The following is a 109,441-nucleotide window of genomic DNA, read 5'->3' on the forward strand; positions in this document are numbered from 1 at the left end:
GGGGAAGTCTGGGCACAGAGGCAGGCAGGCATGGTGGGAGGGCGGTGGGAAGAGACAAGGGGAGAAAGACACGTGAAGATGGAGGCAGAGATGGGGGGACAGACCTGCAAGCCAAGGAACCACAGAAGCTGGAGGGACACCTAGGACAGATCCCTCTGCAGAACCTGCAGGGGCGCTTTGGCCCAGCCGTCAACTCGATCTCACACCTTAGCCTCCTGAATAGGGAGATGATGCACTTCTGTTGTATAATCCCCCTGGTTGTGGTGCTGTGTTACCCGAGTTGGTAAACAGCTGAGCCCACTTTCAAGCTGAATCTCTTTGCACCTAAAGCTGGGGCTCTCCCCACCGCACACCTTGCTGCCCAGCGTGGCAGGCAAGAAGGAAATGCGACTCTGGATTCCATTCTTTTTTTTTAATTTAATTTTTTATTGAAGTGTGGTTGATTTACAATGTTAGTTTCAGGTATAGAGCAAACTTGTTCAGTTATACATATGTATATACATATACATATATATATATTTCAGATTATTTTCCATTATGTCATTACAAGAAATTGAATATAGTTCCCTGTGCTATATAGTAGGTCCTTATTGTTTATCTATTTTATATAAAGTAATGTGAATCTGTTAATCCCAAACTCCTAATTTATCCCTCCCCTGCTCATTCTTCTTTGGTAACCATAGTTTATTTTCTCTGTCCGTGAGTCTATTTTTGGTTTGTAAATAAAATTCAAATTTTTTAAAGACTCCACATGTAACTAATATCAAATGACATTTGTCTTTGTCTGTCTGACTTACTGCACTTTATGTGATCATCTCTAGGTCCATCCATGTTGCTGCAAATGGCAGAATTTCATTCTTTTTATGGCTGAGTAGTATTCCATTGTATAAATATACCACAACTTCTTTATCCAGTCATCTGTCAATGGACATTTAGGTTGCTTCCATGTCTTGGCTATTGTAAATAATGCTGCAATGAACATTGGGGTAAATATGTCTTTTTGAATTAGAGTGTTCTCTGGGTATATGCTCAGGAGTGGGATTGCTGGATCACATGGTAAGTTTATTTTTAGTTTTTTAAGGAACCTCCATACTGTTTTCCATAATGGCTGTACCAAATTTACATTCCCACCAACAGTGTAGGAGGGGGCCGTTTTCTCCATACCCTCTCCAGCATTTTTTTTTTTTGTAGACTTTTGAATGATGGCCATTCTGACTCATGTGAGGAGACACCTCACTGAAGTTTTGATTTGCATTTGTCTAATTAGTAATATTGAGCATCTTTCCCATGCTTGTTGGCCATCTGGATGTCTTCTTTGGAGAAATGTCTGTTTAGGTCTTCTGCCCATTTTTGATTGGGTTGTTTGTTTTTGATATTGAGCTGTATGAGCTACTTGTATGCATTCCATTCTTGAACTCTGTATTCGGATGTGGGTTTAGCAAACGGAAAGCCTTGAATGACAGCTGGCGGAGCCCATCCTTACTGAACACAAAGTGTCTCTGACAAGAAAGGCTGCTCTGGAAGATGGAATAGCCTTAACCACAAGGAGGCACCTGTGCCATTACCCAGAGTGCTGTTCACACGTGATGAGTCTGCTGATGTATCATCATTATTAAATCACACAGGTGACGACCTGAGTGATCCGACCCCACACCGAGAAGACTTGGTAAATCGATGGTTCAGGTCACGAGGCTCTTGGTAGAAAAAGCTGTCACTGAGTCTGGGAATGATTATCTTAATCCCCGCCTTCTCTTGCACGTGCCTGTTTTGTTGCTGTGACATCAACCTCCAGTGCAGCCAGACACCTCCAAAGGGCCCACCTCTGTGCTAGTGAGACCCCCTAGCCGACCACTCAAGGCACGTTGTGGAGGGAGGGTTGCGTGTGAGCTTGTGGGAATCAGTCACCGGGGTGGAGTGTTGGAGAGGGTCATCAAGAAGATGTGACCGCTCGTTTGACCCGAGAGCTGGACCCGGGCCACTGGAGGTCCTTCACCCCATCCCCTGTCCTCTGCTTGCCCTCTCTGCTCCCAGAAACTGCCCAGGATGCAGCCCTGAGACAGTGACATGGTGTTGAGACCATCTGGACTGAACAGTGTACATGACTGAACCCAGCTAAGGCTGCTATATAAACTTTTTTTTTAATATATAAACTTTTAAGATTCTGGAGGGTGGGGCAGAGATCTGCTCATCTCGCGGTGCCCAAGACAAGCCACGTAAGTAAGTCCCCTGCTTATTACACCTGCCACCTGCCAATCTGCAGTCTTTTGCCTCTGTCTTCTGATGTCACCCAGCAAGCTCCCGAGGAGGTTTGCAGTGAAGAATATCTCACTGTGATTTTGACAAGGGTCTAGATAGGATCTGTTCTTTATGGCTTTTTTCCCCTCAGGCAGAAGGTCCAGTCACATAATGTTATTCAACTATCGCGTCCTGTCTGTCTCCTTTAATCTAGCTCCAATATTCTTAGATGCTTTCCCTCTAAAGGCCAACATTTACTGGCAAAGGCACTTTAAGAAAATAGTACAATACTCTTCAAGTAGCATCTCAAAGGCTCACCACCACCTACCTGGACAGCATCACAGGTCTTCCTGACGAGGTGGTGCCTCACTCCTTCCTTTGGCACAAAGCAGACCTCTCTTTAATTTCATGCTTCAGCCAGGGGGAAAAAATGAACATTTTACGTTTCCCTTTACAGTTTTTTGGGTGCACTGAAAGCTCTGAGTAACATGAACAAGCAAGCAGGAGGCGTCTGACTGACAACTTTGCACAGAGAGGCTCTGGTTGCTTGGATGATTTGGTTGCATCAAACGGGACTTAGAGCAGCGGTCAGAACCCCTTAGTCCTCACAGCTCCCCAGGGAAGGGCCAATTTGGCAGCTATGAGCCCCTCTCTTCTTGGTCCCCATCCTCAGCACACTGTGGGAAGCCGATCTGCTCACCTGTGATTCTATTTTAGGGGCACTCGGAGGGGGCGGGGGCTTGCGTAGGCACTGACTTGGGTCTCCGAGGCCAGTCACAGGCCCCAGGGGCAGCTTCTCTCAGCTCCCAGCCGTCCGGGATTTGAAAAGAAGTATCTGTGTGAGCAACCATACTCATCTTGTGAATGGTGTAAAATCCTTCAACTGGTGACAGATTCAGATGCTCAAAAATAGGCAGCCACATCACTGTCCTCACACTGCCATGCAGAGCCGAACGCCCACTGGGATGATGGGTCAGAGCTGCAGAACATTCCAGGCGGAAGAGCACTTGTGACGATTCCAGTCAGAGCGACCTGTCACCGTTCACTTCCTCCCACCTCCATCCTTTCCCAAGAAGGAAGGATGCTCTGCCTTCCTCTGGTTCCTCCGCCTGCTCCTTCATCTCTGCAGGGTGACTTCAAGCCTGTTGGAGGCAAAGGGCGGAGGCAAGGAGGGGGTCCTTCCTCTCCGGAGTCAGAGTCTTACCTTGACTGCAGTCCACATTCCTCAACACAATCCTCTCTTGGCTCCTACGAGAATTATCTACTCATCCACCTAAATGTGATTTGTCTGTCCTGTTCCCTGGCCTGTTTTCATGTGTTCCTTCCACCTGGAACTCCTTCTGTCCATCAAGGTCCCAGCCTGTCCGCAAGCGCAAACTCAAATTCCTCCCCCTCCCTGGAGCCTCCTCTGACCTCTCACCCCTCCACCGTGGGCACTGAGCGCGTAGTAGGTACTTGATCGCTACTTGCTGAGTGAGTGACTAAATGAGGAAAGGAGCAAACTGTTCATTCATTGTCTCTGTTGTTCTTAGTGACACGGGTTAGAGTCAGAACATTATGGCACAAGTGGGCTTGGGGGACACCCAGTCCGCAGGACAGCTGATGGTCATCAGAGGTCAGACTAAGTTAATTTGAATTTTACGTGATCTTCTCGTGTTTGCACTGGGAGGCTGGGTGCAGAGACGGGCTGCACGACGTCACCTGGCCCTGCTGCTCCTGTTTTACGCAGACAAGGACGTGATCTTGTTGATGCCGAGTTTGTGCAGGAACCAGAAGTCTGATGTTTGTAAATATTCCTTTAAAGAGAAGCATTGAGGGTACAGATTGTTTGTATAAGTTCTTCCTGAAGAGTGTTGAGAGCCCAAGTGTCATGTGATTGTGGCCAAGGCAAAACCAAGCCGAGGCCTGGTGGGCCCCAGCTCCCTGGCTCCAGCTCAGCCTGTGCTATCACCTTGTAGAGAAGGCCTGGCTTCCCTGCCACCTCCCCGCCTTGTCTCCCCCCACTCCCTCCCTTTCACGCAGCTCCAGGTCCTCCTTGCTGTTCTGGGCAATTGACAGACAGTCTCCCACATCAGGGCCTTTGCTGTAGCTGTTCCCTTGGCCTGAACACTCTTCCCGGTTAAATTTCACCGTCTCAGTGAGGCCCACCCTGATCACTCTACTCACCAGAATAAACTCTCTCCCCTCCTGGCACTGCTCTGGGGTCATGGACCTGCCGCCCACGTGGGCCATCTCTAGAAGCAAAAGGAGTTTCCCGTTGGTAACTGCCCTTGGCTTTGGTGTAGCTTTCTGGAGCCTTCACACATTTTTCATGGGTGCTACCTCATTCAGCCATCAAAGGAGCCCTGTGAATCAGGCAGAGTGAAGCAGTTCTTTCCACTTCTAGGAGGAAACTGAGGCTCAGAATGATTATGTGCTTTGCCCACATACCTAGGATGTGGTAGCAGGGACCAGAGCCTTCTTTTAATCACCACCCTCACGCTCTCTCTCCACTTCGCCACGCTGCCTTGTGCAAATGGTGAGAGCTTAGTGCCATCAGCGTTCTGTCATCAGCACTAAGTTGGCTTATCTGGGGACATGACTTGATGATGATAGGAAACTCTTGTAGCATCTGCTGTACTAAAATGTAGCAGGTTTACATGCATGCTTGTATGTTGTATGGGACTAGGCACGGTTCTAAGTAATCTTTGTGTGTATTCATATTACCAGCTCTTTCAAGTTCAGCTCCAACAAGGGCTCTCCTGACCCATGTCACTTGTGCCACTAGAACAAGACCAAAATCGGTTCAGAAGCAAAGGAAAGCTTTTTTCTTTGATTAAAGATTGGACAGGTGCAAGCCTGCGCGCTAAAAAGCATGTTCCCGGACAGCCTGGGGGCGGGGCTGCTCTTCAGGGAGCGCAGCAGGGAGGGCGGGGTTCTCGCGGGGCGGGCGCGCAGGCGCAGCTGGGCGGCTCACGCTCCGGGCCCAGTGCCCGGCGGGGCGTCTCCGCTCACGGCCGGGCGCCATCTTGGGTTGTGTCGCCCGAGCGTCTCTGCACACGGCCCTGAGCTGAGGTGTGGACGATGCCATTTTGTACCAGGAACTCTGGTCCGAACGGCCCAGTGCGAGGCCTTCGCCCGCGGCCCACTGTGAGCCAGCAAAACTATACTAAACACAAAAGAAAAGGAAAGAAAAAAAGATTAGACTTTATTTTATGACCCAGATTCTGGTTTCACTCCCTGGGGACTGCTGGTGGACTTTGCCGAGGATGTAGCACCTCACGCCCTCGCGAGGTAAGTTCTGGTATCATCACCCCCGCTTGACAGAAGGGAAGACTGAGGCACAGAGAAGTTAGGCAGCCGCCCGAGTTTGCCTGGCTGCTCAGAGGCAGACTCAGGTTTCAAGCCTCGGCCTCCCGGCTGCGGACTCTAGTGTCCCAGCCATCAGGCCACCCGCCCCTCGTGACAGCCGGGTCGGAAACGCGGTCGGGATGCGCAGGCTGGGAGGGTGGCTGCCCGCCGCCCCTCTGCGTGTTGTGGGGAGAGAGCTCTGGGGGCCTCGGGGAAGCAGCAGGGCCTGTGTCCAGACTCAGGCCTGGATGGGCCTCTGGGAGCTGCTGGCCCTCCCGCCAATCAGGGCTCCTGGGCCCCTCCCTCCAGGGTGGCCTAGTGTCCCCACCACGACGGGCACTGGGTCAGCAGCAGTGAGGTGGGCTCCCCGAGCTTCCTGCTTCCTCTCGCTCCCTGGCCAACTGGTCCTGGGCTGAGGACAGACTCCCGATGCTGCTGAGAGGCTCAGCCGACGAGGGCGGTGTTTCAGGCTGATTTCCTCGAGGTTTAGAACAGGCTGAGTGCATCTTGACATTCTGCCTGCACCTCCATTTGTGTGTCAGGGACGGGCGGTGTGTTGAAGAGGTTTCATCAAGCTCGCAGGAACAGTTGCCCGTGGTTCTCTGGTTGTCCTCTGTACAGATTTGCATTCAGCAGAGGGGACAGGTCTCTGTGTGGCTGGGGCAGGGCTCTTGAGAGGAGAGTGGGGGCCTGGGGTGTGAGAAGCAGCTTGGATTTTGAGTTAAATAGGCACATTCCGAGCCCTGCATCTTCACCAGCCATTGGCCCCGGTCAACAGAAATAACAGTAGCATTCACGGGCCACTCGTTATGGGGATGGTGAGCATGTCTAAGCTGCTGGGGATGTGGTGTTGAACACAACCCAGATTACCGCCTCACTCCGACCCAGCGCAGCCCCCCACGGAGAGGGCTTCCTCTGTGCAGCATCTCCAGAGTCTTATTTTGGCTTTTAGATGCATTCAAAGGTATGTTCATTGAGACTGAGAACTCAAGGTGTATGGCCTGGGATCCTGGGGCACCTGGATGCACCTCTGGAAGCTCGGGGAGAGATCTGGGAGTGGATGCATTTGTCAAGATAAAGTGTGCAGTGGGAGGACAAGAGGGAGGACAACCAAGGATGGAATCAGGGTCTGGATAGAGCCATGAGAATCGGGGTAAGTGAAGAAGAGCAGTCCATGGCAGGGCCAAGGAGGGACATCAGAGATGCAGGCAGAGCCAGAGGAGCAGCTGTCCTGGAAGTCAAGGATGGCTAGAGTGACAGGCAGACGATGTGTCAGCAGCAGCACCCGTCAGCTGTAGTTCAGCCACCCTTTAGCAGCATTTGTTTCTGCTTTGCTAGGACACTTAATTCCTCCTCCCAATTCTTTTGAAACCAATTTCCCTTAGATGCAAAGTGGAAGGTAAAGCTCTCTCCCAGCTCTGACACTCTAGCCTCCAGGACCTACTCCCTAAGCCAGCCCTCTTTCACCAGTTCTCTGTATATCCTTCCAGAGGTGTTATCTCCAGTTAGTTTTCTTTGAAAAACAGAATTGTCAACGTATGCACCAGTTCACCTGCCTGATGCAGTCAAATTCAAGTCCCCACAAATACCAAAACAAAACCCAAATTCAGGTGTTTGTGATTTTTGCATCATTCTTCACATACTGTTTTAAATATTCACTTACGAGTTTTATATTATTTTCAATGTTGAGTAGGGTTGGTAGTTTGGAACAGTATATTCCTTCTCTCCGCTGGGCACTGCCACCAGGTTCCTGTTCTTGTTCTCGGGGACCAGCCTGGTTCAGAGTCCATTTGCAGAGTGAGGGGATTGACGCCTGTGAGAACCCACGAACAGTTGGGGTAATAGCTGAGCCTCTTCCTCATATCCACAAGGATCATTAGTTTGGATTCCTGTTCCAGGAAAGCATCCTTTATCTGATGGCAACTTTCAACATTAAACAAAGTATAAGCACACGGACATTTGAATAGGTATGACCACCCTCCAAGGATGCAGGACGCAGTTTTGCTGACCTCACATGCTGGCATTGCTGGGTTCTGCCGTTTCCACTGCAGGGACACCTCCTGGGTCTGCAAGGTGGCTTCGGGGTCTCACTCTCCCTCCCTCGCTGGGGCTGCACAGACGTTTCTACATGGACAGCTAGAGCCAATGTACCTGACATACCAGAGTTTTCAAGTTTTATTTTTTGGAATAGATACATGGTTCATATGGTTCAGAAGCTTTAAAAACTATACAAAGGCATAAAGTGAACATCTTCACTTCATTCCGTCTCCGTCCACCCAGTTCACACCTCCCTCCTCCTCTCCCCATGGCACCCAAAGGTGACTAACCCCTTGGACTGCTTTCCAGTTACTTCAAATGTGTTTCATCCAGACAATAGAGTCTTTTCCCCCCTGGAATATAGAGTCATTTGACAATATCAAGTGGTTTATCAAGAAAAAAGCACCTGTTGAGGCTAAATTTGGACTTTGAATTCAAACCAAAGATCTTCTTGTAAACCCTGTAAGCAGTATTGTTTGTACATAGAATTGTGGTCTTCTTTTTACTCTGTTGGGAAAGCAGTTCCAAAATGCTCAAGTGTTAGCAATGTTCAAACAGGCTTTTGAACAGACTAAATTCACCCAAGGAATAGTCATACCTCGACTCAGTCCCTTGAGGACTTTGACCCCAGAGACAATCTCCCCATTGGAGGCCAAGGGGCACTTAGTGGTCCACGTTAGGGTTCAGTAAAGGGCAGAATGAAATGTGTATGAGCTCCCAGCTGCTTTGAGTCAGGGCATCACTGTTCCAGTACAAAGCGACAAGGCACATGGTGATGTGAAGGATCAGTGGATAAAACACCTTCCTTAGCTCCAGATCAATGCCTGTGGCAAGAGCACCTCAAGTAATTTAATTTTGGCTATTTAGTTTCACAAAGGAAGAATTTCAGAGGTGCTAACAATGACTGGGAAAAAGCAGCAAGCTGTGTAACAGCAAGTATCACAAAATGTACCACAAACACAGCTGAAAAGGAAGTGTAATTAGTGCTAAGGCCTCTTCCTTGCTGAGTAACATCTGGTTTCAGTGAAGGCTGGGGACGGCAGCAGGGCTGAAGGGGCAGTACAAACAGCTGGCTGACACCGAGGCCACCAGCACAGCACAGAAGCAGGAACCGCAAAGCGTGCGTGGGTGTGCACGTGTGGGGTGTATGTGTGTGTGCGTGTGTGTGAGTGCGTGTGTGCGCGTGCGTGTGAGCATGTGCGTGCTCTCTTGCCTCCTCGTCTCCCACCACCTCCCATTAGGGACGGCAGTAATATCGACAGAGCCCGACGTGAAGGCTGCTGAGCGGAGCCCTACACAGGCTGACCCGGGAGAGGGTCTTGTCTGTCATGTTAGTTTCTGTGAAAGCCTCTCTCTCCTTTTTGTCCCAAGATAAAAAGGATTGGAGGTGGCTCTTTCCTCAGCTCTCAGGCAGTATCTATGTACAGACAGGTCGTTTACAACATACTCCTCTCAGTTTGCATGAAGTAGTAGTGGGAGCAGGTTGGGGTGCCCTTCACAAAAGGAGACCACACTTACCACATAAACCCCACTGAAAAGGTTTGTGGAGAGAACGCATGTACAGAGAAGTCAGTGAGAATGAAGGCCCACGCATGGAAATCATGAGGGATGGGAAATATTTGTCCTTTTTCAGCCCTGCAAGCCGGGGTGGGCAGGCAATAGTCAGAAGCAGGGGGACCCTGGCAACTGGGGGGCTCTGTGCTGCCAGTGCCCTGAGCATTATCTGGATGGTTTGACCACTCCAAGTGAGGAAAGCAGTTGTCTGTATGTTTTCACTGAGATCTGGAGAAAAAGCTATTTGAAATTTTCACCACTGGCAGTTTCTAGAAATTCTCAGTTTGGACTCACAGGCCCCAACACCAGACATTCTCATTCATCCGAAGTGTTTTGTAGCGAGCACCCCAGTTGTTTCCCCTGCAGACATTCTCCAGAACACACCTGGAGGAATGTGGCTGCAGGAGCGCAGAGCTGATCAGAATGGGGCTGAGCCAGGGAGGTTCTACTCTGCGGCCCTCTTCTTGGTTCCGGTCACTCGCCGGCTAGCTTATGTGGGGATTAGACTTATCTGGGCTGAAATTCCCACTCTGCCACTTACTCTGCAGCCTTGATCAGGGAACCCAGCCTCTCCATCCTCAGTTCATGTGGTTAGTGTGAGGAGTGAGATGGCTCACAGAGCGCACGGCGAGGCAGCTGGCATGTCGTGGATGCCCGAGAAGTTTGCATTATTATGGCTGTTGAAATCATCTGTGTAATGACTCCTGTTTGTCTTCATATCTATTGTTTACACTCTCACATGTGTTCTGACAAAAGTTTTGTTACTTGGCTGTCATTTAGGGCTTCATCAGATGTCTAGGATAGGGCATTGATAAATGCTGGTGAATCCCTTCCAAGGATCTCACTTGGCACCAGTTCTGCGCCTTGCTGGGCAAAGTCTTGTTGAGGCTGTGCCAGTGTTATTTTTCGAAATATTTTACCTGTTGCTCCTCCTTGCCTTGTACAGCTGTGGGCTGACCCAGAATGATATAGGACAGTGGTCTGAGGCCCAGTAGGCTGGGCAGCCAGACACGAAAGCTGGTTAGAGAGGGAAGTGGCCCAAGTTCACGCTGGACTCAACAAGCCAACATTCGAGATGAAACAGAGGTAGGGAGCAGGAGTGGGTCTGGAACGGGCATTGTCAGGTACGACAGGTGAGAACAGGACAGGTAGGCCAGTGGGAGCCAGAGTACTCCGCAGACCAGGGGCTAACACTCGAGGGGAGATGGCCCCAGCCAGGGCTGAAGAAGTCCCCAGGGTCCGAAGGGTTGGGAGGTGTGAGCTTGAGAAGAAGCGAGAGGTTCCAGCACCTAGAAGAGTCCCAGTAAAGGAGGATTCATCTCTAAATGACAGAAACCGTTAGAAACGCTTGGGCTGGGACCCAAGGAGAAAAAAGGGGAATACCTACCTGGTGAATGACCTGCCGAGGGAGAGCAGGTGCTTCCGGAAAGCCACCGTTTGGTGCCGTGTACATGCAACAATTATAAGATACTGGGGGAGACACATTCCGCCCAACCCACAGTGTGCACAGCAGAGTAGGTGAGCTGCAGTCACTGGCTGGATGTGTGAGAGGATACATGGGAAACCTCTGCACTTTTTGCTCAATTTTTCTGTAAACCTAAAACTGTTCAAAAACATAAAGTCTATTTATTAAAAAAATAAAAATAAAAATCCAGAGTAGGCTCCCTTGGGCTGGGATTGGCTGCAGCTCCACTGCTATCCAAGGCCCGGGAACCTGTCTTCCTGCCGCTCTAGCTGGTGTGTAGCTCTCACCCCAAGGTGCCCGTCGTGGTCGGCGTGGCTTCTGGAGCACCAGGGGGCTGGTCCCAGGCAGCAGGGAGGGGCAGCCCAGCTTGCTTAGATGAGCCTTTCCAGGGTCTGTCCCTTGCTTGTCTGTCTCCTCAGTCACATGACCACACAGAGCTGCAAGGGCAGCTGGGAAATGGAGTCTTCTCCCTGGGTGTCTTGGCACCCCTGGTGACACTGCAGTCCTGTCACTAAGGAGAAGTGCAGCGGGTACTGGGGGACAACAAGCTGTCTCTGCTTCAGAAAGGCACAGCCATTCTTGAGAGCCTTTTTTAAAAAACCTGGAGTTTCTCAGCAACCCTGCTTTGGGACACTGTGGGGTCTTCCCCCAGCCTGAAGGGGTTCCAGGAGGAATTTGTGGCTGACAGGAGGAGCGTGGTGACGGCTGGACTGGGCAGGGCTGAGAAGGAATACTGTCCATACCTTCCCCTTTCCCGTGAAGCCTTGCTGGGCTGCCTGCTGACAGCACATTTTCTACCGTCCTGTTGGAGGGAGGAGGGAGAAGGTCCAGACTGTGACTCCAGAAATAATAGGAATGAGGTGCTGAAGCCCTGGGCCTCCTCTCTTCCGGGAGGGCAGGCGGGGTCTGGGAGCTGGGACAGCAGGAAACGGCCCTGTTTCTGTGCAGTGGGGCAAACGCACAAACTCTCAGTTCCTGAAGTCAGGCTGGGTGCCCTCCCTGCGACACGAATGAATCACAAGCCCTCGCAGCAGAGTGGGAGCAGTGCTGACGAATTTCTTTCTGACAACACCCGTGTGATCTTCCGGGTGCGTCAGGTGCCCTGCTAATTGCTTTAAATGACAGCACGGTGCCGGAGGGCAGAGCAGCAGGTGAGGCTGTGACAAGGGAAGAGGGGCTGTGGAAGTCGTCCCTGGAGACACTGGGGCAGAGCAAACCATGATGTGGGTGACCCACCCTCCCGCCACCTGTTAATGGGATAACCACCCCCCTACCCTGTACCACCCACTGACAGCTGTCCTTGTGTCCGTGTTGGCCTCTGTCTTCTCTGTCACAACCCCCTCTACTGACCAGACCCCAGGAACAGGAGCCCAGGTAATTAAGGTCGAATATCTTTTTCTCTGTGTATACAAAGAAAAGACTGTTTTACAACTCCTATACAACTGCTTAAACATATAGTTAACAGGCTAGGGCCAGAGCCTCCTAGAAGACGGTTTCAGCCCCACAGCCCAGGATTTGAAAACCAAAGGAGAAGAGAGGAAATTGGTGATCTGGGCCACTTTGTATTTACTAGTAGATATTTTGTGTTTATGTATCAGATGAGAGAAAGAAGTTTAAGGTAGTTTGGTAGAGAAGTGTCCATTATAAAAAGTCACTGTTTCAAAGTGTTTCTTTTTCTTCATTCACAACACACGCAAGTATTTGGTGTGGCAGGCTCTGTGTTGCTTTTGCCAACAAGAGTGGGGAGATAAAAGGGAGTCGCTGGGCTGGGGTCATCTGATCACTAGTGACCTGTCCTCAATGGTTACTGCTGAGACAGTCATCACCATGGATGGTCTGGCTTGCCAGGCCTCTGGAGCTGCAGGCCAGGCTGGAGAATGTCACCTTCCCCAAGACAGCCTGGCATTTCCCATCCAGGGTGCAGCCACCTCCCCGAGGCTCAGTCTGCAGCCCCACCTGCCTCCTTCCTTCTTCCAGACAGAGAGACTCTGGCTCTACTCCAAGGATGAAGGAAAGCCCGATTCTCATCACATCCCAAATTCTCCAAAAGATCTTTTGTGCACCCCAAATCCTCTCCCCACTATAAAGCTACAACATGTATGCATCTGATTATGGCATCTATCTATGGAATCTTCTAGCAGCCTTTAAGGGTTTGGGCTTTTGCAATACTAAGCCAAGAGACTTGGGTGTGGAGGTGTCTCTGCCTTCTGTCCTTTGCATCCTTCATGGGGCAGATGTTGTTGGTTGGCTACCAAACGCCCATTTCAAGCTCCTTCTTACAGGGCTAATAAGGGCGCTGCTGCAACAACACAAAATGGGATGCCACAAACGTGATTTTAGGTCATACGTGCATTTCCAGGCGTTTTGGCTGCAGTGTGACCAGTAAGTCAGGGTGTTAACCAGAACTCGGACAAGCTTTGGCCACTGGGAGACCATAGGTGAGTCAGAAAGACACGTTCTCTTCATTCATCAGGAGAAAACCAGGTCCAGGCAAAGAAAATACGGTTTATAGTTGGAATTTATGATCAAAGTATTTGTGAGTTTTTCATTATAATTAGCTCTAAATTTGTAAAAAACTTTAAAGGGCGTGTCAACAGCACTGATGCTTGGCAGGTTGACTACAAGATTATAATTGTTCTAAAAAATGATTTTGGATAGAAAGGATGCTCCTCTTTTGTCTCTTGGTTAATGATGCTTCCTGAAGCTCATCAGGCCATCGGGCAGGGGCAACACATTAGCTGCTGTTTACCTGGCCTTCGTTAGCATTTGTTTCAGGGTCAGCTTAGGGAAAGGCTGGGGAAGGGAGTAGCAGACTCGAAGCTCCAGTGTATACATTGGTGGCTGGTGTTAGGCCCCCTTCCTGCATTCTTTCTCTGTAACCTCAGATAGTCCTGTTTGGACTTATGGGCCTGGGCCTGGTCCCCGAGTGCTGTTTGTCTTTCCGGAGGTGACAAAGACAGACACACACAGGTGACAATGGGATGAGTCTCAAAGAGGCACAAGTGGCATGCTGCCTGAAGTATTTAAAGCACTCTTTGTTGTTTTGGGAACACTTTAAAACATCCTGCAGAGAGAAGAAAAAAAGACAAAACAGAAAGAAATTCAGAAATGAATGAGAACTGAATTGCAAAATCACATAGCAGTTTGAGCTGTCAGATCCGCCACTTCACCCAAGATCTTCCTTAATGAAATGATTTCCTTTATCACTCCACATTGTCATTTTTATCATTCATTGTTCCTCTTAAACACAGGCTGGGCAGGAAGTTCTGTCCTTTACCATTTATTACTCATGAAAAGCTGCATTTTATTAGTGTCTTTTTGGAGATTTATGTGAGGATAACATTCGTTTAGGGTGATTCTCCAAGTCAGTCTTGCTTTAAGGATTCTGTCCATCTTGGATGATTTAAACAAATGAAATTTTACAGGTTCATATATTTAAACAGCTTTTTGATTGACTTTATTTTTAGAGCAGTTATAGATTCACAGGAAAGTTGAGCAGGAATTACAGAGAGTTTCCCACATACTTCCTGCCCCTAGCACACATGCCTCCCCAGGTTCATGTCTTGCCCTGAACCCTACATTTGTTACAATTGATGCACCTACACTTACGTGTCATTATTATCACCCAAAGTCTGTGGTTCACATTACGGTTCACTCTTGGTGTACATCCTGTGGGTATTAACAAAAGTATAATGACATGTATCCACCATTATAGTATCATACAGAATAGTTTCTCTGCTTTAAAAATCCTCTCTGCTCTGCCTGCTTGTCCCTCACTCCCTCCTAACCCCTGGCAACCACTGATCTTTTTACTGTCTCTATAGTTTTGCCTTTTCCTTGAGCATCATGTGGTTGGAATCATATAGTATGTAGGCTTTTAGATTGACTTCTTTCACTTGGCAATATGCATTTAAGGTTCCTCCATGTCTTTTCATCGCTTGATAGAACATTTCTTTTTACTGCTGAATAAATGTCTGAATGTACTGTAGTTTATTTATCTATTCACCTACTGAAGGGCATCTTGGTTGCTTTCAAGTTTTGACAATTATGAATAAAGCTGCCATAAGCATCTGTGTGCAGGTTTTTGTGTGGATGAAGTTTTCAGCTCCTTTGGGTAAGTACCTCAGAGTAAAATCGCTGAATCATTCAGTAGAGTATGTTTAGTTTTATAGAAAATCTCCAAACTGTCTTCCAAAGTGGCTGTACCATTTTGTTTTCCTATCAGTGGTGAATGAGAGTCCCTGCTGCTCTGCATCCTCACCAGCATTTGTGTTATCAGTGTTCTGATTTTGCCATTCTAGTAGGGTGCAGTGTAGCTCCTTGTTTTAATTTGCAACATCCCTTATGATGTTGATCATCTTTTCATATGTCTATTTGCCATCTGTATATCTCCTTTGGTGAGGTGCCCTTTCAGATCTTCTGCTTATTTTAAATTCAGATTTTTTTTTTGTTTTCTTATCATTGAGTTTTAAGAGTTCTTTATATACTTCAGATATCAGTTCTTTATTAGACATGTGTTTTGCAATTACTTTCTTCAGGATTATGGCTCATCTTACTCTCTTGACGATGCCTTTCACAGAGCAAAAGTTTTAAATTTTAGTGAAGTTTAATTTATCAATTTTTTCTGTCATGGATCATGCCTTTGTTGTTGTATCTGTAAGTCATTGTCAAACCCAAGGTCATCTAGATTTTCTCCTCTGCTGTCTTCTAGGATTTTCATGATCTTGCATGTTACATTCAGGTGTATGACCCATTGTGAGTTAATTTTTGAGAAGGGTATAAGGTCTGGGTTTAGATCCCTCTCTCTTTTTTTATGTTTTTGAATGTGGATGTCCGGTTGTTTCAGCATCATTTGTTGAAAAGACTTTCTTTTCTCCGTTGAATTACCTTTGCTCCTTTTCCAAGGTCAGTTGACTGTATTTGTGTGAGTCTATTTATGGGCTCTGCATTCTGCTCCATTGATCTATTTCTCTGTCCTTTCACCAGTAGCACACTATTTTGATTACTGTGGCTTTATAGTAAGTCTTAAAGCTGGGTAGTGTCGGTCCTCCAATTTTGTTTTTCCCCTTAAGCATTGTGTTGGATATTCCAGGTCGTATGCCTCTCCATATAAACTATACAATTGGTTTTTTTTTTTTATTGAAGTACTGTCAATTACAATGTGTCAGTCTCTGGTATATAGCACAATGTTCCAGTCATGCATATACATACATATATTCATTTTCATATACAATTCGTTTTTTGATATCCACAAAATCACCTCGCATTTTGATTGAGATTGCATTGAATGTAATAAATATACATTTTTGTTGGGTCTTTACCTAGCGGTGAAATTTCTGATTGTAGAGTAAACATATGTTAAGCTTTAATTCAGTTTATGTTCAGTTTTCCAAAATGGTTTTGCAAATTTACACCCCCATCAGCAGTATGTGGGAGTTTGAGTTGCTCTGTATCTTTGCAATGTTTAGTGTTTCTCCTTTCAGCTGTTTAGCTGGTAGGTGTACAATGGTGTCACGTTATCATTTTAGTCTGCATTTCCTGGTGACTAATGGAGTTCTTTACTTTTCAGTTGTTTACTGGCCATTTGTATATCCTTTTATCAAGTTTCTGTTTAAGTCTTTTGTTCATTATTTCTACTGAGTATTCTTTTTCTTGTCAGTTTGAAGGAGTTTTATTTTTTCTTTTCAAAATGTGAGTCCTTTGTTGAGCATGTATTGCAAATGCTTTTTCCAATATATATGTTCTGATTTTGTTCTGCTAATAATGTCTTTTGATGAACAGAATTCTTCATTTTAATATTGTCCAACTTATTTTTCTCTTTTATTATCAAAGTTTTTGTGTCCTGTTTAAGAAGTCTTTGCCTCCTTCAAAAAATCAACATTCAGAACAAAATTCAGTCATCAGAATGGGACTGTGTGTGATGGTGAATTTCTTTACAAATCCATCACTCCATAAATATTTATTTCCTAGTATATTTATATAATGGAATACTATATAGATGTTTAAATGAACAAAAGCTGCATATATTAACAAGAATGTATCTCAAAAACATAATGCTGAATGAAAAAAGTCATAGAAGTCAGATTCCAGTCATCTAAGGTAGAATAATAGGCAAAATTAAATGACATATTGTACAGAAACTCAAACAATCATGGTAGACCCTTCAAGAAAAAGAAGGGTATTACTGATCAGAAAGTCAGGTGTGTGGGTGCCTCTGGGAGGGAGCAGAGGCCTGTGATCGGGGAGCGCATGCCAGGGCTCCTGGGGCACTGGGGGCGCTCTGTCTCCTAAGCTGGATGGTGGAAACACAGGTGATTATCTCACTGCTCTTACGTCTGTGCATATGCCGTCCATGCACTCTTCTGAATGTAGGATATAATCACACAAAAACATAAGCATTTTTTTTTTTTACTAAGAAAACCAAAGATGAGCATTTAGATTGAAGGGACACACCAAGTCTTAAGCAGAATAGATACAAATGTGTCCTCACACAGACATAAGCAGAGCAGAACAGCAGGACAACAACAGCCTAGAGAAAATCTTCAAAGCCACTAGAGAGACAGGCACCTACGAAGCAATGATGCTCTGATGGATAGCAGACTTAGCAGTAACAGACGTCAGCAGCTGCCTGAATGACATCTCCAAACTGCTGAGAACGATACTACTGGAATTCCTTACCCACAAATTATACCCAAGATTTAGAGTGCGAGGAAACATTTTTAGACACAGAGACCAAGAGAGCTTACCTCTCAGAAAAACATCACTAGAAGAGCAACTAAAGGATACTTTTCTGTGGAAGAAAATAGCCCAGAAGGAATGAGTTGGAGACAAAAAGTGAGGAACGGTATGAAGAAACTAGTCAGTACATTGGAAAACCCAAAGTTAGCATTATCTATAAAACACAGAAGAGCTAATTCAAGGGATTTTGATGAGAAGTTGGAATTGAATAACAGACACCATTAGCATGACTGGTAGTGTTTCACAGGAAAGGATTCCAAGACTCTCGTTTTGTTCTCTGGGAAGAGTAGTGTATTAACTTCAGACTTCTGTTAAGTACACGTGGTTAGAAGTTTTAAGGTAACCTTTAATATAACAGAAATGTATAATTTTCAAACTAAAAGAAGAAACTTAGAGAGTAAAGAAAATGTCAGCCCAATAGCAGGTAAGAAATGAGCAAAAAGAAGCATAAAGAATGCATGATAAATAAAATTTATATGGAACCATCAAAGACCTAGAATTGCTAAAGCATTACTGAAGAGAAAGAAAGAGGCTGGAGGAATAACTCTCCCAGACTTCAGACAATACTATAGAGCTACAGTCATCAAGACAGCATGGTATTGGTACCAAAACAGACATATGGACCAATGGAACAGAATAGAGAACCCAGAAATGAACCCACAAACCTTTGGTCAACTAATCTTTGACAAAGGAGGCAAGAATATACAATGGAATAAAGACAGTCTCTTCAGCAAATGGTGTTGGGAAAACTGGACAGCAGCATGTAAAACAATGAAGCTAGAAAACACCCTTACACCATATACAAAAATCAACTCAAAATGGATTAAAGACTTAAACATAAGACAAGATACAATAAACCTCCTAGAGGAAAACATAGGCAAAACATTATCTGACATACATTTCAAAAATTTTCTCCTAGAAGAAATAAAAGCAATTATAAACAAATGGGACCTAATGAAACTTACAAGCTTCTGCAGAGCAAAGGAAACCAGAAATAAAACAAGAAGAAAACCTACGGAATGGGAGAAAATTTTTGCAAGTGAAACCGACAAAGGTTTGATCTCCAAAATATATAAGCAGCTCATACGACTCAATAAGAAAAATATAAACAACTCAATCCAAAAATGGGCAGAAGACCTAAACAAGCAACTCTCCAAGGAAGACATACAAATGATCAAAAAGCACATGAAAAAATGCTCAATATCACTAATTATCAGAGAAATGCAAATCAAAACTACAGTGAGGTATCACCTCACACCAGTCAGAATGGCCGTCATTCAAAAATCCACAAATGACAAATGCTGGAGAGGCTGTAGAGAAAGGGGAACCCTCCTACACTGCTGGTGGGAATGCAGTTTGGTGCAGCCACTATGGAAAACAGTGTGGAGATTCCTCAAAAGACTAGGAATAGACTTACCATATGACCCAGGAATCCCACTCCTGGGCTTGTATCCAGAAGGAAATCTACTTCAGGATGACACCTGCACTCCAATGTTCATAGCAGCACTATTTACAATAGCCAAAACATGGAAACAGCCTAAAATGTCCATCAATAGGTGACTGGATAAAGAAGAGGTGGTATATTTATACAATGGAATACTACTCAGCCATAAAAACCGACAACATAATGCCATTTGCAGCAACATGGATGCTCCTAGAGAATGTCATTCTAAGTGAAGTAAGCCAGAAAGAGAAAGAAAAATACCATATGAGATCGCTCATATGTGGAATCTAAAGACTCATGGGCAGAGAATACAGACTTGTGGTTACCAGGGGGGTAGAGGGTGGGAAGGGATAGATTGGGATTTCAAAATTGTAGAATAGATAAACAAGATTACACTGTATAGCCCAGGGAAATATACACAAAATGTTATGATAAATCACAGAGAAAAAAATGTGACAATGAGTGTGTATATGTCCATGAATGACTGAAAAATTGTGCTGAACACTGGAATTTGACACAACATTGTAAAATGATTATAAATCAATAAAAGATGTTAAAAAAAAAGAATGCATGATAAATAGAAAACTAAGAATTATCTGAGAGAAATAAGTGCCCCTCATGAGCCATTAGAATAAAAGCAGGTAGTTAAACCATATATTAAATTATATACTAATGAGCAGATTAACAAAATAATACTAATGAGAAATTAACAAAATCTGGCTCTGTGCCATTTTCAAAGAAGAAAGTGTTTCAGGAGAATAGGGCCTGAGAGGATGGTCATGTCCCAGGTCTTGGGCAAGTTGCTGGGACTCACTGCCAAATGAGGGTCCTTGACTTCACGCAGGGGAGAATTCAAGAGCAGGACGTGTAAAGTGAAAATGAGTTTATCTGGAGCGACACATTCCATAGACAGAATGCGGTCTGTCTCAGAAGGGAGAGCGGCCCCCAGGTGCCGAGGTGGTTAGTTTTTATGGGCTGGGTAATTTCATATGCTAACAAGTGAGAGGATTATTCCAACTGTCTTGGGGAAGGGGCAGGGATCTCCAGGAATGGGGCCACCACCCACCTTCTGGCCTTTTATGGTCAGTCTCGAACTGTCACAGCACCTGTGGGAGTGCCATTTAGCCGCTGGTGTGTTACAATGAGCATGCACTGAGACTCAGGGTGCACCAGAAGTCGAATCTCCCGCCATCTTGGGCCTGGCTGGTTCTAACCAGTATTTGTCCTTTCCTCTATGGCTGTGTCATTCGCTTAATGGTTGTGCCCTGCCTCCTTCTGTCCTGTCTCAAAGGTCAGAAGTGAGGGGAGAGAAAAAGACGTTCAGGCAAAACTGATAACAGAAAGTGGACACAGCAGGAGTTGCTTTGAGGTAGAAACACCCCAGGCCGATGGCTTTGGGAGGGGAGTGCTAGGGGAGGCCTAATGAGGAAGTGATATGATTTGAGGTGGAATGACAAGGGTGAGTGGCCATGTTCCTTTATGCAGAACATTCCAAGAGTCCTAAGGGAGGAAGAAACGTAACGTGTTTGAGGACAGAAAGGTCAGGGAGCTGCTGAAAGAACCAGAGCCGAAGGGGTCTTGGAAGATGTTTGCGTTTTATTTTTAGTGCCATGAGGATCGATTGGAGAGTTTCTAGTAGGCAAGTTACACAATGTGTCTTTCCAAAAGTCCTTCTGTGTGCAGATTGTGTTCTAGAAAGTTACTGAGAAGCAAGAGGGAAACAGGAAAGCCACTTGGTGGCCAGTACAGTTATTCAAGAGAGAAAAGAGTATATATGGCTTGATCCAGAGGGGGCTGGTGGACGTATGGAGACATGGGCAGGTTGGAAATATGTTTTGACAGTTGAGTCAACAGGGGTTGATTGGTTGGGTACAGAGTCCACAACAGAGAGGAATTAAGTCCAACTCTTAGCTCAGGGCTCGAACAACTGGGTTGATATCGGTGTTACTGATTCACTGAGATGGGGAAGATGAAGGGGCTGAAGACTGGATAGGTGGGTAGAGGTTGCAAATCAACAGTTCTGTGTAGGTTTGAGATGACTTAAGCGATGAAAGCAGAATTATCAAGTAGGCAGCTAGATGTCTTGGTGTGAAGGTTAGTGCAGGGTGTGAACTAGAGATAAACATTTGAGAGTTGTCAGGATATGGACTGGACTGGATAAACTCACCTAAGCATTGGGTGTAGATAGAGAAAGGTCTAGGGTGGAGCCTTGAGGTTAAGGTTACTAGATTTAGCAAAAAGAAATAGAGGATGCCAGTTAAATTTGAATTTCAGATAAACAGTAAATACTTCTTAAAGGGTAAGTATATTCCCTGCACAATTTGGGACGTACTTATGATAAAAGATCATTTGTTGTTTATCTGAGATTCAGATTTAACTGGAAGCCCTGTAACTTATTTGGTGAGGTACTCCTGTGTTTAGATGGCAAGTAGGGAAGGATGAGGAGCAAAGAGAATGTTCCATTCAGTGTGGCTGTGTAACCTGTTTCCATAACACAACCATTTATTATGCTCACGGGTCCTGTGGGTCAGGAGTTGGGACAGGGGATAGTGGGCATGGCCTGCCTCTGTCCGCAATGTCTGGGGCCTCAACTGAAAGACTCAAAGGCTGGGGGCTGGTTGCCTGAAGGCGCCCAGGTCTGGTGGTTGATGCTGGCTGTTGACAAACATTTTGGCTAGGACCATCTGCTGGAAACTGTACGTGTGGCTTCTCTTTGTAGCCTGAGATTCTTGCCAATGTGATGGCTGAGTTCCACGAGTGAGAGAGAAAACAAGAGAGAGACAGACAGACAGACTTCATCACTCCAATCTCCTGATCCCAGGTGACCTAATCCATTCAGCAAGAAAGCTCCGAAGGGGAGACTCTTCCATGCCTTGCCCTGTGTGCTGGACTGTAGGAGGGACAGGGAGAAAGTGGTCACTCTCTTGTCAGGTGTTTACAGAGCAGGCCCTGTACAGGGCACCGCGGCTGTCAGGGTGCTTAGCCGTGACCTCTGTCCTCAAAGCTCTTACAATGTGGACGGATATATGAGGTAGAAACAGACATGCTGGGAGAATCAGAGCAGGGTATCCCAGTCAAACCCAATCCCAGCTTTTTATGAGGATGCAAAAAATGCAAGCTATTTAAATAATCTAGTGGGTGGCTAAAGATCAGACAGGGTGAAACAGGACAAGAGCAGGTGGAATCTGGGAGAGGGAGCAATTGCCATGGGTTGGATTAGCTTGGAAAGACTTGTTGCAAGACAAACAGTTTGATCTAGGAGAATTTGAACAGAGACCACTTCCCTTAGCAAAAGTAACATCGTGGACATCACCGTGTTAAACACGGAGGACTCGAGGAACCACATCAGTTCAGTTGAAATTTTAAAAGAACTCACACCTTCAAGTGCCTCTCTTTCCATTCGACTTGGAGCAAATACTGAAAGCTCCTTACCCTATGTTTTTTTCTAGCCTCTCCTCTCTAATGAAAAAACTCCAGGAGTGAATTTATTTTTTTGTTTTAGTCTCACTGAAGTATTTATTTAAATGATAACATAACCATTCACTTCCATTTTCCCAACAACATTGTGGTCGGTAGGATTGTGGGAGGACCCCTGTTTTCCCAGGTCACAGGTATTACACAGAAGCCTTCCTGGCGGTCTGCTTTCTTTCCCCTTCTGGAGGAGCAAGAGGAGGAGGGGGCTCCTTGATATAAAAGGCTTCTCACCAAGAAGCCAGAATTTCTGAAGACTGACTCCGAATCATAGAAGCCATTGTCACACAAATGGCATTCACCATTTTTCACATTTTCATTATTAAAAATTTCAAAAGTACACAATCATTGAAAGACTAGTACAGTGAATATCGATGAACTCCCTCTACCAAATTCAACCATTGATAACTTTTTGCTATATTTGATTTACCTTTCTCCACTTTCATACATATCTTTTGGCATAGAAATTAATTAACAGACATCATGATGCTTCTTTCCTAGTATTTCAGCAATCATCTTCTAATAGTAAGAACATTGTCCTACATAACCATAAGGAAAATTTTAAAATCCCCAATATGGCCTGGTATCCAGTCCGGGTTTAATTTCCCCTTGTCATCCCCAAAGTGTCTTTCTTGGTTGTTTATTTTTTTTCAAGCGCAGACTTAACCAAGTTTCTCTCGTTATATCTGGTTATAATGGCTCTTTAGTCTATTTAAATATGGACCAGTTGGCTCACACTTTTGTGTGAGAGTGATACTTCGGGTTTTTTTTTAGTCAATTGTAATGAGGTATAATTTAAATATAATAAGATGGAGTCATTTCACGTGTACTGTTCATATGTTTTGACAAAAGCATAACCAACACCCAAATCAAGGTGCAGATTTTTATCACCAGGAAAATCTCCTTTGTGCCCTTCCATTGCCCCTTTGCTCCTGGTCCCAGGCAACCATTGATCTGCTTTCCATTATCATATTGATTTTCTGAAGAGACGAGGCCAGTTTGTCTTGTAGAATGTCCCATGTGTCTGATTGTTTCCTTGTAGTGTCGTTACCTTGATGCTCTAGCTATTGAATTTCCTGTGCACTGAAGTTAGGTCTAAAGGCTTTGCTAAATGCAGGTTAAACAGATCTGGAGAAAACACGCCATCAGTGATGCTGAGTGCTGCCTGCTGCACCATGTCAGGAGGCCCACCGGGTGTGTCACTGTTAGGGACGCCAAGTCTGCTCCCGTGGTTGAGCTGTTGACCACCAGGACTCTTCTTAGTAAAAGTAAATTGTTTCTTTGAAATTAGCAAATCATCTGTGGGGTGATACCTTGGTAATGACCAAACATTCTAACTCCCCACAATGTATGCCCTTTGGCTGTAGCACTCATTGATGCTTCTTGCCTGAATCTGTTACTTTGTAGGGAGTTGCAAAATGACGATTTCCTAATACTGTCCCTTCTTCTCCCTCTGTTATCTGGTGTCCTTTGGTAAAGAAGACCTTTCTTTTGTGAACTTGGGACGAATTGCAGCTCCTAAAAGGGCAGAGTTAATGCTGATTTCTTTACTCTTAATTACAGTTAGGGAAAATTCGAGCATCAAAAAAGAAAGAAAACAAACTGTAATTGAATGTAAAATACGGAACAAATACGGTTCTTATTTAATTTTACCTTTGGATGTGTGATAAAGCGTTAAAGACGGCTTAAGGCAGAGCATTGAGGATTGTACTGGCAACTCTTGTCAGGCTGCCTGCTATTTAAACCTTCCCTTGACGTGTAGTTAAACCTGCTGGCTGGCATAGTCACTGCATTTCCCTCTTAAGTGATGCAGGCTGATAGAGGGGAGGGATGTGGACTTTGGAATCAAGCACATTTGGGCTGAATCCTGGCTCTGCCACTTACTTGCTGGGTGCCTTTAGGAAAACATTTGACCTCTCTGAGCCTTACTGCTTTCACCCCAACCATGAATAAAGTATCAAATGAACGATGAAAGCACAAAATATGTGTACTGCATGATGCAAATCCAGGCAAGAGTTGACATGAACAGATGTCCGTGTGGCAGGGTGAGGGGTCACCAGCTGGTGCAGATGGGCTCTGAAAACGTCACCTGAACAGGACACATTCCAAAGGGAATCGTAGTTTTCCCTCAATTTTAGTGTCTGGGTGAAAAATGTGCAGTTTTTATGCTGTTACAGAGGAAATACAACCGACTTGTGTACCACGGTCCACATAGACGATTTAATGTTGTTTTCCTCTAGAATACCAGGGTTTAACACCATTGTTTTTCCTATGTTTGGAATTGTAAGCTCATAATATATACATGCTCCTAAATAATGTAAAAGGCAGATACTGTTCCAAATAATTCGGGAGTGTTTTGAGTTTTAAAATACATAACATCATCATTTTAGAGGTTCAGCAAGTGATATGATTTCTCAGAATCTGTTGTGATGCCATGGCCCGATGGGATTAAAAATCAAAAAAGCAGCAGCACCCTAAGAAGTTCTGAAAATGGAGCAACACTGCAAGCATCACGTACCCATTAAAGAAAGACACAAGATAGATTCAGAGTGTTATGTAGATTATACAGGTTGAGAATCATTGCGGTAAAGGAAAGATAAAGCCTCCGGAAGTCCATCAGCTAAGGAGGAGGAACAATTTCCAGCCCCTAGGAGTGATACTACTACTATGTGAACATTGCGGAAGTGAAATAATTGAAGTTTCTGTTCTCTTTTATATACAAGCATGCTTACTTATGCATGTATGTATGTATATAGTATGTGTGTATGTATGTGTGCACATGTATATTACAGAAGTGATATGCTCGTCTTGTAATAGATCCAGTGACACAGAAGCCATGAGAGAAGACATACCTTTCCCTTCCTCCCCACTCCTCACGCTGGCTCCCTAGCAGTGGGCTCCCCCCGGCTCCTTTCTGCGCATTTGGAACACTTTTCCATACACAAGTACCTCTATTCCTACAAGAGTGAGGTCTAGTTATAAAAGAATTTAACAGTTTTGATGGCTACACTTTTAAGTGACTATTCAGTGTTCTTGGCTGTTTGGTGTAGATTATTCTCTGGCTTACTTAGCCTCTCCCTATATGGACATCCTTTTTTAGTTATTTTTGTTTTAATTGTAAAAAAAAGTCTTCAAGCAGTAACACAACAACGCAAATAGTTAAACAAGCAAAATTATAGTGATGACTCAGAATCACGTTCAGATTTAGTGAAGAACTTAGTCATTGATGTCTTGTGAAAATCAGAAACCTTTGTTTTTTTAGATCTGGAACCATTTCTGACTTAATTAAATGCTCATGTTTTAGGGCAAAAAAAAAAAAAGGAGAAATACTGTTCCGGAAAATAAATATGGTTTCTACTGAAAACTACGAAGGGAACAGGAGGGTGAGCATTTCTGAGTGGGAGGAAAAGAATTAACAACAGCTCAGATCGAAGAGAAAGGAACCAGGATGGGCACAGGGGCGAGCGGACACCCCCTCACTACGTTTCTGGTTCCTTCCTTATTTTATTTTGAGAGGAGGCTGGTTACGCATGTGTACATCACTTAGGGTGACTAAGCTGAAGGCAGCGTGGAAGGCAACAATTGTCTCTCCTCTGTCACTGGCATTATGAGCAAGTGATGCTGAAAGGGGAATCCAATCAGGAGACACAATTTCGTGAAATCGGCACTGCTATTGTGGCAAGTGCCGCCTGCTTCTGAGAACTCCCAGCTGGTGGTGAACAAGCAGGTAGATTTTCTAGGATGGAATGCAATCGTATCAGCCTTCAATTAGATGTTCGTTCTATCTGAAATATAAATCACACCGTGCCCTGGCACTGCACCGGCCAGCTGGTGGAAGGCACTGATTGGTTTAGAGCCTGATGAAAACGCTGAGTTACCCTGGAGGTAACAGCAGATGCTGCGGTTCAGGAGGCCCTGAGAGATGCTCCCTGATGCCGGAGACTGGCACTTTGCCTGACCCTAGCCAGTCAGAGTTGAGACTATAGTTTACCGGGCTTACTATGCTGGATGTGCTTGTTTAGAAATGTAGCTGCTTGGGATTTAGTCATGGATTTTTTTCCCCTGAGAAACAGATGAGAGAAAAGGAAACAGTCTGCATTCCTAGTCAGGCAGTTCGATTTCCCCAGAATTCTTCTCTTCTGGTAAATAATTGTATCATGACATTTGGGGAGATGTGTCTAGGAATACACCCAACAAACATCAAATGCTAATCCTCAGGGAGTCAGGAGTTCCCGAGGCTTCTGCCTGGGCGCTGCCCTCCGTCCAGAGCTACTCACACAGAAGGCCGTGGCCAAAGGCTGCAGAGAAGCTCAGCTAGAAAAATGTGGATGTGAGCATTAAGAGGTCATGCCAAGCCCCCATTTCAGGCAAGTTCTAAGCTTCATCTTTTTTGGAGGGGGGAGGTAATTAGGTATGTATGTATGTATGTATGTATGTATGTATGTATGTAATTTTTAGAGGAGGTGCTAGGGATGGAACCCAGGACCTCATGCATGCTGAGCACAGTTTCCTGTGGGGGTGGGGAGGTGCCCCATCTGCTGAAGCCCACAGGCCAGCTTTTGGAGGTCACTGAACCTCTGCTTGCATTCTTGGACTCTGAAGGAGCTCTGAGGTCACACTGGATAGTTACTGGCTGCAAATGTCTCAGAAAATCGGGTAAATGGGGGTCAGTTTAAGGGCTTCTCATGATTTCTGTCTTGAGAACTTCCCCTCATTTCAAAGTATTTAAGGCCATCTGATTGGCCCTGGATTTTCTAGAGTGACCTTTGGATTGGGAGGGATCTCAGTCCCCAAAATCGTAAAGGTCATTCAGTGCTCACTCTGGTTTTCAATTCTGAGACTCCCTCCCCGAAACACACACACACACACACACACACACACACACCACCTCCACATTCTCAAATTTTCATAGTCTTCCCAATACCAGTGCAGAGCCTTGACTTCTGGTGAGCACCAGAGCTCTCACCATTGTCTGCAGGGCCACTCCTTGGCCATAAGCAACAGAGGACACCATCACTATTGGTGTCCTGGCTGGAGGAGGGAAGTCCATCTTGAAGACCCTTGTACTGATCGTTAAGAATGTTGTGTGTCTTTAAAATACTGTGAATTTTCTTTGGTGCCCAGTTCCTACCATATTTATTTAACATTATATTAGGATACAATAACATAGAGGAAAGAGGATAACCTGGGTTTGAATCCTTGCTCTGCCATTTGCAAGCTAGCTAACCTTGGACATGTAACCTAATTTCCCTGGAGCCTCATCTTTTTAATCTGTAAAATGGGAATAGTATCTTCTCAAAGGGTTATGGTGAAGGTAAGCTAGCATGTGTTGCGCACCTGGTTTTTGTCTGGAGTGTGGCGGGTGCTTAGTGAATGATGGTGTGGACACAGCGGGTGCTTAGTGAATGGTGGTGTGGACACTGTGGACTCACAGTGTTCGGTGAGTGTCTCCATCAGGCTTCACTTCTCCCAATGGGATGCACTGCATGCGTTCTTAACTTGCCATTGGATGGGTGTGGGGGTTCCCCGGCTTGTCCAGGAGCCAAGCCAACACTCCTCTGAATATCTGACACCTGAGCTCACACTGCCTAGCACCTGAGGCACCAAAATTTTTTATCCCCTCTTGAGAAAGGCTGCTGTCATGTTCTCTCCCATGCTGTTGGAACTCAAGCCTTCTGCTGGAGCCCAGCCCTATGGGTGCATCTGTCCTTGGGCCCCTTGCCCATCAGCCTTTCTTCCAAGGGGGCAGAGAGAACAGACCCATGCAGTCTGACCCCTTCTTCTGCCTGTGACCCCAGCATACCCCAGCTCTCTGCCTGTGACCCCAGCACGCTCCAGCTCTCTGCCTGTGACCCCAGCACACCCCAGCTCTCTGCCTGTGACCCCAGCTGAGGGGTCACCGGGCTTGCTAGGTTTTGCCCAGGGCAGGTGGGGTGGACTATGAGTAGTTGTAGCATTATTAGTAATAGTAGTGGCATCTGATTACTTCTGAGGATATGTAAACTGTAATTGCATCTCTTCATGTGGAATTGATGTACGCCTTTAAAGGTGACCTGAAAGTGAATTTTGGAGTGTCACACCTTATTTTTCCATTAACTTTCATTATTAAATAGGAATATGTTCCTTTAGGGGGAAAAAAAGGATTTAAATAAAATTCCATGAAGACATATATCAAATACATAAATTACTAAAGTATATGTATAAAATCCTAATAAGGATACTGAAAATCAGTCAAAAACATAAACAAAAGCTTTTGAGTGTTACTTTTGTGTTTAACACAATTGCCTTCCTGCAAAAGGAGCGGCAGTGACAGCCCCACTGCTGAGAACATTCTGCACAGGAGGTCAGCTCTCATGAACTCTTCTAAAACCATGTAGCAGCATGAAGTGCTGTTATGCCCCTTCTGCTGCTCACATCCTGTGTCCTAGAACCTTGAGAATCTAATCTGTGACATAATACTTTTGGTTTTCTTAAAGCTTTGGGTTTGATTGACTCTGAAAGGAGAAACAAGACTAAAGATGTAATCAGGAACACTATCAGTCAGCATAGGCTAGGTTATGCTGGGACAACAAAGATCTCCAACAAAAGCTTAACTCTTGCTCTTACCATGCGTCCACGTACATGGAACCAGCTTCCTAATCTGTGAAGGGAAAAGAATCCTTTGCCAAACAAATAAAATCTGAGGAAGGGCATCACCAAAAAGACCCTCAATAAAGAAAATTCAGAAGGATTTACTTCATCTTCAAAATGTGTCACTCCAATCTCCATCATTACACTGCCTTCTCCTTGATTACAGCTCCCTCTTATTTTGTGGACCAAAACAAAGCTGGCATAGCTAGAGCAGACAAAATAGACATCAGGGCAAAAATCATTCCTAGAGATGAAGAGGTAGCCTGATTATTTTACTATCAAAATTGGTGAAATACTTAATGTACCAGGAAGACATCATAATTTGTAACATGTATGCCCATCATAGAGCTTGTCTATGACCACTAGGAACACCTGAACTTAAACATTGGGTGCAGCCAGGCATTTTCATTTAAAAGTCAAGAACGTACAACCTGGAGGGAGTGAGCCCCTTGTGCATGGTGGGCTCCGTCAGGCTCGGCTGAGTTGAAGACGCTGTCAGTAAACAGCATTTCCAGGCCACTGCTCTGCGTGGAGGGCCCTTCCCTGCCTTGTCCAAATGGCTAATGCCTCGTGCAAGCCTTGCTCCCTCGTCAGAGCTTCTGGGCTTCTGTGGCGGGGTGGGGTGGGGGGCTGGACCTCATAGCCCTGCCTCTTGTCCCTGGACTTAACCTTCTGTGGTCACCTGTGTAGGTGAATTCACTGAGGCCACTGGCTATTTTCTTGTAGGTCCCCTTTTTCCCTGACTTGCCCAAGGAGCCCTGTGTCACAGTGCATGGACCTGGGTGACAGTGCGTGAGATGAGTCCCCGGGCCAGGAGAGGGTTGTCATGCCGGGCTGAGCCTCACAAGTGAAGCCTCTCCTTCAGGCGTAGGCCTATATCAGGTCGGCCCCTTGGGGTTGAGTCTAGGGTGTGGGTGCCCCAGCCCATCTGGAGGATGCGTCTTCTCGCTTCCTTCCTCTCCTCCATCCTCCTGCCAGGTGGTCTGTCCCCGTCCCCACTCCGAAGGAGGGGATGCTGTCACCAAGAACCATTTCCACACCCTTTCAGTGGCCTTCTGTGCCCCGGCAGGTGGTAGGTACCAGCACAAGAGCCCAAGCAAGACCAGAGGGTGCAAGGACCCCATCTCCTGCAGACAGGCCCTCTGGGGTTCAGCCCTGTCTCCTGGCCAGTGGGAGGTCGGGTTCCCTGTTGCTGCTGGTTCTGGTCACCTCATTGTTCTGTGCTTGGTTTCTTTCCTTTTTATTGAAGTATAGTTGGTTTACAGTGTTGTGTTAAATTCTCATGTACAGCATAGTGATTCATTTATACACACACATATATATTCCTTTTCATATTCTTTTTCATCATGTTCCTACAAGATATTGAATATAGCTCCCTGTGCTATACAGTATGAACTTGTTGTATGTCTATTTTATATATAATAGCATCTGCAAATCTCAAACTCCCTATTATCCCTCCCTACCCCTCTTCCCGACTGGTAACCCTAAGTTTGTTTTCTATGTCTGTCTCTGTTTTGTAAATTCACATGTCCCCTCTTTTTTTTTAAGATTCTACATATAAGTGATGTCATGTGTTATTTTTGTTTCTCTTTCTGACTGGCTTCACTTAGTATGACAATCTCCAAGTCCACCCATGTTGCTGCAAATGGTATTACTTTAATCTTTTTATGGCTGAGTAGTATTCCATTGTCTAAATATACCACAACTTCTTTATCCAGTCATCTGTTGATGGACATTTAGGTTGTTTCCATGTCTTGGTTATTGTAAATAATGCTGCTATGAACACTGGGGTGCATGTATCTTTTTGAATTAGAGTTTCCTCTAGATTCATGTCCAGAAGTGGGATTGGTAGATCTATTTTCAATTTCTTAGCTCTTCCACCCGCTGTGTTGAATTCCTGCTCTAAATCATGGGGAGGGCATTCTGTTTTCACGGTTGGACACTAAATGTTACCCCTAGAGATTTCTACCCGCTCAGGTATCCAGCAAGAGCCCACATCTCTGCTTTCCCTCCTCCAACACGTTCCTTGGATCCCTTCCTACTGCATCTCCATGCTCCCCAACCCACTGCTGGACACCTGAGTGAGAAATCCCTGTAATTTGGCAGAGAAGTAATAATTCTAGCTTCCACCAGTCTGTAAGGAGGCCCCTGAGAGCAGGACAGTATCCCTGGGACCCAGCTCAGGGCAGACACAGAGGAGAGCTCAGGAAACTCCTGTTGCACCTGGGTGGTCTCTCTTCCCCCCATGGCACCCTCACCCCTGGGTGGGTGTTGTCTAAACTCCACTGACACCAGGATGGTTTCCACTCAGGTTGTTTGAGCACAGAATCTCAAAACATCGTGAGAACACCTGTTAGTAAAGGAATCCACTTTTGGCAATGCTGTTCACAGAGCAATGTAGGTTCTGCAGGTAAGTGAAGTGTTTCTGACCCAAGACCAACATAAAAGCAACTGCATTTTGGTATAACAGCAACCAACAGAAGATGACACAGAAATATGCAAAACTGGCGGGAAAATAACTAAGTACTTACCAGACTTCTATGGTCTTATTGAGCATGAAGGAAGACCCAGAGGAACAGATGTAGACAAGGTACATGGACTAAAGACTCAGTGTTTTAAAGACATCCACCTTCCCTTGATTAATCTAGAAAGTCAATACAATCTCAGTTAAAAAGCCAACTAGATTTCTCCTTTGGGACTCTAGAATCAGGTTCTAGAATGTATATAGAAACATGAAAGTCCACGAAGAGTCAGGAGAGGCGGAGGATGGACGGGGTAGGGGCTGCGCGGGCCCCTCGAGGGACAGGGCACCGTCCTCTCTCTGCACCTGGTGGCGGTGACTCTGGTGTTTACTTTCTCACCTGTCGATGATGCATTTCACATTAAAAAAAAAAGATAAAAAATTAAAGCAGTAACAGAGATGGTTGTCTGGAAAGGGGCCAGACTGAAGAGTGTGACCAGTGAGGAGGCTACTCTGGGATCCAGGCAGGAAGCGATGAGGGTCTGAACCGAGTGGCCAGGAAAATGGAGAGGGAAGGACAGCCTCACAGAGCCCCGAGGTGAGGACCCTGGGGTGCTAGGCCCCAGGGTGTGGGCAGCGTCTAGAACACCCAGTGACTCCCAGATTTCTGGCTGGGAGACTGGATGGTCCGTGGTGAGCAGGGCGGCAGGGCGGCAGGGAGTGAGTCTGCAGGGATGACACATCCCGTTTAGGGCAAGTCAGATTCAAGGTACTGTGGGAACATCGAGGGGATTGTGTCCGATACAAGGGCTGTAGCCCAGCAGAGCCAGTAGACATCTCCCTTTGAAAATGGCCAGCTGCTGAAGACGGCAGTTATTTCCTCTTTCTATGGGACAGGAGGGGCCAGAAACCCCCCACATGCTGGTAATTTTGCAGAGTGAGCCACCGGACCGCCCTTCTCCCGTGGTTTATCTTTCTTCACCAAAGCACAGAGTTTAATGATTTTTCAGGCTCCTTTTCCCTCACTTATAACGTGGAAGTGCTCAGTGTGGCACTTAAGAAGCTCATTTCCCACATAAACCTTATTAGAAATCATTCCTTCACTCTCAAACGACCGTGCAAGGACCTCAGCTTCCCGTCGCGCCCAGTGGAGGGAGGGGCATTGAAAGCTGCAAGGAAACAGGAAAGACCAACGGACTGAAGGAATCCTAGCTACGATTCCAGGCCCTAGGACCTGGTTCCCAGCGCGAAGCGAGGGTCTGCCTGCTCTGTGAGCACATGTCTCTGTGGGCAGCGATGTCTGGGAGGGGGACTACGGGCCCGTTAAGAAAGAGGTGACTTTCCATCTCCTGTGTAGTCAGGTGCCCTGTGTGTGAACCAACAGCCCAGGCAGGCGGAGTGACTTACTAACGTGACGTGGCTGGAGGGACGGCTGGGGCTGGGGCTGGGGGCAGAGGAGCCCAGGGTCCGCAGTGTGAGCAGCCACTCAGCCTGTACTTTCGTGACCCTGGGGGTGACTGTCTCCTTAGATTTTGCACCCGAGGCACTTCTCTTGCCTTGACTAGCCCTGGCCCCAGGATCACAGACATCTCAAAGCCCCATTCAGTGTTCTTCCTGCTCTACCACCCTTTGTGGGATCCTCCTTCACGAATCAGCTCAAAATCCCTCCTCCATGAAGCTGCCCACTAGTCACCAGGTGCCCCAGGGCCCCCTTCTCCCTGAAACTCTGCTCATACTTGTCCTAGAGTATTGATCGTGTTAAGCTGTGTCCATTCCTGAGAGGGGACGCGCCCCTGCCCTCTCATCCGGGAGTGCTCCAGGCCATGCTGGGCACCCAGGTGCCAAGCAAGGAGGCACAGGAAGCACCACCGTTGCTGAAGGTGTCCCCTGAGCAGAGGCGGAACTGTTGGAAGTCCTCGTCCTCACTCCTTTGCTTCACAGCTCGTCTCTATTGACTTAGAGGATTCGACTGTTAACTGGACCTTTATTAATTACATGCCCAGTGATTACCAGTCTCAAGCTTTGTTAAAATAGCCCCACCGCAGCAACCCCTAGGTGGAGGCATGTAACCAGGTCCCCCCTCTCTGCAGCCTGCCTCGGCAGGCCCCCGTCAGACCGCTTTCTGTTGGGTGGTCTTCCTGGTACCTGCCAGCGGAATCTCCATACTGTTTTCCATAATGGCTGCACCCAACTACATTCCCACCAACAGTGTAGGAGGGCTCCCTTTTCTCTACACCCTCTCCAGCATTTATCGTTCATGGCTTTTTGAATGATGGACATTCTGACTGGTGTGAGGTCATACCTCACTGTAGTTTTGATTTGCATTTCTGATAATTAGCCATATTGAGCACTTTTTTTCATGCGTCTGTTGGCCATCTGTATGTCTTCTTTGGAGAATTGCTTGTTTAGGTCTTCTGTCCATTTTTGGATTGAGTTTTTGTTGTTGTTGTTGTTGTTGTTGTTGTTAAGTTGTATGAACTGGTTATACATTCCGGAAATTAAACCTTTGTCAGTGGCATCATTTACAAATTTTCTCCCATTCTGTAGGTTGTCGTTTTGTTTTGCTTATGGTTTCCTTTGCTGTGCAAAAGCTTGTAAGTTTAATTAGGTCTCATTTGTTAATTTTGCTTTTATTTCTACTGCCTGGGTAGACTGCCCTAGGAGAAGATTGATAAGATTTATGTCAGAGAATGTTTTGCCTATGTTTTCTTCTAGGAGGTTTATCATGTCTTGTCTTATATTTAAGTCTTTAAGCCACTTTGAGTTTATTTTTGTGTATGGTGGGAGGGAGTGTTCTAACTTCATTGATTTACATGCAGCTGTCCAGTTTTCCCAACGTCACTTGCTAAAGAGACTGTCTTTTCTCCATTGTATATTCTTGCCTCCTTTGTTGAAGATTAATTGAGCATAAGTCTGTGGGTTTATTTCTGGGCTCTCTATTTTGTTTCATTGATCCATGTCTGTTTTTGTGCCAGTACCACACTGTTCCGATGACTGTAGCTCTGTAGTGTTGTCCGAAGTCTGGAAGGGCTATTCCTCCAGCTTCATTCTTTTTCTTCAGTAATGCTTTGGCGATTCTTGGTATTTTGTGACTTTTAGCACTTTTTAATGGATTATTCATTCTAGTTCTGTGGAAAATGTCCTGGGTAATTTGATAGGGACCTCATTAAATCTGTTGATTGCCTTGGGCAGTATGGCCATTTTAACAATATTGATTCTTCTAATCCAAGAGCATGGGATATCTTTCCATTTCTTTAATTCATCTTTAATTTCCTTAATCAGTGTTTTGTAGTTCTCCATGTATAAGTCTTTCACCTCCTTGGTCAGATTTATTCCTAAGTATTTTATTGTTTTGGATGCAATTTTAAAAGGGATTGTTTCTTTACTTTCTTTTCCTAGCAGGTAAAGATTTGACAGTCAATACAAGTCAAAGGTAGAGCCCAGGAGGGTGGAAGGCATCTGGCTCAGCATCCGAGGCTGGGTTTGGGCTGTGTTGCTGTTGGAGAGGCACTTCTGGGAGGCACTTCTGCTCACTAGTGCCAGGGGGAAGTGGGGACTTGGGGGCAAGGCAGGAGTGGGCACTGAGGCTACCGCCAACCAATTATTCAGGGGCCATTTGCTCCTTTTCTGAATTCTCCAGACCAGCTTCTTTCTCCTGCACCCTCATCTCCGTCCCACATTTCATGGGTCCAGTGAGCCCCTCTGCATCACCTGCCTGCCTGGCAAGTTGGGAGCTGCCTTCTAGGGAAGCAGTTCTAACCTTGACTTTGCCTGTTGATCAAGTCACTTAACTTGGCAGCCTGTGAATGTATGTGAAGCCAAAGTGTGAACTATCAACAATCAATACGAGGGATTATTGTTTTTATTGATTTGAACTTTTTACAGCTCCACTTAACACCAGATGTACTGTAAGTGGATCATAAATATCAAACATAAAAACGATAATGATGCAGTATCATGCTTATGAAGGAACCTTGCTTGGTGCACCTGCTGCCCTTCTGTCATAAGGAGGTGGCCACACTTAGGAGCACTCCGTCAGGGTTCACCTACATTGAAGATTCTGGAAAAGAAAGCTCAGTCATTTCTGGCAGCTTTGCTGCTTCCAGTTCTCATCCAGGGAAAAGCTACTCGCGCAGCAATTATTTTCAAGATGCAGAAAAGAGGAAGGAAATGAATATTTAGGAGGAATTGAAGAGATGCAAATTTCCCTTTGCTCAGAGCTGATGGATCAAGATGCCTCTTTTCATACCATTTAATTTGCTGTACCGTCGAGTGAATAAAGTAAGGAGAGGGTGCTGTAGGACAGGAAAACAGAGAGAGGCGAACAAGAGGGATAAGAGGAAAAGAAAAAAATCCTTCCTGCTACAGAAAAGGCAAGTTATTGCTATTCTATCAGAAAAATAAAACTGCAAGAAATTACCATGAGCGAGGGCGGATTCCAAATCCTTTATGGGACCCTGGAGGCCACAAGGCAGGTGTGCCCATCTGCCTCCCAGGCCTCTGTCCTGTGGCTCCCCCGCCCCCCCCCCCCGCCCCCGCCCCCCTCCCCCGGCTCTCCTAAGTGGACTGTAGAACTGTGAGCAAAGACCACAGCCTAACCAGACAGCCCTTTACCTTTGGCTACAAGCCCATTACGTGAAAATGGGTCCCTTGCCTCTTTGCTGACTTGCTCTGGGTCAGGCCCCACTCCGGGCACTCTGTGTGGGTGTCAGGCTCCCCTGGTGGAGCCTACACAGGGCTTGCCCAGGGGAGGGCTGCCGGCTTGCCCGCGGGACGCATGGAGGCCGTGCACGCGTCTCCTTGTGGGGGTCTTTGCCGAGGGGGCTCCCTGGAGGCAAGAGAGCTGCTGCTCCAGTTTGTGACAAGGCAACGAGCCTCTGGGAAGTCCTCCCTGATTCAGGGCGTGCCCAGAACCCTCAGACAGAGCGCCCTGTGCCCCTTATCGATGTACTTACCACGCTGGGTTACAGCTGCCCCCATGAGCCTGTGGGCCACACGAGGCCAGGCACTGCTGTTATGTTGTTCACCCTTCCTGCCCAGTGCAGAGCACGAGGGCGAGCAGGAGGTACCGAAGGCACACCAGTCAGACAAGTGAATGAATGGCTAGGGCAGGGACAGGAGCAGGGCATTCTTAAGAACTGCGAGGCCTGTCACCTGCCATCCTCCTGTCCACCTTGCACTTGGCCTTGTAGAAGAGGGCACATGCAGTAGCCAGTGGGAGCGGGAGGGCGTGCCCCACCATCTAGAGGATGGCTCCACAGATGCCCTGGGCACCAGCGACCTGAGCAGCCGCAGGAGATGGCAGTGTCCTCGATGGCGCAGGGTGTTTGGGTTTCTAACACGGCTCAGTGCTGCGGGTCCTTTGGGACTTGGAGCAAAAGCACCAGTGGTCTCATCTTCCCATCCTACCAAACAGGCCAAGGCACGAGGATATGGAGGTCCAGCCAGGCACGGCCAGAGCTGACTGGAAGAGAACTGGGTGGAGAGGGAAGGTCCGCATGACCGGCCTCGGAGTGCCAAGGGTTACTGTTTTGGGGGGTCTTAAAGACGAGGTCTAGTTGGCATGACCTGAAGAAACCCAGGAGCAATATAATTACCTCTGATTTGTCAAACCAGCCCAGCAGGCCAGTTCTCTTGATCACTTGTGCTTTGCTGCTGGTGAGGAAAGAGGCCAGGAGGTGGGTTGCTTACGTGAGGTCACAAGGCTGGTGCCCGCCCGGCTGCCTCACTCGGGAGGCTGGTGCACCTGCCGGGTTCTGCTTGACCTCAAGGCCCTGAAAATCGGGTGTCAGGGAGACATGGAAATCAGAAGAGCTGGCCTGGGAGGTGCTCAGACCTGCTGAAGGAGGCATCCTAGGAAAGGAGCTCCAGCCCTGTTGCGGGGGGATGTGTTCCAACCAAGCGGACACGGCCGGCTTGTCCTGGCACTGCATCCTTCAGGCAGAGTCCAGGGTAGAGGACAGAACTCTGCTGCCAGGAAGGCAAGAGAGGCCGTGGATCTCACATGCCGAGGATGGTGTGTGCCGGGCTCTGGTGATGGGACTAGGGAAAAGAAGGAAGAACTTCGGTAATGAGCACATAGCTTCAGGGATCAGACCCAAAGGCAGTAAAATAGATGCTCTAGTGAGTTGTCAGGGGGCAAAGAGGCAAAAACTCAGCTTAGGGTATGCTGCCAAGTGGAGCAAAGCCAAAGCAGTTGGGTTACTGAGCATTACCTACTTCAAAGGGAGCCGTAACACTTGGTGGAAAAAACATCTGGAAGGTAGACACAAGCTGACTTACTGACTGTAGAAATTACAGTCTTTCCAGGGAGGGCCCCAGTCAGGGGCCGTACCTTCAGTGTGATGCGTTCAGCAAACATTTACCGAGCGCCTGGGCTTTGTGTGTTCCTCGGGCACTGGAGCCGGTGGCGGGCTGCCTTGGACCCGAGCACCACATGGCCGGTGGACATCCAGTCTCGTCTTCATGTTGTTCTGCCTGAAACCCCCGAAAAGGTCACTGGGGTTTAGAAAGACAGGCGTCTCCTGCGGGAAGACGTGGATTCGGGAGGCGCCACTGAACCTTTTAAGGACACTGTCACAGAGCGGTCCCTCTTGCCCCCGCAGAGCCCCAGGAGAACGGAGGGAGGCTGGAATCACCGCAGGAGAGTCCCAAACACCATGACTCATGTTTGACAATAGTCAGAGAAACCACTTGGCAGATCTGCTGAGAACTTCATTGTGTCCCACTTAAGAGCCTGTGTTCTGGGTTGATGGTAACATAGTTATTTAGTCGTCTCTCTGCAGCATCCAGAACAGCCTCATCCCAGCAATGGACTGAGCTTTCAGAGGCAATTCGGAGGGAGATGATTCAGAGGGAGACTCGAACAGCGCCCGTGTGGAGTGCTTTGTGCACAGTCTCTGTGTCAGTGTGAACTGACTTAGTCCGACAGATGACAATGCTGAGGCTCAGACAGGTTAAGTGACTTGCCCCAGGTGACACAGCCAATGCCTAGCAGAGCTGAAAGGTAAGGCTTGACCACTCCACTCTCTGGCCTCGCCCAAACAAGGAGGCTTCCAAGCTGGATAACCGGGGAAACAGCCGTGGATTTGTGTGTGTGAGGCCACGCCCAGTTCTGGAACTTTCTCCTTTTTGGCATTTTACTTCTTCCCAGAGAAGGAAATGACACAGATGCCGACCGCAATTTCCAGGGCTCAAGGAGCGTCCACTGGACAAAACGTAGGTACCAGCAGATGTAGGCTGGTGTCACTGACAGAGAACGTTCAGGGTGTGACAAGCCAGTAAGACAGATTCAAAAGCGACACTGTCACCTTGACCATGATGGTGGTTTCATGGGCGTATGCATATCTGGAAACTCATGAAGTTGTATCCCTTACATGTGTCCCATTTTTGGAATCAATTATATGTCACTAAAGCTCTCGAAACATTAAAAAAATTGACACAATGTCTAAATGATGATTTATATAAGAAGCACAGTTGATACAAGGTACCAACGGCGATTTATATTTGTCTCCTAAAAAGTAATCTCTAGTGCAGAGGCAGAAAACTCACGTGGCCTGTGGCCCTGGCGGGTGGCGCAAAAGTGACACAAAAGAGCTGGCTTAATCAGGGTGACCTGCAGCTCCGTGTCCTGCTGGGAGAGCGGCCCTTGCAGACGGCCACAGTCACGGGGGTGGGGGGCTAGAGGGGTTAGACGTTCTGCTCACTCACCGCTGCAGCGTTCCTGCCAACAAGACCCCTCTCCCCAAAGAAGGGCTCCGACACGGCTGGGAGGAAGGTCAGACAGGAAAGAGAAGTGCCTTTGATGGCCTCCACTTCTTTCCCTGACATCCTGTATCACTCCACTCAGGCCAGTCACCATGACATTGATTGATTCATTCACTCACCCAGACTGTCGCTGGTCATCACTCATCATTTGTTCGGCACTCACAGTCTGCTGGATGTCACCTGAGCTGAACTATAGGTTATAAAAATGAATAAAGCACAACTCCTGTCTTCCAGTTGTTAGCTGTCTAGCAAGGAGATAGGCCTGTTAAATACGTGCTGTTCTGTGATTTGCGCTTGGAGAGGCCGTGCCTGGGAGCTGGGCTGGGGCTTTCCAGAGCTTCCTAAGGGTGGAGGGGGTGTCCCCAGGTGGAGAGGGTGGATCAGGCTGGAAGGGACATCTCTGTCGGAGAGAGCAGCGCAGACAAGAAATCACAAGCAATTGGCTCATCCAGTAGTCCTTCCAGCTACCCCGGCTCCAGTCTCCAGCCACTGCTGATCAATCCTGAATCCATCACTGGACTGTTTTTCTGAAAGGCCGGTTTTCACCATGTCAGTCCCCTGCTCCAACCCTTTCATGGCTTAGGACAAAAACCCCAGTGTCTTTTATTTTTAATTGCTGTATGGTTGGTTTACAATATGGTGTTAGATTCAGGTGTACAGCAAAGTGATTCAGTTATACATTTATTTTTTCATATTGTTTTCATTATAGGTTATCCCAAGACATTGAATATAGTTCCTTGTGTTACACAGTAAGTGCTTGTGGTTTAGCTGTTTCATGTGCGGTCATTTGTATCTGTTAGTCTCAGACTTCTAGTTTATCCCTTTCCCCTTTGGTCACCACACGTCTGTATCCTGTCTGAGAGTCTGTTTCCGAAACCCAGTGTCTTGACTGGTGCCTGAGGCCCTCCGCCCGCCGTCAGAGGCCCGCCCACTGCTGGGCAGATGTCCCGCCCCTGGTGCCCAGGCAGCCTCTCCTTTAACCAGTGCAGGCCTCCGAAATCTGCAGCCCGGGTGGGAAACGCAAAGCCTCAGAGGCCACAGACCCCTGAAGGGTGGGAGGTGGCGGAGCAACGAACACAGGAGTGAGGACAGCAGGCCGTCGGCCGTCAGCATTTCCACCGCAGGTCTCCTGCCCGCCGTGCTGGGTGAGCCTTGCAGGGCTGTGTGGGAGGCTGTCCAGGCTTAGTCCTGCTTCCTCGCCCTTGTCCGGCTGGGCCTCCCTCTTGCACAACCCCCTCTCCTGCCCGCCACCTGCCCTTCCCTCAGCTCACAACCTCCCGTGAGGCTCCCTGAAATCCTCCAGGAAACAAACGCTGTCCTCCTGCCGCACCAAACATGTTTGTCCAAAACCAGGCTCGCTTTCCTTCTCCAAACCAGCCCATCCTCACTTCCCGTCTCTGGGGATGGCTCGGCTGGTCCTCCAGTCTCAGATCTAAATCGTGCCTTCTCCTGTCTCACTGTCTCCCTCAAACCTAAACACACAGAGCATAGAACTGTGGACAGTTGTAGTTGGAAGGCTCTTTGGGCATCATCTCCTCTGCTGCCCCCACACCCAGGAATCTCCTTCCTAATAGCTCTGATCAATGGTCTTCCAGATTCTTTTCCATTCTTCTCTTACTGCTCAAAAATTCTTATTGATGAACTAAAAACCTGCCCCCCCCAGACCCCTCCCGTTCCTCCCACTTTAGCCACAGGGAACGGGTCTTACACTTCTTCTAAATCCATTTGCCGCTGTCTTCTTCACCTTCCTCAGCTTAAACATCCCTTAAGTATTTTTTAGGTGACATTCCCATGATGTCACCGAGTTGATTACCTCTTTTAACTTGTTATGGTCCTTCCTAAATCTAAAGCCAATTCAGTTCTACTCAAAACAAACAAACAAACAAAACCCACAACCCACACAAAACACCCCATTCCTTAAGTCTGCAAAGAGAGAAGCAGCATGCCATAATAACTGTGAGCATGAATTCTGGAGTAAAGCTGCCTGTGGTCAAATCCTGCCTCCACCGCTTCCTGGGGGTACAACTGCCCTTCCGTCCTCTCATCCAAGACCATGGATGGCAAGCGCTCACCACGCAGGGCAGTCAGGAGGCGCAGATGAGCCGGCACGTGGCCAAGTGCTGAGGGCAGTGCGCGTGCCCAGCAAACGTTCAGCAGGTGTTTGCTCTTGTTCTTGTTCAACAATATGTCATATGAAAGGCTGATGATTACCGAAACTGAGTGATAGATGGTATGTGGGTTTGTTAGATTGCTTTTTAAGACTTTGTGTATGTTTGAAATTTTCTACCTTAAAATTAAATTTTAAATGTAACATCATATACACACAATAGAATATTATTCATTCTTTAAAAAAGGAGGAAATTCTGACACCTGCTACAACATGGATAAACCCTGAGGACATGATGCTTAGTGACAAAAAGACCAATACTGCGTGATTCCACTCAAGTGAGGCGCCCGGAGTAGTCAGATCCACAGAGACAGGACTTATGGTGGTTGCCAGGGGCTGGGGGTGGCAGGGGTGTGGGGAACTGTTGTTTCAAGGGGACAGAGTTTCAGTTTTGCAAGATGAAAAGAATTCTGGAGATGGATGGTGGTGATGGTTACATAACAATGTGAATGTACTTTTTTTTTTTAAACTTTTTTTATTGAGTTACAGTCGTTTTACAATGCTGTGCCAAATTCCAGGGTAGAGTGCAATTTTTCAGTTATACATGAACATACGTATATTCATTGTCACATTTTTTTTGCTGTGAGCTACCACAAGATCTTGTATATATTTCCCTGTGCTATATAGTGTAATCTTATCTATTCTACATATGCTTGTCAGTATCTACAAATTTTGAAAGCCCAGTCTATCCCTTCCCACCCCTCAATGTGAACGTACTTTAATGCCACCAAGCTGCACATTTAAAATTGGTTGGTTAAGATGGTAAATTTTGTATTATGTGTATTTTACCACAATTAAATTTTTAATTAATAAGTTTAACAAAATTAATGTATTAATTAGATGAGTGTACCTAATTAGTATCTGAGGACACAAAAATAAACAAGGCAGTTCCTGTCATTAGTAAGCTCTCAGTAACAGCGGGGAGACATCCATGTAAACGAGTGGTTTCAGTGCAGCAGTGGGGGTGGGCGGCAGGGACACACCCAAGCCCTGGGGAGGCCTTGCAGAGGGTGGGTTAGCACCAGTGTGGGTGTGCGTGCGGGACGGGGTAAGCGCCCTGGCTCTGTGGCCAGCTTGCCCCCCTGGGAGGGGGGGTGCTGGCTGTTTTAACAGCGCCCTCCCTTGTATTCGTCTAGGAAGCCCCGTTTGTCCTTGGCTTCACAGGGAGTCAGTTTCCTGGCTTTGCAGTCAGAGTCTGGGCTCAAACCTGTGGCTGGGGAGACTGACTGAACCTCTCTGAGCCTCAGATTCCCTGCCTGCATCGGGGCCACAACGCCTCCCCCACGGAGGCGCGGCCGCCCTGGCAGAGCCCGGCCCGCGCTGCGCCTGCTGAGGACTCAGACGACCCCTGCTGCTCCTCTGTCCCCTGAGTGATCCCCCCAGACAACTGTCCTTCCATCACGGAGCTTGCGCCCAGACCTCACACCGCAGACGAGCGCGCTCCCACCAGCCTTTCGGTAGGAACTTCAGGGCCGAGGCTACCAATCCCATTTGTCCCCTCCTCCCAGCAGGGACGCACTGGCTGAGTGACCGGTGTGCTGGGGCAGTGACACCTTGGGACACAAGACAGGGGAGGGGATGAGAAAGGGTTCACGTTGCAGGGTGGGAAAGCAGCAGCAAGCCTGTGCCACCGCGTGAGGTGGAAGTGTTTCCGGGGGGCCTTCCCCTCGGGGAGGAGACCGGCCCAGGCTCCCCATTCTGAGGCCACAGCGCCCCCTGGTGGCGCCTCAGCGCACGGTCATCAGTCTTGCCGCTGTCTGTCATTGTCCCCTGACTCTCAGGAATCTGCCGGTGATTTCAAAACTAAGCACAAAATCTGACTCCCCCTACAGTAAACCAGTGCCACCGGGGAAGTCACACTCACTCCTGTTCTAATGAGACTTTTGTCTTGGGCAAAGAGTTCTTTTCTGAAGGGGACCATTTCAACGACATAAACCGGACACCCCTCGTTCTCCTCTGTACTGCAGGCAAGTGCCCGTTTCTCTAGGGTAAAAAAGTCACCTTTCGGGATGATGCCTGCACAGGTAGCCTCTGCTCCTGACGCATCTCCGACCTCCTCTTGCGCCCCCGCGGCTCCCTCAGCTTCCTGCCACAGGTCTGTGCTCCTGCCACCCCCCCTCCCTGGGAGTGGTCCTTCCTGGCCGGCTCCCCAGTGTCGTTCTGAGCCACCCCCAAGTGCCACCAATCTAAGAGGACCCTTCACACTTCACCCTGGACAATAACGCCATCATCCCGTGTCATCTCCCTGATGACGTCAGGAAGGGTCTTTGTCCCTCTATATTGTCTATCCCTCTCCCACACATTTCACATTTGCGTTACTGGTCTGGTTCTCCGCTTTACCGGCAGCATAGGAGGCCTGGGCCATAGACACACTCCGTAACTCTTTGTTGAATGAATCCACTGATTTATCTCTCAAACCCGGGCTCCTCTGCCAGCTCTGCGGCCCACCCTGGCCTGTTCCAGGGCAAGGACCAGGGAGCAAGGGGAACAGAAAAGGTGCTGTGCTTTTCTTTCAACCGTGATTTTGCAGGGAGCAGTGGGCCCACTGAATGTGTGGACTGGCCTGTCTCCAAAGGGCTCACTGACTCAGTGAGCAGGTCGCCTGGACCAGTGAGGCTGGGTCTCAGCTCTGCCGGGAAGAGACTCACATCCCTTTTCAATAACCTTTTCCAACTGTATCAGCCATTACTGGGCCTTTCTGGTCTCTAACACAGAGCTGTGTATGTGGTGGGGGGGTGCACTTGCCCCCACTCCCATGCCCTCTGTGCAAGGTGAGGGGAGGAAGAGTATTTTGATGTGGTCACTTTGTAGGATATTTTTGCTGCTCAGGAGAATAGAAGTGGCCCAAGGAGGGTGGAGGGGCAGCAGAGAAAAGCCCCCCTGTTATGCTCAGACAGTTCTCATATAGAACTTTCAAATGAGGGGTAAAGGGGTTATTTAACTTCTGAGCACTGGTGTTGAGTAACCACAACTACCAGCAGATGTCACTGTCCCACCAGATGTGAAGTGCTGAGGCCAACTGGTAAACCTGGGTGGGGGCAGGTGATAGGAAGAGGCTGGTCCTAGTGCTGGGGGGAGTGGTGGCCTCTGTGGGCTCGTTCGTACCTTGGTTTGCTGTGGGAAGTGAGCACACATCTGGTCTGCTAACTTCCTGAGACTCCGGTGTCTTCTTTTAGTTAGTTTAATTAGCTTATTTATCTTGGGGGATGAGTTTTGTCATTTATTTCCTTTGCAACTCAGTACCACTCTGTGTGGTGATCAGCATTGAAGCTGCTGGACTTGGACTTGAGAGCCACTGGGTTTGGGACTTTCCTGCCCTTTGCTGCCTGCCGATCTGCCCTGGAGCCCTTAGGTCAGACTCTGCCCTGCCCTCCACCCCACCCCTCCTCACTCCCTGACTTTTGAAGCAGATTTAGGGTAGGACACCAGGGTAGTGGTCACTGTCAAGCTCCCATGTCACCAGGTCCCAACTGTTTTGCTGGCATAGCGCCCACTCCTGTAGCTGAAATAACCCCCAAGATTCCCCGAGGCCAGGGTATAAACAGCTGGTGCTGGGGACGGGCAGGCACGGAGGGGCATCTGGCCGGGCCCTGGAAGCCCAGGGAGCTCTTCCTGATGGGTCACTTCTCTGCTCCTTGGGAAGAGCTGCCATGAACCTCAACAGGAGGGTCTGGTCCCTCCCAGAGCCTGTAAACAGGAGGCACCTCTGCTGCGAGGCGGGGAGCAGGCCCAGTTAGAGAGGCTTCAAAGTCTTCATTAGGTTTCTCTCTGTTTTAGACTCTATCCTGTTGGTGGGAAGAGGAAGGAGAGGCTTGAGAGGCCCCCGGTCTCGTGGTCAGCAGCCATCTGTGCTGCCCTGCTGACCTGACCGCCTCCCTGGTCCTCACCTGCTGTGACGCAGCAGTGACAGCTGGGTGACAGGCAGACGTGGATCTTCTCTTATCTCTTCATTGTCCCCAAATGTGACGTGTCAACGCGAGTCAGCTCGATAATCGTGCAGCTCCCGCCCCACCCCCACTACGTCGGCTTCAGTGATGGGTTAAGCCTGTTCCGCTTATTCTTTGCACTTGTAGGGCGTTCTTAGCTCTTCTCTGACTGCATTATCGCCTGCGTGTTTGGGGCTGAGGATAATCTAAAGTCTCCATGGCAACAGACACGGCAGAGGGGCCAGAGTTAGGATGTCGTAGACAGACGGGTATGAGCTCGTTTATTCATTCGGCTGACGTCCACTGAGGGCCGAGAAACACCCGGCACCGTGCCGCCTGAACGTCACCTGTGCCACTCACCCCGCGGCAGCCCCGGTCTCACCTATAACCGCGCAGAGATGACACCTCTGGGCGCCAGGAGGATAGGAAGGAATGCTGTTCGGGGCTGGTCCGCAGGACTCAATAATGGTTTCCTTTCTTCCTTTGGGCCAAACACAAGGGAGGCCATTTCAGAGGATAATTTGATCCATGAAACCTCAATTTGTTAGTCAAATGCGCCCTGTGGAGACATGGCCACTCTCCTATCATTGTGTAAAAAGCAAGGCCTCTGACCCTGTTCCCTATCTTTAAAAAGTTTACTTTACCTGGGCAAACACCAGGTATCAAAGAAACAAATAAGAGCAACACAAAAGTTCAGTTATTCCAGGGGGAGCTAATTAGACTGACCGTCGTCAAATGGCGTCGGGACTGTCAAGCTGTAGGGTAACGCGGTGAGAGCAGCCTAGGGTTAGGGCCCAAAAGGCCTGGGCCTGACCCCAGCCAGGGTCACGGCTTCCCTAGCTGAAGCATGTGACTTTGGACTTAACCTCTCTGTCTTGGGCCAAACGTCCCTTTATCTGAAGTAGGAGGGGTGAGGTGCTGGGTGGTCCGGGAGCCGTGCCTCACTCCTCCCTCTCTCCGGCCTCCTTCCCACATCCCCGGAGCCCCCACCGTGTCAGGGCTGGACACGGGGGGAAGTGTCGGCAGAGGGCCGCCCTCCCCCTGCCAGGGCGCTTGTTTCTGTTCTAAATGTACAAGGTGAGGCTCCCAAATGACATAGGTGTTCCAGGAGCTCCAGCTAAGAATAGTCGTTGGTGCTTTTCTTGTAGCTCTCCCTGTGATTATAGAACGGTGGACGAGGAGGAGAGAGATTTAGCTCGCCAGAAAGGGCTTCATAGGGGAGACGAATCATCACAGACTCGGTCCCAAAGCTCAGATTCTCAGAACTCAGCAGGCTGCCGTAGCCGGGAGGGGCAGTCAGCACCACCTAGGGACATTCAGTCCGGATTACTGATGATCTTGTCATCTGCTTTGTGGTACTAAATGACGTTTTAAAAGTTTTGCCTCATGTAACTTCTTAGTCTTACACCATAAGACACAACATCGCTCAATGCCCTGAGTTTAAATTTAGACAAAAGCCTTCCTCTTTTTTAAAAAAAAAATATGGTAAACACATAACACAAAGTTTACTGTTTGAATGACTTTTAGGTGCACAGCTCACTGTCATGCAACCAACACCACCGTCATCTCCAGAACTTTTTCATCTTCCCCAATTGAAAATCTGTCTCCACTGGACTCTAACTCCCCAGCCCCTGCACCATTCTACTCTCTGTCTCTATGAACTTGACTCCTACAGGTACCTCCTGTAAGTAGAATCACACAGTATTTGTCTGTGACAACAGCTTTATTCTTTCTGCTGCGGGTGGGAAGGAAGGTGCAGGTTCACCTCAGACAAAACTCGTCTTGGGGAAGGAATAACTCATTGTGAGGTTGCCGGCACCTACGCTGTCCTGGCAGCATAATCCCAAAGACAGTCTCAGTGGGGACGGGCTGTGTTGCCATGGCGATTCTGCCCCGGGTCCCCAGCAATCCCCAAAAGGAAAGGATTAGGGGTAACTTTGGAGCCAGTCAACCCTCTCGTTGGTCACTGGTCTCTAGAGGGGAGCTTGCAAATCCTCAAACCCACCACCCCCCCTCTGAGCCTTGAAGGTGAACTTCTCCCTGTGCCTGGAGGGTACCACCTGGGTCAGGTGTGTCTTCCTCACTAGAGCCTTTTCCTGCATCGGGGGCCCATCCTATGAGCTTTCATGCTGCCCCAGCTTTATGCCTATGGAATTCCTTATTATAATTAATTGTCCCTTTGCCGGTCACTCTCCCCCCTCCCCCCACTATCTTTGAGCAGGGACTCCATCTTCACTGCTGTGTCCCCTGAGCCTGTCAAGAGCAGATGTGGTGCTGGGTCCTCTAAGAGCAGAATCTGAGAGGTGCAAATTACTGATTGAGGGCTGCTCGGGGTCGGGGTCAGGGGGAGGTGTGATAATAAACAGGGAGCTGAAGGACGTCAGGCAGGGGCTAAGCAAAAATGTGGCTTCAGTTGAAGTCTAGCCTCAGCCAGGTCCCCGGAGCGTTCTGGAACATAGACAGCACCACAAAGCCGTCCCATCGGGCATACGGGGCCAGACTTTTGCACCTACAAGAGTCAGTCAGTAGGTGTTAACCCTCCAGGCATTTCCAGGGGATGTGTCCTTCCAAGCTGCGGCAGCTCTCTGGAGGAGGTGGAGCCGTGTCAGCAGCCAACACTGTCACCCGAGGCACGAGTCGGGCACACAGCACAGTGATTTGTGGAATGAATTCTTGCTGAGATTATCAATGACTCATTGGAATTAATGCCGTCTAGCGAACATTCCCCATGTGCCAGGCACTGTGCTCTGCCTGTTACCTGTGCGATCTCAGTCTGTCTCTAAGCAGCCCTATGAGGCAGGTGCTGATTGCACAAGTGAAGGGACGGACGTCCCGCAAAGGGGGGCATTGCATCCAGGACGCACAGAGGCGGGTGGCAGTGTGGAGGCGCCCCTCGCCGGGTGCCAGGTGATGCGCATGCGTAACGTGTGCAACGCTCGGGACTAGACAATGTGCGTTGCGATCTCTCTGTCTCTTTAAACAACGCTTACGCCGAGTGGGAAGTACCGTGTTATTTCCTTTCACCAGCTTGCTCTTCTGAAATTTGGGCCTGTGCTGAGCTGCAGGGGTGTTAAGCTGTGAGGAACATTCAAACAACAAACCTGCAAGTCCCGCCTGCTCCCGGGTAGCTTTCCCCTCCCCTTGTCAACCCTCTCGGTGAATTGGAAAGGTGTCCACGGCTTCGGGTTGATTTCTTTTTCAGTCCTAGTCCTTAACCTGGGAGCTCGGGTGGAGGGGAGAGACCCCGCCTTCCTGGCGGGCTCCCCCGGTGGGAACGCCGTGTCCCCAGCCCTCGCCGCCCTGCCTGTCCCAGGTCCCGAGCCACGGCCGTGTTTGTCCAAATTAGAGTCCGTTTACTCTGCAAACCACGCTCACGCTTCCGCCGACACTGAGCAGCTGCTGCCCGTGTTTGCACGGTGTGGTCAGCAAGCAGACAGCTGCCCCCGGACAAGCCCCAGGAGGGAGCAGCCGGCACGCACCGCCGCTTCGGCTCAGCATTGCACAATAGCACCCAAGAAATAAAGCGTTCGTGCAAAGTGTGAAGACCCCTGAGCAACCCACCACGGGGCGGCCTCCGAGCCTTCGCTCCGGCACAGCCCTTCTTTCTGGGTAGGAGGAGGCTGGGCTGGCGGTTTCCGAGGCAGCCTCCGCAGCAAGTCCGCCTGGGTTTGTACCCTGGTTCCCCCGACAGTGGTTTAAGTTCTCTGCGGCTCAGTTTCCTCCCCTGCAACATGGCACTGAGAACGCTGTTGGGGGTTGGGGCGGTTATAGAAGCTAATGATATGATATGTGGAACAGAGACCCACACACAGTGCGTCTCAGTACAAATATTAGCGTTTACCTGTCTTTCTGCTAAAAGTGCACGGAGTGGGGAGGTTTTGGTGGCGGCAGTGGTGTGTTGTTTCCAGCGTTAAGGATCCTTCCAGACAGGAATTTGGCAGTGCGGCATGCTTGTCAGTACTTGACACACAGAGCAGCGTTCAGGTGGAACCAGTAAAGATGACAGCTGGATGGATGCCCAGAGTTCTGGTTCTGGCCCCACTCCCCTTGCATGATCCCTGATAAGCATCTGACACTGCCCTCTTCCATCCACCCCACCCCCCATCCCTGGGACCCTTCTGGACTCTCCTCTGAGTAGACTCTCTGTGGGGATGTGAGCTTCCTGGCCCACAGGATACTGTATAGGCATATATCCCACTATTCTTACACTGTGTAGCTCTTTGAGGTTTACAAGGTGTTTCTTTACACATTTATTTGTTCCATCTTGAAAGAACCAGTCAGATATTTAATGCTGTACTGAGTCTCCTTGGGCCCTCCAAGGTCAGTTTCCAGTGATCTTGCCTTTGACCAGCAGGCAAGACCTTCTCCAGCCACGGAGCTTTAAATCAGCGGCAGGATAACATGGGATTCACTGAACAAGGTGCACAGGAATGGGGGTCTCCTCCAGCTGCAGTGCCGGTGAGCTGCACCCCGCAGGCTCCTCCTGAGTCAGACCCATCCCGTCTCTCCCTGGCCTGGCGGGGCTTCACTGAGCTGCCACCCTCCCCTCCTCTGTGAGGGTGGCCCTGCAAAGTCCTGACCTGCCAATGAGGGCCAGGCAAGTGAGGGGACGTTGGAAAATCCCAGGTGATCCTTCTTTGGAAAGGAGTGGAAGACGAGGGTCTGTCAGTGAGCAACAGGACTGTCATCACCCCCCAACAAGCCTGGCCATAGACGTTCTGGTGCCTAGCTTTGTCATTTCCTGGCAAAGGTGAAGAGAGTGTTCGTTTCTACCTGCCTTTCCTGATTCGGTCAGCTCTCCATCCAGCGAGCAAACACATGCCAGCCTCTCGGGCAGCAATTAAGGTGTTCTCCCCAGCCCCCAACCCAGACCCGCTCTGGTGAAGTCAGCATCTGTCATGAGCCTTGCCTTTATTTGGCAGCTTCCAGTCAGTAGGTATTTATAGACACAGCCGATCTTTCCAGGTGTTATTATGCTCATACGCTGCAGAAAAAATAGTTCAGCCCCACCCTCTTCTCTATTTCTCTTTGGTTCAAGAATCAGCTGGTTCTTGTCCTGATTTCCCTGCAGGTTTTCTGCATTCCTGTAATGACCAGGAGGGGGCACTGTGTAACCGCACAGCATCTTCCCCGCGGCTTCGTGCGCTGGCTTCCCCAGATCTTTTCCATCTACCTGCAGAAAGCCAGGCTCTTCCGACTCTAACCTACTCCTTACCTGGACCAGAACACCTGGGTGAAACTGCTGTGTGACAACACCATTTTCACAAGGTCAGAGCAGTCCATTTAGCAGTATCCTTTCTGATTGAAATGATGGATGTCGCGTTCTTTGATGAAATGACAATTTATTGATTTGGGATGAATCACAAGATGGCACTGATACCTACTCTTTAAACTCCTGCTTTTCCTCAATTAATTTGAAAATTGGTCTGTTTTCCCCAAACAAGTTCAGAACATAAAGCTTTAATTGCATGTGTGCGTTTAGGTACTGTTAAGAATTGGGGTGGGGGGAAGTATTGTGTAAAAACAAAACATCTCATACTTTTTTTTTTTAAACCCAGATTTACTGAAGAAAAACAGAAAACAATATTTAGCTGTTTTGTGTCTGGTTTTCACATTCGCCTAACATGGAATAGGAGGGATTCTGGTATCAGTAACAGTAATATTTTGGCACCACCAACAAAACCAAAAAGCTCAAAAAAAAAAGTCATGCCATCAAAAATAACTGATGCAGCCAGTGATGTACAAAACAAACATTAGCAGACATGATACAGAGCTCGGTATGTGCTCGGCTTTGCAGACTATGAACTGCCCAAGCAGGGCCAGGAGCAGGGAGTGGCAACTGAGACAGCAGCACTTGCTAAGATGAAGGACAGCCCTGAAGTATCAGCTCTCCGCTGTTCCCAGACAGTGTTTTGTCGGAATCCACCGTGGGCCTTGGCTGCCCCTGAGAGCCCCTACCTTTCCTCCCCACCAGGGGGCTCCACTCCTCTTTTCTGCTCCATGCTCTTTTCTGGACCTCTTCCCTTCCTTTTACCTGTAGATTCCCCCATCTTCACCAATTATCCTGGCACAAAAGGGTTTCCTTCCTGCTCCCCACCCAGGCTATGATCTGATCATTAAGGCTTTGGGAATAGGAAGGGATAAATTGGGAGTTCAAGATTTGCGGATACTACTATATATAAAATAGATAAACAACAAGGTCCTACTGTATAGCACAGGGAACTATATTCAGTATCTTGTAGTAATTTACAGTTGAAAAGAATATGAAAATGAATATATGTGTGTTCCTATATGACTGAAGAATTGTGCTGTACACCAGAAATTGACACAACATTGTAAACTGATTATACTTCAAAAAAGTATTAAAAAAAATTCCCCTATGCAAAAAAAAAAAAAAAAGGCTTTGGGGAGCAACAGAGGGAGTAAACTAGAGCCCACGAACCCCACTCTACTGAAATCATTTCTGTATCAGTCGCCCCAGTGAGTGGAAGGTGTATGATTTGTTTGTGTGCCCCAATGCCCAGTGCAATGGGGTAAATTGGAGGCATTCAGCAAATTTTGTGAACCTCAGCTTAACTGGGATCTCCAAAAAATGTGGTCAAGTTTGTATGGAAATAACACATCAAGAATCCATTGCTGATAGATTTGGATAATTTAAAAATCACAAAAGAAGGGGCCCAGCCATCAAGTTTGACAGAACTCTTTTGCATTTGTTTTTATTTTATAGCTCCCCTTTCCCTTTATAGCACAAAGGAGTACTTGGCAAAAAAAATTGTGCTTCTCTTAAAAATATTTAAATCTATTTTTTTCATTTTATGTATTTTACTTAATATATGTTTATCTTATATATTAACTCATTCAATGTTCTTACTAACTCCATAAATTATACATTATTGGCCCCATTTTCAGCAAAGGAAACTGAATTTCATGTAAATAATAAGTGGCACTGAAAACCATGAGCTACAGAGTGAATATTTAAATTTAGAAAAAGAAATCACAAAATTTTAAAAGCTGACAAGTATCATAAACACTTCAAAATCTAGGAAAATACATAATGCTATGTAATATACATTTATAAGACTTTTTCCTTAATTAAAACATTGTAAGACATACATAAGCTAAATTTACTATTTTAACCATTTTTAAGTGTACGGTTCTGTAACATTGAGCACCTTCACATTGTTGTGCAACCATCACCACCATCCATCCCAAGAACTTTTTTTTTAATTGAAGTATAGTCAGTTATAATGTATCAATTTCTGGTGTACAGCACTTGTCCCAGTCATGCATATATATACATATATTCATTTTCATATTCTTTTTCATTAAAGATTATTACAAGATTTCAGTTTCTTAGTTCCTTGTGCTATACAGAAGAAATTTGTTTTTGATCTTTTTTTTTTTAACCTTCCCCATCTGAAACTCTGTCCCTGTTAAACACGAACTCCCCTTTCCCCCTCCTCTTACTCTCTGGCAACTGTCATTCTACTTTGTGTCTCTGTGAATGTGATTATTCTAGGTACCTAATAGACGTGGAATCATACAATATTTGTCTCTTTGTGACTGTCTTATTTTGATTAGCACAAGGCCTTTAAGGTTCATCAATGCTGTAGCAGGTGTCAAAATGTCCTTCCTTCTTAAGGCTGAGTCATATTCCATTGTATGATGGTTCAGCTGTTCATCCATCGATGGACGTTTGGGTTGCTTCCACCTTTTGGCTATTGTGAACAATGCTGCTATGAACTTGGGTGTAGAAATATCTGTTCCCAGCCCTGCTTTCAGTTCTTTTAGGTATGTACCCAAAAGTGTAATTGCTGGATTACATGGTAATTATGTGGTTAATTTTTTTAAGAATTGCCATACCATTCTCCACAGTGGCTGCACCATTTTACATTCCCACCAACAATGCACAAGGTTTCCAGGTTTCCCACATCCTCATCAACACTTGCTTTTTTAGTTTTTTGATAATAGCCATCCTAATGGATGTGAGGTGGTTCCTTCTTTTTTTGACTTCATACTTTCTCATCTCTTCTTCATATGTCAGTGATTTTGTATCATTTTTATAAAAAGACAATTCAGTCTTTTTTCTAGTAGGGATTCATTAAGTATGTGACTTCATACACACATGGTCACTGTGCAGAATACTCTTATAGACTAGTGTCCTACGAACACAGAAGTCCTGACATAACACTTGATTTTCATAAAAAATAAAAATACACATGATGTGTTCAACTGAAGTCTGCATTGTTGAGTATACTCCTCAGAGGGGAGAACTTCTGTTTGGCTCAGTGTCATTGAGAACCAACTTCTTCTCCATTGAAAACCGTACTTGGCTGGTGATTGGAAGAACATTTCACCTCTGTGCCCAGATGCTGGGAGCATCAGTGCAGTGAGAAGTGAGCACTTCCCTACAGCTGTTCTTCCAACCAGGACAGGGGGTGGGACTGGGAAGCACCTACGTACATCTTGTCAAACCCAGTTAAATGTACGCCTGCTCAGCTTCTCCTGAGCAGGACCCACAAAACAGCTGTTTCTATCCCCATGCACCCCAACACGGGGCAACGGGAGTGGTCCGTCTTTTTCCTGCTGACCTGGGGGAGTCCTTCATCACCACAGACACAAGCCCTTTACGTGTGCCGTGCTCACAGCGTGGTTTCTACTCTTTGCTGGCTTGCCTTTTCACTTTCTTAATTGTGTTTTTGATGAACTGAAGTTCTTAATATAGTTCCACTTGTCTGTTTCCTTTACGGTTTATGATTTTGGTGTGCTGTGTAAGAAAAGTTTTCCTAGCTCAAGGTCAAGAAGATATTTTCCTGTTTCCTTCTAGAAACTGTTTTATCTTTCACATTTAGATCATCAAGCCATCTGGAACTGATGTATGGTGTGGGATGGGGGTCAGGACATATATATATATATATAATATTATATTATATATTAAATATATGTTACATATACATAATATATAACCTAGATATAAAACCAGTTGTCTTAACACCAGTTATTGAGATGACCATCCCCTCCACTCCTCTGCGCTGGAACTTTTGATATAAATCCAGTGTCTGTATATGTGGGTTTATTTCTGGACTCTTTATTCTGTTCCATTGGCTGTTTTTCTATCTTTGCATCAATATCACATTACCTTAATTACTATATATTTATAATAAGTCTTGATATCTGATACTGTAGAAGCTACAATTTTGTCCTTTGCTATTCTTGGACCCCAATATTTCTCCATGAATTTTGGAAGTAGATTGCCAATTTCTAAGACAAAATGAACTGCTGGTATTCTAATTTGGATTTTACTGATCAGTAAATCAGTTTGGGGAGTAAGCCACTTTCAGAAGAGGAATCTGTGTCCTAGATCTCTCTGCTGAAAAGACAAGACAAACATACTCATTTGAGCAATCATCAGTATCACATGAGCAACAGGTTTGCAAACTGAAAGGCAAATCGCTACAGAAATGCTGAATTTTTTTTTTAATAAAATGAGAAGGAACATGTATAAGGATTGGGGCACAATCTTCCCACAGCAGGGGTTGGAGCAACTCTGGGATCTGGTCTCCACAGCTCCTTTTTCCTTTGAGGTCAGAAGCTGGAGCTCAGGAGCAGGGGAGAGGGACAGGGGTTCCCCAGCCTGCACTCCCTCTGTGCCCCCAGCGCTCAGCCTGCTTCCTTGTGCTGGCCGTCTACATGTTTGTCTTCTGTCTTTGTAGCCCAGAAACTGAGGATGGGCTCCTGTGACGATTTATTGTTCAAACACACCTGCTGAGCATCAGGTCCAGTAGCTCTGCCTTTCACGTGTTTGGAACAGGATGTCACGCCTGGAGAGGGGTGGCCAGGCACCACCGATGGGGAAAGGACTTTTCCCACATGACGGCCCCTCTCCTGTCCCCCAGAGCATGTGCTGAGTTGAGCTAAGGCTGTTGGTATGAATTTGTGTGACCAGGGCAGGAATTGGAGGAAATCATTTCTTCTTTCTCTCGGGCAGCCTGTTTAGGAAACACTCTCCCCACTCAGCCCTATTCACTTCCTTCAAAGGCTTTCATTAGAATCCCTTGAAGGACTACCTTCTGCCAAAGAGGACTCACAGGCTGAGACAAAAGCAGGCCATGTGACACTGTGGCCTTCCCTTGTCATGGGCCGTTCTCTTCCCTTCCGTGTGGGGCCCTGGAGGCCACCCCATCTGCACAGCAGGCCACCCAAGAGGCCACAGTACCCCCCCAATGAGGGCTGCACGAGCCCCAGGGGACCTGGGCATCCCGGTGTTCGCAGGCCCTGCAGGAGGCCCAGGAGCGGGAATGAGCACCACCTGGGGAAGCAGTGAGCCGGTTACAGACCAGAGGATGCCGGCTTGGAGCCCGCGCTCTGCACCCAGTGGGCCCTGCCTGGGGAGCGCGCCGGGGTGGGCGGCCAGCCTGGACGTGCCCACGACGGGCCCGGGGAATGGTGCGGGGTCCTGCCTCCCTCAGGGGCAGCAGCTGAGCCGGCGGAGTGTGGGGTTGGCCGGGATGGCACAGGCAGGCACAGAACCCCCGCTCGGCGGGGGTGAACCCGGCTGCCTGCCGGGCAGGTGGGCCCCCGGGGACATAGGCAGAGGCCCCCCACTCCCAGGAGGGCAGGGGCCGGCTGAAGCCTGAGCTCAGGATGGGATTGTCAGATTCCTGGTGGTTTTACCCCCACCTCCTGCCAGAGCACCGCCCTCGCTGAGGGGATCCAGATGCAGCGTCGCAGCTGCCGGGTACCTGGCGGTGGGGGCCGGGGAGGAAGGAAGACAGGGAGAGAAAATGGGACAAAGAGGGGCCACCATAAAACCAGCAGCATGTCTGTAATCACCAGGGCCTTTGTTTAGAGCTGGTTTAAACAAGTTGTGATCCTTTGGAAGGGAAGGCCATAAACTGAAGCGAAAATAAAAGTGTTTACAGCGAGGGAGGGCGTGGGTGGGGGTGGGAGTAGGGGGTGCGGCCCGGCTGGGCTCCGAGTGGCTTCCTCCGGGTGCTGGCCGGGTCCACACATCACAGGACCAGCACAGATGGAGGGAAGGCGGTGGGGGGGAGGGGTGCGGGCGCCCCTCCCCCACTCACGCTCAGTGAGAGGGGGACCATCCTACATTCCAGGCTGGGGGAGAGAAGAGGGCAGGGTGCCAGGCCTTTGTGACATCTAGGGAGTCACCGCCGGAGGCCGGGAGATCTTAGAGTCAGCTTTTCCACTCCTCTACAAATTCCTCTGTAATGGACTTGAGGGGGTCACACTAATAAGAGGGTTGGAGGGCAGTTCTTTCTTCAAGAAACGCCTCTTAGGCCCAACTTAGCCTGGAAAGGTGTCAGGAGGCAAGTTTCACCCGAGGGAGCAGCATTCCTCAGGGCAGCTCCATGCCCCTGGGGGTAGTGAGGTACAGCCAGCGTGGTTCCGCCTGACTGGCCAGGGGACCGCAGCCCTGAGACGTTCATGGGGATACCCGGTCACTCAACACATTTCACGGGCACCTTCCACAGGCCAGGCAGCCAGGACAGGGGCTTGCAGGCAACTGTGTGTGTGTGTGTGTGTGTGTGTGTGTATGTATATATATACACTCCTGCTTTTTAAAAGGTTAATTCTCCCCAAGAATGCATGTATCCATGTGATGGGATCCTTTTGGGGAATGTCAGTACCCCAGAAAGCTAAGGGGATTCTTGGAAGTGTACTGTGCTTGTGTCACAGGGCACCATTTGTTGTTTATGTACAGAAGGAAAGGCTGCTAGACTTTTTTTTTTTTTGTGCCAAAAGTCACACTGAGGTCACACTGATACCAATAAGGAAAATGAGTAATTAGAGGCACCTGAAAGATGCATCAGGCTTTTTTCCTTTAAAGTTTTGTTGTGGCTTTGGCTGGTGACCTTTCTGGAAGTGGGTCCTCCAAATGCAACACTGGGAGAGAGACCTCTCAGATAGGGACCTGAGGATGCGGCCACCAGGAGATCCAGAAGGCCATCAGCTCTCCTGTTCAGGAGGTCTAAGGAGAAGCGAGTCTTTGGGGATCGTGTGCCCTCGGTCCCGAAAAACCAGTGCTTTGTGTGGGGAGAATACAGGGCAGGGAAAGGGTGTAGGCTTTGCAATTAGACAGTTGTTTTGAATCCCATCTTCTCAGCTTAGTAACTGGACAAATGACAACATCTCCAGGCTTCCGTTTTCTCATCTGTAAAATGAGGATGATAGTAACCCCCCTGCCCCCAGAGGCTTGGTGTGAGGATTACGTGAGATGACGTCGGTGAGCCCCTGGCATTGCTTCGCCTTCCCTCCCTCCCTCGCTCCCCCCAGTGAAGCGAAACTTAGTACCACCCCCCAAAATTCTGAAAAATGAGAAATTATGAAAACAAAGTCTAAAAAAAAAAAGGATGAGCCCTTCCTGTTTGTTTAGGAAACACTTCAAATCCCCTCATCAATGGCGTGCAGTTTCACTGTCCACATATCCTGGACGAAACTGCTTTAGGAGTTTTATTCGGTTCATTCATGTAGAAGCTACCCTGTGCTGGATGCTGGACTAGGCAGCGGAGATGCAGAAGTGAATGACACGGTCCTTAGCCTCGAGACAACACTGAAGCTGACAATTTCAAAGGCATGAAGGACCTGGGGGAAATAGAGAAGGGCCCTGCTTTGCCTGGCTTGGGGGTGGAGGTGGGGAGAACATGGTTAGGTAAATCTGGAGAAAGTGATGCTTTCTATAGAAAAGAAATCTCTAAAATTTCAAGATATGTCAACCAACTATCGAGAAAAGGAATTGAGACATAATTAGTGGTAGACTCGATAGGGCTTATTTCAGTAAGAATTATTTCAATAAGTTCTCTTAACTATTCATGGAGTGTCTATTTGCAAAACTGCACAGATATGAAGGGGCAAGACTGGAGGCTGGATTCAGTGAGGGAGGCAATGAGGAACTGTGGCCGGTCACAGGAACAGCAAAGGGTCAGCAGCACCAGTTCTGGAACAAATAGCCAAGTTCACGTACTGGTTTGGCCACTTTCTGGCTGTGTGATCTTGGGATGTTATGTGACCTCCCTGTGCCTTAGTTTACTCATTCATAAAACAGTCCCTAACTGGCAGGTTCCTGGTGAGGCTGATGAGTGCCTGGCACTCTGGGTGAGTAACCGGGTTCAGTTGTGGAAGTGCTGGGGGCTAACAGCACTAAGGGGCCAGAGGTAGGAAGGTGCCGGGAGTCCACAGACTTAAAATTCAGTCTAAATTACATGACATGCCAAGTGCTGGCTTCACATCCACTTCTAAGCCATGTGTGGTTGGTAACTGTATCTGCCGGCTCAGCTGGGCAGCTGTGACAAAGTAGTGCAGACCGGGTGACAGTTCTGGAGGCCGGAAGGCTGAGATTAAGATGTCGGTAGGAATCTCATGCTGAGGTTCTTGGAGTAAGGACTTCAGCATATGAATCTGGGGGGACGCAATTCAATGTCACCTTCAAGTCTTAAAGCTCCTCAGGGCAGCTTTTCTGAAAATGTGGAACATGCATGTCCCAGCTGCAGTCACACCAGCAGCCTTAGAAAAAGGAAAAAGGGAAAAAGAAAGAAAAGGGAGAGAAGACAAAAGGAAAAAGAGACAGGATTGGCACTCCTTGGTCTGTTATCCCAGGATAAGCGTGCAGAGATGCTGGCTCGGGGCAGCCTTTATCAGATCAGCCTGAGCAGGGGAAAGGGCGTTTCTTTTCATTTTGGGTTTTCGATGAAACATTCTAGGAGACAGATAGATATGAAAAAAGGTAACAGAGCAAAGACTACAGCCCCTCGGATTTCTGAAAGACACCTGAGCATCTGGCCCAGGGCAGGCGGAACTGTGGGAATGGGCACAGGATGGTGTCCTCACAGTGGGAAAGGGGGTGCGAATATAGGAGATGTGGCAGGGCCACAGAAAGCCCCAGATGCTGGGGGGGAGGGGTGGAGAAGTGGGGAGAGGAATGGAGGGGGTGGGAAGCACAGCTGGGGGCAGGGGGAGAAAGTTCAGTTTCTAGCAGATAAAAGCGGAAACTGAATTTTTGACATCTTTTATTAAGTCAAATTTGACCTCCTTTGCCTCAGCTGTAACCTGCTTCTGGTATCTAAGTAATGCATCTTGAGCTGAGATTGTCATCCAGGTATGTAAGATCTGTTATCTCCTGACTGGGAGACATTGGGTGGGTTTCCTGTTCTCGCATGGCTCTCCTGGTACTGACAGAGCTTGGTCACCTCGGCCCGGCGTTTACTCGCTGTGCACGGGCCAGGCTCCGCGCGGGGCCCCACCACTGAGCTCGGCGAGGAGCCACTCCAGAGAGAAGCACAGAGACCACCCTATGGTTCTGTCTAAGTGCCTCTTCACCAGAGAACCATTCTTGCCATCTGCCTTGAGAGTCTTAAGTAGGAGGGCAGGCTGAGTCTTCACTGAACACTCTAGAATATTCCTCAACACAGAGAACAGGGTAAGGACCCCCGTCCACGCCCCTAGCTTTCTCATGGCCGAGCTTGTTTCACCTTCTCTGACGCCACCCCTCCCAGCTTATTCGGAAGCACATCCCAGATCACTCATCATCTGTAGGCATTTTAATAAATATTTATAAAGGATAAAGACTTAAGAAAACCCACAATAATATCACACCTGAAAAATGAACAGTCGTGTCCTCAACATCATTCAAATATCCAGTCAATGTCCACATTTCTTTGATTGTCTAATAATTTTTTTGGCAGTTTGCTCGTTTGATTTGGGATCTGTATAAGATGTAAGGCCCGTGCATTGGGATATATGTCCCTTGAGAATCTTTTAATCTATAGCTCCCCCCATCACCCCACAAGAAATGGAGCTGTTTCCCGTTCAGAGTCTCCTACAGGCTGAGTTTTGCTTATTTCCGTCTTGTGCTGACCTTTAACGTGCTCTTCTGTCTCTAGTATTTCCAGATCTAGAGGTTTGGTTGGGGAAGGTGTGCGTGTAACAGAGCTTGAAGGCTCTGAGCATTTCCATTAGCAAGTATGTAGTGTTTTTTGCTCTTTGTGTAATGTTCTGACTGTTGATGATCATTGTCTAGATTTATTAATTTATTTGGAATCACAAAATGGTGATATTCTGCCATTCCTTCTCCATTTACCAGCTGGAAAACCTCCCTCATTAGTTCTTTCATTGCCCTCAGGTCCTGATCATACAGGAAAAGAGGGACAAATGTTTGGTTCTTTCCCCGGATTTAGCAGTTCAAAAGTGAATAAAGATTTAGTTTCTTAACGTCACCCAAAGGTAGTCAAATGACTTGTTACTGTTTTGGTGGGCTTTTGAATCACTGTGAAGTCAGAGGCTTGAACATGTCTGACCTTTTCCGAATCACTGCATTTCCATCCTTATGGAAAGTGTTCAAACTGTCCTGTCTCTGACCAAGGAGAGCCTCTACAAGCTTGGTTCTGTCCTCCGATGCTGCCTGTTGGCCTTCGACAGTTTCCCAGGTTACTGGGATAGGAAAATGTACATTTTCTGACCCAGACCTGCAAGGGGCCACTTTGCCATGGATTCCTGATTGTTTTTAGTGGGAAGTGCTCTGTAGAGGTCACAGTCTGAGTGCTGGGAGTGCTCATTACCACTAGGTGGGTCATTGTGTCGAGGCTTTTTCTGTGGACAGAGCTGGGAAATCATGCATTCTCTATCAAAGATTAAATTAATCATAAGATGATCCTCTGATTCAAACCCAAAATTACAGGGATTTTACTTAGCTTTGTCAGTCTTTTATCTCCTCTGGCCACAGTGAACAGTTCCAAAGACACCAGAGAAATTACTCATTTGATTTGTCTTCCGTGATCTAGACACCAGTCTCAGAATAGCAATACTAACACGACCATCTACAGCATGCTTACTGAAAGCCACAGAAGGTCTTGTTTCCAGTTCTTCTTGTCCTTCGGGTATATCCCACTGAGAACATGCACTGCGGTCATGTGCTTTAAAGTCACTTGCAACACGTCCAGCCTGTGGGGCACACACGTTGGTCCATTTGTTTCCTTTTACTGTCGGTTCTTAGGAATTACATTTTGATTTGATTCTGTGTTGTAGAATTCCATAAAACATTTTGTGGCTCCGAAGTGAATTCTATAGAATGTGGTGTATGAAAAAATATCTACCTTTATCCCTGCCTCCTTTATCTTATCCTCTCTCTCCCTCCCTCTGTTAGGAAGCATTTAAAAATTATGGTTATTCTTCCATTTTTAAATGCTTATATGTATTTTTATAAGAGCTGTATTGAGATATGATTCACATACCATAAAATCCAGGCTTTCAAAATGGGTGTGTCTTCTTTTTAGATAAGCAGCAGTATACAGTAAGCATTTTTTTCTACCTTGCTTTTTGTACTGAAATATACCCTATATTTTATACATATATATGTGTGTGTGTGTGTGTGTGTGTGTGTGTGTGTGTGTGTCCTCCCATAGTGTGAAAACGTCTTCCTCATTCATTTGCATGGCTGGTAGCTTAACATTACTACATTTTATTCAGTCAGTCCCTTCCTGGTGGGCATTTGGGTTCTTTTCAGATTTTTGTTATTACAGGCAGTGCATGTATTTTTACATACCTTGGCCAGTGCACTTTTGGGGGATCCCTCCCTAGAAGGGAAATTGCTGGGTGAAAGGATAAATGCACAGATAACTTTTCTAGACACCGCCCAGGTCCCCTCCCGCCATAAACATAAGAGAGGCATTTCCTCTCAGCCCCCCGCCTTGCTAAGGTTGTATATTGTCAAACTACTGCACGTTTGCCAACCTGCCTTTAGAGAAACTGTCTCAGCATGATTTCACTCTGGGTTTCTCCCCACAGGAGTGAGGTAGAGAACTTTGTCACGACCGAGGGCCACCTACAGTTCTTGTGAACTGTGTTTGAATTTCTCATCCATTTTTCCATAGGTTTGTTGGCCTTTAAAACCCTCCGCGATAAGAGCGTAAATGTTCTTCCTGGTTTGTCTTGTGTCTCCCTACTTTGTAACAGGGCTCTGTGCCCTGGGAAGAACATGTCCCTGCTGTTCTTTCACATAAGCACATTTATCAACTTCTTGCTTCTATTTTGAAGCATAGGGAACTTTTACCCATTTCTGGTTTATGGGTTTGAGCTGTCTCCTTTATGGTTTACTAAGTTCTCATAAGTAAGTGGGTCTGTTTCTGGACTTTCTTTTCTGGTCTGTCTGTCTGGCTATCTGTTCTCGGGCCAAAATTAAACTGTTTTATTGTAGGAACTCTATAATACCCTCTCACGTGTGGTAAGGCTATCTTTTCTTTTCTCAATTTTTGTTCTTTCCCAAGATTTTCCTAGTTCTTAATTGTGCACAAACTGTATTTTTAAAATTTTAAGGAGGATCTATACAATTACAATACAAAGATGTCACTTAGATCCTCATTCCAACAAAATTATTTTAATTTAGTTTAATTTAATTTAGTTTAGTTTTGTTTAGGTTCATAAATTGGAAGACTTTTCTGCTTTTTTTGAAGTTGAAGTATAGTTGATTTATAATATTGTGTTATTTTCTGGTGTACAGCAAAGTGACTCAGCTATACATATGTATTCTTTTTACATCATTTTCCATTATAGTTTATTATGAGATATTGCCTATAGTTCCCTGCGTTCACAGTAGGACCTTGTTGTCTGTCTATTTTATATAGTTGTGTGTATCTGTTAATCCCAAACTCCTAATTTGTCCACCGCCTTTCCCCCCTTGGTAACTATAAGTTAGAGTTTTCTATGTCTGTGAGTCTGCTTCTGTTTTGTAAATGAGTTCATTTGTATCATATTTTAGATCCCACATGTAAGTGATATCATATGGTATTTGACTTTCTCTGTCTGACTTACTTCACTTATATGGTAATCTCTAGGACAAAAAATTATTTTAAAAAAGGTTTGTATCAAAACCAATGCAATACTCATACTACATATCTGATACAATTCAGGAATGATTGCTAATGCGTATGTGTGCGTTTGATATAATGGTATTGAGGTTTTTTATTTTTTAGTCCTCATCCTTTAGAGAGATACAGTGAAGTATTGCAGATTAAATCATAATTTATATTTGCTTCCAAGTAGTCCTGGCAGTGGCTGGAGGAGGTGTAGAGGACCATCAATGGATAATTACTGAAGCTGGGGTGATGGGTACTTGAGGTTCATTTCACCATTCTATTTTAGATATGTTTTAAATTTCCCATAATAAAAAGCTTAAAAAAAGAGAAAGGGGGTTCAAGTTCTAAAGGTTTTTGAAACGTGGAGCAATATGAAACTTAAAAAAAAGGTTTAAGCAAAGAGTGGGTGCTTTGCATAAGGAAATTTGCAGTGAGAAGGTGGTACTGCAGAGGACGGAAGTGGGGAGGAAATGTTTGCTGTGGTTACGGAGGACTGGCTTGGCCCAGGACCAGGAGCATGTGCTAATCATTTTCTCCATTAAACATTTACCTGTAACTGAACTAGATCCTTTTCTGGGACTTAAAGTTTCAATATAGATAGGTGTGCCCTGATTTACACACCAGATGAGTTCCTGAAAAGTTGGGTTTAAATTTGATACTTTGTAACTGGTAGCCAAGCATGTTGCTTGGAGTTTGCTTCCAAGGGTCCTTGAAATTCTTTAGTGTTTCAAAAGGACAAAATAAAAAAGATGTCATCAAGTCACTTTAATGGAACTCCTTTTATTTTTAAGCAGTGTATTTTTTAGAAATAAAACAAACACACACCCACTATAGATTGCAGACCATAGACCCTCTCCTTTGCTCCTTCCACACTTCAGCACTTACAAGGTGAATTTTGTTCAGGGTTTAAAACTAGCACTCAGTCCTGCAGCTTGACTCCCTCTGTTGATCAAAGATCCAAAAACTGCTCCCAAAAGTTAGCACTTTTGCAGTTCTTTTCTAAAACTTAAGAGATTATATGAGAAAAAAATACAGATGGAATTGGGTTGTTGGGGTGAGGGAGGAAGGAAACAAATATATACCCCTCATGCCTTTAAAAATCAGCTCTGGCTACATAATTACCTGTTAAACATGAATAGAAATAACTCCTTGGAAAAACAGTTCTGCACGGGCTGAAGGTAAAGATATACAGACATAGGTGCTGCAACCCAGGGATCAAGCCCCTGAAATGTCCTTCGGAGAAATGAGTGCACATGTGCACCTGGACGAGAGTACAAAAGAATGTGCCAGCAAGATTGGACATGACAGTCAAACACTGGAAGCAATGCAAGTGTGTAAGTGTGTAGCAGCAGCTAGACAGGTAAGTACCGAGTTGAGCACTGATGGACTGGAGAGTCACACAGCAACGATGGAGAATTATCCATGGCTGCATTCAGTAACACAGATGAACATGACAGAGGAATATGGCAAAAAGACAGACAAGAATCCATACATATTATATATAAACTGTCGGATGCATACAGAAATGTTAAAATAAAGAAAACAACATAGGAATAGTTACAAATGTAAGTGTGTTAAACTCTGCAGTCAGCAGAATTGGATCATCACAGAAGACAGGATGGTAGTTATCTCCTAGAAATAGACCTACCCAAATATACTCAACTAATTTTTTGTTAAAGGCATAAGAATAATTCAATGGAGAAAGCATAGCCTTTTCAAAATGTGGTGCTGGACAATCCCACTACTGGGCATATACCTGGAGAAAATGCCCATTTGAAAAGACACCTGCACCCCAGTGTTCATAGCAGCACCATTTACAACAGCCAAGACATGGAAACAACCTAAATGTCCATCAACAGATGACTGGATAAAGAAGATATGTTACATACAAATACAATGGAGTACTACTCAGCTGTAAAGAAGAATAAAATAATGTTATTTGCTGCAACATGGATGGATCTAGAGATTATCACACTAAATGAAATAAGCCAGACAGAGAAAGACAAATATCATATATCACTTACATGTGGAATCTAAACAAATGACACAAATGAACTTATTTACAAAACAGAAACAGACTCACAGACATAGAAAACAAACTTATGGTTACCAAAGGGGAAGGGGGAGATAAATTAGGAGTTTAGGATTAGCAGATACACACAACTATATATAAAATAAACAACAAAGTCCTATTGTATAGCACAGGGAACTACAGTCAATAGCTTAATAATCTATAATAAAAATATGAAAAAGAATATATTTATATTTATATTTATATTTATATAACTGAATCACTATGCTGTGCACCGGAAACTAACACAACATTTTAAATGCACTATACTTCAATTAAAAAAAAATAGTACTGGAGCAATTACATGTGAATAGGCAAAAAAAAGTGACCTTGACTTGACTCTCAGACCTTATACAAAAACTAACTTCAAATGGATAAAGGACTTAAATGTAAAATGGAAAACTATAAAACTTTTAGAAAAAACATGGGAGAAAATCTTCAGGACAGAGCACTGGCAGAGTTCTTAGACTTGACACCAACAGCGTGATCCACAAGAGAAAAAATGGATAAATTTGCCTTCAAAATTTAAAACTTTTGCTCATTGAAAGACCCTGTGAAGAGGATGAAAGAACAAGCTACAGAGTGGGAGAAAAGATTTACAAACCATACATCCAACAAAAGACTGCTATCCAAAAACATATTAAAAAAACTCCCAAAACTTAACAGTTTAAAAAAATGAGCAAAGAATCTAATTGAAACATGGGCAAAAGACATTTCACTGAAGAAGGTATACAGATGGGAAATAAGCCCCTGAAAATGTGTTCCACATCATTAGCTATCAGGGAAACGCAAATTAAAACCGCAATGAGCTCACACTCTGCGCTGGCCAGGGCAGCAACAGTAAAAGCAGGGCCGGCACAGGCGCTGATGAAGTTGCAGGGTGACTGGGTCACGCATGCACTGCCAGTAGGAACCCTGCAGTGGTACCGTCACTCTGGAAACACAAACGGACCCCACCACTCAGCCACCTCACTCCCGGTCGCTTATCCCAGAGCAGCAGAGACTTGGCGCTCACACAAAGACCTGCACGGCAGTGTTGACGTGCAATAGCCCCAAACTGCAGTCGGCTTAGATGTCCTTCAGGGAGTGAAGACTGAAACCAGCTGGGGCCCAGTCCCACGGTGAGACCCCCTCAGCAGTGAAATGGGGCGAACTGTGGACACACAGCTCCACGGGGTGGATCACCAGACAGTCATCGTCTTGGGCGAATGACTTACCTCGCCTCTCTGCAGTTTCCCTGGCCTCACTGGACTTCTACATTTTGTCATTCTTTGCACATCATGCGGCTTCAGTCACAGGCTAATTTAAGGCTTTGGCCTTTAGAGGGCTTCATCCCTCCTGTCGTCCAAATGTCCAGGTTAGCCCACCGTCTTCAGAATTAAGGTTTAGAGCAATGAGCACTGTTTACGAAGAAATGTTTTCATGTCTTTCTAGTGGAGCATTCTGAAACGCTTTGATCTTGGAACCTCCGTACATTCCTGAAAGTAACTGAGGACCCCGGAGAGCTTTTGTTTACCTGGGTTGTGTCTACCCATGTTTACTGGATTTGAAATAAGCACCCAGGAATTTTAAAATATTTTATTAATTCATTAAAAAACAACAGTCATACATCCTTTATGTGTTGACATAAATATTTTATTAAAAATAATTGTATTTGCCAAAACAACAAAACAGTGAAAAGGGTATCATTGCTTTCCAGTTTTGCACGTCTCTCTAGTGTCTGGCTGTCTAGTTTGCAAATCCCTCTAACAGCTGGGTTCCCGTGTCTGCTTCAGTCTATTGTAACCTGTCGGTTGGGGTGATGCCTATAAGAAAGCCCAGCCTCCCACAGATATGAAGTTAAAAAAGGGAGAAACTTGGGGGCCCCTGGTAGTGTCTCAAGCCCCCCAGGGAGCCTTTGAGAATTACTGATCTAGTAGATTTCCTCAGGTTTGATTTAAGTTCTTTCCTCAAAGTTGCAGAAGACACACAGAGTTTGACTTTTTGTTCAAGTCTTTGGAGGACTTTGTCCTTTTAGACAATTTAGGGACTAGTAAGCTGAAAATAGGATAATGACAGAAAACAGCGTCTCCAGAAGGATTTGAGGGGGAGGAGGTCCGTTTTTTCTTAAAGAGTCCTCTGAAGACAAGGTCTCAGTGAGCTCCTGAAGGCCAGCTTTGGGGGGTACTGACCAAAGCTCCTGGCCCCACCCCAGCGCCCAGGATGCCCAGGTGACCCAGTCCTGGGAAAACGGGGTGTTTTCAGCAGCCCTGGACAAGCAGCGTTTCTCTTAGCTTTGCTTTTAACGAGATTAGTCTTGCTTTTCCCCTCCTCTTTATTTCACTGTCTGCGGGCCACCTCCTGGCTCTCGTGGTAATGTGATTAGCTGGCCTGTGGCCCACACGGAGGCCACTGTCACAAAGATCTCTGCTTACTTGAGTGCACCTCTTTCCTGAAAGCAGTACTTCGTGTTTATAATCACAGGGGTATTGTGAACTCTCGGATTCCAATAGAATGGGATATTTACGGCACCCTCCTGCCTCCCCCACGCCCATAAAAGTTGATTCAGGGAGACAGAGAAGGAATGGACAAAAGACAGATGTGTTTCCTTCTCCAGATGCTGAGGGGCTTCAGTTGTTCTGCATATGTAATGACTTTTTACGGCTCCCTGCAAATGCCTCTTTTGACTTTTAAAAAGGAGCCAAAGTCAAATATAGGTAGTTTTAGCAATCTGACCGGCTGCCCCAGCTGGCTAGAAACCCTCTGTCAGAGGATATACAAGGAGCGCATATCCCCTTCCTGACTAACGGAAGTAACTCTGATTTCTTCGTATTTATACGTAAGACTGTCCACGTACGTGCAAGAAGCGATCGCGTCTTATTTGGACAACAAATGTCTTTCATAAACAGTCATGGTTCAGTAATTGTTTTAAAGACAATTTCTGTAATTACAACAAAGAAGAAAATGAAATGAATGGAGAATGTGGACCCTCATATAACTTTTTTTTACGAGTATTTTATCGCTGTATTTCTGATTTTGTACAGCACTTGACCATTTACAAAACTTTTTGATGCACAGTCGGCTCATTTGATCTTTACAACCACATTGTCTTAAAGAAACTTCGTTTTTTAAAAGCAAATTAATAAAGTGGATAATCTCTGAATGACAAGATGGGTTTTAGTGATTCTGATACTTCAGGTTAAGCTGCACGGGAAGACGACCAGGGCTGGAGACTTTTTCTTTCTGGGGTGCTGTATTTTTGTTGGCTTTTTGCCGTGCTCCTCTCGTGGTAAAGACGGTCTGCTCAGAGTTGAACTCGCTTGATATGATCCCTGCACACCAGGTCATCAATGTGCACTTCCGGGACGAGAACTGGGGGCTTCACAGACCTTCCCCCACTGTCATTTCTCCTTCAAAGCCTGGAGCTGAGAAACAAATCCATGACTGATAGAAAAAAACGGCAAAAGAGAGCAGAGCCCACGTGGAGACGCTTCCCACGCCGAGGCATCATTCTCCTGCCTACAAGACCCAGTGCAAGTATCTTCTCATCTGTGGAAGGCCTTGGCCCCCTCCATCCAAAAATACTCTTTTCTGGGCTCTTGCCTCAGTGGGGCGTGCTCAGGGGTCTGTGGTAGGCATTTAACAACCAGATCTTTGGCGGCAGAACGAGCCAGATTTGTGGTGGTGTGATGCCTGTGGTGTAAACACTCGTGCTCTGGCTGACTTCAGGCCACCACTGTGAGGTCACTGCACCTGGCATTGGGAAGAGACGCATCTGGTGCCCCGGCTCCAGCACAGCTCTGCACAAACTTCTGTTCTTCTGCTCAGTCATGTGCCAGATACTCACACGTTCCTCTCTCCAGGGAAATCACCAGTGTGCTGAAAGCAAAGAGGGTGTCCTATAGGGTTTTACATCATCTGCAGTGCCCGGCACAGTGTTCCCCAACAGAAAGTCCCACACACGTTGTCACCAAATTGCATCTTACTATGTTTACCATTACTGTTGTTATTGTTAGTTAATACATATGGAATTTAAACTGACTCTTATAAGAGCTTCACTTTTTTTATCTAATTTGCTGCTGATGAAAATAAGAATGTGTGAGAGACTATGGAGAACAGTATAGTGGTTCCTCAAAAAGTTAAAAATGGATTAACACTATTGAAACATATACTTAGAAATTGTTAAGAGGATCAATTTTATGTTTTGTGGGATTCTTTTTTTAGCCACAATTTAAAAATTTTTAAATGTAGAATTACCATATGATCCAGCAATCCTGCTGCCAAGCATGCATGCTCAGAACGGAAAACAGGCTGAACAGATCCCATGTCCACAGCAGCGCTACTCAGAGTCGCCAAAAGGTGGAAGCAACCCAAATGTCCATTGACAGATGAGTGGATAAACAGAATGTGGTATACATACAACGGAATATTTATTATTTAGCCTTCAAAAGGGAACTCTGAGGACAACATGGGTGAACCCTGAGGACATTACGATAAATGAAATAAGCCAGTTACAAAAGAACAAGTATTGTACGATTCCACCTACGTGAGGTCTCTAAAGGGAGCCAGATCCGTAGAGACAGAAGGTAGACTGGGGGCTGCCAGGCACAGGAGGCAGGGGAGTGGGGAGTTACTGTTTATCGAAGATGAGGTTTTAGTTTTGCAAGATGAAAAGAGCTCTGGAGATGGATGGTGGAGATGGTTGCACAGCAAGCTGAAAATACTTACTTCCACTGACCTACACAGCCTAAAATAATTAGGATGGTAAACTATAGTATTTGTATTGACCACAATTTTTTTAATTTAAAGAATATATTAGAATAAATATTTTTGTTCAAAGTGTTGCTATCAGAATTATACTCATTCAGCATCTGGAAGCCAGTGGGGGATCTCCCCTCCTCTTGCTCTTCCCCCTCCTCGGAGCAGGACTTCCTCCCTGTCCCTCTCCATTCCTTATCACGTATGTGTGCGCACAGTCATCTGCAGGGAACACTCAGTCTTTCGAGCATGGACATCTTCGTCTAACCTACAAGGATCAGTGTCACCTCCCTGCAAAAACACCTCTCTCATCGCTTTCCTCATCAAGTTCTCTTATCAAGGAGTTAGGGGAAGCCAAAAAGCAGCCTGAAATAAAATCTTAGAGTCCCAGGACAGCAGTCTGAGGATGGGGGCTCAACAGTGAGAAGAGGGTGGGAAGGACCACATTTCTTTCAGACCAGCCGCCTGTGAAGGTTCTCAGAAGAGTGTTTGGAGGCCCCTTTGAGGTTCCGCAGAAAGTGAGCGGGCAGTTCAGTGAACTGGGAGCCTGGACCCTGGGGGTATCATTTCCACTCAACCACAGAACTGTTTAACTTTAGATGAATCATTTCCCTTACATTCATCCAACATGTTAAAAAACAAAATACAAAAACCTTCCATATTCTAATTATCTATAAACTGAAATGACACATTTCCTTATAGTTTTTTGGTAAAGTTCAGATATATGAGGTTGTGCTTTTTAAAAACACAGACATAGGCTCACATGTGGAGAGTGTGAGAGCCCTAAATGTATATTGTAAACACATCAGTAGGAAGCGTTATTTTTCTTCGGAACTTAGACTGGTGATCTCATGGCTGATACAAGGCTCCAGGCATTTTACTGCACTGACCCAAGTACGTAAAACACGTCTTGCCGTCGTTAGCATCAAAAGTGTTTATTTATCAAATGTTCATTAAATTTCTGGTTTTGCTATGTGTTGGTCCCTGTAGTCTGGGTGATTATTTGTTATTGAAAATGGTGACAAGAAGTCATAATCCTCTGTAGCTAAACCTACTGCTAACGTCCAAGGAAATGTTCTCATCTCCTGGTCCTACAGGTGATGTCTCGTCTGACATCTTCCAAATTTCTGGATTGGGCAGAAGTTATAGAAATTTCCTGTTTCAAGTTTTTTCTTCTCCGTTTTTGTTAATTTAGGCTGTCATGTCCATAATACATAGTTTTATCCTCAGAAGAGAAATCTGGCCAAAATATAGATGGAAATATTTCAATATTTCAATTTCCTCCTCTGCAGGATCCCAGCTCATTTCAGCAAAAGGGTGAGAGATGGAGAAAATGTTTTTGTCTTGTTATATGTTTAAATGAATGGACCCTTTACACATAATACACTTTTTCAGTTTAACCTGCAGTATTAACATTAAGACCAGTTGTCATTTAGAATTAGATACTATAAAAAAAACTTCAAAAATTCCACACTTGACCAATCAAAGGACGAATGCAGCTATTCACACAGGGCGAAAAAGATTTTTCATCCTTGACTAAGAACTGAAAGATGTATAAATCATACATGCACATCCTCGGATATGTCCTTTGATATTGGAATTTGAGTGTTACGACCTGCCTGTAATTAAAGTTTTTGGTTAAGTTTTGAAGGGAGAGAAAATGAAACATTTTAAAAGTCAACACCTTGCTTCTCAAGACGTAACCCGGGGCGGATTTCTGTAGCTTCGCTGGGCTTTTGGTCACTGGCACCTGCCTCCTAATTCTCCCCCTGCTTCTAGCGTTTCCTCTTTATGGCGGGGGCTGTGCTTCCGGCAGGGCCGCCAGTGCCGGCCTGCGGGGTTCCTCCCCTGCGGACAGGCTGTGCGGCCACAGCTCGGTCCCGGGACGGTGCTGAAGGACGGGGCTGGCACCAAAGCAGGTGGGCCCGGCTTAGATAACGGCCAAGTTGGAAGCTGAGGGGAGTCAGAATTATAAGGTGATGGGAAACAGTGACTGTGTCTGAAGATTAACTGGCCTTTCTTAAATCCCAGCTACCTTCACCACCGCCCACCCAGTGGAATGCCTGGCCAGCTGGCATGGTACAGGCTTCCACGGAAACTTCCAAGTCAGTTATTAAACACTGCCATTATTAGTAATAAATTACGTAAAAAAACGAAGGTGGTAACAGTCAAAGATGACCACTTACTCTTTGTTTCTACTGCTGTCTGTTTCTTGAGGTCACCTGGGTTATTGCTGCAGCACGGTGGACAGGTGCACAGCCTACAGAAGCACGAGCCACCAGGCGTCTCTTGCCAACCCCACGGCCAGTGACGTCATGTCAGTCAGTAGAAAGGCCTTGGTGGGAGTGTGTGCACCACAGGAATCTGCAAAATGCTTGATTTGTTGTTCAGTCAGTCGAGGCTTGATGATAATCAGGGCTTGATTTATTGTTTTGTTGATTGTCTAGACTTAAAGTGATGGAGAAGATACTAACACTGCTGATTAAACTGAAGAGCCATCTTGTGTGCATAGCTGTTCAATGGTGAAGAGCTGAAAACTCAAAACTCATCCTTCCAGTGTATGAAAATATTACCTGTGGTAGCAAGGCGCTCCCACACATCGCTGACAAATACCTGGAGCTTTGATGTCGCCTTTGTTGTTGTACCTACCTGCACACCCTGGTGCCGGGTCATTCCAGGCGTCTAGAACGTTCAGACAACAGCCCACTTTGACAAGTTAAAACCCTCATGGCCTGCCTACCTCCATCGGTTTCCACAGAGAAAAAGAGCTCCTCAAATCCATTCGGCAGAATTATGCTCACTCTTGATGTCACAGCAGGGGCGCGGGTGGCTCACATCCGAACCCCAGTGCAGTGATGTGCTAACGTGGAGTGACCAGGAAAGTATGCTAACATACACCTCCGTACTGCAGGGCTAGTCAAACAACCCACAACAAACTAAATGGATGGTAACCAAGCTAAACCAATAGTCAGTTATAATTTAGAAGCAAGAAGAGCAGCAATCTGTAAAGCATGACCAGCTCCAGACAGCGCTGATAACAAGGTGTCCCTCCCCCAAACTGCAGGAATCCCAGCTATGCGGCGTGCGCCCCCCCCCCAGCCAAGACTCGCTCACAGCCAGCCCTCTGTGGGCGGGGCCTGAGTGGAGCCCTCAGTGCGTCCAGTCCTGTGCTAATGTTAGTTTGTGAATAATACATTGTGCTAACTCCTAATGACTCACTTGTTAGGTCACAAATAATTAGGATGAGTCATCTATTAAAGTGAACGTGTCTGGAACTGCCAGTCATTCACACACGAGAAAGCGGGGCAGGACCTGAACTTTGCCTCACTTCCCTGCTCCACTCAGGTGGGCTGTGAGTCACAGAAGTCCCCATCGCACACGTTCTGGGGCATTTTTGGACCCTGGACATCTCATACGTAAATGCTCTCTCCACCAAATCGGACTCAGACTTGGAGTCCTCTTTCTCAGTAAGGTCCGTGCTGGTACCTCCTGACAGTAAGAGTGGCATCTCTGCGGATGCATCAAATCCTTCTGGTCATCACAGCATCTCTGGGGTCAAGTCAGTCACAACGTGTCTGCAGGCCGCACCAGGCTGCACGCTCCCTGAACTGGTCACTGCAAAGGCCCAGCTGTACCCCAGGCGAGGGGGCTTGGACAGACAGCCCTCTGACATCCAAGTGAGGGCCGAATGGCTGGTTATCTCTGCTTGGGAAATTCTGGGTCTGTTTCGTGCTGTGCTTTAAAGAGCTTATCTTTCTGTTTATTTGTTTCTCCTGATCGAAACAGCTTTGGCCCTCTGACAAGCCAGCACCCGGAACTGACCCAGCAGCCGGACCTCCTCAGCCTCCACTTAGAGTTGCTCTGGGGGTTAAAGGTTACACTGTTGGAGAAAGGTAGTAAACCATTAATGATGGGTGAAGTTCTTTCTCTCTGGCCCCACCGGTTAACTGGGCGATCCTGTTTGCTCTATGAAGGGACTGTATTTGCTAAGGGTGATTGAAATCGGCAGCACAAATGACCTCCCTGATTTCCTGCTGCCTCTGGGCCACCGTGTCAGGTGAGCACTGCCAGGCATGCTCAGGCTGCTGGAAACTGCCTTGTCCTGACCAAGGGCCACTCTTAATCAAATCTCCCCACTGGGCACCTGTGCCTGTTTTGTGAGACCCGGTGGCTCAGACACTGGAGCACCTTAGGGCCCCGCGGGTTCCCAGAGCATATACCTCACCTGCACACGTGCGTCAGCGTCCCCCTGGTGCACGAGGGATCAGAAGCTGAGGAGTCTGACTGACTCTCATCGTTGAATACTCTGATTTTACTCCTGCCTCTGGCCCCCAGGTTCCTAGGTGACCTTTGACCATGCTTTGGATTTGATGTCTAGAATGTGATGTGCTTCTGTGTTCACTGCATCCTCCCGTGCTTAGAGCATGCCTGGCACTAAAAGCACTCAGGAAGATCCGTTAATGAATCCCATTGCCGATTTTATATATAGTCAGTTTATAATGTTTATCAATTTTTGATGTACAGCATACTGTTTCAGTCATCCATATACATACATACATATAATCCTTTTCATATTTTTTCATTATAGGTGACCATACGATATTGAATATAGTTCCCTGTGCTATACAGTATAAACTTGTTTTTTATCTGTTTTATATATAATAGTATCTGCAAGTCTCAAACTCCCAATTTATCCCTTTCCGCCCCTTCCCCCCATAGCCATAAGTTTGTTTTCTATGTCTGTGAGTCTGTTTCTGTTTTGTAAATAAGTTCATTTGTTTCTTTTTTTTAAGGTTCCACATATAAGTAAACTTGTATGATTTTTGTCTTTGTCTGACTTACTTCTCTTAGTAGGATAATCTCCAGGTCCATCCATGTTGCATTATTTCATTCTTTTTATGGCTGAGTAGTATTCCATGATATAAATATACCACATCTTCTTTATCCAGTCACCCGTCAATGGACATTTAGGTTGCTTCCACGTCTTGCTATTATAAATAGTGCTGCTGTGAACATTGGGGTGCAAGTATATTTTAGAGTTAGAGTTCCCTCTGGATATATGCCCAGGAGTGGGATTGCTGGATCATAGGCTAAGTCTATTTTTAGTTTTCTGAGGAATCTCCATACTGTTTTCCATAGTGGCTGCACCAAACTGCATTCCCACCAGCAGTGTAGGGGGTTCCCTTTTCTCCACAGCCTCTCCAGCATTTATCGTTTGTGGACTCTTTAATGCTACTTACTCTTCCACTTGCTGTCCATTGACTGCTAGCACCTACCATCTCCTTGGGGAGACGTGGCTGTTACGTGGCACAGGAGAGTCAATGAATTGACAACAGGGTGAGACCAGCAAAGCCGGGAGCTAACCCTGGGCCCAGCCCACAGGCCTTGGCAGGAAGTCAGCCAGCTCAGAGGCCCCCGTGGGCCAAGGGCTGAGGCCGGGCAGGCGCCTCCACGTCTGCTGGGCAAAGATCAGTTTGCCCCGGGTAGGGGCTGGCCGAGTGCGGAGGAGCAGGAAACGCAGTCCGAGTTGCCCTACGGGCATGGGGAAAACAACCGATTTAAAAAATAGAACATAATTGCGCCTTGGCTGACTTCAGGAGCATGGCCAAAGCTATCTGTAACAGGTTATCCCCGATCTGGGCTTAGCCATGTTCCCTGGTGCCTGGAAAGGTCCACCCCATCGCGAGTCTCTAACAGTTCCACGGTCCTTGGTCTGAAGGCTGGGCTTTCATGAACATAGCCCAGAAGGCCTCCTCTCCCAGCGCTGGACAGGCTGCGGAGAAGGAGTCCAAACCCGCGGAGGCATCTGGAAGATCCACACTCTCTTGGTGGTGGCAGGAAACCCGCATTATTCATCACATCCTATTTTTTTTTATCTTTTTTAGCTTTTATTTCAGTAGGCTTGTACTTTTTTTTTTTTTAAATGGAGGTACTGGTGATTGAACCCAGAACCTCGGGCATGTTAGGCAGGCCCTTTACCACTGAGCTATTATTACCCTCCCCACCACATTCTTTAAAAAAGTCTCCTGTAATGAGTATTCAAGAAGGAGTATTCAAGATGGGAGCACCTCTGAGCTCAGGTCTGCTTATCTGAGGGCTGAAATTTGTAGGCAGAAAACCCGCATGCACCAGCAGTCACAGCGATGCGGGGCGGCCAGGCTGTTTGCACGAGCCGGGTAGACGTCTGCAGGTGACTCGGGAGCTTGGAGGAGCAGACGGCCGGTGTTCAGGCGGAGGCCGCGCTCCGACGGTCTTTTCCCGGTGCCCTGGGGCTGTGCTCCGTGGATCTCGAGATCTCAGCATGTGCTGGTGTCTGCGCTGTGACCGATGCCCCCAGGAGGGCAGTGTGCATCCTTGATGTCCACAAGTGGACGCTTTATGTCTCCCATCGTCTCTGATGAATTAAGCCGACTGTGTGGCTGCCCGGCTTTGGACCGCTTTGGAGACCAATCTCATGTCTTCTTATTTTTCACAATAGAAAAAGCCAACCCACATCATTGAGACAAATAATAAATCCTTGGGCATCTGATTACCCAACGTGGCTGTTTCCTTTGATCAAATCACAAACTGATGACCAAACTTGGATCTGATTATGTGCCTATAAAGATAACCAAGGACCAGCGTGGGTAACTGTCAGTCAAAGTCTCTTCAGACAACAGCGAGCGTTACAGCACGCCAGTAACATTTTTATCAGGTAGTTAAGTTAATTACCTGTGGTAAATGTGTTAGCGGGAAAAGGGTGGATTGCTGTAAACATTTGCCGACCACTTTAAAACGCTGCCCGACTGAAGGGGAGGAATCAAGGATATAGGAGGATGCAGATGTCTTGACACCTCCCGGTGTCATATAAAATCTGAGTTTTATGCTGATACCTGTATGTCTTTTTCCCACCACAAGATGGCTCTGTAGGGTTTCTTCTCAGATGAAATACGGCTCCAAGGCAAACCTGGGTTTGTAAAGCAGCAGCAAGCCCTGGGCAACGTCAGTTTTTTTAAAGAACCTTCATACTGTTTTCCACAGTAGCTGCAACAATTTGCATTCCCACCACCAGTGCACAAGGGTTCCCTTTTCTCCACATCCTTGCCAACGTTTGTTATTTGTAGACTTTTTGATGTTAGCCATTCTGACCGGTGTGAGGTGATACCTCATTGTGGTTTTGATTTGCATTTCTCTAATAATTAGTGATCCGTCAATTCCACTCCTGGATATATTTCAAAAAAGCCCCAAAACACTATTTTGAAAAGGTACATGCACCCCAGTGTTCACAGCAGCACTACTTACAATAGCCAAGACATGGAAGCCACTCAAGTGAAGTGCCCATCAACAGATGAATGGATAAAGATGTAGTGTATATATATACATACACAATGGAATACTACTCAGCCAAAAAAACCCTGAAATACCTGCCATTGCAGCAAAGTGGATGGACCTAGAGAATATTATGCTTAATGAAATGTTAGACAGAGAAAGACAAATACTGTATGATATCACTTATATATGGAGTCTAAAAAATAAACTAGTGAATGTAACAAAAAAGAAATGGGGGGAGAGTAGAGCTCAGTGATACAATGTGTGCTTAGAGCACACAAGGTCATGGGTTCAATCCCCAGTCCCTCCATTAAATAAATAAATAACAAAACAGAAACAGACCCACAGAAATAGAGGACAAACTAGTGGTTACCAGGGGCAAGAAAGAGACAGGGGATTAAGAGGTACAAACTACTATGTATAAAAGAAACAAACTGTCAGGATACACTGTGCAGCACGAGGAGTATAGCCAGCATTTCATAATACTTACAAATAGAGCATGATCTTTAAAAACTGTGAATCACTACATTATACACCTGAAGCTTGCATGATATGGCAAATCAATTATGTCTTAAAAATAAATAAATAAGTAAACGTGGGCAAGTGTTCACCAGAGAACCAAGGACAGAAGCCAGAGCACAGGATAGAATGAGAGACAGATAAAAATTGATAAATAAAAAACATACATGCTGAAAAAAGAAGAGAGCAAATAAGAAAACCTTAAACGTGATAGCAGAAACTGCAAGGACATAAAAATAGTATAGAATATTTTAAAAACTCAATAGAAAATTTAGAAGATAAAACTGGGGAAGTCTCCTGGAAAATAGAGCAAAAAGAAAAGAAAAATAGGAATGAGCAGACGAGAACATTAGAGGATTAAGGGCAGCATTTAAGAAGTAATTTGAGAAAATCTCCAAGGATGCGGGACATGGGTTTCCAGATTACAAGCGCCTGTTCTGTGCCCAGCCCAGTGGTGAAAATAGGTCGCACCAGACAGGGCACTGTCTCCCTGTGAGGTGTCAGAACCTGGAGGAGGAGGAAGGGATCCTCCAAGTTTCTAGTTTCTGCAGCAGGTCCTGGGAGCAGCAGGTCCACACTGGAACGGGTCAGAGTGTGCTGGGAGAAACTTCTCCAAGAAGGTAAAGCTGACAGGATGCCTGGCGTGTTGGAGCACTTTGGGTGGGGATTTAGATGACTGAGGGGAGGACAGGTTGAATTAGAAGTCAAAAAAGCAGGTCAACAAACAAAAAACAGTTTTTAACTCTGGGTATATTAAAAATTTTGCAAGAAGGAAAAAGAAATCTCAGTTTACTGCATGGACCGGCTGCTGATAGCACTGACATAATCATATTAATAAAAACACTGAAGACTGGTCTAACTAAATCTGCGGCGTAATCCCAGCAGGATAACACGGTGATTGAGAGCACAGACCCTGAGGCCAGACTGCCTCGCAGTCATAATAATCTGCTTTTGAGCTTTGTGGGGGGGCTTCTCCGGTCCCTTGAACTCAATTTCCTTCTCTGTAAAATGGGGATCATAACACCTGTTGCATAGGGTTTGGGGGAGCAGTGAGTGAATTAACACGTGTGAAATGCTTGGAACAATGCCTGGCACCTGGTAAGTGCTGTGTACTTAGTAGTTTTGCCTAGTAGTTTTGCCGTTTCATAGCCGTTTCGGAGAACGGGGAAATGGGTGTGTGTGGACAGTCTTCATGTTCCTTATGGGAAAGTCAACAGAAAAGGCCTAAAACTGAAAAATCAGGAAGTAGCACTATGAAAATGTTATTTAGAGACGTAAAGGAACATATCAAAAACAAAGGGAAAAAAGGCTGAGATGAATGTAAAATCGTTGCTTCTGGAGGACAAGAAACTGGAGAGAGTCCGGGCCGGGGTGGTGGCGGCAGAGATACGGTGTTTGCTTTGAATCTTGCTTCACCAGAGCAGACCTGAAACAGCATCTGTGGGCAGGATTTATGAAGGAAGTGCTCGGAGGGGAATGACAGGAGACAAGGGACAGGGACAAGGAGGGACAGGCAGGGCCCAGGCTCACTGGGGCTGGGGTAGGGAGGGGGCCCTGCAGCCCCAGGGCGGGCCCTGGAGAGTGCCGGGTGCTGGCGCCCAGAAGGCTGGTGATAGGCCTCAGAAATGTAAAACCGTCTGGGTGGTGGCCTTTAAATTGCTAAAGGTCCTAAAAATCTAGCTCAGAACTCTCCCGTTGGCATCTCCGGCCAGACTCTCCAAGACTCGCACAGCAGGGACTCGCAGTAAGCCCAGCCTTGTCCTGAGGCTGGGGGGGGGGGGGGTGCTTCACACCTGCCTTCCTGGAATATTTGCTATTTTTTTTCCAGTCACCCAAATAACTTTGTGTGTACTTTCAGGCATGAAGTGAAGGACCATTTCCAGGGCCAGGTTCTTTCCTGAACCTTTGAAACCCGTGGGCGCAGACAGCCCCTCCTTCCTTCCTCATGGGCCTTGCTGCTGGGTGGCTGCCAGCTCAGGAAATGCATGCTCATTATTTATGGTCCCCTCCCTCCCTCATGCAGTTTAAATAAGAACAATAGTGCTTAATACATCTTAGTACAATTTTAGTACAAATTTGAATACAATTACAATATTCAAACAGCACTTTTTAAAATGCAAATACATTAAAGATTATTGTTTGAAATACCTTTGAAAGAGAAACCAGTCCTTTCATTTTCTCCCAAATTTACACTTTCATTTATTGCTCAATAGAAGCTTAATAGTGTATGTGATGCCATGATTAAAACACATTAAGTTTTGGGGGGGTGGGTAGAGCTCAGTGGTGGAGGGAGTGCCCAGCATTGGTTCAATCCCCAGTACCTCCATCAAAAAAACAAAAAACAAAAACCAAAACCCACATAAAACATTTCTTTACCAATCTTACTGTAAACAAAGGGTGATCTCACTCTGTTTCTACTGAACGGTACTGGCCTCTCATTCTGTTCACTAAAACGGCACTGGCCCGGGTGACTTTGAGATGCCAGCTTGAGGCTCTGGGGTGCACCCCCAAACAACTAGCCCCAACCCATTACACGCAGGTCCCAACTGTTACCACCGTGGGCCACCAGTGACAGCATCACAAATGTGAAGTGTCTGTGGGAGGCGAGGAAGTCAGCTGCTCTCTGTGGACAAGATTTGTTGTCACGAACTGTCTCATGGAAGAACACACTCCCTTCTGGGGACACTGCCACCTCTTCCCACTCTTTGGGAGGCTGGAGGAGCCACTGAGCTGGAGACAAGCCCCCTGGAACAGTCACTGACCCCAGGACTTCAAATCATGACCACAGAAAACAACTAAAAGTTCTAAAATTCCAACCAAGATGCCGGCAGCTAAGTGTTACTTTCGAAACCCCTTTTCTACTCACCCTCTGAAGCAGGAATCCATACCCTGGGTCCTCACTCCATGAAATCGCGGGCAGTGTTAGTCTGCTGAGCTGTGTGCGCGGGTTTTCTGGGGAGAGGACTCTGGGCATGGCCCCCCAGTTTAATGATGGGCTTGGGTGACAAAGGGAGAGGCTTTCGTGTGCAGTGGAGTATATATTTTTTCTACATTTGGTAGAGGAAATACTCATATAAACCCATTTCTTTGGCCCTGTTTCCTTTAGGTAAAAGAATGACAGAAGGCCTGGAAAAGAGAAAAGTGGAACAGAACCATCTCATTCTGCTCTAGCCGCTAACAGATGGAAGTATTTTTTCCTTTTCATAAAGGGGCAGGGACCTACTCAGGAGACACAGCCGCTGTTCCTACCTGTGCTCAAGTTCCTGCTTTTAGAAAATGAATACTTGAGACCAGCTGTTTCTCTGCTCCACAGGTAAGTGAATATAAACAGAGGTCTTTTCAAGATTCTGGGGCAGGTTGGCATCACGGACACGTGAACAGTGCTTTCCAGGATACGTTCTGAAACATGGCCCAGGACGTCCCAGGAGCCAGGAGACCATTCCCTTCCCGTCCTCTCTCCACACAGCCCTCCGTTGACGAGAGGTGGCTCCTATTGCTGAAGCTGGCCCTGGAGACCAGCAAGAAGAGATTGGACCAGGTGGACCCCAATGCTTTCATCTTTTCCTTTTGTCTTGCACTGCTGGTCAAAGCAATGTGGAGGCTGGGAATCCCGGAACACAGATTTTGGAGTAAGACAGACCCACTAGCCTGCGAGCTCCCCAGGGAGAAAACCTGCTTAACGGTTAAAACCTACCCCTCAGGGCTGGAGGCCACCAGCTCCCCCATCCTCTCTTGGAGGCTGATTTGAAAAGACGTTTCCACAGTATCGTCTTTCTGCTCTGGAGGGAACCCTACAGACACTGCGTGTTGCCCAACTTGGGCCTTTACGATTTAGGGCTTCCAGGTGCAGCACCTGCATTTTGCTGGCTGGCTTCGTTTGTCCATCCCTTCTCCCTCATTAATTCACCTGGTAATATGGCAGCTTTTAGAAGGGGCTGTGTAACAGGCCCTGTTTGGCGGGTATAGCACCTGGGTTACAGAATTTCCCTTTTCTGAAGTGTGAGCTATTTTTTAAAGGGCATGTCAGACTTCTGATGCTCCATTTTTTTTTCAGGGGGGTGATTAGGTTTATTTAATTAATTTATTTTAATAGAAGTACTGGGGATGGAACCCAGGGCCTTGTGCATGCTAAGCACGTGCTCTACCACTGAGCTACACCCTCCCCACCAGAATTTCCCTTTTCTAATCTCTGACCCCAAAGAAAGACTCAGTAAGAGAGAAAAAAGAGAAGAAAGGCCATCACCTGCATGTAGCTGGGATGGAGAGGGCTGGCATTTGTGAAGGTCGGGTGGGCTGCTGGTCCCTGTTCAGGTACACCTGGGAGTCCAAGGAAGGTGACAGTCACGACCCCACCATGGAGGAAATAAAAGCACGAGATCTCGAGAGAACCAGCCTGGAGCACTGGCCCCGGACAGGGCTCTGTGCGCACGGATGTGCTCACCTGTCTCCACAACGGGGCTGCTCAAGCCTCTGCAACCTCGCTTTCTACGGAGATTTAATGAATATTTTTGAGTGAACAGATGTCATAGAGAATATTTTAAAAGCTGTGGCGGCCCTGCTCTGCGCTATGAGGTAAGCAGCACAAATAATTCTCCTCAAGAAGGATACAAGGCTCACTCTAAAAGGCGGCTGATGAATAAACACTTCCACTTTTTAGGAGAGGGACAACTCAGCAGGACTGCAGGGAGCCTTCAGGTAGGGGACAAGAAGGGGTCACTGAGGGTGGGAGCCTCAGGGACGAGTGAGCGGGCGTGTGGCCGTGAGACAGCTCACTGATGCACAGCTACCCCGGGGCTCCCTCGGCTGTGAGTAAGGAGAGTGAGGTCTGCTTCACAATCGGGAGGGGGATTAAGTGAGATGATTATTTAAAATACTTAGTATGGAAATTGGCCCCAAACTGACCTAAAATTATTGAGAAGAAAAATGGGGCGGTGTTTCAAAATTCATAGACTACAGGGAACTTATGAAGCATGAGAGAAGTATTTTTAGAACAATCATTGACATGTTAGAAAGCAAAGATTAAGACTTTTGTTGAAGCCCAAAGTTAACGCTTCCTATGAAATGCTCTCCTGACCAATCAACATTGGACCAAGGGAAGTGCCATAAAAACTTCCCCTGTGGTTCCTGCTGCTTCATGGCAGTGTTGGGAAATCGACTGGTTCAGTCAAGAAGCATTTGTTGGCACCCACCGTGTGCCAGGCTCTGTGCTGGGTGCGGGGGATACACCGTGAACCAAATACATGAACCTGCCCTACAGAGCTTGCACACAGCCGGGGCAGACTAACTGAAGAACCAGGGCCAGGTCCGTGAAGTGCTGTGAGGAGGGGAGGCCAGGGTACCAGAAGGTGTGGAGTGGGCCACCTGGCCAGCTCTTTAGAGGAACTGGACCCCTAAGCTTCCACCTGATGGATGAGTTGGCATTTGCTGGCTTTGAGGGAAAGCAGAGAGCAGGAAGGAGAGAGTAATACAAACTGAGGAGGGCGACGAGCTGTGAGAACTGGGCAGGTGCGAGGAATGAAGGAAGCTCAGCGTGCCGGATGGTGAGAACCCAGGCCAGGCGGGGGGACAGCAAGGAGCTGGGGATTTATCCTAAAGGGTATGGTCCAGCACAGCCAAGCTAGGACCACTGTCCTGGCAGACCAAACAAGGCACCAGGAAGGACATCAGCCCTGAAACACACCCTTTTTTTTTGAATATTTGAATGTCTTTTTCTTAATTTTTTTTGAGGGGGCAGGGGTCAGAGAGGTAATTAGATTTAATTTATTTTTAGAGGAGGCACTGGGGATTGAACCGAGGACCTTGTGCATGCTAAACATGTGCTCTACCACTGAGCTACACCCTCGCCCCACACCTTTAATTTAAAACTCTGTTCCTTCTTTTATAGGCGTGTGGTAGAAAGACGTTTGGATTTGGCCCCAGTTGCCACTAAACTACTTGAGTATGACTTCGAGCAACTCTTCCCAACCTGCTTGGCCTCCTCTGTGAAATAGAGGAGACCCTGCCCTGCCTTCGGTAAGGACCCCTTAACAGTTGTGTGGAGAAAGGATGCGAGAGGGCCATCCTGGCTGCAGAATGCACCTGGAGGCCAGGTGAGATGGTGGCCGACTGCACGGAGGTGGTGGCTGTGGATTCCACCCCGAGGGTAAACCAGGAAGCCCTCCATACATGAGGGAGGACTCCTGTCAGCTCTGCCAGGGGCGTCTCTGGGGGCTCGGTGAAAAAAAGCGAGGGGAGGAAATTGTCACACACAAGAATCTTGCACAGGCTGTGGGTGGAAACTGTGCACTCCAGCACCTGACCCTGTGGGTAATCACGGAGCAATTAGGCCTCATGTACTAGATGGAATCCGGCTGCTCTGGGGTCTGATGGATTTGAAATGGGTGGAGTGATTACTCTCAGGCCCCTGGCAGGGCAATTATAGCCGCAGGAAAATGCGATGATCAGGCAGAAGGGAGAGGAGGGCTAATTGGAGAAGCCAGGCTTGAACTGTGTGGGGAGCAGAAGCCACGGAGGGAGGTGGTCCTGGGTCTCAGCACCATCCTCTGATGGTTCCAGGGGGAGATGTAGGGAGTGGAGAACAGATGCTGTGAGACTGTGCTGGCAGAGGACAGCTGGGAGCAAGGACAAAGGTACAGGTGACGCCTGGGGGACCTCTCCTGATTGGGCAGTTAGATGATCGGTGATTCCCCGAGGCTCCCTGAAAGATGGGGGAGGTGGGCTGGAATCTGTCTTGCTCAATCCTACCTTGGCTGCCCTTGGGCTGACCTTGGCCGAAGTACTAGTGCTCATCCATTCACTTCTGTTTGAGCCAAAATTTGAGAACCTAGTGACAGGAACAGTTTACAGATGGATAGCGCTTCACGGTTAGCAAAGGTGATTTACGTGTATTCTCTTGTTAATCTTCACAATTTGTGAGGCAGGTATTATTGTCCTCGATTGGCTGACAAAGAAACCGAGGTTAGAGAGGTCAGTTAACTTGCCAAATTCCCATGTGATGCAAGTCAGCCTGCTACTGAATATGATCCAGTATCTGCCCTCATGGAGATTAAATCAGGATCGGGGAAATAGGAAATTAAATGACCGAGGTCAAAGTTGAAAATAACCCAACACACTGGAGGACTGTCTACTCAGTGCTACAGAACAAAAGGGCTACCGAAGTTTACAGGCAGAAAAGATGGGTGGAGGCTGCAGTCATCAGGAAGGCTTCTTATCTAGAGGGATCAGGACTTGATCTGAGCCGAGAATCATGCCCTGGGTAGGAAAGGGCCTGGTGGGGGCCTGAGCCCAGGGACCCCATTTCCCACCTGAGTGCTGTTACCTAAATTGCAGGAATAATAGCTGAGAGGAATAAAAGTGCTTTGCAAATACCTGTCTTGCAAACTTAAACCTTTCTAGTCTCGGTCATTTTAGGGAAAGACTAGAGGTAGGAGAGTGTAAAAGGAGGAAAACTGCTGAGAGGCTGTTCCAGGCATCTAGGCGCAGGGCAAAGAAAAGCTGGAGAGAGGGTGGGGGGGACCGAAGGGACAGCACAACAGTGGTCCAGGCCAGGGATGGGCAGAGGAACCGGGAGGCTCAGGGTCTGATTTCCCTGGTGCGGGTGGGGGTCCAGGTGTCATCCCTTTCAAAAGCTCCTGCTGAGTCTAATGTGCTGACAGATGAGAACCATAGTTCCATGTTTTCATGAGTGGGAGACAGAATCAAAGGGACATTGACAAGAAAGAGGGAGGCGGAAAGGTGGAGGGAGGGAAGTGTAGGTGGATGGAGATGGTGAGATTGTTTAACTTGCAAATAATGTTGAGTTGGAGGTGACCGTCTGATGTTAAAGTGAAAAAAAAAACCACTCCTTGTTTAGAAATGTGGGACATTGGAAAACAAGGGTAAACTGCAGAGAAGATAGAGGTGGACAATGGATCAGTTCATAGAGAAGAAAGAGAAAGAAGGAAAAAAGCACAGCCTGATTCAGCTGCCTTACGTGCAGAGCTGTCAGGAGAACTGGGAGTCGGTGTTAAAAGTACATGGCTCAGGGGGCAGCATGTTATTTCTTAAAGGTGAGAAAAGAGATTCAAAGAACGTTATCCAAAGTCCTAGTTAGGAAATACAGAGTTAGACTCCAAGGTCAGGGGACCGAGGTTAAAGTCAGTCCCCTCCCACTGCAATACATGATATCAGAGGGCTGAGCACGAAAACATGGGTACAGAGAAGAACAATTGTTTAAGGAGATGGGAAGTCAGGAAGGCAGGAGGAGAGCCATGGGGGCTCAGCAGGGGTCAGGAGGCCAAGAGAAGGGAGTCTGGTGAAGGGATTTACGACGCACCCTCGCTATGTCCAGGGTGCAGTGGCACAGGTAGGAGACAGCCAGAACCACACGAGGGAAACCACTGAAGACATTCTGAGCCGCGGGAGGGATGTGTGTGGGCCTGTCCTCTGGAGAGGGGCAAAGGAGAAAAGCAACAGGTGGATGCATGTCCCAGACACCCTCTCCCAGTCTTTGTGACACCCAAAGAGACAGGCTATTAGCCTCATGGAAGCCCTGGCTTGTTTTCAAAACTGCACTTCTTTACAGGGACTGCTCATCGCTTTCAGACAAAGGCTTGCCTAACAATTCAGAGTGATGCAGGATGTGAAAAATACACACCTGGCAGAACATCAGATCATCCATCCTTTCACTGTCATCCTCTCCCAAGGATGTCCTTTAAACGTGTGGTCCCCGTAAGCCAAGATACCTGTACCATTTAGGCCTCTGAACAGTGCTTGTCAAATTCCAAAGTGCGTCAAGTCACCTGCAGACCTCTGATTCAAGTAGGTCTGAGCTTCTGATTTCTAATGCTGATGCTGATCCACAGACCACACTTTGAGCAGCCAAGACCCCAAACTTGTCTGCACATTGGAATCACCTGGGGAGTTTCCACACTTTGGATTCCTGTTTCCTACCGCCAGAAATTGTGATTTAACTGGTCCAGGATGTGTTCTGGGCTTGGAATTTTTAAAAGATCTCCATGTGATTCTAACCAAGATTAGGATGCACTGCCCTGGGGCTTACAGAGGAAGGCTGTAGAGAGCGTGCAGGAAATGAATCTATGAAGAAGACAAACCCAGAATGCAGTTAAGAATAGGACAGTTTAAATCATGCAAGGTTGGTACTTTGATGAGGGTACTGGCGGACGGGAACGCTTTTAAGCGGTGCCCCAGGATCCCTAGAGCCTGTGGGTGGAGGGAGCCTTTTGCTGGGGGAGGAGGAAGCCTAACCACCCACTTCTTGCATACGCTCCTCCCCCAGGACGGGTGGGGCGGTGGATGGCGAAGTGCTTCCTGGAGCATGCGCAATTGCGGTGCCGCAGGGGCTTCCCAGAGCGTGCGCAAACTCGGTTCGCAAGGGGCCTCCCGGAGCATGCGCGAACGCGGCGCCGGCGCTCCAGCCCCGCCCCGCCCCGCCGGCGCGCTCCCGGAACTGCAGCTGGGTCGCGCGTAGGGCCTCTCAGGAGCCGTCCGCGCAGGTTCGCGGCACGTGGCTCAGCACGTGGCTCAGCACGTGGCGGAGTGCCTGACTCCTGGAGCCCTGGAGCCGCCGGCCTTGGTCGCCGAGGCGGTGTCGTCTCTGACCATCGCCGACGCGTTCGTCGCGGCCGGCGAGAGCCCCGCCCCACCTCCCCGTGCGCCCCCTCAGAGGTTCATCTGCTCCTTCCCCGACTGCAGCGCCAATTACAACAAGGCCTGGAAGCTAGACGCGCACCTGTGCAAGCACACGGGGGAGGTAACGGAGTCGCAGGCGTGGCCGCGGAGGGCGTGGCTTCCAGGCCCAAGGATGCGTGACTGGTGCCCCGAGGTGGGCTCTGCCTCGGTCCCGCGCGTGGCTGCGCAGGGTCGCAGGCGTGGCGCTGCAGGAAGCTTTCAGCTTTGGCGCCTTGGAGGGCAGAAGCGAACCAGCCCTGCCTTAGGTTAGGGCTGGGCCGAGGAGGTAGCCAAGAAGTTCTAGGGCCGAGATATCCTCGCCGTGGGCTCAGGACAACCCTCTCCCCTTCCTTGATCTTTACTGGTGGCCAGTCACCACACCTCCTCATAATCTGTAAATATGTGCACGGTTGGAATACCCCACTCCCCATCCCCAACCTGTTTTAAAAGGCCCCGCCTCCTGGGACCAGAAAGGAAGACAGCTTCTAAGCACTGCGCTTGCAAGCAGCACGTGTTCTTTCGTAGATCAGTACGATTCCAGGCCGGAAAGAGCAGCGACCCCAACAGGCATGGCTTCTGCGGTCACAGACCTTATGCTTTAAGCAGGACAGACAAAGGAATAAGTAGGACTGAGACACAGGGAAGAGAGGGCTGCTGGAGGGTGGTCAGGAAAGGCCTCTTTCTTGGCCTGAAAGAGAAAGAAAGGTTCTAGCCATGCAGACATTGAGGGGAAAACAGAACTACCAAGGAGCCGTGGTCCTGGGGGTGGATGTGGGCCAGCGTGACCAGGTTGGGGTTCCATTCCAGAGGAGGCCTGAGGAGCAGGCCTGCAGGGTCCTTTGTCAGCCAGGGTACAGATGGGTTTAGAGCTTGGATTTTATTTTGAGGGCAGTAGGAAGCATTTGAAAGGTGACAGATGAGGAAATGGAGGCTCTTGGAGGCCTAGGAATCTGCCCAATTTCCTGGTTTTTGGAAGAGTCTGGCTTCTCCCTGCGTCCACTTAAGGCCCTTAACCAGGGACCTGCAGCCCCTGCCTTTGCTCCTGGCACCCATGTGACTCACAAGCCACACCTTCATGTGTCCTCATGCTCCCGGGTCTCCCACCCTCTGCAGCTCTTGAAGGCTGACCATTCCGTCCTTGGGACCTTCTCCAACTCCTTTCCTCTTCTTCACTGACCCTTTCCACTGGCTCCTCTTCTACTCTCGATTTTATATACCCCACCTGGCTCTCTCTTGGCATCTTACCTTGTGACTGGCTTCACTCTTGACATGTGTTACTCTCTGCCTCCCTGTCCCCCCCCCCAATTCTGGGCTCTCTTACCAATGTGTCCAAATTAGAGCTTACCTTTCTTTTTACACTCATGTGCTGTGTTTAGGATATTGGTACTACCAGCTTCTTTCATTCAAGCTGGACAACTTGGAGTCACAAATCTCACAGATTAATTTGACAGATATTCCTACTCCCCGTGGGCTGCGCAGAGTTCTGTGGGTCTGCCCCAGTAATCCCGCTCTTCTCTTCCTGTCTCTTGCTCTGCCACTGGTACTGTCCGGTGAGGCCTCGGTGCCTCCTTCCTGGACTGTCATGGGACATGTTTTCCATAGTTAAACATGCAGAACTGGTTCTATGGGGGATGTGTTTTGGCTTTCCCTCTAGGTTCAGAATGGAGCCCCGTCCTCCCAACTGTTGGGTCCCCAGTGGTGGTTGCACTTGGGGTTGTGAGCTGTTTGCTGTGTCCTGGCACCTGGGAGCTGCTTTGGGTGTGATGCACTCTTCGGTGGCTGTGCCCTGCATTTGCTGAGCAGAGACAGCTGGGCTTGTCCAGGATGAGGCAGAGCCTGCACATTCCTCTGCTTGGGGATGAGAAGATGCAGAGGGCGGGATCTGTGCGCACAGCCAAGCTGACGGCAGACGGCAGACCTTTAAGAGGGCTTAAGGGGGCTGCTGCTGAAGCCCAGTGTCACGTTAGAACCAGGTTCATGATGCTGTACTGTCCCATGAAGGCTGCCCGCCTGTTTCTTGTGCTGTTCATAGAGCAGAATCTGCTGTAGCAACTTGGTGAGAGGTCGTGGCATTTCTGTAGTGTAACCCCAGGTGGGAAAACCTTGTGCCGGTCACTGAACTGAGCGGAAACCGCCTCTGCAGACCGAGGCCGCGGCCTTGCCGACCAGACAGTTTAGGGCTTTACATCACCCCAGAGTTGCTGCCTCAGACAGGACTGACGTGCTTTCCCTTCCGTCCTGCTAGAGGCCATTTGTTTGCAGCCATGAAGGATGTGGCAAAGCCTTTGTCCGGGACTACCACCTGAGCCGCCACACCCTGGTTCACACCGGAGAGAAGCCCTTTGTGTAAGTGGAGAACCGTGCAGGGGTCAGGCTTGGCAAGTAGACCTGGTGAGAGAATTGGACCAGGACTCTCAGGATGGGGAATGTGGCACTGTTTTTGTGGGCATCTCCGGACGTGAGCGGAGTCAAGGTTTGGAACAGGTGGGAGAGAGTAGGGGTCTTGGGGATCATTGGGGTGATAAGTCCAGGGATGAGTTCATCTGAAGTTCTCAAGTTTGCATCCTCTAGTTTCCCTTTAAAGTACGTACGGGGGTGGGGGTGTAGCTCAATGGTAGAGTGTGTGCTTAGCATGCTTGAGGTCCGGGGTTCAATCCCCAGTACCTCCATTTAAAAAAAAAAAAAAAGGAAAGAAGAAAAATACATACCAAATGTGAAATCAGCCTCAAAAAACACACAGTTCTGACTAGATGGAAAACGGTTCCTTGTCAGTTTCTGGGCTCTGTATTGTCAGGGTCTTTCTGAACTGATCAGCTGCTGGGATAAGAGAAGCAGGAGAAAGTGGAGCTTTCATAGTTGATCTTGTATCTCTTTCCATCAAGCCCCTGCTCCTCTCCCACACCAGCATTAATTTTATTCTTCTCAGAGTTGCTGATATGGTGGACATACTGAAAGGGTGGACATACTGCTTTTCTTTTAAATCACCTACTGCTTTAAAGCAGTGGATCTCAAATGTGTGTGCATCAGAATCACCTGGAGGGCATGTGACTTATGGTTCTGCTCTAAATATCTCTTCATCTCTAATGATAAGCTGAAGCCAGTTTTGTTTCTTTTTTTTTTTTTGAGGTCTTTTTGGTAATGCAGTTTGTAGTGACATTTCAAGCAAAATTAAAGTTACCAGACTCTGAACTGAGAACAACTTGAGCATGATTTACATCTAAGCGGGGTTTGGGCTTTTGGAACTAGTGTTTTTCTCCTTTCCCTCTGCCCAGTGTACAATGTGTGGTGCACGATGCTTCATTCGATGCTTCATTCCAGAAGCCCAACCAGGAACTGCATCTCCTTATGTGTTCATCACGTCAAAGTGGGGGGGCCTCCGTGGTTCAGCTTAACACTTCGGAATTTGCTGGAGACTCTTTTATACTGTACTTTGGAATATTTAACTTTCATAAAGTAGGAGGATACGTGCATCTAAGAATTTCTCTTCCTTTGGTTAATATTTTGAATTTTTAAAAATTTTTATTTTAAAACTTTTTTGGGGGGATCTAAGTACTGATTTATTTATTTACACAGAAGCACTGGAGGTGGAGCCTAGGGCCTCGTGCGTGCTGAGTGGCGCTCTGCGGCTGAGCTGTATCACCCCATGGTTTGTTAATGTTTTGGTTTATACAATTTCTTAACAGTTGTGCAGCGAGCGGCTGTGATCAAAAGTTTAACACAAAATCAAACCTGAAGAAACATTTTGAACGTAAACATGAAAACCAGCAAAAACAATATGTGGTAAGTATGAATGGTTTTGTATGCTTACCTTCTTTGAGTATTTTTACGCTTGTTGCCTGTGTTTCTAAAATTTTTATAGACCAGATTTTGTCTGTCAGGTGTCTGAATTTAGTCTGCCAGTGGCTATAATGGTTTACTTTGAGAACAAACCTTTTTTGCTAATTAAAGTATACTATCGGTAGACTACCCCAAATGAAACATTTTTACTCTTTCAAAAGTGTTACTCTGTAAAGCTTCTTGACGTAGAATTTTACAGTAACTAAATGCTTAAAAGTAGCAAGTGTATATGTAAATCTCTGTAATATTTTAAAGGACTCTGTTACGTCCCGTTCTTTGATTTTTTTTTTTCTCGAGACTAACAAACCTTTACTAAACAGTGCAGGTTTGAAGGCTGTGAGAAGGCCTTCAAGAAACACCAGCAGCTGAAAAGCCACCAGTGCCAGCACACCCGGGAGCCGCTGTTCAGGCAGGTGCTTTGTGGGGAGCCTCGTGAATTTGAGGTGGGGCCGAGATTAAAGTGCAGAGGTGGAGCACGAACGTGCAGAAGTGGTTTTTGCTGACGTGTTATACATGGGGGCGTTCCAGAGGTTTTAATTTTGCCTTTGTTTCTCTAAAAGAAGTATTTAATGTGTTTCAGAATAATTTGTGAGACTAGTACAAGTGGTTAAGCTGGAAGGGAAGGCTTAGGGCTTAATTGTTCAGTTAGAGCCTCTTCAGTGATAAGCAGTGTCGTCATGAAGACACCAAGTATTCCTTCCCTGTAGGACAAGGTAACAGGGCGTAGCCTGCATCGGAGGGGAGGGGGCTTCAGGAAGAGCAGGGAACAGTGACTGGCCACGTTGGAATAGACTTGCAGAGGACGGCAGGGAGTCCTGGCCACGTTGCAGAGGCCTGGCTGGTGGCTGTGTGCATGGCGGTGGTGGCCCTGCCTACCTGCCGGCTCCCCCTGCCCTTTGTCAGAGACTTGCAGCCTGCCCCTGCCCCTGCCTGCAGGTCTGCCACCTCTTCTTATGCCTCTGGTGGCTGGAGCACGGAGGTGGCACGTGCTTTTCACGGCTCAGCAGGGGCGGGTGCCTCCGCTGCTGTGCTTTCTTTTCACACTGTCCCAGGGCAGCCTCGTTAGGAAAACTAGACACGAACACTCCAGAATGACTAAGGTGTTCACCTAAGCTGTCTCTTTGTAGCTATGAAAATGGAGTGCATTTTCTGAAGTCTAAAGACAGAAACTGTATAATTTGATCACATGGGCAAAAAAAAAAAAAAAAGTAACGACTTCTCTGTTCTGCCCCAGGCAGGGCAGATGGCTTGACTTTCGCCTGCTCCTGGGTCTGAGTTTGCGACCCTGTTTTTATGACTGGTTTGGCTACGGGGACAGGGGCTGTGGTGGGGTGAGGACAAAGCGCTGTTTACTCTCAGTGGAGCGGCTGCTAATTCGTGTGTTGTTAACCCAGGTGCACCCACGAGGGATGCGGAAAACACTTTTCTTCCCCCAGCAGTCTGAAGCGGCACGGGAAGGTCCACGAGGGTAGGTACTGGCGGGCTCCCGCGCTGGCTCTGTCTGACGCAGCGCCGGAGAGGGCTCGTTAAGTCCCCAACCACTCAGGTCCGCTGTCAGGCATGTAAGATTCCTTACAGTCTAATTTTGGGGGGATAATTTGCTTATGTTTCATGATGATTATTTTCCTTACAATCTAACTGTGACTGGTGTTGATACTGAATATTCACAAAAGGCAATGCATCGATCTGTTTTTTTTTTTTTTTGAAATAGGCTACGTATGTCAAAAAGAATGTTCTTTTGTGGCAAAAACGTGGACAGAACTTTTGAAACACATGAGAGAAACTCATAAAGGTGAGGCAGACATGAGTGGCGTGACATAAACATTTGCCCCTGCAGTGCTGAGTGTGTGCTTTGAAAGAGTGAAATATGAAACATGTGCTTTAAGACAATAGAGTTTCTATATTATGTTTTGTTAAGTGCTGGTACCTCAGCTGTTTGACAGATGAGCAGAGAGACCTGTGGCTCCAGGTTCTGGAAGGGCCATGCCAGGTGTCAGAGGCCCTGGGCACCTCTGGCATTTTTAAAGGCTCCGGCAGGTGGAGAGTGCCCGGAGGCATTGGCTGGCATTCTGTGGGACAGTTTGGGAAGCACTGCCCTCTGTGTTGGACGACAGGGGAGGAGATGGTCTGTTCAATTCTCTCCCCTTGCCCACAGCCCCCGCGAAGAATCCCTGCCCCTTGGCAGAGGAACAGTGACTGTAATCTGAGAACTGGGGAGAATTGAGACAAGCTTTCAAGCAGTGAAAACCGGAGTTAGTTTCCTCTGAAATTCCTGATTTACGTGCGATCATGAGGTTTTTGGCATGGAATGCATCACTGAATATATTTGGTATTAATTTCTCCTGTTTGGCAACACCTGGGAAATGGGCTGAACTTGTCTGTCTGCTCCACCAGAGGAAATAACATGTGATGTATGCCAGAAGACATTTAAACGCAGAGATTACCTGAAGCAGCACATGAAAACTCACGCCCCAGAGAGGGACGTCTATCGTTGTCCGCGAGAAGGCTGTGGCCGCACCTACACCACCGTGTTCAACCTCCAGAGCCACATCCTCTCGTTCCACGAGGAGCGGCGCCCATTTGTGTGCGGAAACGCCGGCTGCGGCAAGACCTTCGCCATGAAAGTATGTGCTCCCCTCCAGAGGCATCCTCAAAGTCCGTGTGTTCCCTGCCAGGGTCCTGGGAGCCCTGAACGTCAGGCAGTGTCCCAGGCGGCAGGCGGAGGGTGGGAGGCAGGGCTCTAACCTTTCTGTCTTGCTCCAGCAGGAATGCCTCGTAACTAAACTCTGCCAGACAACCAGAGGTGCCAGGGCCAGTGGTTCTGACTGTGGCCCCGAGGCGGGAGCGTTGGCAGTGTCAGGGAACTTGCCAAGATGCATGTCCACAGGCCCCACCTCAGACCCCCGAATCAGTGGCTCTGGGGATCAGCCCAGTAATTTGGGTTTTAACGAACCTTCCAGGTGGTTCTTATGTGGCTCAGTTTGAGACCCAGTGGCCTGTGGTACCCTGTGCTGTGTGTCAGAGCTTGCTGATGGCTTGGGTGTCCTCTGGACTGCCATCTAGGGATGGAGAAGGGAAGCAGGAAGCAAGAATGTGAGGGACCACAGACCTTTGGGACATTAGTCTCAATTTTGGTGTGACTTGAATAGGTGAGGACTTGGCACTAGGTGAAGGGGCCTGTGTAGTCCTATGGACTCGCACCTGGTTGGTGCTCTTACAGGCACCTGCTGTGAGTTATAGTCAAGACTGAAGGCAGGAGTGAGGCTAGCACAGAACAGTCTAGACCATGAGGAAGCCACTTGGAGCAGATGGTGGTCAGCGTTAGGACCAAGGACAGCAGGACTCGGGCCAGATTTTCCACTGGCGTTTGGGAGTGCTGCTGACACAGATCCAGTTAAGGAATTCACTCAGAGCTGGTCGTGTCCCCCCCCCCGCCCCGCCCCCTCTTACTTGGGGAAGAACTAGGAAGCCCCAGGTGGTGGAGACTACGAATTCCTGACCTCGGTCCTTGGGAAAGGCGGTGATTTAAGTCCAGGATTTAAGGAGTAATTCTGCTCCAGTGGGGGGATCCTTTTAGGCAGAGGTCAAACCTTTAACAGAACATGAAAAAGAAGGCTGATAGTTTATTTAAACAACTCATGGGGTTTTCAAAGTAACAGACACCAAATGGCAGGGTTTAAATTTTTCTTCTTTTTCCGTCCTTGTAGCAGAGTCTCACCAGGCATGCTGTTGTGCACGACCCTGACAAGAAGAAAATGAAGCTCAAAGTAAGTGGAGACAACTTAGCAAGCCTTTAGTTTTTACACATAAAAATGCCTAAGCCAGATGCAAGCTGTGTAGAGTGTTTTCAGCTCCTCCTTCCTCTGTGAGTCTGCACTGCTGCTGAGCGCAGTCGTGTGGACTTCCATGTTCTTCTCTTACGACTGGTTTTGTTGTGCGGGCTGCAGTAGTTGTACACGTGATAGGTAAACAATTCCAGTAGTTTGGTTTTGCTTTCAACTTCCAGTCGTCCCTTGGCGTCCATGGGGAATGGGTTTCAGGACCCCCTAGGGTACCAGAATCCGCTGGTGCTGGAGTCCTGTGTATAAGGTGCTGTAGTGCAGTGGACCCCTGAACAGCATGGGACTGCGTGGGGCCACTTGTGTGTGGATTCTTTTCAATAAATACGTGGTACAGCACTACGTGGTCTGCAGTGGAATCTGGATGTGGAACTGTGGGTACACAGCGTTGGCTGTAAAGGTATACATGGATTTTTGACTACATGGGTGTCAGTGCGCCTGACTCCCCCCCAGTTGTTCAAGGGTTAACTGTATTTGTATATAACCTGCACACATAATACCTAATACAGTGGAAATGCTATGTAAATAGTTGTTGGCACACGGCCAAATTCAAATCTTGCTTTTTGGCACTTTTTGGGATTTTTTTTTTTTTTTTTTTTTTTTTTTTAGCATTTTTCATCAGCGGTTGGTTGACATGTGGATGTGGAACCCACAGACATGGTGGGCTGACTGTATCTGTTTTCCTTATTCCCAAAGGTGAAACCAGCTCGTGAAAAACGGAGTCTGGCCTCTCGGCTCAGTGGGTACATCCCTCCTAAAAGGAAACAGGACCCAGGCGTGTCTTTGCCTAGAAACGGAGAGTCACTGAACAGCACTGAAGGTGGGGTGCCCTCCGCTGTTGCGATGCTGAGCCCAGAGACACACCAGCCTGCTTTGTTTGAAGGACCACAGACCACCCAGTGCAGTTATTTTCTATCAGAAGCGTGTTTTTATTAAAATCACTGGTGTGGACCACCGGATTCTCCATCGTTTCCAGTTTCTCTGTTCAGAGGGTCTCCTCTTGGGGCCCCCTGAGCTGCTGCAGACACTGTCTCTTCCTTTCTACTCAAGGGACGGAGAACACACATCACAGCCTTTCCCCCTCTGATAGGCTGTGGCTTGGATGAGAAGGTAGCTCTTCCAGGCATGGTCTGGAGTATCTGATTAAATATCTCCTCCTACAAAAGGAAGGCAGCCAAAGACTAATTTAGATCTAACACCTCTGAGTCTTTCCAGGGTTAATGTCTAATACCCGTAAAGACCAGCAGTCTTGAATTGCACCTGTTTATGGGATTTGCTAAATCAAATCTGGTACATACCTGGTTCGGCTGATTGAACCTGTGCAATAACTAGGCTAACGTGCGAAGGCTTGAGAGCTTTAAATCCCCCATCATGGCACTGAGGGGCTATGTCTGGCCCAAACCACCCCCACAACAAGTACAGAAGTACAGAGTGGCGGGTCTGGGCGTTGGCAGCGCATCTGCTTGTCCCCCAAGCTGTCAGCCCGTGTAGTCCCCAGCGCTCACTCAGAATCCTTGGGTGATCAAACACAGACACTCGGTCAAAGAGGTTCTGGACCAGCTCTGCTGGGCCCTGGGCCTCTGATTCTGTAATCACTGGAATAAATGCTGCCTTTTAGCTGCCGATAAATTACATAACTACAGAAGAGAAACAGCTATTCCGCAGATTTATCCTGGGATTGTAAACATACACACTTTCTAGGGGACAGGCTGACTTTGCATGTACTGCTTCTCCTAGGCATTTATAAAGAGGAAGCAAACTTGAGAAGATGAACCCATAAAGCTTCTAGTTCTCCTATTTAAGTATTAGACATTCTACAACTTGTAAAATAGTATAAGGCCCTTAAATTAGGAAGTAGAGTGTTTCCACAGGGCAGAGTATTTCTGCTACAATGGAAAAGGTCGTGTGTACACAGAATGCTTGCATTTTGAAAAACAAATTGGAAAGCTAGTACCATCGCTGGGTAGAGTTACCAGTTACTCGGCCGTTAACGTTTTCCAGAGTCTCTGCAGCTGTGAGCTCAGAAACCAGAAAGGCGCACACAGCCGCCCCGGCCGGCTTCCACTTACCGTTTTGCTTTCAGGCTCTTCCGCACTCTTCCCTTTCTTCACGGTAATCTGAACTCTGTAGTTTTTCTCGATCCACTGCTGAATCTGTTTAGTCTTTGTGTCCAAATCATGTTGTCCAATATTTGAAGAAAAGGTCAGCTCCTTTGTCAGAGTGGGCCCTGGGTGGGGACAGGGAGACTTGGTGCTAGTCTGCGGGCCAGCCCTGCGCTTCGTCTCATGCACGTCCTAAAGCCTTAGGTCGATGCAGGGGCCCCCGCAGTCCCCTCCTCTGACTTGCAGTTTCACACGCCAGTAAACACTTTTAAACAGAGGAGACAGACACAAAGTAAAATACCAATTTCTTATCTGCCACGAAAGTTTCAATATGAAATACTTCATTTATTGTTAACATTGACGAAAGAACAGGAATGGGCCTTGGAAAGGAACCAGTTAACCCTTATTTTTCTTATTTTGGGTGGTGGGTAACAGGTGTTTATTGTATTTTTTTCTTTATGCTTTCTAATTTAAAGTAAAAAAGAGTAATTTTTCTAAAAAGGAGTTCTTTTATTAACACCTCCTTGCTTCCATTCAGCTCCTACCAGCTGGTCCGAGTCCTCTGTCAGGACAAGGGGGCGCCTTTGACAGGTCAGCCCCTCAGCCAGCTTTGAACCAAGCTCCTTGGACTGTTCACCTTTTTTTTTTTTAATGTGACATGGCTTGATGTCCTTGTCACCCTAGTTGGCCTCTGCTGGGTACTTTTTATTTTTCGGTCAATACCCCTGTTGTTAAATGTGGTGTCACAAAGCTGACACACAGCCCCACTCTGGCAGCTCTGGGACCAGCCTTCCGACCTCTTCACTTACTAGGAATCATGAAAAACAACATGGGTTTAAATGACAACCGCATTGCCAGGTGACCAGCAAAACATGTAAACGAGTGTCATTACTGATACTGTAACAGGTGGGCATGGGGGACGCCCTGAGTCACTTCCGAGTTTAGAAAGTGCTTCCCTGTAATTCACTGAGCACCTCCCCCCTAGCGATGAGGGGGAGGAGGAGGAGGGCACAGGACAGGTCCAGGAACCAGGGGCTCGCACAGTCTCTTCCACGTCCCTTCCCCAAGCCTGCCTGTTACTCAACTGCCCGGCACCGCGAGGCCATGCTAAGGTCAAAGCATCACTTCGGTGGTATTCACCTTGTTTTCCCCTCATTTGACACAGGTTTAAAGGAAGAGATAATGGACACAGTGTAGGAAGGAAGAAAGAAAAAAGAGGAAAAGGAAGTGGAGGATGGAAAAAAGGCATTGGAAGTGGTGGTGAAAGTGCCAGTGTTCCTGTCTTCCACTGCCCCGTAGTCACAGGGCACCGGCAAAGCCAGTTAAACTGCTGACAGAGCTCGAGGAACCCGAGCAAGCGGCAGAGCACCTACCGGTTCTGGGCTTGGCCTTCTCCAGCTCCCGCAGCCGGAGCCGCTCCTGGTGGATCTGCGCGCCCGTCAGGAGCTGGTACTTCGGGGGCTCAGCACCAGGGTCCCTCCGCACCAGCCGCAGGTCCCGCTCGTCCATCAGCCGGATGACGGTCGCCCGGTGCATGTGGCCCAGGTCGTTGCCCTGCTCGTCCAGCACGTGAATAATGCGCTCGCTGATTTTCCTGCCAATGTTACTGAAAGCTGTGTCATCCTTTTTTTTCTTTCTTTGTTCATCTCGAATGTCTTCCATACTAAAGGCTTTTGCGTGAGTTAGGCAGGACGGTCTCGGGGCAGAAGCAATAGGGGACGGCTGTGCTGAGGCCATCTTTTGTACGACGTATTTACCCCAACAGCTTCTAATGCAGTTATTTTCAGTCTTTGTGATTTGTAATGTTAACCTCTTTAGAAAAAGAGCAGCCATCCTAAAAAGCAGGGAGAAAAGTTCATTAAAAGTCAGTCATTTATTCCCGTGGTTTGAGACCATGGCTCATGGAAGGCAACCCTGGAGCCTGGGGGAACTGTCATCTGTGAATGTGAGCCTGAGAAGTGTCTGAAAGAGTGAGGAGGGGACCTGTTCATCTCATGCAGGGTTTGCTGAGAAACACCAGAGACTCAAAGACAAAAGAGGTATGTGCAGCTCGTCGAAGAGGAGAGAGAAAAGGATATAGTGCTACGGAAATTTAAAAAATCATCTCATTTGACTCCATTTACCATGGTTTTCCAGTGCCAACTCCAAAAGCAAGTATTATCCTAAGGGTTTATTTAGGATGGCACAGTACATAAAATCCCTGGGGATTCATTCACACCTGCCCAAAAACTTAATATAATGAACAATTTATCAATATATCTGGTGGCATACAAAAGAACAGAATACTGTTACGGGAACGGGGCCCCTCCATGAAGAGAGCAGACCCACTGGAAGAATTAGGTGGGACTCAGAAAGGAACTGCCCTGGCACTGAAGTGCTGACCTCACAAACGACAAAGACCACCCACCAGGCAGGCGAGGCACTCCTACTGAGGGTTAACGCAGCATGTGTGGTGGTGCTGGTTTTACCTCCTGGCTATGAGCGCTCTACGTGTAAGTGGCATTTTGATTTTTTAGTTGCTTCTCTGCTAAGGAGTAGAGTGTCCCTCCTTCCATCCACAGGTCAGGTGAGCCTGAGAAGTGTCTGAAAGAGTGAGGAGGGAACCCGTTCATCTCATGCAGGGTTTGCTGAGAAACACCAGACTCAAAGACAAAAGAGGTATGTGCAGCTCGTCGAAGAGGAGAGAGAAAAGGATATGGTGCCTTAGATAATGCTTCTCAAAGAATGCTTCCTGGGTCACCTGCACGAGCATCACCTGGGCTGTTTGTTAAGCCTGGAGATTCCCTCTGGTCCAGATTTGATCCCACTGGGCTGCGTAACCCACTTCTCCTACCCTGGTCACCACCACTCACATCCACTGGTGACCAGTGATGGGGGAAAGGAATAGGAAATTGAACAGAAAGTGATGGGAGGTGCACACTTCCACCTCCCTCCCTCCCTGGTCAGATGCTCTGCCCCGACCTCCCCCTGGACGCACCCTGTGGAGTCACCGCCTACCCACTGCCTCCACTTAAGATACCCAGCAGTCACCCTCAAGTCACCATGGCCGCAATTCCCCACGTCCTGCCACTGCTCCGCCAAAAACAGCCAAGTGATCCCTGACCCTTCTTTTTCTCTTAGCAGCTCATTAGCTGGGGCCTCCTGTTCACCCTCCAAAACTAACCAGGGTCCAACCGCTTCTCACCTCCTCCATGGCCATCGCCCTGCTCCCAGATGCCACCATCTCTCACCTGGACCACGGGCACCATCTCCTGAGCGCTCTCCCCTCCCCCTGCCCCTGAGGACTTGTCACCCACATAGCACACAGAGGGGTCCTTCAGAGTCCCTGTCTGCTCCCAGCTCACTCAGGTTAAAGCCAGGCCCATGTAAGAGCCTCCAGCACCCAGCCCGCTTCTCCGCTCTCGGTTCCAACCTCAAAGGCCTCCTAGCTGTTCCTCGTAAAAGCTGAACCCACCATCCCTCCTCTGGTGTGATCCTTTCCCTAGGGCAGACGTAGGTTCCCTCACTTCCGGTCACAGGGAGCCCTTCCCTGTCCACTCTGTAAGAGGCACACCCCATCCTTTCAGACCCATTTCCTTGCCTTTTAAAAAGATTCACTGCTGATACACATTTGTCTACACATAACGTTCACCATCTTTCCTCACTCCAGTGGAAGCTTCATGAGAAAACGTTATTTGTACATATGGTGCACTCCTGTGCTCCTAACACTACCGCCTAGAGTCTGTCCCAGGACGTACAGCGGCCTCAGTCCCCAGCACGGATGCCCATCCGCAGATGCTCGAGTCCCTGATACTAAAGGCTGCAGTGCCTGCCTGTGGTCTCCCGTGCACTTTAAATCGTCTCTGGATTACTCTTGGTAACTGATACGATGTAAATGCTGTGTAACTAGTTGCCGGACACGACATATTCAAGTTTTGCCTTTTGGAGCTACCTGGAATTTTTGTTTTTTTCAGTATTTTCAGTCACGGTTGGTTGAATCGTGGATGCGGGGCCTGTGGATATGAAGGGCTGACTACGTGTTGAATGAAAGCATGAGCCAAAGGAAACACCAGGAGGGAGGCGGTGTCTGCGGGCACGTACCCCCTGCGTCTTCAGATGCGCCATCCCCACCGACCACACAGATGCCGGTAAGTGCACACTTCCCGTCCCCCGCTGGCATTTCAAATGTCCACCGACCTCGGTGAGATCTCCTGAGGCAAAGCTGTTTCACCCACAGTGAATGAGTTACCTGACAGTCATGCGCTGGGGAGGACTCCAGCTGTAGACGTGTAAAGGCACTAAGGCGGGACTGAGCTGGGTTCTAAGCAGCTGAGGTACTGTCAACAACAGTCAGATACTTGTTGGTGCAGGAAGCCCCCAAGTCAAAAAAGCAGCAAAGTCAGAAGAGATGAGAAAAGACTTTTTTCCATTTATCATCAGAAAAAGAGCAGCGGCATCAAGTCCCAGATTTCACAAAGAGTCAGCATGAAACTAGCAGCCCGTGTGCCCTGTGCGCTGAGCCATCAACACGTCACACAGAATGTATTCTTGTCAAGTGCAGGATTTTTTAAAACAAGGAAGCAAATAAACTAGGCACAGGAAAAAGATGGAAAGACATTCAAGAAAAACCCTGAGGTTTTCTTAAGGTTGAAGACACAGTGATTTCTTTTGCCCCTATTCCTCCTCATTACTTCTCAAATTTTTATAAGGAATAAGTATTTTTTATATTAGAAAGTAAATTATATTTATTAACAAAAAAATTTTTCAGAAAAATGATATATGTATTTTTTAAAGCTTTAAAAGCACTTTCCAAGAAGTAAAGGTAAAGGATAAAAAAATAGTATTTTTTTCAAAAAGTCTTTTGCCACTATTCAAATTTTAAAGGGCTTTAAATTTTCTTGATTTATACAGCAATTACGCTTCAATACTAGCTTGATTTTGGCTTTAGATCAGCGAAGTTTCTTCAAAATAAGCTTTTCATTGATAAAAATACAGAGTTAAGAAAATAACACCTATGATATTAAATTTGAATTGCAAATATCAACATAAATTCAAATAACGGGAAAACTTTTTATTAGAAAAATTCTCAAACACATACTGAAAAAGTTGTGTAAGAAAGCTCTAAGCTCATCAACTATATTTCAATAAAAAAACAAAAAAAACCCCAAACAAACAGAAAGAAAGCTCTAAGCTTCCATCACTCAGCTCCCTGGTTAAGCACGTGCCCCGATGTGTTTCCTCTTCCACCAGCGCTACTCCCTGCCTCCAACATCCATGAACTATTTCCAAGTAAATCCTGTCTCGCCAGTAGACACTTCACTACGTCATCTCTAAGAAGTGGGGACTCTTATCCTTTTAGTAACCACGAGAACATATCCCAACCAATATCATCCCTTTCTATCATCAAATATCCAGTTTTCAGATTCCCCCGATTGTATCATTTTGTTTACATTCCATTTACAGTTTGGTAGCAGGAAGAGACTCCCACTGGCCAAACGTGTGATAATTTAAATGTAAATGACTGAAATTCATTTCAACACACTGGATATGCAAAAACCTATTTAAAATAAAAAAGATAATTTGCCACAATCGTATGTGACTACTACCCTGACTTCTTACTTTGGAAATCGGTAATTAAAGAAAAAGAACTAAGCGTTTACCCCACCTTTTTAGGGAGAACTGTAATCATCCCTAGCTGACGAAGAAAAGCATTCTTTAGAGTAGAATGCCAGCTAATACATGGAGACAAAAAGAAGTAATTTTAAAACCACCGTTTTGCCACCTCCAATCAAATCACTGATTAGGAAAGATAGAGGCAAAAATCATTAAGTAAAAAGCTGATGAGGAAACAAGGTATTCAAGTAACGCCAAAGGGCGGCTCAAGGAATAATTCCAAGTTGAAATGGGAAACACACACTCTGGCCGTCACCCAGGTAACAAAGGTCAGGTCAGCATCTGACACCCCAGTGCATGAGTCTTAAAAACCATCAGTGTCACTGGGAACTTGAATGAAAAGACTAGGGAGACATAATTATAAAATGCAGTGTGTTTGAAAAAAAGCAACTACAAAGACACGTGAGATAAACGGAGAAAATCCACATATGGACTAGATTCATGATGGATTAGATACTGTCAGAAAAGTACTGTTAATTTTTGTAGGTGTGAAAACGGCATTCTTAGGAAATTCTTAGGGGGAGTGTCATGACATCTGCAGCTTACTTTGAAATCATTCAGCACAAAATATAAATGTAATTATGGCACCACTTACTGAATCTAGGTTACATTTATGTGAGTGTTAGTTATTAATCTTCCAAATTTTCGGTATGTTTACATTTTTTCATACTTAAAGTTTTTTTAAAAAGAATTAACAGTGAGGAAAAAGTTCATTAGTCATGCCAGTATGACTGTTCCAGTCTGTGTAAGTTGTATATTTACTATAATTTAATAGACTGGCACCCTGGCTTTATATATCTTTAACAAATATTCCCTTCCCGAGTTTTAAGTCTAAGTGAAGCTTACATCTAAGGAACTTTACAAACTTAACATCCTGATTTTTTTTGAAATGCAAATTGCCTTAATTTCTCCATCTGGTGCTCATCAAATCAAGTCTAAAAGTGTCTTGCCATCATAAGTGGTGATGGTTCAGTTTGAGGTAAATGTGTACAATTTTTTGCTAACCACCAGTTAAAAGTTAACATGTCTGTTTCAAAGAAGTGGTTCTCAGAAACTGGAGACCTTCCAGCATCATCTGGGGATCCTTTTTTCAAAATACAAGATGTTTCATCACCTCTCTCCTGTTAAGAACCATTGGGGGTTAGGATCCCCCAGAAAAAGATGACATAAAAGAATGAGTAATAAAACACTGTAAGGTAAGTAGGTCCAAGTAGTTTAAGCTAGGATGTCTGGGGTTACCCTTAGCCTCTCAAGGCTGATGCAAAATAGGGAGCCACATTCTCTGCTGAAATTTCTCTGCTGAAATGTCTTTGAAACCTCTGTCAAATAAGTAACAGGCTGAATGAACCAAATCACAGTCTAAAATCTAAATCAAAATCGAAATGCTTATGTTCTCATGACAATACCGGGACACTGAGTCCCTCTTACCCCCACCATGCTCCTTTCTGAGACACCCACAAACATTTAAAAAGCCAGGTATCTTCAAGTCAGTTACATAAAATATGCACAATTTTATAGTACGAGGTCGCCATTTCTGACTTCACGATTATTCAGACCTGATGGAAATCATGCTTTGCTACTAGAGCTGCGTCTGTGGGTAGTTTTAAGTTCAGGGGTAACTCCACAGTCTGCAAAGAAACACGTATTTTCTTTCTTTTTATTCCCCGTTGTTCTGTACCTACTTGAGACCAGATCACTGAAAAACTCCACTCCTCCAAGCGCTGGAGGACGAACTGACAAGCGCCCCCAGAGCCCCTCTACGCCTCTGTGCTCGGTCCACTCTTGCACCTCCTGCTGACTTCAGTGCTCTTTCCTTTTCTTGGACCTCTTCGGCAGCATCTTTTCCCTAGGCAGATTTCAGAAAAAGTGTTGATTGTGTTATTCCAGATGCACAGAACACAGACTAATTTCAGTGTTTGATCCACATATTCCATAAGAAATAACTCAGATATTAAGCCATAAAGTGGGCAGTTGTGCAATAAACATGTGGTACTTCCATATGCCGTGTGTTTCAGGTGAGCTTAGGGCAGTGTCCTTTACATTTTCACAATAGTCTTCAGCTGTCCAAAGTGAACCATATCCTTTGAGGACTGCTATCGAGTCCAAGCTCACACTGCTCGTGACAAGACAGGCCAATAAACTGAGAGACAAGTTGCTGCGGCAAGGAATAACGACTTTGTTTGCAAAGCCAGCAGACTGAGGACTAGTGTCCCAAAGAACTATCTTCCCCAAGTTAGAATTCAGACTTCTTTTATACTAAAAGGGGAGGGGATAAAGTCCTGGTTCCCGCCACACGGAGGGGTGGTGCTAATTTCTTCCTGCAGCTGTTTACAGGTGGGCCTGGTCAGGATGTTTCCTGTGAGCTAAACAAAGATATTTTAGCTTAACGCTCATTACGTGGGAGAGGGGTTCCCAGGGATGGGCCATTTTGTGTAATTTAAGCTAACAGGCAACCTCCCTTTGGTGATTAACTCATAATAGAACACAAAGGTTCTTCCCTATTATAGGACTACTTTTCCCAACTTTTATTATGAAAATGTTTAAAAGGTAAGAAAGGTTGACAGATGGTACGGTGAACACCCCAGTACCAATCCCCTAGATTCCACTGCTGCTCTCCCTGGTTTATCTGCCCATCCATCTAGTCCTCTTTCCACCCATTTAACTTATGTTTTGATACATTTCAAACTTAGCTGCGATCATTGGTACACTTCATCCTGAAACACATCAGCATGCATGTCAGTAACTAGAGTTCAATATTTGTTTACCATTTCTTTCGTTTTTGAGGCAAAATTTACAATGAAATGTATGAATCTTAAGCATATCGTTTGACGACACCTCTGTAACCAAACTCCTATCAACATGTAGAAAATTACCATCACCCCAAAACGTTCTTGCATGCCTCTTCAAGTCACTTCCAACTCCATCCAGAGGCAACAAATGATTCTTCAGATTGTTTTGCACCAGACTGTTCCAACATTTCATTTAAATGGAATCGAACAGTATGTACTCTCTGTTGAAAGGCATCTCAGCATGTTTTTCAGACTCATCCAAATTTGTAGGGTTTATCATCACTTTGTTCCTTTTTATTTGTGAGTCGTGTCCCAGTATATGAATATACTGTGGTTTTAAAATCATTTCCTGTTGATGAACACTTAGGCTATTGCTACTTTTTGCTAACATGAATAAAGCTGCTATGAACATTTTTGGACCAAAAAAAAGGTGACCAAATGACTACTGCTCCAGAGGACACTTGCAGGAGGCACTGATAATGTATTTATAAGGAAACTGCCTGTCCTCTTAAGAAATTAAATTGTTTGCAAGCATGTTGAAACTGAAGAGATGAAAATAATATATTGGTTCACTCGTTGCTTTTCTTTCCTACATCGCTGATACTGTACATTGGTATCTCATCCAGGGAGGTTGGATCAAAAGTTTACATGGACTTCAGTGGACTAAATATTTGTGAAATTCATTTTGCCAATTCCTGTGACTTTAAGAACCCTCTCTTGCTCCTTCCCAAGGAGTTTCACTAAGTCCTTCTGCCTGCAGCCTCCAGCCGTCCCACCTGCCCCATCCTGGCCTGGGCTGAGCACTGCGGTCACCAGGCCTCCATCGGGCTGTGCAGCCCGCTGCCTCTGGGGTTGTTCTTACATAAGGAGCTCAGTACTCTCCACACTGAGGTTGGCTGCTTAAGAGCTAGAACACAGATTTGTGACACTGGAAAAAGCTAAAGTATGTCTTGGCCAATTAACTACATTTCTTTAGCCATAATATTTTGTTTATTTTTTAATTATTTTTTTAAATGAGCCATGCAGAAAACATTTTAAAGTACGCTTTTAAGTCCTGAGCTAAAGACTCCATATTAAAAGTTGTACTTATTCCTGTATATTAACCTTCTAAACAGTCACCTCACCTTCCAGAACTCCCCATCTCAGCGACCAGCATCGCAGTCCACCCAGAGCCACCTCGCCTTTTCCATGTCTGCTCTCTCTCACTCTCGTGGCTAATCCAACACAGTCTCCTTCATTTTACTTCCTAATGCCAATCAAACCATCCACTTCTCTCCAAAGCCATTGTCACCACCCGAGATTAAGACATCTTCCCTCTGGTTTGGATTCCCATCAGTCTCCTAACTAGGCCCGTATACCGCCAACTCTACAGTCTCCCCTCTGCGCTGCTGGTGCTGTCACCACACCCAGTGCCCTTCCACTTTAAAACCGCCAGGACTTTAATAACCAACAACTTTCAGGAGGACAGAAGGTCCCTGCCACCTCTCCAGCCTCATTCTGAACCAAACTTCCTTTATGTCTAAACCACTCTGGCCTTTCTGATCTTGAAATGCTCTTCCCCTTGACTTAGGAAACCCCTTTCCCGCCTAGCGCTATCTTTCTCAGGGCATTCCTCTGGTCACTTCCCAGGCTAAGCCAGATCTCCCCTGACCGTCCCCCCGCCCCTCTTTAGTCGTTGAGCTCAGTATTAAGTGCTTCCACAGTCATCTTTCCACGACTGTAATTTTGTGATTATCTTACCACCGTTCCTCTCCTTCACTAGACGGTAAGGTCTACGACTCAGGGAACGAATCTGGATTATTCTTTAGTGATTCGTGCCTGCCACAGGAAACAATAACTGATGTTCCAGACCCCTCTGCCCTCTGTACTTTCTAACACTGAAGCCTCTTCTCACGTGTACTTGGAACTGCGGCTCTTCAGTAAGAAAATTTGTTTACTTCTTTCAGGAGTCTTATGCCGTGAAGCCTAGCAAATGATAAACGGGAAAAAGGAAATCCCAGGATCACCTGACGATCCTCCCACCTACGGCCTCCTTCCGCGTAGGCAGAGAGCAGGTTTGTACATCACCTCGTGCCGCAGGAAAGCCAGGAACCGAGGGCTGGGCCCCCCGCGCGGAACTGACCGGTTACATGCTCCTGCGGCGGCCATGCCCGCCCGAGCCCCGCCCCCGCGGCGCCTGGGCCGCAGACGGACTTAGCGGCGTACGGCGTGCGTGCGCGCAAGTACGTGCGCGGGATGGCCGGGCGGAAGGTCCCGCGGACTAAGGGCCGGGGGCGGGTCTAGGTCCTGCGGCTGCGGGATGCTTGGGCAGCGGCTTGGGCTCAAGATAGCTTTCCAGTCCGGCCGAATCCCCGAAGCCGCGGCAGGGCCCGAGGGGCCTCTCCGCTGGCGGGTGGGCGGCACTGACCTTCCAGGGACGGGGACGTGGCCCAGCGCAGTGCCGCGTCCTCTGCAGGCACGTCCCGAGGACCCCGTCCTCCCGCCGCAGGCCCCCTCGGCCGCGCAGCGCCTCTCGCTCTTAGCTTTACCTGTGCGGGGCTGCCGATTGGTAAGGTTTGGCAGAAGGAGCCTGCAAATGGACTCCGCGATGAACCCTTTCGCCTTCCGTAGTGGGACGGGCTTTGCCTTTAAAGGAAAAGTGACGTGAGGGGGCGCGTTTTTCCGGCCAGGGGCTTAAAGTCCTCCGACAGAAAATGCGTAGGGCGAGGGGAGGTGCCTGCGGCTGGTGCTGCTCCCCTGGCCTGCGGCGGCGGAGGCGGGGCGAACACCGGTGTGCTGGGTCGTGAGGCGATCAGAGCATCCCTTCCTTTGGTCCAGCCTTGGTGTGGCTGCGTCCCCACTAAGGCATAGATCATTCATACACACTCTTTTTCTTTAATAAAATACTATTTTGATGTGATGCTTAATAAACTATTTCATAAACGTCTTTATAATTATTGTGAGTTCGGGAGCGCTGCCTCTATGTGCAGGTGAGCAGGCCGACTCGTGAAGGAGAGGTTCCCCTCGGGTCCCAGGTAAGCTGCGCGGGGAGGTTCACGTGGTGCGGTAACCGTAAGAGCTTGGAGCTGTCAGCGTTTAACCCAGGGGGAGACCTGCCGCGTGGGTGTGTGGTTTGTGTAGACTCCAGAGCAGTTCTAACCCTAGGTGCGCACCGTGCACTTGGTTGCTCCCCTGCCTGCTTGGGGTCTGCCCCCGCCCCTTTCACCTCTTCACTAGGAAATTCCACAGTGGCGGAGTGGGAATCTATGATCGTGACTCCGTAAAGCCACCTGGTTAGACAATACTTTGATTTATATGGAAGCACACTGCATTTATTGGATACTTTGTAGTCCAGCAGAAGACGTCCCTTTTTTCTATTAAACAACTCACATCACGCTTTACCTCCTTCATTACTGATGAGGAAGCTAGTTCAGCCTTAAATAGCTCCTTGAGAGCAAAGACAAGTCTGTTTCCTCATCAAATCCACAGCGTCTGGCACAGTAGATACTGAATATTTGTTGAAGCAGTAAAGTGGTAAAGCCAGAAAAAACTGTGACCCAAAGGCTAAGGTTAGTGTTTGTATATTGGCCTTTTCCAAATTAAACAAGAATTAAGAGTTTCATTTTATTCAACCAGAAATTCTACCATTACCCTGTGTGCCTGCCGGCTCTGTTCTAAGTGCTTTACCTCTATAAGTCATTTAGTCCTCAGGAAAATCTAATTACCCTGTTTCACAGATGAGGGAGCTAAAGCATGAAGAAGTTAAATAATTTGCCCAAAGTCACACAGCTTGTAGCAGGGTCAAGATTTTAAAACAAAACAAAACAAAAAAGTAGTGCCAGAGTTGGTG

General features: G+C 47.2%; 2 protein-coding genes and 2 long non-coding RNA genes across 4 annotated transcripts; 3 read left to right on the forward strand and 1 right to left on the reverse strand.

The window, feature by feature from the left end:
- Nucleotides 1-48,111: 48,111 nt before the first annotated feature.
- Nucleotides 48,112-84,347, forward strand: LOC140701071 (uncharacterized). The gene is made up of 7 exons (XR_012079841.1): nt 48,112-48,349; nt 50,297-50,493; nt 80,831-81,037; nt 81,191-82,296; nt 82,382-82,419; nt 83,609-83,736; nt 84,280-84,347. It is a non-coding gene; the product is annotated as an uncharacterized lncRNA (long non-coding RNA).
- A 1,283-nt stretch (nt 84,348-85,630) lies between these two features.
- GTF3A (general transcription factor IIIA) lies at nt 85,631-96,028 on the forward strand. The gene is made up of 10 exons (XM_072937396.1): nt 85,631-85,735; nt 87,194-87,475; nt 89,639-89,739; nt 91,077-91,173; nt 91,551-91,639; nt 92,625-92,698; nt 92,942-93,022; nt 93,625-93,854; nt 94,938-94,997; nt 95,766-96,028. Exons 1-10 carry the CDS (start codon nt 85,631-85,633, stop codon nt 96,003-96,005), a joined length of 1,359 nt encoding a protein of 452 aa, XP_072793497.1. The 3' UTR covers nt 96,006-96,028.
- MTIF3 (mitochondrial translational initiation factor 3) lies at nt 95,975-107,772 on the reverse strand. Its single transcript, XM_006220492.4, is given in 6 exon segments — nt 95,975-96,108; nt 96,110-96,226; nt 97,139-97,296; nt 98,545-99,005; nt 104,506-104,669; nt 107,619-107,772. Coding segments are annotated over 4 exon segments (789 nt in total). The 5' UTR covers nt 99,005; nt 104,506-104,669; nt 107,619-107,772; the 3' UTR covers nt 95,975-96,054.
- LOC107033994 (uncharacterized) lies at nt 98,999-102,741 on the forward strand. The gene is made up of 2 exons (XR_004192961.2): nt 98,999-99,829; nt 101,125-102,741. It is a non-coding gene; the product is annotated as an uncharacterized lncRNA (long non-coding RNA).
- Nucleotides 107,773-109,441: the final 1,669 nt, after the last annotated feature.

The sequence above is a fragment of the Vicugna pacos genome, chromosome 14 (assembly GCF_048564905.1).
Source record: "Vicugna pacos chromosome 14, VicPac4, whole genome shotgun sequence".
NCBI classification, from domain to species: domain Eukaryota; kingdom Metazoa; phylum Chordata; class Mammalia; order Artiodactyla; family Camelidae; genus Vicugna; species Vicugna pacos.

Excerpts from the sequence above, each read along its gene's own strand:
- GTF3A (XM_072937396.1), top strand. The coding sequence starts at position 85,631 with ATGGATCAGTTCATAGAGAAGAAAGAGAAAGAAGGAAAAAAGCACAGC. Across the intron at positions 93,023-93,624 it reads CATGAGAGAAACTCATAAAG|AGGAAATAACATGTGATGTA; the intron begins GTGAGGCAGACA and ends CTGCTCCACCAG. Across the intron at positions 94,998-95,765 it reads AGAAGAAAATGAAGCTCAAA|GTGAAACCAGCTCGTGAAAA; the intron begins GTAAGTGGAGAC and ends TTATTCCCAAAG.